Source organism: Cupressus sempervirens, chromosome 5 (genome assembly GCF_028749045.1).
Source record: "Cupressus sempervirens isolate cs-2001-9-10 chromosome 5, ASM2874904v1, whole genome shotgun sequence".
In the NCBI taxonomy this organism is placed as follows: Eukaryota; Viridiplantae; Streptophyta; class Pinopsida; order Cupressales; family Cupressaceae; genus Cupressus; species Cupressus sempervirens.
The window spans coordinates 10,523,782-10,627,975 of record NC_143122.1 but is presented as its reverse complement, the minus strand read 5'-3'; the positions used below and the strand labels follow the sequence as shown (position 1 = coordinate 10,627,975).

Below are 104,194 nucleotides of genomic sequence, written 5' to 3'. Positions count from 1 at the left end.
AGTGCTCCAATGAAGAAGCTGATCCAAGACTGTAGAATGGTGTTCCTCCCCTTAGGAAGAAACAATGCCAAAGGTACAACTGAGACGCTTTCTCTGTGTGTGGAAAGAATCCCATGGATAAGTGATGTCTCTGAACCTTGCTCATCTGGCTGAAGAACCTGTCCCAAAGAACTGTCTGTCCCTGCAACTGATGAAGAACCCTACTGCAACTGCTGATCATAAGTATCCACAATCACTTCAACCTGTGACAATCAATCATGTAGAGAATGAACAAAAGAGTATGGAACCCTTGTGACAACTGAAGAAGGTATTTCTGCATCAAGAAGAAGAGGCAGATCATGAATACTGTCCCCCAAATCTGTCATTGAACTTGTATCTAGAAGATTGAATGTACCCTGTTGTTCTGGACCTATCACTGTGGCAATGTAAGCATGTGGACTGAACTGATAAAGTGACCTCTCACTGTATCTGTCGATAGAACTCCACGCGTCTGAAGCTGTTGAAGCACTATCGCTGGTGTCACTATCAGTTTCCACACTGTATGATGTGCGAAGAGGAGTAGAGGACAAGCTCAGAGAACTTTCCTCAAAATATACATCCTTCTCCACAAAAATCTGATGTGTCTCAGGATCTAGAAGTCTATATGCCTTCACACTGTCTTCGTAACCAATGAAGGTACAAGGCCGAGATGTCTGTGCCTTGCATCCCCTGGAAGATTTCTTTGCCCATGCAAGACAACCGAAGACTCTAAAGTGTGTCACAATAGGTTTTCTGCCACACCATGCCTCAAAAGGAGTTTTGCCATCTAAGGTGGGATGAGGAGAACGATTAAGAATGTGAGTGGCACTGGCGATTGCTTCGACTTCTAATGATGGATCTAGAGACTTGGCATGAATCATGCAACTTGCCATAGACTTAAGAGTTCGGATCCTCAATGCTGCAACATCTGTCTTATGCGAACTAAATGCTGGTGGAGTCTGAAGATCAATTCCCTTATGTCTGCAAAAGTCCTTAAGTCTTCTGTTCACATCCATGTTTCCATTGTCCATTCGAAGTACTTTGATGGCCTTTCTGGATTTCCGTTCTACATGAGCCTTGAAGTCTAGAAATGCGTCCAAAACTTCACCTTTACTATGCAGAAAGTAGACCCAAGTGAACCTTGAAAAGTCATCAACTAAGGTAAGTATGTAGCGACCCTGGCTGAATGCAAAAGGACCTGCTAATACCATGTGAACCATTTGAAGAAAACTTGTTGCTCTAGAAGACTTCCCTCGTTGTAACTTCCCTTATGGATGCATATCCACTGAATCTGTTGAACATTTACCCTTAGAAAAGTTGATTTGAGGTAGACCTTTCACCATTTGGTATGTGCAAAGTTGCTGAAGGTAGCGGTAGTCAAGATGACCATACCACTCATACCATAATTGCATGTTTGAATGAGATTGAGTTAACAAGGCCTTTGAAGGAGACTTGGGTACAAAATGCGAGAAAGAGTACAACCTCTTGTGATCATTCACTTTCCCCACTACAACCAAGGAATCATCTTTAAGACTGTGCACTTTTACTGAGTTGGGAAGGAACTCAACTCTATGCCCATCTCCAAAGTGAGTGACTTGGTAGATTGATAGGAGATTTGAACTTAGGTTTGGAACATAGAGAACCTTTTGAAACTCTCCATTTTCCATTTTCACGTTACCTTTTCCTTCAACTTCCGTTTTGCTATCATTCCCCATGAAGATGTGTGGTACCCTTGAGCGATTCAATGAAGAAAAATCCTCCTTTTAAGAACCCATATGATATGAGGCACTTGAGTCAAATATCCATTCCTTTGAAGAGTTTGAATTAGCCATGAGTGCTTGCCCTTTGCCCTTAGAATCTGAAGATGACCCTTTCTCCTTGTAAGCATTAGGCAAGCGAACATTATGTTTCTTCATGATGTGAGTCAACTCATCAATCTTTTTAAGATAACACTCATGCTCTTCATGACCAGATTTTTTGCAATAAGCACACTTCTTCTTATTGTTGTCCCCTTTCTTGTTGGAATTCGAGGACTTGCCTTGTAGATTGGATTGTGGTGTTGTCTTTTCTGCATCCTCAAATTTGCTCTTCCATTTCTTCTTACCCTTTCCTTTATTAGAAGATTGTCCAGTTGAATGTTGAGAACCCTCATTGGCCATCAATGCTTCGGACTGAGTTGATTTGAGAATCCCCATTGTTTTCAACTTCTTTTCTTCATCATCCAACAGTTTTTCATATTCATCAAAAGTGACTTTCTTGTAGGTAGACCCTAAGGTAGTCTTTGAGGTGTTAAAAGAAAATACAAAGGTGGAATATTCAGATGGCAGCTTGTTATGAATAAGATAGATCAGTCTGTCATCTTTTATAGAATTCCCACAATCAGTAAGCTTTGTCCTTAATTCATTCACCTTAATGATGAAGTCCTGTATTGAGTCATATGACTTAGGATCTAAGGAAACTAGCTCATCTTCAATTTTGAACACATCCTCTTCAGACATTTTACCATAAAGGCTTTCGAGGGTGTCCCAAGCTTCCTTGGATGTAGTACATTTTATGATTTGATACATGATCTTATCATCTACCCCCAAACATATATCACCTAGGGCTTTCCTATCCATGGCTACCCATTCAGAAATTTCACTTGTTGATACATTATCACCTGCTAGTTTAGGAAGAGTACCATCTACATATTGTGAAACTCCATTATGTATTAAGTGATACAACATTTTGATTGACCACGAAGCATAGTTACGAAGAGTTAATTTAGGAAACTTAAAGTTGCCCATAATGCAGAAAATGAAAGAAAATTGTAGAAAAGAGAGAACACAACACTAAGAACACCCCCCCTTTTCACTAAATCAAGAAACCCCTCCAAAATAGATGCTTTGGGCACTTTATCAATAGTGCGATTACAATGGGCCACTTTCCAATTTTGGCCTTCGTGGACTTCTAATTTTGCTTGTTACAACCTCTTAATGGAGTACAAATCTGAAACTTTACAAAGTGCTACAATTCTAAAGCATTACAAATAAAAAAAAGGCCCTATTGCTGAAAGTGACAATTTTGTCCACACAATACTACAATCTGATGCCAGATCTGGAAAGTAGATGAAAAAATACGCACTTTAAAAAAAATGAAACCTGTTTTCGATTCTAGATGTGCCCGAACAGAGCATTTGAAGTTGCAAAATGCAGGATTATCCAGGTACAGTTGCCAAAAAATACAATTTCTGAACAATTTGTGCACCAAAATCAGAAAATAGCTGCACCATTGAAAAATTTAGAAAATTTTACCCAATTTCAAAAATAATTGCACCTAATTTGGAGTCTGGATGTGCGAGTTATGAACTCTTGAAGTCGGATTGCAAAAACCAAAATCAATTTGGTGAGGGGTTGCACCAACAAAAGAAAGGGTTAAATTTGACAGTCATACGACCATCGCGATAGTTATAAATCGGCTTGTGATGATGTCTAGATGAGCGTTAATTTTAAGCTCATGTAATTGATGACGTCAGCAGAGTGCAGGCCTGAGATGACGTCAGTGGGACGCCAGCTGATGATGTGTCCCTACCGTATGGTATAGACAGTACAGAATAGTATGAAAAATGATCACGTGGTAGGTGACTGGGATAGTACAATTGCTGTCGTGGTCTGCTGATTGTATGCTGACGTGTTGCACAGTCAGATCTGACTGGGCTGCGTAGTGGTGTGGGCAGATTGGTTCCACCGTGGCAGGGCCCTGCTGAGTGTGCAGCGCCTAGAATATACTGGCAGCTGGAGATTCACCTCAGAGCGTACGTCGGACAGCGAAAAATGTTGCCTTCGGAGGATTTAGTGACACCGGATTTTTGCAGACCGCCGACTGATGGCTGCGTTCGCCGGAGATCCAAGGTTTGCCGAAGTTCGCAGTTTCGTCGTCGGACTCCGCAGTGTTTTTTCCCACATGTGTGGGCTCGGCAAATGAGGGTGTTTTTAAAAGGAGACTGCCGTGACTTTTGAAACAAAGGCAGTCAGCCGGTCGGAGTGTGATGAGCCGAAACTGTGGCAGGTTTTAAATTGGATCGCCGGTAATGTGGTATACTTCGCAGAGGTACTTGCGAGATTTGCAAGTGGTCGAGCCGCTTCGGGTTTAATTAGCCCGCTAATTAAAAATAAACCTTGCGAATAAAATAATCTGCCAAATATGCAGATCGAGGGTTGATAGCCCGGCTCTGTCCAAAATTTTCTCTGCCAATGATGTATAAATTTTTTTGAAAAATGCCAAATTCGGAAAATACAGAGACAGATCTAAAAATAAAATAAAATAATCAGATAAAATTAAAACGATCATACCCAATTGCAAATCGGTGCCTTCGGGTGCCGGTTTGCAAATTTTTTTGCTTCACGATCAACTTTCACCTAATATAGGTGACTTTATAGTCGATCTTCACCCAATTGACGCTCTAGACGCAACACAGAGGTCAGATCTAGCTCTAGACGCAACGCAGAGGTCAAATCTAGCTCTAGACGCTCCCAATTTTTGTGGATCCTTCGGATTTGAGGTGTTGAAGCATGAACGATCTCAAACGGCTACGTGATGAGAATCCTCATTGGCTCTGATACCATGTAAGAATTTGGCTTAGGCCAGAATTCACCCAAGAACTAAAGAACTCAACACAAGCACACAGTAGGCCCAAATAGGTAGAGTATGATCAGAATGACGATATTCATTCAATAATTGGATACAAGAGTACACTAGGAGTGCTTGAATATAAAGGCCTTAGGAGAGCTTCTAGAATGCATAGAAGTTAGCACCATGATATGTCATACAACCAGACACATGTCCACCAGATATGGATTATCCTCCATTAAGCACGGGATTAAGTGCGATGATGTGAGGATAAGCCTACAATGGTGTAGCATGCAAATTAGTGGAGTAGACAACATGTGCTAAATGAAGAGTGCGAAAAACTGTGTTGTCATCATGACAACTCAGTGAATGATGCATACTCCTATGTTGTAGACACCATGTGCATAATTAGAGTTACGTAACTTAATGAGAGTTCACAAACTCCTAAGTGTCTCACTTAAAACAATAATAAAATAATGCAAAATAATTAAATAATGCATTAAGCTAAGTAAAACTTAAGTAAGTGTAATAAGTAAATACTTATTTACACCAACAAAAAGTCTAATTTAAGTTCGATTAAAAGAGTATTAAAAAATTAAAGATATAATATTGTTTTAATTTATTTAATCAATAATAATTAAATTAGAATTGCATTTAAATAATAAGATTTAATTAATAATAATAATAATTTAAATAATAAACTACACTTTAAAAAGTGCTTGCACTAATTAATAAAATGGAGGAAAATAAAGTAAAAAAAAAATTTAATTGAAAAGTTTTTAAAGTGTGCATGAAAGGATTAAATAATTAAAATATTAATATTTTAATAAAGTTATTGGCTTTTTAATTTTTTTTATGAATAGACCTTTTTTATTAATTAAAATATTAAAGATACATATTCACAAAAAAGAGGTCAGGGGATACTAGATCACCCCGCGAGTTCAAACGGCCTAAGGCTGGAAATCAACTATTCATAAAAAAACTTATATAAGAAAAAACATGAAACTTCAGGCTGCGAGAGCAGTGCCAGTCGAAGCAAGGTTTTTATCATCAGAACCCCATAAATCCTTAGGGTTATTGGTTGGCTCAAGAGGAGCCCAACTGTCAACAACAATAGTATCTTTATCAGCCTCTATCTTCTTCAGCCTTGGGAGGAGAAATGGCAAGATCTAGTTGGGGGAAAAACCACTTGGGTTGTAATGTCCCTATCTTTTTAGCCTCTCAATGGAGTTCTTAGCCTTTCATTCTTTGAAGGCTAAGCGGAGAAATAAGGTGAAATAATTAAATTAATTTCTTATAAAGTTATTAAATAATTTAAAAATTAAAAGGCGACTTTATATTTAATTAATTTAATTAAAAAGTGACTAAAATAAATATTAAATCATAAGTCACTAAAATAATATTATATTATATGGAAAAGAGAATCTTCTAGAAGCACAACTAATTATTGTTGGAAAGGAGGAAGCTTCTAAAAAAGTACAATAAAATAATATTTTATATTCTTCTAAAAGGGGTGAAGGAATAGAATAAATAGAGGAGAGAGCCTCATTGTAGGGCATCCAGATTTGATATTGACATTTGCTTGTGCACTTGTGGAGCCAAGAGTTTTTGTAGGACATTTCAATCATTGAGAACGATAATTCTCTTTGATTGGTAACTTTGAGGCTATGAAAATATCAATTGATATTGTTGCATTTGTTGGAGGTGATATTTCAGTCATCTGATTGAAGCTTATTGAGTTTTTGCAACAATTCATGAAGAAGATACACTTCAAATTTAAGGGTCATTTGATGCCCTCATTTTATCTGCACTTTGGAAAGATTTAAGCAGCTAATTCATAGGCATATTAGGAAGTTTATACCCATTTGCTATAGTGCCATCTCTATAGAAATCATGAACAATGTCATCGCTACAGGAATCGTGAACAATGTCATTGCTACGGGAATTGTGAACAGTGTCATTGCTACAGGAATCATGAATAGTGTTATCGCTATAGTGGTTGTGAATAGTATTGCTACAATGCTATGAACAATACTGCTACAATGCATGACAGATTCTGATAAGTTCTAAAGCTGCCTACCAATCTTAGGTTCCCTTCATTTTATCTTCATGTTTATGCATTATCTAAAAATACATCTACATGGTTCTGTATGGATAGTCTAGTTAGATTTTTGAAGGCATTGTAACCTAATTTTATATTAGAATTTTTATATCAGCAAAATATCAATTTTGAAGTTTGAAATATAATGATAGTTTGCATGCTAATTGTTTGACATAATGTCACTTGGCTGTAAGAGTTAATTTGCATTGAATAGATGTCATATATTGCATCAAGAAAAAATAAAAAAAAATTTGCATTTCATGTTAGGTGTAGACTAAGCGAAAGAGAAGTCATTTTTCTTATTCTAAAAACAAACTGAAAATAAAATCAGTCATATATCCCTTTCTTGTACAAGTGTTTGACAAAATTTCTAAAAGCAAATATAGCAAGTTTCAATCAGATTTGGACAAGGATATTACATGGGGTCATGGTGAGTAGATAGCCAATCTGCATCAATGGAAACAGGGGGAGTCACCGAGGACTAGCCTAAGCCCAGCCTTTGAGGAGGCAAGGTGGAGTGTTGATGGCTATGACAGCCACCATTGGGAGAGTGACAACTATGTTGTTGGACCTAGGGGTTTGCAAGTGGCGAGTAGAACTGCTTCAACCTCACTGAAAACCATAAGGAGGAGTGCGGTCACTGAAAAAAGTATTTGGAGGTACTCGAGCAATAGTACAAGGGGCATTTCCCTAGTGAGCAAGTGGCTCTTGTAGGTGAGCCACTTCCAGCATGAATTTGTCAGTTTGTACTTGAATCTACAACATGACATTATTACATATATGTGTTTTAGAGTACATTGCAACATGAATATCAAGAAAGCTATAAGAGAATAAAACAACATTGCGATCTTTTGATATTGTAAACAATATCTCCATTTTGAGAGCATGCTAGATCTGGGCATATCTAAAAGGGAGTCTGGGAGCATCACTTAGAACCATCGTATACCAAGTGAAGGCCTCTAGATGAAAAGGCCTTAAAAAATCATAAATCCAGAGCCAATAATTCTAACCTCTTCTGCAAAACCAAAAAATCTGCAGAAAGCTTTCAGGCTGTCCACAAAAAAGGCATCTAGGATCTGGGACTCCCAAATGGCGAAGCTGAGGGCCCAAAGAAAAATCCTAGAAAAGGAGACACCTGGCAAAGTGAGTAATCTTTGGCTCTGTGATAATATGCCATATAGTGACAAATCTAAGACTCTAAGTCTTATGTAAAGAATGCAAATGCCAATGCTGATTGAGAGTATCAACCATTGAAAGATGGGGCACCAGCCACTGATACCCCAACTAGGGCTTGTAACTGGTCATTGGAGTGGCAGGCTACCACTTCTAATCTTTTCGCCATGGGTGGGATGAGTAAATTCCAAGCTTGTGTAACAGACTGGGAACTGCAAAAACTAGAAGATCACGCTAATACATTAGGGGTCAATTTGCGACATCAATTTGTGACGACAAGTAAATGTAATGTGTTTTTGGCTCTTTTTTTTTTTCAATTTTAGCTCAATGCTGTCACAATTGCGATGCTATCTCCAATACATATGGAGTGGAATTGCGACAGCAGAAAATGTTATGTGATTTTTGGCACTTTTTTTCAACTATAACTTGAAAACGTCACAATTGCGACGCTAACGGGATATAAGAGAAAAAAAACCAAAAATGCTCATTTGAAATCGAGATAGGGACTGACGTTCATTGTATCTTGGATTCTTCGAAAAGGAAAGGCGGGAGACTTCAGCAGCAACCAGACGTTCATTATATCTATGTCCAAACTTCTCGTTCTAGCCTGCATCTATCTCCCTCAACTCGAGGCATTAAGAGGGGTAGAGACCCACATCTGCTAACTGCTTGCTTGCCCTACTATTCTATGGCGATCTCTGCGGTGAAAGGGCCAAGGGAAACATTCAGAGGAGGATGATGGCAAGGTGCAAAACAAACAAACCTAGTTATCAGTATCAATAAGGAAATCTTAGTATCAAAGTATATGTGTATGTATAGTTATCAAAAATCTTGGTTATCAGAGAAGTGTGTGATCGACGTAATTAGAAGCTTATGAGAGAATTTTTATTTTGGATGTTAATAGTAGGATGAAAGAATGAGATTAAACCTAAGATCTATGGCCATTACTGCATGTAGGGTTAGAAAGAAGTATGAGATAATAAAAGGGATTGAGATACAAAGATAGACATACATACAGATAGAGAAAAAGGATGGAGAATAGAGAGAAACATAAGAGGGTATCATAGAGAGAGAACAGGGGAACTAAGGGATATGAAAAGCTACAAGAAGAAGCAAGGAGCATGTCATCTTATATAAATACTTAATTAGATTTCTACAAGATTGGTAAACTCTTTTACAGGACTGTTGAGTTCTTATATGAACTTTTATTAAAACTTATAACAAGGTGAATGCTTAGTCAGGAAGGATAAAATATCTTAGTCGAGTAGCCTTAATAAACTAATTAACATTGTATCAATCACTCCTCACAGGAATAGTTTCTCAAAAGGAAGCACCATTGTAAGCCTAATTGAAAAACCTTTTTGACTGGAGTGAAAAAGTTGTGGGTTCTATCCCCACTGCAGTTTTTCCCTCTAACCAAAGGTTTTCTACAGTACCAAATATGTGTTTTATGTGTGTATTAATTTCTCTATTTTCATTTGCATTCATGCATATGAGTTTTTAAGTTGATCACACTATTGGTTATATCTAAGAGTTATCATATTAATGAAGAAGAAAATTATCGGTTAAATATTGTAAGAATGTTGAAGTTCTTAAGTATTGATTCACCTCCCCCCTTCAATACTTAACCATTCCAATCTAATTAACACCTGATCCTTTCATGGAGAATGACACTTCACATTCATCTCTTGATGAAGATGGGGCTTTCAGAGTTACTCCTAAATAAATTCATAAGCTTTCTAATGAGATTAAAAAGATGCATGATTGGCTTATTCAAGAGAATCACAATGTTGATACTATCCTTGTTTTTTATACTCTTATGAAAGTGATCCATAATGATTAAAATGGTATTAACCTTTTGCGTGGTCTTACTCACCTTGTCCATTCACATGTTAAGCCTCTAGATCAAGTTGTTTTTAAAATAGAAATGGTTCCACCTATCACTATTGTTGAATCCTTCTTTCCTATTTCCACTCTTATATCTAGCATTCCTACATATGTTCCTCCTATTGTGACTACTTCTCTTCCATCATCCACCCCTATTACGATTCTTCGTATTCCTTCTCTTCTTTTGAGTATTCTATCTGCTTCATTTGCTACCTCACAACCTTCATATCATAGGTTTCCTTACACTTATCCCAATCCTCCTAGTGTTGTGGTTCCTAGTGTCTCATCCATATAACCTTCTATTCCAGCTAATCCATACACTTTCCTAGTGTGTCAAATGTGTCATTGCCAACTATTTCCTCTAGTGATTCCACTATCATTAGTCTTGCTCAAACTATTTCTTCTTTACAACAAGAAAATTGCTTTCTTAACTCAATCTAAATATAGTGTGCCTACATGTGATATGGATAGTCATTTTTCCTTAGACATTATCCATATTATTTTCCCTTAATAAACTGATATGCCTCACCTTTATACTTATAATGGTAAGGGTGATCTTGTGACTCATCTTAAAACTTTTCAAGTCCTATATAGTAATTATGCCCAAGACCATTAGATTTTAGCTAAAGTTGTTTTCTCATACCTTTCGTGACAAGGCCTTAAAATGGTATTGTATTTATTCCTTTCACAAACTTTCCAATGTTTTTATTCAATGATCCCAAAAAACATTGGTCCTCAAGTGTCCTTTACAGATTTGATGTAATGTAAACAAGGTCCTAAGGAAAAAGTGACTGATTTTATTGGTAGATTTAAGCATTTTCATGTTCATATTTCGTATCCTATTCTTGATGAATCCCTCACTCAACAAAGCTTAGGTGTAGGAGTCCTCTTCATAAAACCATAAGGATACACCATTCCCAAAGCATACAAGCTCTTGTATTCATGTACCAACAACATTGTTCGATATGAATATTTCGTGAATGGATGAAAATGAAAATTAATTGGAAGATGGTAGAATTGCATATCTATGGAGACTCCCACCTTATTATTAATCAAACCAATGATGAATATCAAACTTGAGATGAGAATATCATTCTTCATAAGAGAATGATGGATGATGTAAAAAAGTACTTTGTCTTCTTCACCTTCCAACAAATACCAAGAGAAGAAAACAAGGAAGTTAATGTAGTAGAGACTTTGGAATCTATCTTGCAGATATAGGAGCATGGATTCCATTATGAGCTCCTAGTGGAAGAGTTACTCTATCTTGAATATAATTCACCTAAATCCTAGATAGTTAATTCTATCATTGGATGTGACTCATCTCAATATACACATGTATTTTCTTACCTATAGGATCAAGTTATCCTTGACAATTTAAACAAAAACAAGAAAAACCACATTATTTGAAATGTTTCACAAATTTTATCTTCACTAGTGACTTGTATAAGAGAGGATCATATGGTACTTTTCATAGGTGCTTAGACTTAGAGGAATATAAGTGTGTGTTAAGTGAAGACCATGAGGATGTATGTGGATCTCATTTCAACTATCCCACGTTAGCTCGAAAACTACTAAGATTTGACTACTATTGGCTATATATAGAAAAATATAGTGTCAAATTTACTAAATCCTGCAAACAATGCCAAATTCATGATCACTTGATACATGCTCTAGACAAGGAGCTTATTCCATTTGTAACCCATTATCCCTTCCAACAGTGGGTATTTGACCTTGTGGGTTAAATCTATCCCAACTTATCTAATAGACACAAATACATTACCATGAGCATAAAGTACTTCATAAGTGGTCAAAGTAGTTCCACTACTCAAGGAAATTGGGAAATCGGTCTCTATGTTCATTCTCAACTGTTTCATTTGTGAATAGGGGACACCCTCCTCAATTGTAATAGAATGTGTAGTAAATTTTTATGAATAGATATGGATGAGTTGCATGCTAAATTCAAGATCTACCAACACTATTCCTCAATCTACTATTCCTACAATAATGGTACAAGACATTTCAATACAGAATTGAGAATCCTGGAATATGAATTCAGAAGTATATGATTCTATATTGGGTGTGGTCTAAGATGAATCTTTATTGGAAAGTATTGCCTTTGATAGAGTAAAAGTGTCTAATCAAATATTATGATAATATCTACAATGAAAATCAAACAATCATTTTACATTTAAACCATAACCATATTAATGCAAACAACTGCAGTTCATGTGTTTCAACATATTCAACCTGGTAAATAAGGGAAATAAATAACAATAGTTTCACCAAAATCTCAATGCACCAAATATTGGAGATAAATAGACACGACTTTGAGTAGCCAAAAATGGACACTGAGTTGTTATGTTGTCAGATGGAGCAATGAGGTCCCAAGTTGAAGGCGGGCATGAAGGTGCTTCCATGAAAATTAGGCATCCATATGGCTTACCCCTACAAACTGAGCTTGCCACATTGTTCACATGTACAAATCCACTGATCACATGTACTTCCATTCTTATTATTTTTAAGCTTGTTCATGCTACCCTCCAGTAAACACAAACCTCCATACCTATTTTTGAGCAAATTTCTTTTACTAAGCATCTCTATTTTATTCATAAACAAATGAATGTTGTAATTTGGTATACTAGTTAATAAGAGGAAATAGTTAGTTCAATTCAATCCCCTATTAAATTTGAAACTAAAGGCATAATTATTTAAATCTAGATTGACTTTTACAAAATAAAACTAAAACTAAAATAAACAAGATTTGAACTATAATAATATACTAATTTGTGATATTCTAGAGTTACTCCCACACATGACATGTAAGCTTTGTGATGAATGATTATACTAGAGCTAACTCTTCCAAATCCACTGGTACCACTGCACATTCCTGATTCACTCTCTAGAATAAATTGATATTAAAAAAACTTTTTGCAAATAATTCCAATCCATAACTTGCAAACGGATAGAATATAAATTCACATAATCATAATATAGCTTAATGGGTCAAGACTACTATCTCCAACATAAACAACACCGGCAAAATGCATGATTGCATCAAATGCATTATTTTAAAATATGTTATCAACTTGACTTTTCTATTAAAGGCTCTGATGCTGAATTGTAACAAATGGTGAGCTCAATAAACGATAATCTCTTAAATTCAAATGAATTAACATCATTTCTCAATTTAAATACAACCATTTTCTCACCCAAGTCAACATTTATGAAATGCAGCTGGTTAGAGTTCAAAAGTCATTGTCGTAACACACGTACAACTCCTATATTTCCCAAGATAAATTGTCCTACAATTTAGTAAATATTAAATTAACTCCTCCACCATCCTTGCCTTCATTGAAAGGTAGAAGAGGATTTGTTACATAAATTTCAAATTACGTAGGGAAACATAATTTAGTTTAGGAACTTCAAATTACCAAAAAAAATTGTTACTTGGCTTGTTTGACGAGGGGCACTAACTTCAGTATTTCTTCGTATCATCATGCTTAAAGAAGGCACGCACATTGTTTTCCATTTGAGGCTATATCTAAATTATGGGAGGCAAAATATTAGTATCTGAATGGGGAGATTAGAAAGCTAACCAAAATTTGTCAATCTATTTGTAATTTATCTTAATTTTTCAAGTGCGTTCAAGAATTATTTTGTTTTCTTGCAATTTCAGGTATGGATTTTACGATGAATGTTTGAGAAAATATGGAAATGCAAATGTATGGAAGTATTTTACAGATCTCTTTGATTACTTGCCATTGACAACCCTTATTGAAAGCCAAGTAAAGAAAAAGATATTATAGACTATTTTGTTGGTACCCTGTGCAACACAACAAACTTGTTCTTACTATAAGAAAATTTTCTTTTCTTTTGTTTCATTGCAGATCTTCTGCTTGCATGGAGGTCTCTCCCCATCATTGGACACACTTGATAACATACGAGCTTTGGATTGTATACAGGAAGTGTGTCTATACACAAGTATAATGTTCTGTGCTGCATAGATTTGAAAAGAAGATCACAACCATAACATTCAGTTCTATGCATGATAGTGTCTTAGATCTGGTTCTATGTAGTGTTCTCTATTAGAAGAATTTTTTGTCCTGGTTACTAAATAGTTTCTATTTGAAAGTATTTTGGTTGTACTGGCTATGTAGTGCCCCGCCAAGGAACCCTTGTAACTAAGCGTAAAACATGCAGGGGATTTTCTTAAAGAAATTGCATCATTACACACTTAAATTAGGAAAACAATGCTAACAACATGAACAAAAATGAAAAAAAAATCACTATCACTTTGTGCTTGTGCACAAACAGTTGTAAACACCAGTGTCTACATGTGAAAATCTGTGATCTCACTTGTTGCCTGTTAGAAGAGCCTCCTATACATTCACCATACCCTTGATGGTGTGTTAAATTTTGTGCAATGATGATGAAATCACTAGAAAAAAGAAGCTGAAATAGTGGCCTAGAGATGATATGTAAATCTTTGGGTCATGCAATAATAAATGTGGCATGGATGAGCATCAATTTTTCTTTGACTTCATGACAACCACATAAAGGAAAATTTTCTTGGAGCCTTCAAATTGAATCTAGTAGTTGTAGGGTCAAATCAAACTATTAATGAATCTCTAAGTTGTTTAAGAGGATAGGTGGGACCTGTGGTAAAAAATGTCACAATTCTAGGTACATTGGTGCATTTGGGAACTTTTTGCATGTTGAAATGAAGACTTGAGGGATTTTGGAGTGCATTCAGACCTTTGTGGGTGAACATAATACAGACATCAACACCAATCAATATAATCAAATGAAACTCAGATGCAATCGATGAATAATGCAGATGCTGAAGTTCTAAACCATCCAAATAGCCCTAATAATTGTTGGACCTAATTTATTACCAACCACTATAGTATTCAGCATTTAAGGTTTGATTCTTCACAAATGGCCATTCACATCAATGCATTTTAAAAAATATATCACACCTCCAAGAGTCTACCTTCGATAAAATGTGACTGAAATGTTTCTCCAAATAATAGTATCTCCAATGTTGTCAGACGTTGAATATAATTTTAGGCTACTAAAGTTATCAACTTGCATAAATGCTGAACATTAGAAGTATGGGGACAATATAACAGATCACACCTTAATTCCTTGCCCCATGTAGAAAAATCTAATAATGGACCCTTCTACCGTCTCTTGTCTCTTGTATTCTGAGTTCCATGGAAAATCAGTTTCATACATATCATTGAAGGAAAAGAGCTTCTAGAAGTCTTTTCACTTCCTACTCTAAGGAGCATGCTCAACACGTTGAACAGTCTCAAACTCTAAGAAGTCAACATCCCCTTTGCCATTGTTAATATTTATGCCACCAACTATGAAAAGAACATTGTTGGAATCTCTTCAAGTATGCTAAAACTGTCACATGCCTAAATAGTTCTAATTTTTTTTGGAAAAAAGGAAGTTGTCAAGTGAAGAATCTAAATGGTGAATCAGTGGCAGATATTATGGATTCATCTAAACATGGTTAAATCCATCCTATCAAAGGAAAATATTCTTGGACCAATAAAGATCTGGCAAGCAATTCATTGCCAAAAAACCAAGATCTTACATGCTCTATCAGTAAACTAAGCAATGTAAATTTATAATTTGTCTTCCAGCAAATGCAAGCCATAGCACTAAATAGTCTAGAACATAAGAGATGACATTTAAATACTCATTATTATCCAATCATAATTTGGTTAGATCTGTCTTAAGAATTTGAAATGGAAGCAATAATTCTATGAACTCCAGATTCTAAACTAAGACTTAACGAATGGAAAAACGGCTTCACACTACCCATTGCCTTTCAACATGTCAATTTAGAAGAATGTTGAAGAATGGAATTAATAATTGAAAAATCTTCCTAAAATTAATAATGCTGAATTCTAATAATTAAAATTTAAAAATACAGTCTCCTATTTTTTCAGATATTATTGCAAAGATCATTCACACTAGTCCAAGATATCAACATCACCCTTTACATAACAATAAAGGGGCATTTGGATGGCATAATCATTCTTATATATTCAAATGTTAGGACATTGACCCTTTCATATCTAATCACCATTTAAACCATCATAATAATAATGTAATTAAATATATGCATTTAAATAGCATTTAAACAGCAACAATGAGTATATATCAAATCTCCAAACCAGACAATAACAAAGCATTATCAACAACAATATGTCAACAAATCAATAACCAGATAATTTATGTGCTTTTTCATGACTATGTTTGACTCATGTAATTGTGATCTCTCTAGCACTATGATGTCGTTTAATATGTCTTGGCAAAGCTTGTAAATTTTGTTCCTTTTGCCATGTCATATAATATGTCTTGCCTTGTATCTTATATGTTTTAAAATTGTGGTTAGGCCTTGTAGCTTGTATAATTTGATTGTTGGAGAGCTTCTACAGCTAAGCAAGAAGGCTGTTGCATGAGTTATAGCCGCGCGCTCGGGTATGAAAATTGTATATTTTTTAATCTAATGTATATTTTAACTAGACTTTTAGCTTATATGTTTTGAAATTGATTTTAGTGGCTTAATGTCATAAGGTCTCTTGAAATAAGACCTTCAAGCGGTTGGTCAAAGTTTTACAAATAATCTTATCCACAAATTTGCCTAGAGCAATTGACTGAATGTTATAAAAGGTGATTGGGTTAAATGTCTTAGGAATAAAGTCAATTAATAAAGTATTTTTAAAATATTAAAGTATTTAGCCATGTCTAAGAAGATTTGTGTACTTTTGACAGTTTTTCTTAGTTTGTGAAAGTTGTAGACCAAAGTTTTCATAGCCTGATTTTTGGTTCCTGCGAAGAACGATCATGTGAAATAATATAAGTGAAGAAAAAAATAGGGAGACAATCGATAGATTGTGGTCTAACTTGAAAAGAAAAGGTGATGGAAAATGTTATTGTCCTTGCAAAATTTGTAAGGGCTTAAACCGTAGAAGACTGCTAATCAAAATAGTTAAGAGACATTGTAGGGAGAATGGTCACATTGAAGGGGGGCATGACTATCATCCACTGGTAAGTTGTTCATTATATCATTTTAACAATTTATATACATATGAAATCACTTGATGATTAGTTGATGATCATGGTTAATTTATGTTGATCAATTTTATATAGGTTGATCTCCCCAGGGAAGTACATGATATGAACCACAACAATCCAAAGAATATGGTTTTCGAAGTGGAGGAACATGGAGGTATGAATATCCAAGGTGAAGATAATGATCCCATGGAAGATGACGATCATGCACCAGAAAACATAATTGAAGATGATGGTATAAATACATTGATCCATGACACATTTAGTCTAGGCGTATCTGATCATGATGATGATGATAGCCTCGATGTACCTCTACTTGAGAAGGCATACAAGTTCTATACAAAGACTCCCAAACAACTCTTCTCTCTGTTGTATTGTTGTTGTTGAACTTGAAGGTTATGAATGGTTTATCCAACATAACAATGTCATGTATGTTAAGTTATGTCATATATGTCTTTATAGTTAACAAAGGGTGAATAATGTACCACTAATATTGTTTATATTAACAACTAATATTTTTTGCTAAAGATTGATAGGCGAGTTTTTGTTACCACCATCAATAATTCTACATCGCTCATATCGAGAATTATTTGCTGTTATGAAAGATATTGGAATGGAGTATGAAGCAATACATGCTTGTCCCAATGATCATATTATATATTATAAAGAACATGAATTTGCAACACAATGCCCTGTATGTCATACAACTAGATATCAAACAGATCGACTAACAAAAAAGGTGCCTCAAAAGGTTCTTTTTTACATCCCCATTATTCCACGGATGCGACAATTATTCAGGTGTAGTAGCTTGGCTCAATTTATGGATTATCATGCACGCAATAGAAGTCGAGATGACATTATTCGAATCCTTGCGAATCGTTCAGCATTTATGCACATAGAGGAAAAGTGGAAACAGTTCAAATAAGAACCTCGTAATCTCAGGCTTTCATTGGCAGGGAACGATGTCAATCCATTTGGAGAGATGAGATCTATTTACTCGATGTGGCCTGTTTTTGTTATCAACAATAATATTCCTCTATGGATGTCAATAAAGAGGGAGCACATTATGTTGGCAATGATTGTTCCAGGTATCTTATCATTTGATAGTTATTAATTTACATGTACTTACAAATCTTGCAATAAAATGGTCACAATAGTTATGTAATGTTACTGTTCATTCAGGTAGGTAAATATCAAGTTAAAGATATGAATGTATATATTGAGCCTCTTATCGACGAGTTGGTGGAGTTATGGAACGGTGTCACTATGTATCATGTGTCTAGACCAATAGGACAAAGACAATTTCAATTCCATGCAATACTTGCATGGACAATACATGATGCACTAGGGATAACACATTTTTGTGTTATGTTATAGTGAATTCAAGTTGCGCACAATAATTCTAATTATAAAAGTCAACATATTTAATAATCCAATTATATCATTATCTTGTAGGTCTTCAAACAAAGGGAAAATTTGCATGTCCAGTTTGTGGTCCAAAGATGAAATCTTGTCATTCAAAAAGTTTAGGAAAGTAGGTGTTTGATGAGTGTAGACACTTCCTCCACAGGAATCATAAGTATCGAAGTACGAAAAAACATCTTTTCAATGGGAAAGAAGAGACTACATCAAAGCCACGAAGAATGACACCTTGCCTATGGAAGTTGGAACATAATAGAATTAATTGTCGAGCTAATGTCGTTCCACCTAATGGTTTATGTTTGTAATTTATATATTTATATTGTGATTTTTGTTTACTAATTGTGTAATTGATGATCATGAAGGTCGTCAAGGCAGTACTGACAACCTTCCAAAGGGACTAAAAAGCTATCCCAGACAATTTAGTAGGTTTCCCTACTATGAGCACTTACAAATTGTGCATTTGTTTGATACTATGCATATTGGAAAGAATATAATAGAGACATTGTGGAAGATATTGGATGGAAGGCGTGAAAAAGAAAAAATTGTCAAAATTTGTAATGACATTCATGAATCCAATCATGCATTGAAGAATTTTATTCACTCAAATAGCAATAGAGATCAGATTAATATAAGTGCCCTTCTTTGGTTATTAGTGGAGCATTAAAGTGATGCCATAAAAGAAGTCATACGAAAAATTTGATTTCCCATAGGATTTGTTGCGAACATAAACAATATCATATAAAAAAAAAGTGAATTTGGGCCAGGGCTCAAAATGCATGATTGGCATACTTTCATCAAGGTAAGTTATGTTCTTTTGTATTTACAATATATTCATAAACTACGTGTACTATTTGTTATGTTATGTTAGAAAACAATGAAATGATTGGTTTATAATTACTATAGTACATGCTTCCTCTATCTCTCCCATAGCCCTTCAACAATAACATCAAACAAGTGATATACAATCTTAGAAAAAACATGAGATAAGCAGTAATATCTGTTCAATTTGTTGTATATATTAATTATATTTGTGATTTGTTTTTCTTGCTATGTAATCTATTGTATATTATTTTGTAAAGTCTCGTATCTATATATTTTTTGTGACTTGAATCTCTTAATGTAGGTGGTTGTCATCTAAAGAAATCCATAAAGAAGATATAAACTATTGGAAGAGAAGAATTCCTTGTTTACTGTGTCAAATGCAAAAGTGTCTACCTCCAACTTTTTTCAATGCACAAGAACACTACCTCATACACCTAGTTGAGGAGATTGAATTGTGTGGACTTGTACACAGTAGGTCAATGTGGATGGTTGAGAGGCACTTGAAATCTTTGAAGGCTTTGGTTTGACAAAGAGCACATCCTGAGGGTTCTATGGTAGAGGGATATATGGTATACCAGACTATGGCGTACATTACTGAATATCTTCCTAAGTTTACATCAAATATCCATGTAGATCGCATTTGGGATCTCGAGCCTTTTAAAAAATTAGAAGGGGAGTACTTGATGGGGAAAGGTACATTGAGGAAAGTGAGAGGTAATAAATTATAAGATGTTATTGTAATAAATTATTTCTTAATCTTCAAAGTAAATCGGTTGTAAGTTGTCTATTTTTTTTTGTACAGGTGCTCGAGAGTGGGATGCACTACATTTCTATATTGCAAACAATCTTGATTGGGTGATGATATGGATTGAACGATGTCAACATTATGGTTGGACATTAACATGGGAAGGTGTATCTTCATTGGTTAAAGAAGCTCATCATAATGGAGATTCCAATGTTACGCAAAGAGAAATAGATTTAGCACATGGTTTAAGAGATTTCTAGGTACGTAAAAATTTATTAATCACCCGTATGTTTATCAACTCATGATACAATAATTTTGACATGTTTCACATATTATTACAGGTTAAACACCACAAGGCTATGTTTTGTAATGGTCAAAAATTTTGTGTCAAAGTGTTGGATGACACGAAGAAAACTAACTTGTGATTCAGGAATAATTGCAGTCTTTCAAGTGACTAATATTTCATCTAGAAACGACTTACATCCTCGAGAGTCTAAAAATTGATACTATGGAATTTTGGATGATATACTTGAGTGTGACTTTAGTTCCTTCAAATTAGTACTCTTCGTTGTCAAATGGTATAGGCTACGACTTAATCCAAATGATCCTGATAGAACTGTTATTGAACATGATAATGGATTTACAATGGTTAATACAAGGTTGCTTGAGCCAGTTGGGGATGAGCTCTATGTTCTTCCAAGCCAGTGTGAGCAGGCATTTTACTCAGAGGTTCCACATAAATTGGGTTGGTCATTTGTTGTTAGACATGAATCGAGAAGAAGGCCAATAAAGTATAATACGATGGAAGAAGAAGATACTGAAGAAGTAGAAGATGATGTAGATGGTGATCACAATTGACAGTTTTTGGATGATGTCCCTGACACAAATTTTCATGAAGAAGAAGAAGAAGAAGACAATGATGATGATGTTTCTACTGATGATGATGATGAAGATGATGTTGATGTTGATGATGATGATGTTGATGATGATGATGATGACGACAACGACGATGATGATGACGACGACGATGGTGAGGATGATGATGATGATGATGAGGATGATGATGATGATGATGATGATGATGATGACGATGACGATGAGGATGACGATGATGAAATTTAGAGGTATGCCATCAATCCTTAATCTATTTAATATTCATTTCTTGATAGAAATATATTTGTCTTATATATATGGTTACATAGTTTATTCATTATCTATTTAAAAGCTACAAGTTTCAACTACAAATAGAATACTGCTAATCTAAATTAACTATTAATCTAAATTAATTAAATAAAACTATTTAAAACAAAAATTGATGCATGAATATATTGAGCCTTCTTTTCTTTCAGGTCAAAAACATTTGTAAGTGTTTAGTTTAGAAAAGGGAATTCATTAAATATCTATAAAAGGGAGTTGTACCTAGAATAAAATTCATAGGGAAAACATAATATAAGTGCTTACCCAATTTTTTGGTTAATAATTCTGCCTCTATAGGTGATACAGAGACCCTAGGTGGACTTGCAATCATTCATAACAAGAGGGACTTCCATAGTGTTCTCACAACACCAACCAAGCATCTTCATAAGATCCCTCTCCTTGATCCAAGACAACTCCATAACCTATCAGAGTGCACACCAAATCCTTATGCCACCTTAGGTTCTACATCTTTGGAATAATCCCATGAATGTCCCTTAATCCATCTAATGGATTCATCCAAGCAATCTAATCAACAAACTATCAAATGCTCACAATGCCTCAATAGGCGCCAAACTTGAATTCACCTTAACTAGGTGTTTCTTCCACCTCCACACACATCAAACAACTTCAAATAGCATGTCCCCAAGGTGACTAAGCCCTCAACTCATCAGTTGATAGAAAAACCCAATTTTAGCCCTTCACTAGGCCTACTTCCCTAGTAGGCTTATAATGTGAGCCTGATTTAAGTGTTATATTGTGTACCTTTTAATGTTTTTAATTTTTATGTGATACTTATGATGGATGTGATTATGATTATGATGTGATTATGCTCACGATAATTGAATTACATTTGCAAGAAACTGAACCCCTTTCAGGAGCATCCCACACAGTCTCATGGATCAATAGGTATAAGTCAGTACTCCTTATAGACAATCTATTTAATACACTTATCAATAGTAAGATTGATGTCTTCTAAGATCTCTCCCATTTTTAGGTACCAGTAAATAGGTATTTGTCAGAAGTGTCTTCCTCGAGTGAGGGAAATAGAGGAATAGAAGAGGAAAGTGAGACATGCAGTTTATCTAGAATAGGGAGATTAACTAGAGGTTAAAGGACTAGAAGGAAATTCAATAAACACATGAAAATTTTCCTTGCTCAAGGGGGGTCATGTTCTTATGATGATGAGACAGAAGGCGGCATCAAGGTGCTCTTGAGGTACCAACATCTACAAAAACATTGGGTACCCAAGGAACTTCCTCCAATAAACACTGATTTTTGTGTTAACAAGAGGAAATATCGCATAGCACCATCATCACTACATGGTTTGGGCCTATTTTTTATGGACAACATAAAGGTGTCTTACAAAAAAGTTTCTAAATTGGTGGAGTATGTTGGACCATGTTACAATTAAAAAAGTTGGATGCATATTGTTCAATATAAAAGTATGCGTAGGTATGCCCTCTCAGCAAATTATATACAACAGCAAGACAATAATCAAAGTAAAAGTGTGGCTATATACATTGATGGAAGACCAAAAGAAACAGGGAATATTGTGGGTTTTATAAATAGTACACGACCTAGGTCAACTATAAAGCAACCCAATTGCATATTTGAGGCGTGCGAGGGAAATCATGTATTCATCTATGCGATAAAATCAATACGTGCAGGGGAAGAGCTTCTTATTGATTGCAATATGAATCACATAGATACAAATGAGGCTACTATCATGGGGGTGGTACATACTATTAAACCAACTTCTAATCAATGAATCCAACATACCATTTAGTCAATAAATTTTTGGCTAACATTTTTATACTTGATCGTTGACACAGGGGCACAGTATGGAGCAACCACCTAGAGGGGATGCTGGCGATGTTCACGACTCATCTACACACGAGAAGGTAAAACTCATTGTAATTGTGCAAACTAGATAAAAGCAAAATGTTATTTTTTTAATGTTGTTTTCTTCATTGTTTTGGAGTAATTTTGATAATACTAATACTATTGTTGTCATAGAGAGCCAGTGGTCGGAGGGAGGGAAAGGAACCTGCAGTCCCTGATCAGTAGCCCCCCCCTGAGGAGGACCCTTTTTATATTGATTTAGCAGATATCGATGACCCGATCGGTTCGACTAAAAAGTTGCTAAAGAAAATTGGCAGAGAAATTTTATGTTTGGCAACCATAAAGCCTACTACTTAGGAAATAAGAGATAGGGGATCTAAATTGATGCACACCTCTGAAACCTTAAAAGTAAGTATTAATGAAATTTTTAATTATAACAAGAGTTCAATAATGGTTTTTATGTTATGCTCTTTTATGACATTAATTAAAATATGGATGCATTGTCTTTACATAGTTTTTTGTGTGATTTCGAGCCCTGTTCCCATGGTGAGGGTGCTGTAGGTGGTTCAGGTAGATCGCATGTTCCATTCCCCACTTTTGTTTTCCACTGAATATATATAGGAATGATCATAATCATTGACAATACATGCTCGAACAATCCTTTTTTTAATGCTTTGACAATCTTGTCCATGCTAGTCCATGTGTTCTATATTTATGCATGCTCTAACAATTTTATTCTTCAGCTTCACATCAATTGAATCCTATGATGACACCGCCTCCATCCAGGACAACCAGAAATCTATTTTCGACTGCTGAGTCAACAAAACACAACTTACAGGCATTGACTATGGCACCATCTGCTGGTACACAAATCCCTCTTTTTCTCTCTTATGACAGCAACAAATAGTTTTTTTTTTACAACTTTTTAACATCAATTATCATTTTTTCTTTTATACTTCGTGAAAAAGACTTATGAAACTTTTTGCAATAGGAGCTGCAGCATCATTTCCTGGATGTTCCTATGTTCCTAGTATGGGAATGATGAAGGATGTCATATTGATTTTCAGCGACGATGAAGGCATTCCATTAAAAGTAGCCATATTCTATAGTGATATAATAGTAATTTGGTTTTTGATCACTCTTCATCGAGTAATGATCCCATGATTGTTTTGTAGGGAATGATGTTTTTTGGAGAAAACTTGGTGATGAGTGTTTGTGAATATTCAGGCCCACCCTGCGTACCTGGTGGAACATCATATCCTAACTAAAAACCCAAACCACTATTTTTATTTCATATCATTGCTATAATAGTTTTCCTTTTCATCTATATTAAAGGTAGCTTCACTTCATTTATGAGTCTAACATGTTTTTTTTACTTAAAAGGTGGAATAACCAACACAAACTGTTGAAGGATGATCTTATAGAGAGCATGAACCAACTCTTTGGACCTCGTGCATTTGAGAGATACAAGCTCCTTGAAAAAGCTGGTTTATGTTTGAAGTATATTAGGGACCAGTACAAAAAAAATTTATGGGATAACCCCAAGTACGAGCATCTGCCCTATGTTCCTGAGGCTGAGTGACAGGCTTTGATTTTGGATGGAAAGTATAAAGCTGACAAGAAAAATAATGTTACACCAGTGGAGAGTACAAAAAGGTATGTGATACTATTGAGAATATAATCATGTATTAATTAACCTCTATATTTATACTATCTAACATATTTCAAACTTTTCATAGATTGCCTAACACATCAAAGGCAACAATGAAAAGATTAGAAAAGCACGGGACACACAAGCTTGGCTCTGGTGGTTTTTTGAAACTTCAAGCAAGAGTTGTAAGTATTAGTAAATGAAAAATTGTATCATATTTTTTATATAATGTGATGGGAAATGCTAGGATAGACTAGCTTGTCTATGCTCTTGATCCTCGACTTGGATCTCAGTGTTCCTCCACACCAATATATGATGCAGAGTAACACGCTTTGGAAGCACCAACAAACTCCTAGCACCTTGGAACAACTAAGAAATTCAAGTTATCACCCCAATCCTCTATTCTCCACAAGAAAATTCAAGGCTTGATTCACCTTCAAACAAGGAAGTAATCTGCTATTACAACTGCTCCTTTAATTCATGGACCCAACTCATCACATAAGGCTACATACTAGTTACTTCTCCCTTGTACCATTCAAGGCCTCATACACCCAACCTTGACACCAAGTGTTTTGGACAACTCCAACCCTTTAACATAAATGGAAACCAAAACAAAAATCAACACAACCCAAAACAAATCAGGTCTGAGGCAAACTTTCTATTACCAGTGACAAGGCAGATTGCAACACTTGACCTTTATTCTACACACCCAACCAAGAGTGAAATTGGATCCTCTAGGACTCCCAAAGACCAAAGATAGTTTACAACAACTCCAACATGACCAAAATAAGGTGTAACAAGGGTTGGAAACCCTACTAACTATTTACCATTTCCTTTTGATATTTTAACTACCCTCCATTGGTTGATGAGACAATGCAAGTAAAATTCACCATACCACACAAAAATGTACGGCTCAAAGTTCAAGAGATGCCTCACAGAAGAGGATAAGAGAATTGGCTTCCAACAAGGCTATAGAGCTGTGGTTGAATGGTTACAAGCTAAAATCAGTGTGGAAGGTTCTAATAATGATGCATTTGAGCCACAGGTAAATAAGCTAAGTGAAATTTATTTAAAATTGAATACGTTACCAATTACTCTATTTGATGTTAAGTTCCACTATAAAGTGAGTATATCTATTTTAAGCAAGCAATGATAACAATGCATAGGATGTTGGAATGCAGCTTGACAATCCTTCTACACAATCTGTGGATGCTGAAGGTTTGCATGATGTGCATCCTAGTGGTAGAGGTATACATTTTCTATTAAATTTTTTATATGTAATTGCAATTGGTGTTTGGATTAATGTAACATTTTGTATAACAGTTGTAGAGGATTGAGGGGTCGATGTTCATGAGTGTGTTGACATTGAGTCCAGACAAAATGATGTGGTCAGATCAGGTAAAGAGTGCCACAGTTATGTTATCTGTTATTGCAGAGGACCCCCCTTTGCAACACCATAGGAATTTGAGATCATCAAGAATAGAGAATAGAACAAATGATGAGGGGGGAATTGATGATGACACTGATGCTCCTCTTAGAGCTTACATAGAAAAAAGAAATAGAAAGAAAAAAAAGAAATGATTGTCATCTACATACCTTAATTGATAATGACTGAATTTTATGTCTCAATGAATTTAATTATGTGCTAATGAATGTTCATGAAAAATGTGTTAATGCAGAATATTGATAAATGTTGCATGTTAATGAATCTAATGTGTTAATGAATGTTATCATGTGATATTGATTGAATGTTACATTTTATTAATGGTTGAAAGAATGAATGAATGTTAGATGTTAATGGGGAATGTAGAGTGATGTTAGGGGGAGGGGGGTGGGGCCAAATGAGCTTCCACCTTCACTTGGTTGGCCCTATTTAGTAGAGAATATTAAACTATTCTTGAAACAAAGTGAAGCTCAATAAGATACTAAATATTTCTCTATTTTGTCCTATGTTTAGATTGTTGTCGTATGCATCTAAGGCTTCATGCTTTGACAACTTAGAAAAAGCTTATAGATAATTGAGTATAAAGATACCTTGAACAAATAATATACCAATTTTCAATGGAACCAAAGAAATATCAACCAGGCCGTGGGTTCATAAATAAGAATCTTTCTTGGCACTCAAGCCTATAGAAGAGAAGGCAATACAATTTTCTACCATGCTCTTGATGTTGAAGTCACACCTCCTTCTGAGCAATATAAGAAGAACTTCATGAATCAAAAATTAGATGATGAATCAGATGTGAAGGCTCCTAATCAGCCTAAAGTCACATCTCCTAAGTTAGGAAAAGAATCAACTAATGAGTTAAGAAGAACGAATCTTTGTTTTCATTGCAAAGAAAATTGGAAACCAGACATAGGTCTCTTGGTATGGGTAAGGCATACCTTATTGAGGTGAATTCTGATGCAGGCAGTGATGAGGATAAATGAACTCTTGCGTCCCTATCTGGGTATTCCAAAAATCATCTTTGACAAAGGACGGGAAGTTATGCATATGGCGGAGAGTAGTGCTACACATAATTTTTTTGATGAGAACTTTGTAGTAAATGAAGGACTACAAGTAGAGAACTTTGCTCGATTCAACATTATGTTGATGGATGAATCCAAAATTAGTTGCACAAGGAAAATACCAAGGGTGGGCACAAAATTAGATAAACATATATTTACATTTCTAATCATTTGCAGATTGCCTGGTATTTACAACATTAGTTCTGAGCTCAAATTTGGTTGTAACAAGGCAAATCCTAGGTTAGCCATTGTGTCACGTCTAAGAATGCATTGATGATTACAACATTGCTTGGAATCTAGATATTAAAACTTTTCATTGACCTGTATGTTAATTAAGTCAATTTGACCTAAACATTATTTTGTGTTGTAGTTTCATTTCCAAATTGCAACAAGAATCTAACTGCTGTTTCAATACGTCCACAATTTTGTTCAATTTACTGTTGCCCTAAGAAAGGGGGTACTAAGATCAGAAAAGCTCTTTACAAATCTAGTTTGGCATCCTACAAGATCCATCAAATTTCCTTCCAAGTCATTTCAAATGACTTCGATAGCAAAAATGTGAGATGCAGTCCATTTGATGATCAAAGACGAATTGCAAAGGCCCTTTGACAATGAACATTTATGTTCAAGTTTTTTGTTGAAGTCTTTGAATGGGTGGTTTTATTGGCTTCATTGTCATGGATAACCTTTGGTCATTGAGTTTCTCCTAGATTCCAAGTGAATTTAGATATTCCTATTATTTGATGGTAAATATATGTAGACATAGCAGATAATAAGTCAAGTTACTTCAATTCATATGTATCTGCAAATGACCTTTTTGATGAAATGATTGCTCCTCTAAATGTCTCTTCACTTGTTGAGAAGTGGTGGTGAGCCCATGATTTGTGAGAGGACTAGACAAAAGGAAATTCTGTGCCAATTTGGAGAACTTCTTGGAAGCTGTCAAGGATGAATGATATCTTAAAGATGTCTATGATGATTGCTACATTCAATAGTGCAACTGCAATAAGAACATTACTAGCTGACCTATGTGTGAAGTTGGGCATATTTGAGTTAGAGTAGTTGGTAGTTCTCAAATGTTCCAGCTGCTTGTTCCCATATGCCAACCTCAGTCACGTGCATAGTATTGTACAACCTTATGTGTAACTACTTCCTTCATTTCCCACTTGTTAAATTTGAAGAACCATAGGCATCCCCACATTTAACTTCTTTCTTAATGTACTACTCACTCAATATTTGGAATCATGCTGTGCAACTCCAAAAACACTTCCCAACTCTAGTGCAACAATTTGCATCACGTGCAACTTGCATAGTGCTAAGTATAACGCCATAGTGATTTATGGGAAACTTTGATTTTTGTGCGATGTTTACATCCATGCACATTAGCACACAGTTTGAAACTTAGTAGAATGTTCTTTTTGCTTGATAGTTAGAGCAGAATGCTGCATAACATGTCAAAACTCCGTGCTACAATCTTGTGCATCCTTTGGAGTAGTTTTAAGACACACTACTTGTTAGCACAGTGTGCAACCAAAAGTCTAATCGTTAGGAGATGAAGTGTTATGTATGCAAGCCCAACTAGTTTAGCTTCCATAATGGCCTTTATCTTCATAATTGTGTAATCTATATGTACAAATTTATCACAGATCCATAGACAAACTTTAAATAATGACATAGCCAATTAACACACATCCGTAGGAGAAAATACACATCCATACATCTCATTTGAGAGCATTCCATGTAGAGAAGCTTAGATTAATAAAATATTTAGTTTTAGGTCTCATATCTTAAAAGTTACTCTAATGATATTATCATTTTTTAGGAACAAGACCTTAAAAGTGACTTTTCAATGATAAATAGCAAGTTTGATGCTTAAGGGTTTACGAAAATTTGTGGAGGGGTTTGATGAAGTTTGATAAAAGTACATCTCAATATCCTATAAAATCTGTGTTATTGGGTTCTTCACTTTTGCCCCTTGTATTGATGTGTGTCTTGTATAAATCCTAGTTTTTTGCTAATTCATCTCCGAGTACAAGATAGCTGTGGGGGAAATCCACAAGGGAGATTAGAGACTGAACCAGCTATGGAGCTCGCACATGGCTTGGTACATTTACCAACATAGAGGCCATTGCTGGCATATTTCACCATGCCACTTCCTTAATTTATTATTTTTAGTGCTCCCTTATTTATTTATTATTTATTTTGATGCCACCTTGTTGACTAGCAAAAGAGAATTTGGTTAACAAAATATTGATATTTTTAGTGCTCCCTTCAACTTATATTGATCTGAGTATGTTGGAAATCCTCTATTTCACATCAATCAGAATTACTCTTCTCTATTTTTTTTTGGATAGATCTATGTAAATTGAAGAAAATATATTAAGTTCAATCCAAGAAATATGATTGTAAGGTGGTAATTTCACAGTTAGAAATGAAAAGGATGATAAATGTGTCATGGGTTCATGTTACCTGTGAAACCAATGCTCCCCACTCACCATATTTTGTGACTCTACTGTTGATTTTGAAGTCATGGCATGCTCTTTCGATTAAATAAATCCTATTTTAGGGAATGAAATGTCTATTTGAATTTTTTACATGTAATTCAGCCATTAGAACAGTTGCCAGGTAGCATCTGATATCATTTTTGTGGTAATTTTGGTTAAACTATCATGAGTCCTACTTTAAAACAATTGTAAGGGTAACCAAATCAAAATGAGTGAAGATACCAAGAAAAAGTTGGTGAAGGCCCAATTAGCCAGATGGAGGTTTTTTTGGCAAGGGGAGTTCACTCGAATATTTTTATTGAACCCAGTTTGTTGGAAAACTTCTAATCCATATCAATCAACATTACCTACCCCTCTATTTTTTTCTGGGAAGTTCTATGTAAATTGAAGAATACATTAAGTGCAATACATTGAATATGAATCTAATGCAGTAAATGTGTCCTGGGTTCATATGTTGCAAACCAGTTTTTCTTCATTATCTTTTGTAAATCTAATGTTGATTTTGATGTCATAGAAAGAAAGTACACCTTTTATTTGAATCAATTCTATGGGGGAATGAAATGCCTATTTGTAACTTTTGCATGGAATTCAACCATCAAAGCAGTCTCCTGGTAGTGTTTGATATCATTTTTGTGGTGATTCAGGCTAAACTTTCATATATATAGAGTCTTGTTTTGAAAACATTGTAATAACAACCAAATAAAAAATCAATGAAGATGGTGAGAAAAAGTTATTAAAGGCCCAAATTAGCTAGATGGAGGATATTTTTAGGAGGAGGTTACCCAAGATCAAGATCGAGAGGACCTTTTAGTATTAGAATTGTTAATTGTCAAATAATATCTTGTGAATGCTGAGAAGAGACAAAAGAAGGAAGTTGATCTTCTTCATTGACACGTCAAGGCTACAGATAATTTGCTGTCATATTTGAAGTCAAAAGCAAGGATTATGTCTATGCCACATTTTGGGTACATATCTTGTGGGATTAAATGTCAAGAAGGTGTGGGATTTGTTGAAAAAAAAGGTGTTCCCATGTCTGAGTGGTGCAAAGATGTTAATCTATCTCTATTTGAAAGCTCCAAGGCCAAGGAAACTAAGGAAAACTCTATTTCAAAAAGTAAAGACGACATGGTAGGACCTAAAGAAAAAAGTGATGAAGAGTACACAGAGCGAATAGCAACAACTGTGATGCTAGTGACTGATGTGATGGAGGTGCTTCTTAAAAGAACTATTATAGCTGAGATAGAAATTTGTTGTGGAGAAGCAAAAAGCTTCTGCTAGTCAGGATCAAGTGAAGAAAAAAGCACTGCAGATTGAGAGCATGTGGGCACGAGTAGAAGAAATGCAGAAGGTTGCCAGGGGTACCAGTGGTTTCCTCAAGGAAATGTAGCAGAAGCTTGAAGATATGGAACAGGAAACATCAAGACAAAGACAACGTGCAACAGAAAATGAGCAGGAGCTCTGCAAAGTTAGGCATGATTTTGAGGTTCTAAGGTCTAGTATTGATAATTTAGTTGGTGCACGAGAGTCTCTCTTGTCCTCTGAGAAGTGAATCCAAGAAATGGAGAAAATTTTGGAAGGGTAAGCTTGCTCATCATCTGTTATATATGTTTTATTTGGGCCAACTATCATGCTTTTTGAAGCTGACTTTTGACTAATCTAAATTTACTAGGTATAGGTTTTCATTGAATGTTCTCATTTTTAAAGAAATCTTAATGTTTTCTTATTGTATTCATTCACCATCATCATTTTATCAAATGTCAAATAAGCTATATCTTCGTAGGGTAGACATCATGCAATACAGATGAGAATGTGTAGTAGGAATTTAGAATTTAATGATATGTACAGGCCATCAACCAATTCTAAATACCATGTTATTGCTTTCTATTTTAATATAAAATGGTATGTTCAAAAGAAATAGAATTATAGTGAGGAGCACTACTCTTGATTGATTTAAAGCAATGTTTACAATGAATATGGTCCATATAGTTTTTTAGTCACGAAAGTTAGCCACATTTTTAAGATATCAAAATATGTAAATATAGGTCATGGAAGATATTAATTTATTAAAAGAAAACTAAGCATTCATTTTTACATGTGAAACAACATTTATTTTCTCTAGATTTTCATTACCCGAATATATCAAAAGTTCTAGGACAAAAAAATTCATGGAGGGGAAATAGACTTTGCTAATTATTTATTTATGAAATTTAGGCATGATTGAGTGAATGTTGTAAGTCTATCCATCAACACTAGAATATGAGATATTGATCTTCTATAGAATGAGATGCATGATGTAGAATTACATTTTTATACATTTGCTAAAAAATTATTTACTCAGACACCAGGTTAATTTCATTTCTCAGGTTGAACTAACATATTTTTGTTTTTATAATTTCAGTTTTATGCATGTACTTATTAAAATTAGTAAAAGGCTATTGAAATATCCCAGAAATTGCACTTTTTTTTGGGAATTACAGGCTTATATTATTTTCCCATTCTTTTTTCATTATGCCAGGCCGGCTCAATTCTGTATTACAACATTACATTTGTTATATGCCCAGCTAAATTTTTGAAGCAGTTGAATTTCATCTCTTTAGCCATTTTGTTTCTTAAATGATTAATCTGGATTTCTCTGTATCCTAACATATTACATATGATAAGAGGAAGCTTTTTGAAAGATTTATATACTAATAGAAGTTGAGTCACAGAGTTTGCTGTATATTCTAGTTCAACACTGGAAACAATTTTTGTGACTAGTAACAATATTCACTTTGTTTTCACCAATCAGAATCATCCACAAATAGAATGACACACTACATGATAAAAAAAATAAAAAGATGTTAGAAAATGATTGATTATATTTACTAATGCATGTTTTTTTCTATCTCGATAATCTTTCACCTAATTTTGTCCTCAATCTTGATTTATTAGCTACAACTCATTGGATGATTTTGCATGGTTGATTGAAAGATTTATAGATAGAACCATTCTCATTATGTTGTACCCATGAATATCATATTATGATGTATACAAGGTGATAGAGTAGATGATATGTAGTGTTTAATCCCCCATGTTAGTTGTATTTGTTCAAATGGGTAACTTGTAGGATTATTTTTTTGGGCAACTAGACCTGAGTGGTGATAACAGGTTTACCCACCAATTATCATTAGAAGAAAGCATATATAGCATATGAATATCATTGCCAAGGATGCCAAGATGTTACTTGGAACTCGTTATTATGTGCAATGAGTCACTCCAAGTGGTGATTATAAAGTACATACACTATATGAATATCATTGTAATGAATGCTAGAAGGGAATTTCTAAAATTAGTTATATTGTGCAATGAGTTGTCCTATGTGGTGATCATGTGTATTACTACAAATTTACAATTATCTTTAGAGTAAATTATACATGGTACGTGCATATCACTGTGAGGGATATGAGGAGAGTATCCTATGTGGGTTGATTCTCAAGAGAGAAATATGCGACAAGTGATTGCTTCCTAAGCAGTAGTGTTTGGTGTGATCATACTTCAAAGGAAATTATTCTATTTCTATGTATTGGATGTGGTCAGCTTGGCCCATAAAAATCTCTTTTGTTGTGTAATCTCTTAACTAATGCTCTACATATTTTCATTAATATTTGGGATATTATTATTCATTGATGTTTCAACCTTATCAGCTGATATAAGAGCAACAATTTGGGTAAAGTGGAAAGATTGACTATACTATGATCATGCATATCTAGATTATGATGATTTTTTTCAGTGCAGAGATAGGACACAAGCTCTCAGATTCAGAATCTTTTTCTTCCTTGCCAAAATTTGTAATTTAGACAATTCTAACACTTTTAGAAAGAGTTTTTTGATGGTTTTTCAAAGAATTTGTCACTCTCAATTTTTGATTTTGGGCTAACATTTTTTCCTAGTGAAATTGGAGCCATGTTAGCTGTTGGTGAAATGCTGGTTATTGTCCATATACATATTTGAAGACATCTTTATATTTTGTTTTAATTCTTCTGAATAGATAATTTCTTTTGATTCATTAATTATGTTGTAACATGTCTTTCAGATTGGTTTTTTCTGTAGGCAACCAGTGTTTAGTATCCTTTTAATGGTATCATAAAGAAAATTCACTTTACATTTATTTTGTTGTGTATCGTGACTAAATTCCATCTTATCTGGAATGACTACAGATGGTTGTGAATTTGTTTGAATAGAATATTGTTGTGTAACTTTCTTTTTTCTTGTGTTAAATGGATCTGGAGGAAAAATTGACAAAAAAGTAGAATTTGGTTGTATGTTGGATCTCAAACCATTTGTTAGCAGTTCACATGTAAGTAGCCCTTACAATATTATTTGTCAGTGGATCACATTTTCAGTGAAATCTAATAATATAGTTTTTGTAATATCTACTAGTTTTATAATAAATTTTGCACATTTGAATGATATTCTAGTTTCTCTGTCTATTGATCAATCACAGGAGGGCAATTTTAAGTACACTCTTTATGGTTTTCTTGTTCATGATGGCTGTACTACACATTTTGGTCATTATTTCTGCTTTATTCATTCATCCACAGGCATTTGGCATGCTTTAGATGATAATCGGGTATACATTTGCTACAGTTGTGAAGACATGTTTAATTTTGTGGAGCAAGCTCATTATAATTTGTGTATAACAAAATACACAAAAGAACTACAATTTTATGTAGAACCTTTTCTTTATACAGTAACACTAATTATACTGAAGTTTCTTAGACCGATTGAAGTTATTCTTATGACGTTTTGTACTCTAGGTCTATTCAGTCAGTGAGAAAAGTGTGCTTTCCCAGAAAGCTTACATGCTATTCTATATACGAGATAAGAAAACTAGCATTCAAACATCAGGTGGGTTTGAATCTCAGTATAATGGCTCTAAACTAAAGAAGAGAGTGTCATTGAACATTGGACATCCAAAGGAAAACCACTTATAAGATTCATATGCCCCCTGGGTGATAGAAAACATGCATTCTTTCCAAACGACAACAATCTCTTTTAGTGTTGCAGGTGTAAACAAGATACCCCAACAGGTAAAAAATTTGTCAAATGTCAATTTCATTTCAGAAATTCTAGAAAAGAACACAAGTTCTAGCCAATCATGTAGTAAATCTAGATCATTAGTAGATCATAATGCTACATTACAGATGGTGCCTCCAAGAACCAATGGTATTCAAACAAATAATGTCTTCTCAAGTCATACCATAAGTAATGGATGCACATCAAATGGGTCTAGTAATAATGTTAAGAAGTAGGAATCTGAAATAAAGGGAACTGATTCTGTGGGTAATTTTAATGATATGGTTGTTAGACATTCTCAAAACTGTGATGTGAGCAATGATAATGAGAACTATATTGGTAGAAATTCTAAAGCTTATTCAAAAATTAATGATAACAGTCATGAGAATGTCAAACATTGTACAAATGGTTTGATAGGTATTCTTACTTGGCATCATGCTAATAAACTTACATAAGAAATTATAGCTGGTGTGGTTCAGAATGGGTGTAACATTGCTAATGTTTGTGGCTGAAGTAGCAGGCTAAATATGCTTGCAACGGGGTCACTGTGGTGGTGACGGCAATTGGCATCGCCACCACAACAGCCTCGTCGCAATGCTTGCCTTGGATGTCGCAATTGTGACACCAACCCAACCATTGGGATGGCCCTTGGCATCACTGCAATAGCGGCACTGTCGCACTGATTGTAGTGGACATTGCAATTGTGATGTTAACGACAAGCATTGCGATGGACATCAGGGTCGCTGATACAGAAACCTCGTCGCTAGATGCCATTGTGACCCTAGTCATAATTTTCCCTAGACATCATAATTGCGACATCCAAGGCAAGCAATTATGACAGATGTCAACGTCATTGCCATAGTGACCCCGTCGCAAGCCTGTCCCAATGTTTGGGGAGAATGTCGCAATTGTGACATACGCTACAAGCATTGCGACGGGGTTCATGCCATCATAAAGTGGTTTCATTGCAATGGATAGGCATTGTAATTGCGATGGTAGAGGGTAGACATCATAATTTGTGACTAAAAAATAATGACGTCTATTACTGTCACAGTGGTGACACATTGTGGTTGTAATTGCGACACTTAGCCATCGCAAATCAATGCCAAATGTATTAGTGTCAATTGTCTATCAATCTGGATGGATAAGCTTATAATGGACCTATAAATCATCCCATGAGTGAAGGATCATAGTAACCCTAGAGAATAAATCTTTGGGTGTTTTAATACCCTTGCAAAATAATTGTAAGGAACTGGGTCCTTGAATTTTGGCTAAAGGCACACCTTGTGTGGAAAACAAGGGTGACCACCAAAGGTTTGAGGGCTTCCCAAGATTTTCAAATGCACTTAGCAACAAAAGTGCCCTGAATCTGAACAGGTTCAGAAGTCACAAGAAGGGTTTGAAGACCAATCCCCTTCTAGGCCAAACAGTTAATAGAAAAACCTGCTGAAATGCAACATTGTAGCAAAATTTTCCAGGCTTCATCTCCAGAGAGAGCCTGTATGACCCACTTGGCACAGAGGGCTATCTCCTACTTGCAAGTGGAAAGAAAACCAAGGCCACTAGAATCTTTGGGAAAACAAAAAAAGTCCTAGGCAACTTTGTGAAAGCCATGATGCACAACATCAGAGGCCTAGAGAAAGTCCCTGAGAAGACGTTCAAACTTGAGGTATGAGGCTTTAGAGGGAGCCCAACAAGAAGAATAGTACACATGAGTAGCAATAAGAACTTTGGAGCATATTTGAAACTTTCCCACAAGTGAGAGGGGCTTAGTGATCCAATATTCTAGCTTCTTCTCAATTCGAGCAAGCACAACATTCCACAACTCCATAGGAGATGCTTGAAAAGAAAATGAAATGCCTAGAAATTTAAAAATTTCACCATGTTGGACCCATTTCTATCCATACTATTGCAACCAGTAAGGGTTGGAAAAAAAAATACTGATGGTAGTAGATGGGTTTTGTGCCATTGGATATCAGATCTTGAAGCAAGGTAAAAAGTATCCAAACATTGCAAAGCATTGGCAATATTCTCCTCATCCTCAATCAAAGTGAAGAAAGAATCATTTGCAAAATGGCCATTAACTAGCTAAGTGGTCAACTCCGATAAAGAAATACCATGCACTAGACCTTGAAAAATGGCATTGGCTAGTAGATAGCCAAAGCCTTTGACTACCAAAATATAGAGAGAAGGTGCAAGAGGACAACCTTGATGGATAGATTTGAAGAGCCCAAAAGCTTCAAATTGACAATCATTAATGGTGATGCAAGTAGAGACATCCCCAAAAAGCATCTACATTGATTGATAAAATATTGGGCCAAAGCCTAGAGCTTGAAGCATAGCTAAAATAAAGGGCCATTCAATTTGGTCATATGCTTTGGCAAAATCAATCTTCAAGTATAGGGCCTATTGTTTGGAATACCTAGCCCATTCCATACCTTCCTAGACAGTAATAATGTTGTCCAAAATATACCGGGACTTAATAAAACTAGTTTGTTTAGGTCGAACAATCTGAGGGAGCAAATGCCAAATTTTAAAAGAGAGAGCTTTGACAATGATCTTGTAGGAGACATGCAACAAAGTGATGGGCCGCCAATTGTAAATTTCTTTAGGATCATTAGCTTTAGGTATGAATTTAATATTCTCTTGGTTAATGATGTTACCCAATGAATTAGAGTTGCATGCTTCATGATAAACATGGAGCAAATCGGGGCCAATGTCATACCAAAGCACCTTGTAGAACTCACAAGGGAAGCCATCACATCTAGGGGCTTTGTCATCAGCCATGGAAATGATAACTTCCTTTAAATCTGCAAGCATTAGCTTTTGCTCACAAAAGGCATATTGTTAAGGAGCAAGCCTATTAGGAGTAACATCAAGGCAGGCTCACAACACTTGATCACTTGCAATAGACGACCCTTGAGTTGTAAAAACCTCCTCATAATGACACACAAAATCTTGGAGAATATTTACAGGTCAGTGAAAACCTACTAATATTCTTAGATGCATTTAATACCCATTGCATAATGTCAAGCCCTCAAAGCACTAAAAAATTCCTTGGAAGCCTAATCGCCGACCTCTAACTAGTGAAGATAGGCCTTGATCTGAGCTCCCTGAGTAGTATAATTATCTGCAACCTATTTCTAGTGCCTAAGGTTGGCAAGTTGAACCTGGAGATCTGTATCAAACAAACTCATAGCAAGAGCCTCATAGGCCATACGTAGATTGAGAGTAGTGGCTTCATAAGATCTTTTGTGGTACATAGCTTAGCTGTCTATCATAAATGTGAAGAAACCTCATAGTACGTAGGATAGCACCATTCCACTATTGAATCCATCCAACGTGAGTGTGGGGTTGAGGCTCAAGATTCTAGACATGTAGAATGTGAGAAATAGTTGGCAAAAGAGCTAACAAAGAGTTGTTCAGGTAAAATTGGGTTATACTCAGGCAAGGCTGAGCTATCTACCAAGTGATAGCAAAGAGAATGGAGGAGTGGTTTGACAATGTCACATTAGGTAAGGGAGTGACAGGCAAGGCATGCTTTTGAGAAAAGGAAAAAAAAGATTGCGCATAAATCATAGCCCTATCAAGTCTCTTTAAAACTTTGTTTGACCCAACTCAAAAATTTGACCAAGTGTGCCAAATCCCATCTGGGCGGCGATGAGTAACATTAGGATCATAAAGGCCTAAATTGTTTAGCATGTAAAACCAGGCCTCCTATTCGCTAGTTGCCCACCTAAAGGGCAGAAGGCCTTCTTTGTTAAAGGCCAACTCAACCACGTTGAAGTCCCTACAAAAAACCCATTTCGTAGGTGGAAAATGATCTACCAACCAGTGCCACAGATGTGAATGCTCAACAACATCATTGGGAGCATAAATGTTAACAATACCAAAAGAATGATTCTAAAAATATAGCAAGATCCAAATCAACTTGTGAAAAGGGTTAGAAATGTGAAACAACAGAGGAAATTAAATGAGGGGAAAGAAGAGTAACAACACCACCTCGGCCAGCTTCATGCTGAGAAGCAAAAATGACACTATCCAGCCAAATAACATGACAAGCTGAGGAGAGAAGAAATCCAACAACTTTAACTTCTTGGAGACAAAGAACATCAAGATCAAACCGATGCTTGGTATCACGAATATAATATTTTTTAGGGAGGTTTGTCAGCCCCCATACATTCCATGAAAGGCAATTCATGGTAAACCAACTTGCATGTCATCCTTGTCCCCTAGAGAGGAAAAAATGTTATGCAAAAAAGAGGAAGACTCAAAAGAGGGGTCATGAATAGCTATGACCAACATCAACTGCTGGGCTGGAGAAGGCCGAACTCATTATAAATGAAATCTTATTCCCTAGTAAATGTGGTGTGACAAACAATGGAGCAAATTTAGAATTGGACCATTGAAGTAGGGTTTGAAAAACCATTGTAAAATTTTATTGAAAGATCTGTCTACTTTGTGTCTTCTTGAGTGTTTGCATAATGATTATTTCTTTATTGTATTGATTTTTAATTAAAGAATTATGTTGTATATTTTGGAAAGGAAAACTTATTGATCAAGAAAACTTGTTTGAAGAAAACTTGTAGAAGAATATAGAAAATTATTAGGAGTTTATTCTTTTAAAACTCTTTTCTAATATAGGAAAAAATTAATTATAGAAAATTGGAAGAAAACAACAAATTGAACAACTAGGGTTTCAACTTTAAATTTGTCATTAGGACTATGTGATTTTCATGAATTTTCTAAATAAAGATAAATATTCTTCTTATATCTAAAATAATTTGATTGCAAAATTTATTAGCCAAACAAAAGATTAATTAAGAAGAAAATATGTAACTAAACTTATACATACATGTGAAAATAAATATACTAAAGATAGAAAACTAAGTATAGTATGGTTGCATGATTTGAGAGATCAAATATATGCAAAATACTAATTGTATTTTTATTTTTATTTTATATAAATATAACTTTACACACACACACAAACACACACACACACACACACACACACACATAAAGTTTTTTGATTAATTATTAATTATTAATTATTTTAAAAATTGAAAAAAATATATTTTTTTTAAAATTTTAAAAATTTAATAACTAAATACTATTTATTTCCTTATAAATGGGGTTTTTCTATATCAATTACTTTTAAAACTAGTAGTGGGATATAACTTATTACATATTTATTACTGTAAGTGGTGTTACAAATTAATAAATATACAATTGTAATTTAGTTATATTGTAAAAGAAGTTATAGTGGAGTTCACTATATAATCATCTAGTTATGACTATTTAATATTATGAAAGAAATTGTAGATAACTTAATTAAAATTATAATTTCAAGTTTGAATTATCTCTAGTTGCATTAAGAATTAAGAGGAGAGTAAATATAAATATTTGACTTAAATAGAAGTCAAATTAAAATTTTTGGAATGAAATTGATATTAATATTTAATTTAATAATATACATTTATGTTCTTAATTAAATCATTTATGATTTAAGATTATTTAAATTAATAACATTACAATGTTGCATAATATTTTATATGCACAATGAGATTTGACATTTAGTTACTTGTTTATTTAAAAAAATATACTAGCCAAACTATCTTTGTAAACATGCGTATTGTTACTTTAATACTAAACACATCCATATGACCCAAACTAAACAAGAGAAATTGATGAGATTAAATCATATGGCTGAAAATTATTTGTTTTCTCATATTCTATTTATAGTCTTCTGATGTTTATTTTCATGATGGTTTTCTTTGCGGGTTGTTTAGTTGACCAAGTTAGGATGTGCACCAGAGACATTTTTAAGATTTCTTTTATGATTATTTGACTTGATGTCATGATGTACTTTATGATTTGAATTGAGATTTATGTTTTATGAGCTTTATGCTATTGAGCATTTATGAGAACTCAAGTTTTGAGAACCAATGTTATTTTTGGGTTGCCTGTTAAGGAACTTAATTCGATCAATATTACTTTTGTGGTTTGGGACACAATTGTGGTTTGTGAGTTTTGAGAAATTAGTCTAGATGCATGTCTATGAGAGTGACTTGCAACGGGGGTTGGGGCCCAAAGTGGTTGCTAGGGTAACTTACTGTAAGTTGTGTAATAAGTGATAACATAGTAATTAAAATATTTAAAAAATATTAAAAAGACAAGTTAGAGATTTTTGCTCGCCCATGCCTTGACCACTTGTATAGGCTAAGGATGAGAATGGGATGATACCTAGTGAATGGTATGACTAGTTTACCTCGTCTTCATGAGAGGGTATTTTGGTTATACATGTGTCATGTTGAGGGTCTAGGGTCCAGAGTGACCAATCTAGGGTAATTCAATGCTTGAGGGTTCGAGGTCTAATGAGAGACTAGTCCAAGGTAATTCAAGTAGTTTGACCATTTGACTATACTCCCTAATATGTCGCATGAGTTTCCTTCATGATTTTTTTGCCTCTAGTGGTGTACTTGTTGGATATTAATTTTGATGGTGTTTTTATTGTGGGTTGTTACTTATTGATTGGATGTCATTTGTTGTTGAAAATTGACTTTTACTGACAAGTGTTACCTATTTATTAGTGGTATACTTATTGTTGGTGATTTAGTTTTATTGAGACAATTGATGATCTGTTGGTTATTGTTGTTGGACACGTGGGTTTTGACTTAAGGTGGACATATTTCATGACTTTATCTTGATTTGATGTGGTATTGCACTTGGTGTTTGATGTTGACCTTGGTATGTGGTGTATGATTGGTTGAGTGTCTTGTTTGACTTTGGTTATTTTTCTTTATCAGTAGTTTGTGTACCCTTGAGGTAGACTTGGCTATTAGAATTCCTTTCTTAGGATTATTTTATGATTTGATTATCTATGTGTGGATCTTACATTATCTTCCCTGTATGATGGAAGTGGAGGCCTGACTAGGTGACCACATGGTCGGGAGGTAGTGTCTTCTTACAATTTGGGTCCCCCTCAGTTTGACAAATGTTGGATGTTCATGGATGTAGTTGTACCATTAACATTCTTATTCTTATCTCAAAGACTTATATTTAGTTGATTTATGTACATTATCGTGTACCTATGTATCATGTATTTTGAGATCCTATAAGATATTGTATTGTATATTAATGTACTTGTATCTATTCTCGCAATACCTACGACATGTGTAGTGGATGTTATTCATTTGATGTATTCTTATTGTATTAGTTGTATTCATGCATTTGCTTATGAGATGATGTTTCTCTTATTTATTTATGACCATGAACATGTGCTTGAGACTTAAACTAATGAATATAAACTTCTTAAACATAACTCAACATGAAGGAACCCTTAAGGAATGAAAAAATGTATCTATAATTGCTTATCTGTACTTGATGTGTATGTGTATATTACTTTTGCATTGTTATCTTGTGTTTTTTAAACTTAAAAAAAATAGTTCATTAAAAATTGAATCATGATTGGTTATTTCTTTTGGGTTCTTAAGCGAGGCATTACAATGGTGTAGAACCTCATCCCATTTGAACTTTATATTTGGTCCTTTGAAAGCTAGTTGCCCATTATTTATTTTAAATACATATTTTGGCATTTGTATAAATATTTTCCAAATTAGATTATGGTTTTTTTATAGAAAGTTCTTAAGGTTTGGTCATGATGGTTGAACACAAAAATGGTTGGGATTTGTTAGGATGAACTCATAATATTCTGGTAGTCATTCCTACTATCTCTTTATATTCTTTCCTTCATGGGTAGATGTTTAAGAAAAGGCATTCCGTTGATTAAGATAAGACTTAACACTATTCTACTCATGGTCAAATAATTGAAACCTATATGTTCTCTTGAATGGAAAACTTATATTGAAGGTACTATTTAAAAAAATAAATTTCTTTTGTTGGCTTCTTTGACTAATCCCTCTTGCTAAAATGTATGATGCTAAAACAACACTCCTATTAGATATTTTATGCATCTTCAATGGTAGAGTTTTTTCATAAGTAGATAAAGAGAGGATTATTAAAAAAGTTAGGATAACTAGTGGTCAAACTCTAGAGTGGGTTTTCTCTCTTATGTATTGAGCTCTCTAAGTAAATATTGAAATCAAACAAAATGGATAAAAAAAAACTAGTAAATTTAAATCCAATTTTATGCTCAACCCCAAAATACGTCAATAAATTTTGAAATTAAACAAAATGAATAACAAAAACTAATAAAATTTAAACCTAATCGTATATTTGATGCCAAATTCTATAACTAGTTTAATTGAGACTCGTAGTGTTAGCCCCTATATAGAGGGTCACACACCTATACATATAATTTTAAATATAAATAATCAGGATCCTCTAAGGCTATTGTATTTGTCATCCAATGCCATTGTGTAGAAATGCATATTCAAGTTCAAGATGTTAAGATAAGGTGATATTAACCTTAAGTCATCTAGGTTTCCATAGTTCTAGTGAAGTGTTCCCTAGGACATGGGAGAAAAATGTTAAAGATTTGCACTTTATGGCTGTTTGTAATTTTATTTTTAAGAGGTGACCATGAAGGTGTGATAAATTAAAGAAGAAGAAGTTAATAACCAATTTTTTTCACATCCATATTGAGACATGAAGAATTATGCATAAGGAGATTAAGTTTGGGATGAGAAAAAGTGTCTGTTTGGAGACTTGAATAGTCAACAAAATTTACAGAGTAGTTAGAATGTCTAAAGAATAAGAAGATTTAGGTTTGGCACTCAAGAGGAGTCAATTGAAGAGTAGTTAATTAATTAATTATATTTATTGACTATATTTCATTCTCTAAGGCATGGATTTTGGCAAGTGGTTTCTGCCCTTTGCTTTGGGAAAACAACAATGTTTTTTCCCTTCCGTATAAACTAGAGTCAAGTATAGTTGTTTATTCATTAGTTGATTCAACAAGGTTTCAAAGTAGTTCTAGAATCACTTGGAAAAGTGAAGTATATTATTGGTTTAGTCTCTCTTTTGAAGGTTAATAATATAGTTGCCCTCATTCTTTGGAGTTGTTTTCTTGAAAAAGTTTCATGTCTCTTTTGGCATGAATGATTTTATATAATTTATGTCAAATAGTGAAATCACATGTTCATTTAGATTTAGATTCATATTTTGAAATCTTTTCAAGTGTGTAACTACATGAGAACGTTAATATTACAATCTGTCTTCACCTTATTTCTTAGTACACATTTTTACATATGTTATTAAATTTTAGCTTTCGCAGATCATTTTCTTGGATTATAATAATTAACATTCCACAACATTCTAATTGAAATTAAAATCTACAATTAACCAAAAAAATTAAATATATGATTTCAAACTAATAAAGGCAAGTGCTTGATTCGTTCAACATTAGAGTTGTTACAACAAAGGGGAAAATAAGAATATAAGATAGCATTAACAAAATTAGGTTTGCACATTGAAACCAAAGATTGTGTTTTAATAAAGAACATGTTTAATAATTAATTATTAAAACCAAAAATCCATATGTATTAAGATGATGATTATTACAAACATATAATTATATAAGGTGCAATCATATCAACACTTAACTCCAAATTTATTCATGTTAACAAATATGACATGGTAAAATATCTAGTTTCCTAGGATATTTAATTGGATCATTGATAAAAAGCCATTGAGACATTTGTCATAGAAAAAATGCACATAACATGACATCTCTAGTTATAGAGCTTAGATTATTTCTTACACTCAAAATAATTCAACATTCCAAACATTTGAGAGATACAAACAAATTTGGAGGCAAGACTAGTTCAATGTACATATATTTTCTCTTTTGGCCTCAAATTTGCACACGACTACCTTGAAATGATAAAAATGGTTAATGCACATGATAAAATTATAATCCTTGACATAGGCACCTAAGAATCATGTTTTTTGAATAGAGTCATGTGAAAATTGTTAGAAAATCTTTGAAAATAGTGTAGGAAATAAGGATGAACATATGATACAAATGAAAAATCACATTACATTAATGAAACCTCAAAATCTTGAGTGATCTTGTCTATCCAAGTACACAAAATCCACTAAGGATACTACCCACCAATGACTTGTAGATGTTAGGTAATGGCATCCCAGTCACAATAATATATTTAGGTGTGGATTGTCATTCTTGTTCTCATTATATTGTATCCTTACAAAAAAATGACTTTGAACATTTAATCACTTTTGTGATAGTTACAAAATATTATTGGTTGCATTAATAGCCTTTTGGATCATTTATGGGCCAAGTAGAAGTTGGCGTGAAGTAAATACTTCATAACATATGGGGGCGGAGAGGGGAAATTTGAAAAAGGGAGTTTGAAAAGGATGAAAAATGGAGAATGTTTTGGAAAGTATAAGAATTTTCTTCAAGCTTTGATATAGTGTAATAATTTTTTGAAGACAAAGAATGAAAATTCCAAGATCTAAAAGCTCAATTGATAGCACAAGAGAGATATACAAAATGATATGACCAATTGATTAAGTCATTAAGGATCAATAATACAATGATCAATGGCCTAATGATATTTAGATGCGCATAACATAGATGTACTGTAATATATAGCCAATGCATTATAACTAGGAGTGATGCAAGTGAACTTAGCAAATAGACAAGGTGCACTCACATGTCCACCAAAGGTGGATCATCTGCCATTATATAATAAAGTATGTGCAACAATGAGAGAATGATAATGTGATAGGAGAAATAGGTGGATCTCACATACAAAGAGGTATGAGATGGAAACTAACTCTACATCAAGTGGATTTCTTTGACACTATGTGCTAAAATGAAATACAAGCTCTTATGGGTCTACATGACAACTAATATGAAAACACATTTTCCTAAGTGAACTTAAGTAAAGTGTAATTAATAAATTTTAATTACACCAACATAAAAGCATGTCAAGGTATGCAAATTTCACATACTAAGAGGAACACATGGAAGCAAGGAAAGTAGGGAAGCATGCGCTATAATATTTGGGGTCAAATATGATGACAATTTGCGACGACAGTGTAATTTGTGGTCATTTTCATGGTTTTTTTTGCAATTGTCCTGACACCATCACAATATCAACATTGGCATTGTAATTCAATGACACCAAGAGTATAAACAAAAAAAGAAAACATGACAAATAATTCCCCATTTGTTTTGATTGTGGAGAGCTACACCCAAAAGAGGGTGGAGAGCACTGAATGAGGATAGAGAGCTCTAAACGTTGTCGTGCCCTTGTCATTAGTGCATTTTTTTGCTATGATCTTTGCATTTTATTTCTGTACCCTTGCTCTATGATTACGTTACTATGTATCTCTCCATTTCGTTGCCATACCCTTGCTTTGCAATTTTGTTTATGTGCCCTTGTGATCTCTACATTTTATTGTCATGCCCTTGCTCTTCAATTTTGTTGCCATGCCCTTGTTCTTCAATTTTGTTACCATGCTATGCCCTTGTAATGTGATTTTGTTGCTGTGTCATGCCCTTTATCTACAATTTTTTTGTCGTGTCCTAGTTCTGCAATTTTCTTCAAGGGAGCTATGAAAATGTTCATTTATTTTCCTTCTAAACATGGATCTCCTTGTATTTCCTTCTAAACATGTATATTTAGAAATCTTTTTTAAGGTTCTTATTACATCTTAGCACAATAGAAAAATTGATCTAGCTGCATATATATTCTAGAATCTGAATAATAAAACAATAAAACTCACTCAACCCATGCTAAGTGACTTACCTCAAGATCCTCCACAAAAATAATGCATAACACAAAAAATGGGTAGAGTTCACAAGAAATTTTACAAAAAAATATCATAGCAGATATTTTTAGAAAGCAAGTAGCCATATCCTAGTTAAATGAGTCTAGTTGTTGATTAGTTGGGTTGATTACAAATTCCAATAGAACTGTCATCAGATTAGGTACAATAAAATGAACAATTAGCTGTTCCCAACTAGCGGGATCAATTATAGTTTTCCAAGGTGATAAAATTGCATATGCAAGGACTTGAAGAACAACTTCAATGAAGATTTGAGTGTAAGGAGTTGAAGAAGCAAGTTCTACTTCTATGTAAATGCCATAATCGCGAGGCCTACTCCCTTGTAGTAGCCTCTGCCACAATGACATTACCTCTAAACCATGCATAGGATGTTGAAGTGGTTCCCAACCTTGAAACACTCTTATAAAAATTTGATACTTAGGATCATCACAGGGAGATTGTGCCAATACTTGAAACACTCTTATAAGCATTTGATATTTGTATTGTAAATTCTCAAAGGCACTTGCAAGTGATTCCAATGTCATAGTAGCTACAACAACACTTTCTTGGATTCATCAAGTGGCTCCCATAATATCTTCTATGTTGCCTAGCTATTGTTTCTACTGTATAGTCTCTTTCTAGAGCTACTCCTTCTACTTCTCTTTGTTAAGCCACTCCTTCTCCTTCACTCTTGTGCCTTAAATTTTGATTATCAAACTTCTGAATATCTACCTCTACCTTATCTAAAATCAACTTCACATTGTGTTGTAACTCTAGCATAGGTTTTTGATCATCGATAGCTTTCATTTCAACATTCAAGTTTTCAAGATTGGTCAACACCCTCACTTATAGACCTCTCATGTCAAGCACTTTCTGAACTATTTCAACACCAAATTCTTGCTTCTGAGCTAATAGTTCTTCAAGTACATTTTCTTGTAAAACATTAATTTTGTTGAATAATTGTAAACTCTTAGAAAGCACATTTTCATTTTCATGTATGTATGTATATATAATAATGAATAATAATAATATTTTCATGTATATCAAATTAATAACTAAGATTACCATTGGATCATATAATAGTGAAGTAATCAACCTAGCTAATCAACAACTAGATCAATTTAATTGGTGTTTCCAATGTCATAGTAGCTACCACAACACTTTCCTGGATTCTATCCAGTGGCTCTCATAATATTCTCTATGTTGTCTAGCTATTGTTTCTACCCATTTAGTCTCTTTCTAAAGCCACTTTTTCTCCTTTACTCTCATGCCTTAAAACTTTGATTATCAAACTTCTGAATATTTGCCTCTACCTTATCTAAAACAAACTTCATAGTGTGTTGGAATTTTTTAGAATAATTGAGAGGGAGGGAGGGGTGAATCAATTATCCAAGGTCCAGATGTAAAAATACAACTTCTCAATTCTTAGTAGACCCATATCCATATAAAACCTTATTATGTATGCATCCATTAGATCATATAATACTTAAACTTCGTAGGTTACTGTCTTAGGTCAAATTTTTTTTGCAAAAATGTAAACCTGAAACATAACATATTTAACAACACATTTGACACAGGTATTTTATGTGGAAACCCAATTTGGGAAAAACTCATTGATCTTAGATTGGTTTTGCCAATTGAGTGTCAACACACTTAAGAAATTTACTAACTTCATGCCGAGCTAGTGACATATGACGAGTATAATCTGTATAGATGCTGAGTTACAATGAGTGTCAAGTCACTCATGTTCCAAGTAAATCAAGTGCCAAATAAATAGTAAGTGCCGAGCAAGTTTCAAGTGCCAAGTGAACAATAGATGCTGAGCAAGTTCAAGTGCCGAGCCAAACATAATTATAGTATGTGCTGAGCATCAGTATTAACAAGTGCCGAGTAATACAGAATTGACTTAGTTGTTTGTGATGGCACAAACAACTTTGTAAACTATTTTTGAGCTGACACATGGATAAATCCCAAAGCTTTGAAGATAAGATTGAATCTATTTGGATTCCCAATGCAATCTACATGCAACCAATTAGAAAAATAGAAGGAATTGAGTGGAAAAAATGAATGAATCTCAATCGTAGATTCATACCTAACCCTAAGCCACTAAAGTCTTTTTAAAGGTAGATGAAGCCCCATAATTTAGTGTGTGAAAGAAAGAATTAGTGAATGCATGCAATAAGGTGATGCTAGAGAAGATTTGAAGGAAGTGAAAGGGGTGAATTGATCAATATACGAGGATACAAAAAATTTCATATCAAATTTGAAAGGATCAAGATGGACTGAATTGAGATTTGAAATCAGCAATACCAGATTGTAAGTGTATCAGATTAAACATTCTACTGTACTTTCTAACAACTATATCAATAGGATTGAAATCATTTATATAAAGGTTGACTTAATAGTCATTTTGAAATCCTTTAATAGGGTGACATTCCAAGTGAGTGTTCTAAAGGCCTTTAGCTAGGCACAGTTTTAATAGGGTGCTAAAATCCTTTAACAAGATGGGATCTAACAATCCTTTGTAAGCTCTTAATAAGGCAGGCCTCTCATAGGGTAGATCATGAGAATGGTCAAACCATGTAACCTTAATAGGTGAACTTTATTGCTGTAGTAGTGAAGAATTGTAGGTGTCATCCCCACCCTAGTTTTACCTTCTCATTGGAGGGTTTTTGAGTAATTATATCTGGTGTCAAGTGTTTATGTGGATGCATTTACTTTACATGTTATTTCAATATATTTATGCATGCATTTTTTAAAGTTAAAATTTTATTGGTTAGAGATTAGTACTTCTAATTCATCCCCCCTCAGAAGTATACATTTCCCATTTGTATTTCCAACAATTGGTATCAGAGCCAAGTTCTCATCAGAAGAAGCCTTACAACTTGGAGAAAAGATCTTGAGATAGAAGTTTACAAGTTGGGAAAGACTATTAAAAATTAGGAGATTGAGATACATCTCTTACTACAACAGCTAAATGAAGCCAAAGATGCCTTGAAAAGTTTGCTAAAGAGAAGGAAATAGATTGCTATGGTAGAAAATGATACTCTATACAAATAGATTGACGCCACAAAGTTATTTGTAGATGGTAACTCCTATGAATTTGATGTAGAAATTATAGATCTCATGGACAAGAACAGAGCACAAGATGAGGAAATCATAAATCTCAAGTTGGAACAAGAATCACAAGCAATATTACTATGTAAGGTGACTGAGAAAAAGAAGAAATATATAGAAGACAAGGGCATGATTGAAGAAGTGAAGATAATTTTGGCAAACAGATTGGAAGAAAAATCAGTAGAGCTATCTAGGATCTCAAACATGCAATTGGACACCTTAAGTCAAGTGATGAATTCCCATCATGAGTTGAATGTCAAGTACATTGAGATAACTACATTGAAGTTACAAAATAAGCAATTGTAGAATGACCTAAAAAGAGAGAAGGATTTTTCTAAAAGCTTCAACAAACCAAATGAAGCCATCAAGTACTTTGAACAACTATTGAAATCCCCTAGATCCAATAAACACACATCAAGATTGGGCTACACAAGCAGTGAAGAAAGAGAATCATCCAAAGCTACTGAGGAAAGAAACAATAAAGGTAATAATTCTAAACCTACTTGTCATCATTATAGAAAGAAAGGATACACAACTACTGTTTGTAGATGCAAGAATGCTAGTTAGAACGCTAAGCCAAAGAACATGATAGATTGTTACAAGTGCAACAAACGAGGTCATTAGGCACATGAATGCAAAACCAAAACCATGCATGCACCAAAATTCAAAGGACACTACTAAAATTGTCAAAAGTTTAGACACAAAGCCTTTGAATGTAGATCCAAGTCCACATGGTCATCAAACAAGGGAAGAAGCCATGAAAATTCTTATAATTGAGATTACAATACAAGAAATAGCTATCATTACTGTCAAGAGTATGGACACATCCATGAGAATTATATAAGAACACACTTCACTGGTAGTTACAATAGGTGGTTGAGTCAAACTACATGCTTTAGTTGTTTGAAGACAGGTTATGTCAGCAAGCATTGCCCAACAAGGACAAAGGAACCTAACTCAAAGTTCAATAAGGTAAAAGGCAAGGTAGATGTTGAGCACATTAGAGAAGAGATGAACAAAACATGGAGGAAGAAAGATGGACGCAACACATCAAATGAAGGGATCACTTTACCTGAAAGGTCAAGTGACCACATCTCATCAAACTAAGTAAAAAGTGGTATGTGGGATTGATATTTAAATGCTTCATCATACATCAGTTCCAAGATAGGTTAGTGCTAAAAAGGATAAATTAGGATGAATATAGATGTAAGTCAACAAGGAAGAACCAAGGTCAAACTTTAAGTTTTCATCTTACTACTGAGTGTGAAAAGTTCTCTTCAATTACTAAGTAAAATTCTAGTGTGTGCTGAGTTGTAAGCCAAAGCTAGTTGAAGCAGAGTCAGTAGTAGCTGCCAAGTGATGAAAAAACCAATGGATATTGAGTGAAGCAAAAATTGCATAGAAGCTGAGTTTATAGTTGTATAAGCACCATGCATTAAATGTGATGTTTTGAAAGGGTATAAGGTAGATTTTAACTCATTTTTTTGTCATTACGAACACAGAGCAAGAGCAAGAAGAGTAAAGAAGTGATTTTCAAGCAAGAACAAAGCATTTGCATAGATTCTAGCAATGATCAAGCACCATTCCATCAATCTAAAGGTACTCTTCATGTGTCAAGTTACACAATTTTATATTTGTCAAAACCCTAGTTTGTAAAATGGCCTCTAGCTCTAGAAATCCTAAGGATAAGGAGCCATTTGAAGTCTAGTTCCTTAGTAATGAGGTAAAACAATGAAAATTTAGGGCTATTCTAGGGGTTGCCTATAAAATTGACCCAACAGGTGCAATATTAGTTATTCCACCCAAGGTCGTAATGGTTCAGGTGTTGGATACAATTGCCTAATTGTGTGTTGTCTTTGATGTTACAAAAATGTCATATCAATTGTCAGTTAGTGCTTACTGAGCTCACTTGGTCAGCAAGATAGTTTTCCTTCTCTACCAAGCATTCCTAAAGATTACTCTATGAAGACAGTGTCTACCGAGCTCACTTGGGTGTTGAAGAAATTCAAACAAGAAACAATGTTAACCAAGTTCTCATGGTTAGAAAAGGAAAGTTGGACAGAGTCAGTGTTCACCAAGTTCACTCAATTTCCAAAGGATATCTTTGTAAGTTCGTAGTGTTAACCAAGCTTCTATTGGTTAACATAGGAAATCATCTTAGAACCAATGTTTACCAAGCAAGGTCAGCCAATGAAGGATTTTTTTATTTTGACATATGAAGCTTATTTATTTTAAGGTATTATTTCTAGCTGACTATGGTGATGATTATTAGTTATTGTAATTTGAATTTGAGCCGAATCGATAATCTGGATGATATAAATGAAAGGTCAAGTTGAGATTTTTAGTGTGTGTGCAAGTATGTTGATTGAATTGAGAAAGAAAGAGTGAGAGAAAACTTGAAGGATAAGCAGGTATCCTTGTGGAGTAGAAAAGTATTATTCAATTAGGAAGGATCAAGTATGAAGAAAAATAGAGACACTAGTACATTTGACCCCATTTTTAGACTAAAATTTTCAACCATCTATTAAAATGTTTTAGATTGGTCAATGGAAGGAAAAATAACTTTAAAAAAAAAATCCATGCTTGTGTTGGTCAAAATTTTGACCAACATAAGCTTAATATGTTAAAATAAAAAAAGGGGTAGTTTAGGGTTTATCGTTATGTTCATGGAGCGTGCGAGGGATCTGCACAGGCATTCCATTTGGAGCGCGAGAGCTGCAGGAGCACCTAGCACCTAGTTTCCTTCATAGCTCAATGGGATTCATTATGAGACTAATTTTTGAGTACCCATGTCATTAATAGGCATACAAATAGGCATACAAACAAGCACTGAAGAAAAATATGTGTGTGTGTGTGTGTGTGTGTGTGTTTGCACATATATCTATCAAGCATTGAAGAAAACTTTAAATCCCCAATTCTCTTAAGAAATATTGAATGCCCATTGTATTGGTATGCATATAGGCACCCTTGTGTGTGGGTTTTTGCGTATGAATGTCTAATATGTATACAAATTGGACCCTTTGAGTAGCTTACACAAGATATGGTTCAAGATTTTAATAGAATCCTCGCTAAGACTATTTACAGTTTTCTTCAACTTTGGATTGTTTTATTGCTCAATGTCCATTTCATTGGTATCTATATAAGCATGTGTATGTATGTCTATGCCCATCTTTTTTTAGTGTGTACGAGTATATTATCAGTAAGCATAAAAATTGGGACCTTTGATTATAGTGCATGTGGCACCATAGTTTATAATTCCTTCAGTGTTGGATCAAATTTCTTACAATATTCCTAATACCCATTTCTTTGTTCATTTCTGTATAAATGTTTGTATGTGCATAATATGTATACACATTGGGCCTTGTGATGAGAGCACTCAACACACATCATACATTTCAATGCTTTGATGTATTTCTTGTTAGTCTATTTTCTGAATAATCTTTGGATTGAGACACACACACACACACACACACACACACACACACACACACACACACACACACACACACACACACACACACAATAAACATTCATACAATTTGTATATACATAAGATTTTGTGCATATACTCATAGCTTGCTTTAGGGCTTGATAGGATTAGCCACAAGTTCCTTGATATTGTAGATGGGAGGTAACTACTTGAATCTGGAGGACATGGTGCATCTTGTCAAACAATATTTAATGTGAGTGGGAGATAGTCCCCTTCTAAACATTGGGGGATCTAGTACACAGAAATGGGTGTCCCACTTGGCTATAGAGAGAACACATTTTGGAAGGCTTGGTTTGATTTTGAGTCTAATTTTTGAATACCCATTTGATTTAAAATTTATATCAGTATGCAAATGCCCTCACACACACACTAGGTCCTAGGATTAGTCTATACCAGTGTCCTATAAGGCTTGATAGGAGTCATTGTAATTTTGGTTTTATACTGGTGTCTTATGAGGCTTGATGGGAGTCGTATCTAGATACACTTTTCATTTATAGACAAAAAAATGGAGAGGGTTTTAAAGGGCTCTTGGTCTACTGGTGAACTGGAATGGCTCACAAAGAGTCCACTAGGGATTAATTTTGCTGAGTGCAAGGCCAAGAGTGTGATCCAAAATACCGATACTCAAAAAAGTTTCATAATTGAATCCATAAATAAAATTTACACATTTTAAATAGATTGTAAAAATTTGATAATGTTAAGGGGACAGAGACAACAAAGCATACACATTGACATAGGATTCTTTGAATGGAATACACAACCAAAAAGGATACACATTGGCTTCTTTGTATGGAATACACAACCAAAGAGGCATAAACATTGGGTTCAATGAATATAATAGACAATTTGTTTCAGGGTTCAATAGATGGGCACTTTCATGCAGACCAATTTCATTGATATGAATATATGTAATGTGTACATACTATACATACACATGTAGAGACTGCAATTATTGATCCAAGTGATCTTTTAGGTACTGAAAAAGTGCATTTTGTGGGATTTGCAACATCATTGACATTAAGCTTGGGAGTTTATGGTACATCTCAGTTGGTGCTTCCACCAAACTATTCCCATCTAATAGAAGCTAGCCTCATTTTTTAAGTTAATTTAATTTCCAATTGTTTTCCCATTTAATCTACCAAGTCCCATCATACAAAATTCTGTCTTCTAAACTTGAAATTGAAATCCCCATATTGACGAGTGCAATACATTTTATATTGTCACTTGTATTTCCCAATCCGACTTCAACATTGTTAAATGATATGTAATATGAATTTATTTTTCAGTGAATTTAGACATATTTTCATAAGGCTAGTGTTTTTTTTTTTGAGAACTCTCGTGTTTCGCAAAAGTTAAGCTTGAAAGAATGGTAATAAAAACTTTTCACTCTTTAGTTGGGAGGTGGTAGGCTTAGAATAATGATTGAAGTTACTCATTTTTAGGTAAAAGTTGATGAGCAACAGGGCGGTCCTATGTTGTATGGTTTCTCAAACAAGCCAAAACTTGATGTGAAAAGGAACTGGAGCTTGAAGCACACTCTATATATTGATCTTGATTATGATAAGGTTCATTTTAGATTAAGGTAAAAAAAGGTTTTGAAGGGACCCGAAAACCCTTTAACAGTAAAGAAAAAGATAAACCATGAAGCACTACCAAGTTTTACAAGGACTTGAAACTTGCAGTTTAAACAGGAAGAAAATTAGGTTTTACAAGGACCTAAAACTGCAAAAAGGACCATAAATTATCATAAGGTTCATTTTAGTTGTGTTGTTTGCATGATTTTGTAAAACTAATTGCTGTTCAAATGTGTGATTTTGTAAAACTAATTGCTATTTAAATGGATGATTTGTAAAACTAATTGCTGTTCAAAAGAACTACCATAAAAATGATGTTTTCATTTGCTACTTAAGCTATTGATAAAAACAAAACTATACTATAATTTTCAGAACTAACTTAAAAATTTATTTACTAATATTGCATTTTCTAAAGGATAGGATTTTCAAGGATTTTGTTAACCTCAAGTGGCATTTATTGGAAACAGGAATTTTGTAGTTTGGTTGAACACGAGCTCAAAATTTTGGCTTAGTTGTGAGGATAGGTCATTTAGATTTTTGGACCTCTTGCTCATTGTGCTTAAAGGTAATTGTCAACACTGAGTTTTGACTAATTTGAGAAACTAGATAAAAATAATTCAAACTTTGATTAAAGCATTTTCATGCTAGATGGCATAATAGTATGTTAAATTTGCAAGAGATGAGAGCTTGCAGGAATGGATACAGGATCTGTCAAATTCTCACTTGGGATTTCTAAGGCTTAAAATAAGTGGTATGATAATTTAGCCCCTTTTTATATAGTTTCTAACATTGATTGTTAGCTTCAAAAGCTTTGTGAATTTGAAAGCAAGCTTCAGAAGTCTAATTTCATATTATATGCTTTAGTGAGACCCTGCATTCTCCTTTGTACTTTTAATCTTCCTATATCACAACTTTGTTTTCTTGACTTAAAAGTTTATTGTGTTTGGATCTTCTCTTCATTGCTACTCTCCTTAAACATATAACTTGAATAAAAATGGTGCCTTTGACACCACATATTCCATTTTACTACTCTTAGACAACTGCTTTTTTGTTGATTATAAAAGTTGTTCTTGTAGGATTTGAGCAAAAGCTCATAATAAATCCACGAAGCCCAAGAAAACTTGCATTCAGAAAACCTGTCACAAAGAAGGAAAAGACAAGAAGAGGCAAGGGTTTGATCTAAGAAACTCAGATGAAGAAAATATTATTCAATGGATCTTCACAATGAAAATTACAAAGAGATCAATCCTTATAAAAGGAGATCGAAACCCGAAAAGGGTAACCTAAAGCCTACAAAAGCTAAGGTTACACATTATAATTAATAAAATATTAATTATATGCACCTACAAGATAGTTTAAGAAAACTAGAGTAATAGACATCTTAATTAATTAAATCAAAGTGATTTAATTAATAAGTGTAAACAACTAATTACTCTAACAGCCCCCCCCCCCAAGTGAAGCTCAAGAGGTAAGCTAACCTAGTACAACTATGAAAGCAGAAAAGTGGGTCTCGAAAACAAGGCCTGATTAGGCACCCAATACAACAAAATCTCTATGAAACAGAGAAATAGAGGAAAACACATGGGAAAAACCCTACCCCAAAAAGAGATAGCAAAGAATGTTCCAGAAGAAGGAACAAAGAGAGATCATGAAGAGAACCACTGAAGCATGAAAAGCCACAAAACTTTGTCAAAAGGTGTTGATCTGTAGAACCTCCATGGAAATAGAAGGCACGAACCAAGCGTGTCTATATGGTAGATGATCCATCTTATTGAAATGCATAGGTAGCCATCCACTGCAATCGCCTAGTATGTAGGATCAAGTACTAAATACATAGCTCAAACTAATGAACCATCTAACCAAGGAAGCATTAGAACCAGCAATATAACCCCCCCTTAATGCAGATGGGGTGAGGTGATAGACAACTAAAAAAATGGGCCAAAAATCTCCTACAACAAAAGAACCAAACACATCGAGAGTGAGGTACATACACCTATAAAGGCACATGTCATCGACACATCATGGGGCTAATTTCATGGAAGGGACACTCACTTGACAAAGGAAGAGGGCCTAAATGGAAATCAACTATCCCCCCCATGGCACTTTATAAAATAGTGTGAGTACAACAAATCACAATGATGAAAAGGATCCTGAAACACAAGAAGTGACACTTTATCTTAGTGTGTTTTCATAAAGATGCTTACAATGAATATCAACAATGATAAAAAAAATCATAAGGCTAGTACAATAGAAAGTACAAGCCAAAATGAAGCATCTAAAGTAACAAAATCGATCTTCAGACTTGAAATAGCCAAGATATCCACCAGTATGAAAAAATGAAGAAGGCTGAATAAAATGTTCCTAGAGTAGAATATAGAACAACAACTAGCATCACTAAAAAAAGCACAGAAAGAGCTTTCCAGCGATATAAAGAAGTCCAAAATCGGAGATCGGATGCTCAAGATATGCCTCTCAAAGTGAAAAATAGAACATCTACCTTTGACTTCCAAAATAGGCAACCAAAATATACCAAAACCAAAAAAAACCTATACCAACATTTCCATCTTGGAACCAGCTTTTTGGGGCATTTTTTGGATCGAAAAAATACGTCTGTATGCTCAAGTTACGGAAAAAAAATCTCTAGGGCCTCCAGAATGCAAGAAAAAATTATTTTTTTAATAAAAAAATAATGAAAAAAACAAAAAAAAATCAATCACTGCCATGCCACAGGCGGAGTAGTAGCCAAGGTGGTTGGCTAGTGGAGGGCCTCCTCAAGCAGAGCTACGACGAGGCTGTGCCAAGAGTCGCCGGGGGGCCGCTGGCAGACCGCCAATGGTAACCGCTAGTGGTTTTGCCATAATTTTCTAACTTTTGTGGCTAAAATTCATGTAAAAAATAATTTATTAAAATTTTCCATGCCTCAGAGTGCATGTAGAGGTTGTACGGTGCTGTACAAATTTTTTTTTTTGCCTCCCAGATTAACATTGTCCAAATCGAACAAATTTTATATCAAAACAGGGGTTTTGATGCCTTTTGAATCCATCCGTGAAGTCTGTTTCGCCTCAAACTGCTCTAAAAATTAGTGACCCCCCTATTTTCTTAGAAAAACTCAAAAAAACACCAGATCTGATCTGCCAAACCCTTGTTCTCCCTTTTTCTTGAAACACCAAACAAGCTACAACAGATCGGGCTCTAATACCATGTAGGATTTGAGCAAAAGTGCATAACAAATCCACGAAGCCCAAGAAAACCTACATGCAGAAAGCTTGTCATGAAGAAGAAAAGACAAGAAGAGGCAAGGGTTTGATCTAAAAAACTTAGACGAAGAAAATATTATTCAATGGATCTTCATAATGAAAAATACAAAGAGATCAATCCTTATAAAAGGAGGCTGAAACCCAAAAAGGGTAACCTAAAGCCTAAAAAAGTTAGGATTTCACATTATAATTAATAAAATATTAATTATATGCACCTACAAGATAGCTTAAAAAAAATAGAGTAATAGACAACTTAATTAATTAAATCAAAGTGATTTAATTAATAAGTGAAAACAACTAATTACTCTAATAGTTCTCTTAGCAACTTCATCTTCTATGTTGTCACAAAACTTGTTTAGGACCTCCTCATGTATGCTACTATCCATTCATCTTTCTTGATTACAAATTGAAACTTACCTTTATCACTTTCTATTTCTATACTAGCAAACATTAAGTTCTATTGCTTTATTGATTGCAAGAGTTGTCCTCTTAACAACTTTCTCTTTGATGCTATTATAGATGTTGTTTAGGACCTTCTCTTGTATACTAGTATCCTTTGGGTATCTCTGTTGATTACATAATTTACCTCCATTGCTTCTATTGTGTACTATAAATTTCAATCTTTATTTTTTATTGATTGCAAATGTGGTCCTCTTATAACCTCCTTCTCAATCCTTGAAAATGGTTGTTTAGAACCTCATCTTCTTATCTTTGAGCATTTCATAGAAATTTAATATTCTTTGCTACATCTTCCAAATCCAATTTTTTATTGATTGCATAAGTTATGTTCACAAAATCCTCTTCTATGTTGTTGTGGAGTTGATTCTAAGCACAAAGCTTCTATTATGTTCTATCAAGATTGAGATTTTTGATGCTGTATCATGGATTATTAAAAAGTTATAAATAGTGATTACAGCATTAGCAACCTCCTCTTCTATGCTACTACATTCACTAATAGACAAAACATTGTTCTTTTGATGGTGGCTCTATGTATTTATTTCTTCTATATGTGGCAATCAAATCAAATCCATGTTCTTTTTATTCTCAGGCCATGGGGAGATAGAGTGTACAGTGAAGGAGGATTGAAATTATTATTTTGTTGTGGGAAACTTCAATCAACATAGTGCACAGGTATTGTAAGCCTTTATACATGGGAAAACAAAATTTTGTCAAATCATTTTTTACTTATTATGTTTGTCCAATGCAACATTACATAATATCATAGTTTGGGAATCAATCTTATATAAATATCAAGTCTTTCAGCAATAGTGATTTGCAAGAACTTGGGAAGAAATATGGGTTCTTGTAAGCACACAACTCTTGAAAGATTGTTCATAAAGTTTGACTTATTAAAATGAATTCCTATAATAGATATTCAACATTTTTCTAGAGTTGAAATAGTGAGGAATTGGATCTTCTTTTTTGTAGGTTGTGATAAGGTTAAATTTTACCTCCAAAATGTATAACACTGGAACTGCTAATTACAAGTGTTCAATGGGAAAGGGCTTATTTACTGTGAAGCTTTCAATCCTTTAGAATAGTTATGCTCTTCTAACAACTCCACCTCAAAGAAATATAACGGTATGACACTTATAATAATTTTTAACCTACATTTTTAGGTATTAAGTAGAAATTTAAGTATGTTAAAAGAGGGATAATTATTAAGAAGCATAACTAGTAGACTTTTAAATGCTAGATTTTTTCTTTTAATTTTTTTTGGGTAATATTAAATTTGTAGTTTGTTTTTCTTTTTTAATTATATAAATTTACTCTTTCAATTTCTTCAAGGATTTGTGTGTTGTAATGTTCAGTGTTGAATTTACCCTTTGTCAACTTGAAAATAAAGCCCAAATGTTTAAAGGAACATGATGCTCTTGAATCTTATTCTAATACTTCATGAATGACGTCTTCCATAAAAAAATAGGATTGATATTTTATTTCATAGTTCATTATAAAAATATTAACTTGGAAAATAACTATAAACATAAACATGAAAGCATCAAATATACTCTCTTCTGCTCACTACTATTTGTGAAACATAATAAACGTACTTTGAAGATCACAACTAAGCATCTCATATAAATGACCTCTTAAAAAGGTCTCTAATAGATCTTTCAAGATCTATGGGGTTTGTGGGATCTTCCTAGTCTATTTCCCATGTTGAATAGTTTTGATCTCTATATTTGACTGTATGATGCAATAAAATGATGAGAGATTGATGGATGTCAGAATGTTGATTGTAGTCATTGGGATTGATACCCAAGCCACTGACTACAAGATAATTACTTGCAGATTTGGATCTTCATCTGCCACTACTCCACCACTTGGAATCCCATTGAATAGATGCCCACTAGAGATTATGAGTCAAGCTTAAATCAAAGTGTTTAGTCAAGTTTTATAAAAAATATTTGAAACATTAGATACCTTGGATCATATTACTAGTATATATTTACAAGTCCAATCTATTAGTTGGAATGCTAAATATCATAACTTAAATTAAATTGCAAGTCCCTCTTTAGTTCTCTCAAATGCTTAGTTAATCAAAATATTTTTCATTAAAAAATATACTCTTCAAACTTCATTACTGGGCTTAGTTCTCTTCATGTGGCTCTTTTTCAACTTCCTTTACATGCTCTATTTTTCCATGTTCTGATGGAGAAACACATATTTAGTGTTAAAAAATTGATATAGAATTGTGTTGTTCACAAGGTCAGAGACATTAGTTAGAAATATGCATAGCATTGTTGTCAAATTAAAAAAACTTAAATCCAAGAAGTAACCAATGCAAATTGAGTCAAAATTTAATGATAGGTTTTAGTTTTTCTTCTATAGTTGATTCAAACATGCATAGATGATACAAGTGCTTCAGGAATACAAAATCCTTCTATAGAAAACCTTGTCTAGGTTAAAGAATATTCGTTAGATCTATTAGATTTCCACAATCCATGAAAATGAGATTTTTAATTTTTGAATTTTTTTTTCTTAATGTTCTCTTGCATCCTGATGATGGATCATGTAGTATGATCCGAAACATTGATAGTAAAAAAAAAATACTCTTCAAACTTCATTACTGGGCTCAGTTCTCTTCATGTGGCTCTTTTTCAACTTCCTTTACATGCTCTATTTTTCCATGTTTTGCAAATTATCTTTCGTTCAGTTTGCTAAAGCATAAAACTGTCACATGCAACATTCCATTTCTTCTTTGAAATCGATATCCTCCTCTCTTGAGCACATGGTCTAAACTCTTTTTTTTTCAATCTCTATCTTTTTTCATAACACAAAACTAAGAAAGTATTAATATCCCTTGCAAGAACCAGATGCCAAAGTCCTTAGGGCTACTACACTTAGCCGACACTGAAGGATTGATGCGATAGTGATTTCAACAGCTAAGAACTACCAAAGTGCCAACATAGCCAAGGAACATCAACAGTAAAGCAGCTAAAGGAATAATAGATCAAACAACATAAAAAAAATGCTGCGAGCATAAGGAGAATGAAGGGATGCACCCAGAAAGGTAAATGTTTTGGCCAAATCGATAAAAAAAGATAATTTCTGCCACCCTTGTTAAAACTACCATAAACCAAGAGATGAATCTCTGACAAGAACACATAGATTGTCTTTGAAAAAAGTGATGGTGCGACAAACTTGGCTATAATGGAAAGGAAAAGAAGAAAAAGGCCTTCTAAATTAGAAAATACAGCTAGTAATCTTTGATAGCTAAATACATTTTTTGATTTGAGTGACATTTTACTCTCAGTCGAAGCCTGTTGTAGCAGTAGAAAAAGGTGAAACAATAATATCCACACTCTTCCAATTGTTATTGACTAAGATGAAGCATTTTGCAAGACAAATATTTGGTCTAGGGTAAAAAATAGCTCCTATTGCCATTTCATAGCATCTTATATTCCACAAAAAATATTCTTGCAAAAACTTGGTTTGGTTTGTGAAATAGCATTATAATGCTGCAAACACTTCTACAGAAGGACTGAATCAATGAAAAAGCCTAAAATCTTCTTGTAACCCAGTCAAAGAAGAGAAGATAACACAAACTACAAAGAGAAAGTCCACATAAAATGAAACATTAACTGGAAATAGAACTTCACTAGTGTTTATGGTAGTGTAGGATTTTATATGAGTCTGTATGCTCTTGCATCAATTGGTACCTTAAACTTTTTGAAATGACATATTATACACCTAAGCAACAAAAATAAATTGATGAAAATGTACTTAAACATTAAAAAAAAATGGATGAAAATTGAAGCGCTTGTTTAAAAGATCTTAAAAGGATTTTGGCTTGTCTTAATTTTATTATATCTTATTAAGATTTTGAGAAAATTTAACAAGACTTTCATGTGCATATCAAATGCATTGATTTTATTTTCTTTTTTCAGATGCAATTCTTTTATTAAGAATTCTAGAGTGCATACTGTTGGTACTATGCACTTGGATAATTAATCTGCTTTGTCTTACTGTAAAGGATTGCGGGCTTTGTTTGTTGGAATATTAAATGCAAGAGGCCGTTTGCCCCAGGAGCCAAATGCCCACATACAATGCCTTCCGACCTACACAAAAAATGCAATAGGTGAGTTTTTTGAAATCAAGAAAGAGGGGGAAAATGTTTTTTGGAAGCATGACAAAAGAAATGATCAATTTTTCATTCGACTAGTAGAGTGTGTGTTCAGTAGAACAAAGAAGAGAGTCAGTTTAGAAAAGTAAAGTACAACAGAGAAGGAAGAAGAAGAAAGTGATCAATAGATCCAATCTCTCCAGTTGCACGTGTTTTCCTTGTTCACTCTATAAGTTTGTTATTGTTGGATTTGTCCTGTTGAAGTAGTGATTGCTCCAAGCACCATTATATGAAGCCATTAGAGCTGCAAGTTTGAAGTATTGAAGTTGTTTAAAGTTTTAGGGTTATCTTAGGGTTTTTTGTTTGAAGCTGAATGCTCCCAAATTTTGTAATATTTATAATCAAAGTTGAATAGAAAGAAAGCAAGCATACTTGAATCCATTGTTCTTCTTCTATTCATTGCATTTGAGAAGTTTGTTTAGAAGCTTCAAGCTTTGACTCTCTAGTTTTAATGGTGGCAACATTCATGTTGAAATTTCACTAAGTTATAATTTTTTAGTTTGAGCCGAGCTCACTCGGCATCCGTTGTTTTCGAGCATTGCTTTTGAATGCCGAGCTCTTCTTGTGCCAAGCTAACTCAACACCTACTACCTATCACTCGACACCTTATTGTGCTAAGAAACCTGTCACTTGGCACCTTCACGTGCTGAGCACATTGCCACTCAACACCTTCATGTGCTGAGAAAAATTGACACTCGACAATTGTTAGTGCCGAGCGAATTTTTTAAGTTTTGTTTTATTTTTCACATGGTATCAGAGCTTTGAGGCCCCACATCTACAGTGAGTTAGGGCATTTGTTTTCTTGGAATATTAGACATGGTAGTAGATATAGAAAAGATATGGCAATAGCCACCATCCTTTAATGGAAAAAATTATGATACATGGGCAAAAAAGATGAAAACCATAATGGTTGCAAATGATTTATGGGAGTTTGTGATTAATGATTTCAATGATGTGATAGACCCAACTTAGTATGCTACTCTCACAAATGCATAAAAGACTCATTTGAAAGAGTCAAGGAGGAAGGATGCTAAGGCATTAAGTTTGATTAAAGAAGCACTGATAGAGACAATATTCCCAAAGATTTCAGCAACAAATTATGCAAAGTAAGCTTGGGATATCCTTGTGATGAACTTCAAGGGGACTGATAAAGTCTATACTGTAAAGCTATAGAATATAAGGAGGGAGTTTTAGAACCTTCAAATGAAGGAAAATGAACTAGTTGCAGATTTTAGTTCAAGGACCTCCAATATGTGATTAATCAACTGAAATCAAATGGAGAAGACTATCAAGAGTAGAGGATAGTGGAAAAGATATTGAAAAGTTTACCTCATAAATATGACAATTTGGTCATGACCATAGAAGAGGCAAAAGACCTCACTGTTTTGAAAATGGATGAGTTGATGGGTACTCTTCAAACCCATGAGCATAGGATCAATAGATCTGCATCTTCTTCTTCCCAAGAGCAAACATTCAAGGCTCAGTCAAATCCAAGAGGAAGGGGGAGAGAAAGAAATGGCTTAGGCAAAAACTCTAGAGGCAGAGGTCAAGGTAATGAAGGACAAAGAAATGCTACAACAAAAAGCTCAAGAAGAGTAGATGGAGCAAGTAGCTCACAAAATACTTCAAGAGGAGGTACGAAAAACTACAACTCAAATAGGACTAATATAGAATGCTACTACTATCATAAATATGGACATTATGCAAGTGAATTCTAGAAGAAGCAAAATGATCAATCAGGACAAGCAAATGTGGCTGATGTGAACATGGGAAGTGGAAACAATGCCACTTCCTTCATCATGTGTAATTTTGGTGAAGAAGGAAGCCCTGAGGTTTGGTACCTCGACAGTGGATGTAGCAACCACATGAGTGGTAATGAAACTTTGTTTTCATTCATTGACAAGAGTTTCAAATCTAAGATTAAAATGGGTAATAATGGAACTCTACTAGTAGTGGGAAAAGGATCTATTATGGTTTGCACCAAGGAAGGTGAGAAGAAGGAAGTACAAAATGTGTATTTTGCCCCTAGTATGAAGCACAATTTGATGAGCATTGGTCAACTCATTCAAAATGGATACAAAGTGCTGATGGAGAATGACATGTGTGTCATTCATGAAAAGGATGGGAGCAAGAACTTACTTGCAGTAGTTCAAATGAAAAAGAACATAATGTCTCCCTTGAAGATTGAGACATGTTTCTCATCTCAAGTTAGTGCTACACCTCCCACACAATCAGCTCTAAGGAGTGTGATTGAAGACCCCTCACGACTATGGCACGTCAGGTATGGTCATCTTGGCTATGTTGGTTTAAATTTGTTGTCAAATAAAAGAATGGTAGAAGGTTTGCAATGAATAGGAAATTCATGTGACAAGTGTGAGACTTGTATTCTGGGTAAGCAACATAGGCTTCCCTTTAATTTTGAAAATTCTGGGAGGGCTAGATATCCATTAGAGTTAGTGCATACTAACCTAGTTGGTCCTATGTAAGTTACTTCCATTGGGGGGAGTAATTATTTCATGACATTCATTGATGATTTCAGTCATAGGACATAGGTTTATTTTTTAAAATCTAAATCTAAAGCATTTGATAAGTTTCTTGAGTTCAAAGCCCAGGCTGAAAGAGAATGTGGACACTATATCAAAGTCCTAAGATTAGATAGAGGAGGGGAGTATACCTCCAATTCTTTTGTAAATTTTTCCAGGAAACATGGTATAAAGAAAGAGCTCACAACCATCTATACAACACAACATAATGGAGTGGCTGAAAGAAAGAACATGATCATTATTGAAATGGCAAGGAGCATGATGAAAGAGAAAGGTCTCCCAATTGAATTTTGGGGAGAGGCTGTGGCAACAATAGTTTACCTAATGAATAGGTGTCCTACAAAAGTAGTTCATGATAGAATTCCAATGGAAGCATGGTCACGAGCAAGATGGACAATTGAACACCTAAGGGTGTTTGGATGTGTTGCATATGCACATGTTCCTAAAGAGAAAATGAAAAAATTGGATGACAAAGGTGTGAAGTGCATCTTTATAGGGTACAACTCAGAATCAAAGGCATATAGATTGTATGATCCATTGAAAAACAAGATGATTCTCTCAAGAGATGTAGAATTTCTTGAAAATCAGTCATGGTATGGACCGATTGATGAATCACCGAGCACCTCAAGTAAAGTACCGATTGTGAGTGAAGAGGATGTTGATGAATATCAATAAGAAGGACCAAATAGAAGAAAAGGCAAGCAACCTCAGTCATTGCCGAGCTCCTCTAGGCATGATTGAGTATCAGTGCTGAGTACTAGTGAAAATCGAGCTGGTTGGGAAAGTAGTAGTAGTGAAGATACTAATCCCACACTCTCCTCCTTGTTACCAAGAAAGACCAAGAGTCTTAGGGAGATATACCAAGATGAAAGGTACGAAGATTATGATGCGAGTGTTAATTTTGCATTATTTTCTCATAGTGATCCAATATATTTGAAGAAGCTGTTAAGAAGAAGAAATGGTGTAAGGAAATGGATGAGGAGATGTACACTATAGAAAGGAATGAGACATGGGAGCTAACTAAATTGCCTCCCAAGAAGCAAGTGATTGGAGTGAAATGGGTCTACAAGAACAAATGTAATGCTAAAGGAAAAATTGATAAGCATAAGGCAAGGCTGGTATTCAAGGGCTACAAATAGTAGTATGGAAGAGATTATGATGAGACATATGCCCCTATTGCAAAAATGGAAAGCATGCGTGCTATCATAGAAATTGCAACTCAACACAAATGGAAGGTATATCAAATGGATGTGAAGTCTGCCTTCTTAAATGGTATACTGAAAGAAGAAGTGTATGTGGATCAGCCACCTGGTTATGAAGTTGCAGGTGAAGAGAATAAAGTATATAGATTGAAGAGAGCTCTTTATAGGCTCAAGAAAGCTCCAAGGGCATGGTACAGTAGGATTGACTCATATTTGATGAGCAATGGCTTTAGCAAAAGAAATGGTTAGCCTACTCTCTATATCAAGGCAAAAAATGGTAATGTGTTGATTCTTGTCTTGTATGTAGATGATTTAATTTTTATTGGTAATGACAAGGCTCTAATTGGTGAGTTCAAAGAGGTCATGAAAAATGAGTTTGAAATGACAAACCTAGGTCTTTTGAAGTACTTTCTAGGCATAGAAGTAAAAAAAATGCATGATGGAATCTTCATCTCTCAAGCAAAAAATGCAAGGCAAATCTTGGAGAGATTTAAAATGCAGAATAGAAAGGTTGTCATGTCCCTTTTCAAATAATTAAAAATAATAATCTTTTCTAAGGCAGGCAGGCCCAAAAAGGTGAAGTTTAAAAAAAAAGGGATAATCTTTGGAAGCTAATGTAATAATAAATATTAAAATATGTTTTATTAAACCCTCTTGGATGTGAGTTAGGGTTATGCCCTCTTTTAAGGGGTTTGGAGGCATTTTGGGTTGATTCCAGAACTTGATTTTGTTCATTTCTTTGTTGTTCTTTAGAGGCTACCAAACCTATGGAGAAGGAGACCCAAGAATAGGATTTTGCAAGTTTTCAAGAAGGCTAAGGATGGGAGTTTAAATCCATTCCATGTGCATGCTCATGCAAAGTTTGCCTTTGTGCTGAACAATGCAAATTTGTGGGTTTTCGGGTGCATTTTTTTGTAAGAGTTTGGTGTTTTCGATTGAGTATTTCATATAAGTTTGAGTTGCTTCTGTATATAAGACATTTATATGTTAAAATAGAGCTGAATATATGTATTTGGTCATGATTATACTTCTATGATAGATTATTAGTGCTTTGTGGTGTTTTCGACTATTTTGTGTTATTTTCGGGAGCTCGATGAGCATTGTTTTTGTCCTCCATTTGAGAATTGTTGTGTAAATATTATACAGATGTGAAAATATCATTTTTTAGGCTGTTATGCTGGTGATATTTCTATAAAAAATTTTCACTTTCAGATTTATTAATAATATGTGAAGCTGTGAAGTTTTTGGCACTATTTTCGGCATACCCGATTTGGGGTTTATTGAGAATTTGGTGGATCTTTGAAATATTGGTTGTTTGATCTTAAATATCTAATTAAAGGATTGAAATATCATAAAAAATCAGTAAAGGGACATTTCAGTGGTATCAGAGCTATGATCTTGCCAGCCTGAGGGTTTGTAGAAGTTTGCATGTCAGTTTTGACAACTACCCAAATCTTGCATGTCATAATTTATGGTTGCATGCTACTTCTAATCATTTGCATGTTAGTTCTTGGTGAATTTGGTGGTTTCATATTGCTTCTAATCAGATTCATGTCAAAATCTATGGTTACATGCTACTTCTAATCACTTGCATGTTAGTTCTTGGTGAATTTGGTGGTTGCATGTTGCTTCTAATCAGCTGCATGTCAAAATTAATGGTTGCATGCAACTAAGTGAAAGAGAAAAGGGATTTGCAACGAGAAAATAATAAAGAAATTTTGATCAAACCTCTAGTTGAAAGTAAAAGTACAAAATCCAAGGAAGAAAAAAGTATAACTGATCCAGATGAGATGGCAAAGAAATTCTTCCAAGACATCCAAGCAATCTGAAAAATTATATCAGTCATACGACCCCTTGCTTGCAAAGTGTTTGATGAAATGTCAAATGTCTGAAGATAAAGATTCTTGGTGTTTGAAGAAGTTATAACATATTGGGTTACACTCTACTTTATCCAGAATGGACAGGTATAGTACAGAGTCTCAGAGGACACGATCTTGGACAATTGATATCCAGAGTCAGAACAGTAGAAAGGATGGTTATTTAGACATTCGAGATAAACTTAGAAAAATAAGCCATGACATGTTTGAACAGTTGGTTGAGCACCGCCTTATGATGAATGACATGTTGTCCGACCTAGCTAAGGTGGATAAGTTGACTAGATTTCTATTTGGCAGATTTTATCACAAGGCAAATGACACAATTACCAAGACTTGCATGAGGAGTTTAAGAAACTAGCTTATAGCCAGGCAGAGGTCTCAGATTCTACTCTACCACAGGAGGTAGTGGGTTTAGATGATGATTATGAGGATGTTGTTGTGCATGATGGTGAGATACCTAGTAGAGATGAGCAGACATTGAGCATTCATGACTTTGCTGAGAAAGAGTACCAGGCACAGTTAGATGCTTCATCACATGAGGTTGACGTAGGTAGTACTTCACATGATTTTCCTAGCTAGCTAAAGGTGAACAAAGATAGTATTGTGACTTCATTATCTCATCATGACAGGATGCAGGATATGATAGAGGATCACATTCAAATGATTCAGTTATAGGGTAGACATAAGGGAGTTCAGGAAGAGTCTTCTTGTGTTGACTTACAAGTGATTAAGGAAGGATTGGGAATGATGAAGTTAAGTTATTTACATCTTCTATCATATCATGACCATCTTCTTAGCCTTGTTGGAGACTATTCAGATGCCTTGAGGAGGAAGGAGGAGGAAGTTGATAGGCTTTCTCATGAGCTTGAGGACACTCGAGCTTCTTTGGTGAATACTCCATTGGCATTACAAGATTGGGAGAGACATGGGGATAAGCATGGCATGGAATTGAGTTTAGTTTCATCTTGCAGTCCTAATACTCAGCTTTCTGCGAATGGTAGATCATATGTGGTCATTGGTAATGTTGTGAGTTCATCTTGCATTCACATCCAGGATATAGGGACAATGTCAACAGGTATGTGGAATTAGTTAGTATTGGTCATATTACCTAGGTGAGGAGTTTTCTTGAGTTACTAGCTGATTATAGTTTACGTATATGGACTCAAGATTATTATATTGGCATTTGGGATTCAGTTGACTGGAAATCTTTAATACTTGTTGCTAGCAGTGATTGTTTGGGTGCTATCATGGATTTGATTAGCAGATTGTATGGTGTTGTCTTTTCTTGTGCTAGGAGCTTATCCAATGTTGGTATTAGTTTTTATACACTAGTTTTGGGCTTTGTTCATATATCCAGTCAACCATACTTGCTGGAATGTGTTGATAATCTTTCATATTTTGCATTGTGTACAGATGAGTCCCAGGATCATATTGGCATTGATGACATCTAGGAGGATGCAGTGGGCAGTTTTGAAGACTTAGTTTCCTTGGGTATAGAGGAGTTGGACAATAGTGCTACAGTTTTTGATACTCTGTATGTTGATATGAGCTTTAGAGTTGATTCATAGGATATGGATGGTAATACTCTAGAGACTAGTAACTTTGAGGATACTCCTTTAGACAGTGCATCAGAGGAGGTTTGTAGGAGACAGTCAAGCTAGTGCCATCATGTGTTTAATAAGTTGAGAGTTAGTGAACGAGACATTGCTATCACTTGCCAGCATTTTGATGCTGCTCGTCAGTTGTTAGCAATTTATGGATGGGGTTCTCCTACTAGTGATGAGTAGGAAGGTAGTTATCTTTCCTTGATAGAGATCCACTCTTTATGGGAGGCTATTTGGATTTTGAGATAGAATTATATGCAATTCGTAACTGACAGAGATTATCTTATGGAGTGGGGGAGTACAACATATGATGCATTATTGGCCAAGGAAGATGAGTTGAGTGAGCTTACTCAGCAACTTGAGGTGAATTCTAAGATTCTTGAAAGTACACAGTTAGCTTTCAAGGAGTCACAGTTTCATTTGACTAAGGTGACCATGGAGTTGGAGTGATTGCAATCTTTACCAAATTTTGTACAGTGACAAGCTATAGTGTCTAGTGATCTAAGGATGTCCATGGTTGAGATTTTCAGAGATAGTGGAGATGGGGATGCATCCATCCTTGATACTAACATTGGTATATTAGATTCGTTCCCACTAAAGTTAGGTTCAATTGAGTTGGGTGCTATAGCAGATTGTTGTGGTATGCCTGACATGGTGGTGGCCTCTAGTACTAATGGCACAGAGACTAGAGATGTTGTATCAAAGATCACATGTGATATTGGTGAGCCATCAGTTGGCATGGTTCTTGCTAGTAATATTACTCCCTTGGCAATGTCTTCGAAGGTAGTAGTCAATTCTAACTTGGTTAGTGATCGATTGCAGTTAGTTTCTTCTAGATTGCAGTTTGAGCCACCGACTGAAATTGGTGCATTTTATTGGCACTACACTGTGAGGTATGCTTATCAATTTACCTTTGATGACCATGTTGATGAGATGATGATAAAGAGATGTACTTTGGTTCATAGTGCTTGTCATCAGTTATGGGATGGTTTGATGCCTCAAGATGAGAGTTGTGATGGGCATGACATGGCGATAGGTTCTGTAGTTGACAACTTGATAATACATAACTTAGGGCAGGAGTTTGGGAGTGCTACTTCAGCAGTTGTTGTTATTGATCCTACTCCTTTGGCTATGACATCTCCTGACTTAGCTGGTGGTCAATCACAGTGGGCTGTATCACTTGTTCATGGAAAATTTGGTTTGGGTTCCATTTCTTGCTATTTATCTTGTAATGTCTTTTCACCATCAGCAGTGCATGGGAGTTATGGTTATGAGATAGTGGCCGGTGATTTGTAGAGTTGTGTTGATTGCAGGAGTTGTATAGTGTGTGGATTCTCCATACTTGGTACAGTTTTATTCGGGAGCATTCACCATTGTTGCAGAGTTGGATTGTACATTCCATATAGGCTAATGGGATGTGTTGATGGTATTTACTATGTTGATAGTTTGATTTGTCCACTTTACTTGGGTCCTGATGTTCTAAGAGTTTGTGTCTCATGGGTTTCTGACTGTGGTAGTGGTGATTTTGGAGTTTGGTTGAGCTATAATTGTCAGTTTGGTTATGGATTCCTCTTGGTTATATTGTAGAGGATATTGCAGGAGCCTGTGTTAATTGATAGTAGTATAGTTCATGACTACATTTGGGATCTAGGTGGATTGATTGGTTTATTGTTCAGCCATTGCTTGAGGACAAACAATATTTGGGAGGGGAGGACTTGTCATGTCCCTTTTCAAATAATTAAAAATAATAATCTTTTCTAAGGCAGACAGGCCCAAAAAGGTGAAGTTTCAGAAAAAGGGGATAATATTTGGAAGCTAATGAATTAATAAATATTAAAATATGTTTTATTAACCCCTCTTGGATGTGAGTTAGGGTTATGCCCTCTTTTAAGAGGTTTGGAGGCATTTTGGGCTGATTCCAGAACTTGATTTTGTTCATTTCTTTGTTCTTCTTCAGAGGCTGCAAAACTTGTGGAGAAGGAGACCCAAGAATGGTATTTTTTAGGTTTCCAAGAAGGCTAAGGATGAGAATTTAAAGCCATTCCATGTGCATGCTCATGCAGAGTTTTCCTTTGTGTTGAACAGTGCATATTTGTGGGTTTTCGGGTGCATTTTTTTGTAAGAGTTTGGTGTTTTTGGTTGAGTATTTCATATCAGTTTGAGTTTCTGCTGTATATTAGACATTTATATGTTAAAATAGAGCTGAATATATGTATTTTGTCATGATTATACTTCTATGATAGATTATCAGTGCTTTGTGGTGTTTCCAACTATTTTGTGTTATTTTCGGGAGCTCGATGAGCATTGTTTTTGTCCTCTGTTTAGGAGTTGTTGTGTAAATGTTATATAGATGTGGAAATGTCATTTTGTAGGCTATTATGCTACTGAAATTTCTATAAAAAATTTCCACTTTCAGATTTATTAATAATATGTGAAGCTCTGAAGTTTTTGGCACTATTTCCGACATACTCGATTTGGGGTTTATTGAAAATTTGGTGGATCTTTGAAATATTAGTTGTTTGATCTTAAAGATCTGATTAGAGGCTAGAAATATCATAAAAAATTAGTAAAGGGACATTTCAAAGGCATCCCCCACACCAATAGTAGTAGGTTTGAAGTTGAGCAAGGAAGACTCTAGCAAGAGAGTGGATCCAACAGTATACAAGAGTATGGTTGGAAGTTTAATGTATTTGACTGCAACTCAGCCAAACTTGATGCATGTAGTAAGTCTGATTTCAAGATTTATGGAAACACCAAAGGATTCTCATTGACAAGTGGGAAAGAGGATCCTAAGGTATGTGAAAGGTACCAAGGGATTTAGAATTTTGTATATTGCATCAAATGAATTCAAGTTGGTTGGTTACACTGATAGTGATTGGGCTGGAAGTATAGATGATAGGAAGAGCACTTTTAGTTACATGTTTCATATGGGATTAGGTGCAATTTCATGGGCATCCAAGAAGCAACCTATTGTTGATCAATCTACAATAGAGGCTGAATAAATAGCAGCAAATGCAGCAACATGTCAAGCTATTTGGTTAAGAAGAATCTTGACAGATTTGAATGAAAGGCAAGAGGATGGAACCACAATTTATTGTGACAACATCTCATTAATTGCATTGTCCAAGAATCCAGTCTTCCATGGTAGAAGAAAGAATATTGAGATCAGATATCACTTAATCAGAGAGTTGGTGGAGAATGGTGATATCAAGATGGAATTTTGTAAGTCTAAGCAATAGCTAGCAGACATTTTTACCAAGCCATTAGGCATTGGAAGTTTTGTACACCTAAGAGAGTGCCTTGGTGTAGTTAATCTGGATCAGTAGTGATCCTTGTTTGTTTGGCTTGGGACAAAGGGGGAGTGTTAGAATATTAAATGCAAGAGGCCATTTTCCCCTGGAGCCAAATGCCCACCTACCATCCTTGCCAACCTACACAACAAATGCAGTAGGTGAGTTTTTTAACTTAGTAAAGAGGGGGAAAATGTTTTTTGGAAGCATGACAAAAGGAATGATCAATTTTTCATTTGACTTGTAGAGTGTGTGTTTAGTAGAACAAAGAAGAGAGTTAGTTCAGCAAAGCAGAGCAGAGTAGAGAAGGAAAAAGAAGAAAGTGATCAGCAGATCCAATCTCTCTAGTTGCACGTGTTTCCCCTATTCACTCTATAAGTTCGTTGTTATTGGATTTGTCCCGTTGAAGCAGTGATTGCTCCAGGTGCCATTGTATGTAGTCATTAGAGCTGCAAGTTTGAAGTATTGAAGTTGTTTAAAGTTTTAGGGTTATCTTAGGGTTTTCTAGATGAAGCCAAATGCTCCCAAATTTTGTAATATTTATAATCAAAGTTGAATAGAAAGCAAGCAAGCATACTTGAATCCATTGTTCTTCTTCTATTCATTGTATTTGAGAAGTTTTTTTAGAAGCTTTAAGCTTTGGCTCTCTGGTATTAATGTTGGAAACATTCATGTTGAAATTTCACTAAGTTATAATTTTTTAGTTTGAGCCGAGCTCACTCAGCATCCATTGTTGCCGAGCATTGCTTTTGAGTGCTGAGCTCTTCTTGTGCCAAGCTAACTCGACACCTACTACTTGCCACTCGACACCTTCTCATGCCGAGCAACCTGTCACTTGGCACCTTCATGTGCTAAGCACATTACCACTCAGCGACTTCATGTGCTAAGCAAAACTGGCACTCAAAAATTGTTAGTGCCGAGCGGAATTTTTAAGTTGTGTTTTATTTTTCACATGGTATCAAAGCTTTGAGGCCCCACATCCACAGTGAGTTAGGAAATTTTTTTTCTTGGGATATTTTACATGGCAGTAGATATAGGAAAGATATGGTAGCAATCACCATCCTTTAATGGACAAAATTATGATACATGGGCAAAGAAGATGAAAACCATAATGGTTGCAAATGATTTATGGGAGTTTGTGATTAATGGGTTCAATGATGTGATAGACCCAACTTAGTATGTTGCTCTCACAAATGTACAAAAGACTGATTTGAAAGAGTCAAGGAGGAAGGATGCTAAGGCATTAAGTTTGATTGAAGGAGCAATGACAGAGATAGTATTCCCAAAGATTGCAACAAAAAAATATGCAAAGGAAGCTTGGGATATCCTTGAGACGAACTTCAAGGGGACTGATAAAGTCTTGATGGGGACAAACCCAAGAATAGAATGGACACAACAGAAAAGGGGAAAATATATTAATTGAGAAAATAAGCTAGTACAATAGTATAGAGAAAATAAACTTCAAAACATGCCCTAAGGGCTTACAATAGCATAAATCTGGAGATAATTTCTCCTTTCAGTACCTCCTCTCAAACTCCACTCCGAACTGCCTTTTACAATGCCAAAAATCTCCTTAAATAGACCTCAGAGGGTTAAGGACTAGGAGTACATTCTAGAAAGTGCTAGTAGGCATCCACCGACCAAATAGAAGGTTCCAAAAGCTGCATTGGAAGTCGGTACAAATCTAGAAGAATCCAAAAACAGTAACCGAACTTCCGGGAGGCATAACTTTTGAACCATAGCTCCGATTGACAAATTATTTACATTTTTAGAAAGCTCTCGAAGTGCTCTATAGCCCTATGAACTAGCTTCACTCATGCACCATTTTCCAGCCCTTTTTGAGGTCATTTAATGCCCTTAACCTGACTTTGAAGCATTCTTAAGAGGTCTCCACAACCCAAAAAATTGCAATAACTCTCAAACCGTGGGGCCTTTTGACTTGATTCTTTTTTTGGAATGCTCTAAATTACAATTAAATTCATCTAGCCAATTTACACCTCCTAGTTCACCAAAATGATGGCTCAATTACATACTCCTATTTTTATGGGATTTACATGAACACTGATAGTGAAACTATGAGAGTTGGAACCTTTATTTGGCCCAAAAGGCTATCCAAAAATGAAAACACATGAAACAAAAACTAAGTCTAAGTACATTTTTTTTGGGTGACATAGGATTGCCCTTATACCTCTGGATGCTCCTGCATCGGACACCCAGGGTAGATTGAAAAGTGACCCTATCACTTTATGAATGGTAGAGGAAATCCCAAATGGGAAACCTCAGCTACTAAAATCCAAGTTGAGTCCTCGATCGATCGTCCTTTTCATTTGACCAAATACTCTTCATACTGCCTATTTTTGGTACTCCTACCCACACGATGATCTAGAATGTCTTCTATCTCCTCCTTCTTAGAAGCAGGAATTGGACATGGCTCAAACACCAGCTCCTCATCTGCACCATCATCATGATACTCTGTTAAATCTGCAATGTTGAAAATGGGAGAAATGTGAATACCATCTGGAAGCTCCACCTCATATGCATTTCTTGAGTCATGTTTCTTCAAAATTTTGTAGGTGCCAAATTTCTTCATTTTCAGCTTGTTGCAAGTACCGGTTGGAAATCTTTCTTTTCGTAAGTGCACCATGACTAAATCTCCTACTTGGAATTCCTTATGTCTTCTCCTTTAATCAGCCCTAGCTTTATACTCTTGATTCATCTTGGTAATGTGTGCTTGAACCTCCTCATGTAGACGCTTGATATGTTCAGCAAATTCCTCAGCTTCAGCACTTGTCCTCTCCCCTTGTTCTATCTTCCTCAGCTCTGGTGCAGTCCTTGGGCTACTCCCATATACAATTTGGAATGGTGATTTTCCAGTACTATTTATAGAGTTATTATAAGCAAACTCTACCTATGGTAGAATCAAATCCCATCCTTTGGGCTTATCCCCAACTAAACATCTCAGCAAATTGCCCAAACTTCTGTTTACCACTTTTGTTTGGCCATCAGTTTGTGGGTGATGCATGGAACTGGATTTCAAGTCGGTTCTTAACTTTTTCCACAATGTCCTCCAGAAATACCCCACAAATTTAGTATCTCTGTCAGAAACTATACTCCTTGGGAGACCATGTAGTCTTACCACCTCTTTGAAAAACAAGTCTGCAATATGGACATCATCATGAGTTTTGTGGCATGGAATGAAATGTGCCATTTTGGAGAACCTATCAACCACCATGAATACTGAGTCATTACCCCTTTGTGTCCTCAAAAATCCAAGAACAAAATCCATACTTATGTCCTCCCATGGCTTTGATGGAATAGGCAATGGCTGATATAGGCCATTATTGTGACTAAACCCCTTGGCAACTTGACAAACCTGGCAACTCTATACAAACTTCTTCACATCCTGTGAAATTTGAGGCCAAAAATAATGTTCTCTAAGAATGGAAATGGTCTTATCTCGACCAAAATCTCCTACCATCCCTCCACTGTGTTTCTCCTTAATCAGATTTTCCCTCATGGAACTCCTTGGAATGCACAATTGACTACCCTTGAACAACATGCTATCCTGAATCAAATAGTCTAACCACTTGGTTCTATCTATAGCAACAGGCTCTTTACAAGCTTTCCATGCTTCAACAAAATCAGGGTCCTCAGGGTACAAATTCTTGAGTTCATCAAACCCAACTACTTCAACCTGCATTACTGTAAGCAACAACTGTCTCCTACTTAGTGCATCTGCAACCCTGTTAGATTTTCCACTTCTATGCTTCAACACAAATGTATAACTCTACAAGAACTCTACCCACTTCATATGCCTCTAATTCAATTTACCTTGGCTATTTAGGTACTGTAATGCCTGATGATTACTATACAAAACAAATTCTTTTGGTAATTAATAATGCCTCCATTTCTTTAAGCCCTGAATTATTGCATAGAACTCTTGATCATAAACATAATACTTCTTCTTTGCATCATTCAATTTTTCACTAAAATATGCAATAGGCTTACCTTCTTGGCTTAATACAACCCCAATAGCGCTGCCACTGGCATCACAATCTACCTAGAAAATCTTTCTAAAATTTGGAAGTGCCAACACAGGCTGTTCTGTTACCTTCTTCTTCAGCAATTCAAAACTTCTTGCAGCTGCTGCAGTCTATTTGAATTCTTTTCTATCCCCTCTTATTGTGTCAGTTAGGGGTGCACATATGCCACTGAAATTCTTAATAAACTTCCTATAAAAACTAACCAGACCATGAAATGATCTTACCTCAGTAGTAGACCTCAGAGTAGGCCATTCCAAGATGGCTTTTACCTTCTCTGGATCCATTTTGAGACCTTCAGGTGATATAACAAACCCCAAATAGACTAACTCCCTTTTTGCAAAGATATATTTCTTCAGATTAATTAATAGTTTCTCTTCCCTTAGCCTTTCAAGGACACTACGAATATGCAATAAATGTTCTTCCAAAATCTTGCTGAAAATTAAAATATCATCCAAATAGACAATAACAAATTTTCCCAAGAACTTCTTAAGTACCTCATTCATGAGCCGCATGAAGGTGCTTGGGGCATTCGTCAATCCAAAGAGCATGACTAACCACTCATAAAGACCCTCCTTGGTCTTGAAGGCTATTTTCCACTCATCTCCTTCTCGAATCCATATCTGATGATAACCACTCTTCAAATCTATCTTTGTGAAGTACTAAGCTCTACTCAAGAAGTCCATAAGGTCATCCATCCTTGGCAAAGGAAACTGGTACTTGATGGTTATCCTATTTATAGCTCAAGAATCTATACACATCCTCCACTCTCCATCCTTCTTTGGTGCAAGTACTGCAGGTACTGCACATGGACTTAGGCTCTCTCGAATCAAGCCCTTCCTCAACAACTCTTGAACCTATCTATTTAGCTCCTCTATTTCAGTAGGAGTCATCCTGTGAGAAGCCTTGTTAGGAAAACTAGCTCCTGGAATCAGATCTATCTGATGACTGATTTGCCTTATTGGTGGCAATCCATCTAGAATATTATCAAAGATAATATCTCCAAACTCCCCTAGTAAATTTGAAACTTCAAGGGGTATTTCACTACTACCTTCTTTATCTTTCCTAGGAATCAAAGCATAGGACAAAGCTGGTGTTTCATGCCATCTAAAAACTTCCTTCCATCAACAAGACAAATCCTAGCATTGCTACATACCTTTTCACCTTCCTTTTTCATGGGCTTCAATTTGTGGCGAACTCCATCCTTTGTCAGAGAGTATGTGTTTGCATGTCCATCATGTACTGCATGTCTATCAAACTGCCATGGTCTACCCAACAATAGATGGCAAACATCCATCGAAATAACATCACAGAGAACTTCATCATGGTAACTTCCAATTTTGAATTTCACTAAACATTGTTCACTTACCAGGACCTTATGATCATCTTTTACCCAAGAAATCCTATAGGGCTGGGGATGTTTCTCCCTCTTGAGCTTCAGCTTAGAGACCATCTCTTTTGATACCAAGTTATCAGTGCTACCACCATCAATGATCACATCACAACATTTATCCTCACACTTGCATCTGGTACATAACAAACTCCTTCGTTGACCTAGTTCACTCTCACCACTTAGTAGGACTCTCTCATTTACCAAGGTCTCTCCTCTTTCTACATCCTCTGAATTTGATGATTGTGCATCCTCATCCACATGAGCAACCCTAGCTTGGCCCTTAGCTCTCCTATCCGTCCTTCCTTGTCATTGAGGGAATTTAAAGGCACGATGACCTTCTTCATTGCAATGGAAATAGGTACCATGGAAGCCTCCTCTTCCTTGTCCATGTCCTCTACCTGTTCCTCTCTAATTTCTAAAGTCTTAGTCATGGGAGTGGTTGAAACCCTCATTCCTTTGGTTCCTACTAGTACCCACATCTTCATTTTTCTTTTGGGTTTTATTGCAGCCTCCAGATGATCTACCGCTTCCCCTTCCTCCTTGACCATGCCCTCTTTGTCTTCCTTCAAACCTTTTATTCAGCTTCTCTTCAACTCGTAGGGAAAACTGGTATGCCTCTTCAATGTTGGTCATTCTTACCAAACTTAATTCCTCCTGGATGCTAGGTCGCAACCCACTGATATAACGAGCAACCTTCTCCTTATTTTCTTCTGCATGCCCTGCTCTAATCAAGAGTCGGTAAAATTCCTCTATATATTCTTGGACTGATCTTCTTGCTTGCTTTAACCCATACATCTTCTTAAACAAATCAAGCTCGTAGTCCACAGGAATGAACTGCTTCTTCAATTTGTCCACCATGCAATCCCATCTTGTGATCTTCTCCTTTCCTCTTCTATTTCTTTCCAATTGAACCTCTTGCCAGCAGATTTGGCATGGCCTTTCAATTTTGCCTTTGCAAACTTAACCCTATCTGGGTCCCTTATATCCTCATACTCAAAGTATTCTTCCAGTTCATTGATCCAATCGATCAACTCATCTGGTTTTAGATTTCTTGAAAATACACCTACTTCAATTGCAGGCCTTTTCCCAAACTTAGTAATGGCCCTAAAAAGCCTTTCCTCTGCATGATTCATAACTTCCCCATCAAATTCCTCTTCTGGTCCCATTACTTCTTCTTCATTTTCATCCTCACTGTTGTCACCTGTGGCAACATTTGATCCTCTATGGAGCTCCTCTTGCAATGCCTGCACCTACCTTTGGAGGGCTCTAACCTCCTTAGGATTAATAGCTCTGACCCTTCCACCACACTCTTTTTGTGGAGGCATCTTCTTAACTCAAACTCACAACCACATAGTCCTGGTGCAAACTGCCTCACAGTCGGCGTTCTATCTACACACTCAGGAAAACCAACTCTGATACCACTTGATGGGGACAAAACCCAAGAACAGAATGGACACAATAGAAAAGGGGAAAATATATTAACTGAGAAAATAAGTTAGTACAATAGTATAGAGAAAATAAACTTCAAAACATGCCCTAAGGGCTTACAATAGCATAAATCTGGAGATAATTTGTCCTTTCAGTACCTCCTCTCAAACTCCACTCCGAACTGCCTTTTACAATGCCAGAAATCTCCTTAAATAGACCCTGAAGGGTTAAGAACTAGGAGTACATTCTAGAAAGTGCTAGTAGCCACCAACCAAATAGAAGGTTCTAGAAGTTGCATTGGAAGTCAGTGCAAATCTAGAAGAATCCAGAAACAGTAACCAAACTTTCGGGAGGCATAACTTTTGAACTATAGCTCCGATTGACGAATCATTTACATTTTCAAAAAGCTCTCGAAGCGCTCTATAGCCCTGTGGAACAAATTTTCTTGTCTCCCATTTTTTGACCCTTTTTGAAGTTATTTAATGCCCCTAACTTGACTTTGAAGCATTCTTAAGAGTTTTCCAAAACCCAAAAAATTGTAATAACTTTCAAACCGTGGGGCCTTTTGACCTGATTCTTTTTCTAGAATTCTCTAAATCACAATTACATTCATCTGGCCAATTCACACCTTCTAGGTCACCAAAATGATGGCCAAATTGCATCTTCCTATTTTTTCAAGATTTTCTAACACACTGATAGTGGAACTGTGAGAGTTGGAACCTTTATTTGGCCCAAAAGGGTATCCAAAAATGAAAACACATGAAATAGAAACTAAGTCTAAGTACATTTTTTTTGGGTGACACAGGATTTCCCTTATACCTCTGGATGCTCCTGCATCAAGTCTATACTATAAAGCTACGAAATATAAGGAGGGAGTTTGAGAACCTTCAAATGAAGGAAAATGAATCAGTTGCAGATTTCAGTTCAAGGACCTCCAATGTGATTAATCAACTAAAATCAAATAGAGAAGACTATCAAGAGTAGAGGGTAGTGGAAAAGATATTGAGGAATTTACCTAATAAATATGACAATTTGATCATTACCATAGAAGAGGCAAAAGACTTCACTGTTTTGACAATGGATGAGTTGATGGGTACTCTTCAAACCCATGAGCATAGGATCAACTGATCTGCATCTTCTTCTTCCCAAGAGAAACCATTCAAGGCTCAATCAAATCCAAAATGAAGGGGTAGAGGAAGAAATGGCTTAGGCAGAAACTCCAGAGGCAGAGGCCGAGGTAATGGAGGACAAAAAAATGCTGCAGCAAAAAGCTCAAGAAGAGTAGATGGAGCAAGAAGCTCACAAAATAATTCAAGAGGAGGTAAGAAAAAATACAACTAAAATAGGAGTAATTTAGAATGCTACTACTATCATAAATATGGGCATTATGCAAGTGAATGTTGGAAGAAGCAAAATGATCAGTCAGGACAAGCAAATGTGGCTGATGTGAACATGGAAAGTGAAGACAATGCCACTGCCTTTATCATGTGTAATGTTGGTGAAGAAGGAAGCCTTGAGGTTTGGTACCTTGATAGTGGATGTAGCAACCACATGAGTGGTAATGAAACCTTGCTTTCATTTGTTGACAAGAGTTTCAAATCTGAGATTAAAATGGGTAACAATGGAACCCTAGCAGTAGTGGGTAAAGAATCTATTATGGTCTGCACCAAGCAAGGTGAGAAAAAGGAAATAAAAAATGTGTATTTTTCCCCTAGTATGAAGCGCAATTTGATGAGCATTGGTTAGCTCATTCAAAATGGATACAAAGTGCTAATGGAGAATGACATGTATGTCATTCATGAAAAGGATGGGAGCAAGAACTTACTTGCAGTAGTTCAAATGACAAAGAACATAATGTTTCCCTCGAGGATTGAGACATGTTTCTCATCTCAAGTTAGTGCTACACCTCCCACAAAATAATCTCTAAGGAGTGTGATTGAAGACCCCTCATGGCTATGGCACCTCAGGTATGGTCATCTTGGCTATGCTAGTTTAAATTTGTTGTCAAATAAAAGAATGGTAGAAGGTTTGATACACATATTATGTCATGCTTGAATTGAGAAAATAAGTAAACTTACATTTTTTGAATCATTAGATGATGGAAAAGCCTATAGATGTGAATGCCATGGCTTTCCTTAGTTCTAATAGCTACTGAAGATAGAGTTGAAAATTGATTGCAGAGTACACAATATGCCATAAGAGTTGTCTTCATAGATACAGGGACTAGAAAGGATCTCTCCTAACTGATCAAAACCTAATTTTTCATGAATGAAATATAATTCCCCTATTGTCTCCATCAATTATATACTACTCCATTTCATACAATGATCCTTGTTCATTGACTATAAGGCAATTTATATGCTAATGGGATGAGCTACTGATTGGATTATCCTTTCTTATTGTATCCACAGCTCAGTTGGGTATAGTGTATTCCTCTGTAGTGAGGAGGTCATAAATGCTTGATTTTAAATTTTTACTTGAAAAATATCAACTTGATTTTTGGATTATGATTTGAACATCAGAGAAACAATTTTGCTTCATTTATGACTGATTTGAAATTCTCAATCATTGACATCAAGTAATTAAGATAAATTTTGTTGAGTCTCAATAGACTTTTTTTATATTGATCAAATTTGATAACAAGGTGATAACATTAGGCAATTAAACTATTTTATTATGTGTCCTCCAAGGAACCATCCTCGGCTCACCCAATATGTTTCATGGTTTCTAGGGCTTAATCTCTACCATTCTTATATCTGTACTATCCATTTTAAGCACCCAAAAAAAAACTAAGAGTTGGGTAAAGGATTTTAACAACACATAAAAAACTAGCAGTGTTATACCATGGCCACGCTTTGTTTGTGAATTCTGTCAAAAAATTCACATGCCTTGTCTATGCTTCCATTTTTCAAACATGTCTACCATGGCAATTGTGACTACAACATTTGAAAAAAATTCTTTATGCTTTAATGCATGTCCATAGCTTATTCCAAAGCTCCTTTTTTGGCACAGGCAGCAATAATGCTAGCAAAGGTTGTGTGATTTAGCTTGATACTTGCTAATTAAATTTGCTTGAATATAAACACACATGTTATATATTTGTTTAAACATATATAAACACACAATTTTGTTGGAAAATTGAGCATCTTTCTTTCTTAGTTTCAATGGTGTGAGCTCTTTCTTTGCCTCTTGGTCTATGGATTATAGAATTCTGAACTCAATGGGCAGCCCATGGCAATCCCAACTAGGCAAATAGTGCACCTTATACCCTTCAAGCAACATATATTTGTTGATTAAATCTTTTAGTATCTTGTTCAAGGCATGCCCAATATGCAAATCTCCCGGCATAGATCCTACTCATTATTATGAAGGCACATGTCCTACACATTACGAAGGCCCTAATGTGCATCACAGTGAAAGAGGTACATATTCAATTTTTATTGAAAATTAATTATGTAATTATTAATAAAATTTGACACCTTAAATTGTAATTGGTGTAACCTTTATGTGACAATTTTTGAGTATGGAGAACATCATGGTAATGGAGTTGAGCATGATGTTAGTGTTGAGCATGTTGAGGTTGGGGCTAAACAAAATGTGGTAGATGATGTGGCACTATCAAGTAAAGAAAAATCCCTTCTATGTTCTTTAGATTAATGGAATACTTATAACATTAAAATTTTTTAGAATTAAACCTATTTATTTCTTATTACAGGGGCGCATCAGCCTTATGCTCAAAAAAAGAAGAGGAATCCTCATGTTATAAGATTAGAACCACAAGAGCCATAGGATAATGCCAAAGATAGTCACGATGTGTCTATTAGCCTTTATGTCGAAGATAGTCATGATGTGCCTATTAGCCTTCATAATCATGAGTAGGATCTATGCTAGGAGTAGAAGGATGCAATGAAATGTCATGCATATCGTTGTCATTGTTCAAAATTAACATCAAATAGATTATTTCTCATGAAGTTCTCAATTTTAGTTATTATTGATTAGGCCTACTTACCTTTGTGTAAACCAATGCACCAAAATATTCTACATTTCTTTGGCCACTAGAATCTGAGTCGTGGCAGGCAACCACTACTTTATAGCCTTGCTTGAAGCTAATTTGTTTGTCCTCTTCTGTAGTCGCTAGATTAAATTTATATATTATAGAGACAAACAACAATTTATTATTCTTCTTAGCATAAATTGTTATTTGCCCTCTAGAATTACACACACACACACACACACATGTATCTATATATATATATATACATACATATATATATGTATGTATATATGTATATATATGTATATATGTATATATATGTATATATATATATATATATACATACATACATATATATATTTATGTATATATATATACATACATATATATATACATATATATACATATATGTATATGTATAGAGATTTATATATGTATATATAAATGTATATATATATATTTACAATTGTATTTATGTAGATATATATGTTTAAATTTATATTTTGATATATGTATATATGTATATATATATATATATATATATACAAACTATCTCCCACAAGTATATATACCTATATATGTATACATATGCAAATCTAAATCATTCATATGCTCTCCTCTGTATATGTATATTTCTATTTGTGACCAAAGCTAGAAGTGTAAGGTGCTAAATAGTTTTACAAATTCCTATTTTGAGAATAGGTGACTTGTCGGATTTCTTTTTTAGGGGGGTAAGACCTATTGACCCTTTACCCCCCTTCTTTTCATTGCCATGGAATATTGTTTTTTTATTGCAGGTTATTCAAGGATTAAAACATTTACCTCCAATGTCCACCATTTCTTTAACCAGACCAAAGATCTCTTCAAAATTTTGTCACTCCAATTTCCTCCAACATTAATATTTGTAACCCTCTCAACCGTTGTTATTTGTAATCCCCAATATGTTGGGAAGGGAATCTGGCTAAGATGGATTTTGATCCAACCTTGTATTTTTTTTTTGAGGTTCTTCTATTAGAAATCCTCCCCTTGTATAAAAGGAGGTATGCCTTTTTAAAGACCCATATAAAGGGCATCTATAATGTATATAGGACTCCGGTCCTGGGCTATACCGGGGTTTTCTTTTCCTTATTCTTTTTCCCCTAGTGTTTGTAGTTGAATAAGGAAAAACTTTTGTAAAATCTTCTAATAATATAATATAAAGTCTTGATTACTATTGCGTATTAATGAATTTTATATCATATTAATGAATGTTATGTGATTGTATTGATTGAATGTTATAGTTCATAAATGGATGAATGAAATGAATGACGTATGTAATTAGATGTTAATGCAAAACTTAGATTGATGTTAAGGGGAGGGGGGTGAGGCTAGACGAGTTGCCACCTTCATGTGGCTGGCCTTGTTAAGTAGAGAATATTATAGTATTCTTGAAACCAAGTGAAGCTCAAACTAACATACTAATGAATAAAAAAACCAAAATCCATCTACCGCTCATCTTCTCATCCCAACAAGTCATCTTTTCTACCACTTTTATTTTGATGGGGACACAACCCAACAACAGAATGGACAAAATAGAAAAGGGGAATTATATTAACTGAGAAAATAAGCTAGTACAAATAGTGCAGAGAAAATAAACTTCAAAACATGCCCTACAGGCTTACAATAGCATAAATCTGGAGAATATTTCTCCTTTTAGCACCTCCTCTCAAGCTCCAATCCGAATTGCCTTTTACAATGCCAAAAATCTCCTTAAATAGACCCCGGAGGGTTAAGGACTAGGAGTACATTCTAGAAAGTGCTAGTAGGCATCCACCGACAAAATAGAAGGTTCCAGAAGCTGCGTTAGAAGTCGGTGCAAATCTAGAAGAATCTAGAAACAGTAGCCAAACTTTCGGGAGGCATAACTTTTGAACCGTAGCTCCGATTGACGAACCGTTTACATTTTTGGAAAGCTCTCAAAGCGTTCTATAGCCCTATGGACCAGCTTCACTTGTCCCCCATTTTTTTGACCCTTTTCGAGGTCATTTAATGCCCCAAACCTGACTTTGAAGCATTCTTAGGAGGTCTCCAAAACCCAAAAAATTGCAATAACTTTCAAACCGTGGGGCCTATTGACCTGATTATTTTTTTGAAATGCTCTAAGTCATGATTACATTCATCTGGCCAATTCACACCTTCTAGTTTACCGAAATGATGGCCCAAATACATGCTCCTATTTTTTCGAGATTTTCAAATGCACTGATAGTTGAACTATGAGAGTTGGAACCTTTATTTGAGCCAAATGGGTATCCAAAAATGTAAAGACATGAAATAGAAACTAAGTCTAAGTACATTTTTTTGGGTGACACAGGATTGCCCTTATACCTCTGGATGCTCCTGCATCATATTTGGAAGGGTCTAAAGCCTAATCAATTCATCATCTGCATATCTTGAAATCATAACGCTCTAAAGAAAATAATGATATGCTTGAATAATGCACACTATTTCTTTCACCCACTTTATTTGGATGCCAATTGCTTACATCACCAAGTTGAGGTAGTGTAACTTGTAAGCTACACAAAATATGTGCTCATATCTCACCTCAACTGATGTAGAGTCTACAACCTTAATCCACCAAAATCTTCTTAAGTGCCTAGTAGCACCCAACCCACTACAAGATGCTGAGCAAGGTTACTAGCCTTTACCCAATGCTGACCTCTGCCTCTCCAAGTGGACTCCACTTCTCTAAGGTCTTACCCCCTTTCTAGGGCTCTTAGAAAACTTGGGTCAAATTAAGGCTTTAGGGATAGTAGCCCTCAATTAGGACAAATATGGAAAATTAGGCAAAATTCTTTCAAGGCTTCAAAAAAAGACTAGTTTTTTCATTCCTAGTCATATATACCTTAGTTTTTATAAAATAAAAATACAAGAACTCCACCACTTAACCTTTGATTCAAATATGACCCCATTTTCCAACAAGATTATCTAATATGAATCCTAAAATATCTTCCTAGGATAGTGGTTGGCTTTAACATGATTTCTGCTAAGTTCATTTTTGTGTATATAGGTTGGAATGGAGCATTAGGTTCACTGGGTTCACCAAAAATTCTAGCATGGTGCCCTATGGAATATCCACAAGGTATGAAATTAATACTATTGTAGTTTGAGCTAAAGTGGACTCGTATTTTTCTATTATTTATGACATTGGTAAATAGAGTGGAAAGTGATAGTATCTTACAAGACATATTGAAAATGTTTCAAAAGGTTTGGTAGACTGTGGAGACCATAAGGAAACTTCTTTATAACTTACTATACTTATGTTTCCAATTTAAATCTCTATGTAGCATAATATGATCCATGAAGCAACATCATTTTTGTTGAATGTTTTGAAGCCTAATTTGCTAGAACATGCACATCTTCAAAGTAAGGATAGTTGTTAATATGATCATGAATCAACTAGCTTTTAAACCTAGTTTAAAAGTACACTAATGTGCAAAGTTTGGAAAGAGTGAAAATGTAACTATTTATACATTGTTGATTGTAGAAATTACTGTGGTTTTGTCTTTTCTAATTTTATTTTCCTTGCAGGTTCTTGAGATTAATTTGGTCACTTTCCCTAATGTTGCTGATGCTATCTTGGCAAATGGAATTTTCAGTCACTATGACAATCCTCATATAACATAGTTGTGTGAGAAAGCTGGTTTATATATGCATGGATTTTAGGTAGGTGATTCATTGGGAGTACACTTGAGCTTTAATATAGATTGAACATTTTGTATGAAATATTGTCTATATGAATTTTTGTGGAAATATTTTTTAGGCTAACTCCATTTTTCCTTATGTCAAATGGTTTCTTAGGAAATATTTATCCATCACTAATATTGTAAGTTTGGTTACAACACTATACAGAGTTGCCTGATATCAAACGTGATATCAAAAGTTTACTTATTAACTATTGTAAAAGTGCATTTGAAGTTGATGAGGAGCTAAAACAATATAGCTTGTAGGTGTTAAAAGAGTTTGGTTGTAGAGAAATTATGTCTTTTCATCTCACACTATTTGTTAACATTAGTGGTTCCATTTTAAAAGTTCATATCATCTATATTGAAAGTATATGTATGTTTTGGTGAAATGCATCTTCAGATTTCATTCTTCAAATAGAAAACCCTGATTATTAAAAAATCTATAAATAATCACCTTAAAGGTGCAATTTGTAGGCATTGGAGAGTTTTGTCCTATGTTGTGCCACAGATGTGGTTGTTTATTGTGATACAATTTTGGAACTTGCTTTGGAGTACATAAGCTATGATCCAAACTACATTGATAATATGGAAGAAGATACAGAAGAGAGTAATGGAGAGGAGGAGGATGAATATGTTAAAATTGCTTAAGAGAATAATTAGCTTGAGAAAATTTAATTTTTGGACAATGGTGTCTTTTATTTTCATGTAATTATGAATTTTATTACCAACATGTGAATACTATTCTATTTATGTAGAGTGAGTGCTAATGCATATAGCGATGATGAGGATATCAGCTGGAAGGTTCGAAGGGAAACAAATAAGTGTTTGTCTACTACGATAACATCTCATCCAGAAATGCTATTAAAGCTATATGAGGGGGCATGTGCTTTGAACCTTTCTTAATTATTTCTGGGAGATATTTATTATTTTCATAAAAGTTAAATCTATTTGTCCTATACATTTTCCATATTTTTGACCTTTGTGTGCCCAATAATTTTGGCTTAGTGTCTCTTCAGAGTTTATGGTTTACCTCCAAAGAGTGACACGAATGGCCCTTTGTCTTTGTTAGAGTCAAGAGGATACATAAATTCCACTCTCTTGGCATAACACTAACCTACTAATGTTATGCAAAAATAGGAATAAATTGAGTTTGAAATGATATATATAAGTTGTTATCTCATTTCAAAATGTGGTTAGCTTTAGGAATTATTTTATAAGATGTTATGTGAAATGATTGATAGCTAATACCTGCCAAGGAAACATAACTTGCTTCTTCCCATAGTGAATTCTACTCAAGGTTTTGGCATTGTGAAGTGTAGCCCAGTTCTTTATGTGCCAATGGCAATATTGAGAATGCTAAGAGATGGCATGGTTACTCTCGTTGATGTTATTTCTTTGTTGATAAATATATCTATTATATTTTCCTTTGTTTGTTAAATGGGAAGTAATCTAAGGGGAGAACACTTCATTATTTTTCCCAGTAAGTTTTTTTATAAATATAAAATGATAGCATTATTTAGACTTGCACAATACACCAAATTTTTCTTTGCTTCAATTATTGAACACAACAATTTTGTGATATCCCTGTGAATATGTTAATAGTATTGAGATGAATCTCTATCATTCATTAATTTCTCAGAGAGATTAATAGTCTCATTTGGCATGCGAATGAGTTCTAAGGTTACATGGAATCTATTTTGCAGGCTTGCCCAAGGCTGATAGAGAGGTTCAAAGAGGGAGAAGAAAATGTTAAAGTATTAACATTTTTCTTTCATTTTTGTTCAGGTGAATGATACCATTATTTTGCACTTTATGATTTCAACCTCTTGTTAATATTGCTACAGATGGATGTGTTCAATGCCTTCATCAAGTTGCTATGCCAGACTAGGAACATGACTAAAGGATTAGGGGATGCCTGACATTCAAGGCAAGTAGTTAATGAAATATGTAGCCAGGATGATTTGTAATGCTGCAAATTTTTTTTAGATGCTATCCTATTAAAGGTTTGTTGGCTGCCTTGTGCATGGTAGTTTGAATTCCAACTGTGTTAATTTAAAGACAAATGTACTATTTACTAATAAATGAACAAGGCTTGATATGGGAAATGACATCATCAGTTGACTATTCATAGTGAACGTGTGGGAAGTTGTGTTAGATCTTCCACATTTCACTAATAGGAAGAATCAAATGAGAATGGCTCGATGTTTTCTCATTTTGTCTATAATTGCATTTTCTATAATAATCTTTGAAGATGTAGTGCTTTTTTGTAATGATTGAAAGGAATGTTCATGGATATCATAGTTATTTTTCTCAAATTGGTTTGCCTTATAAAATCATAGTACAACAATCATGGTAATGAAACATTGGCATTTTTTTGCTAATATTTTATAGCAACTGATCGTTAAACTAAATGTAGCTATCATGTCTTCTAATATAATAAATCTTCAAAATGGCTTATATCATTCAATGTCTTGGCAACCCATTATTGATGTTGAAGCAAAAAGTCCCAAAAATAGTTAAGTCTCTAAACAGGTAGCTCAGGGAAAAATCAGTAAAGAATTAGGTGAGTTGTAGATCTATATGTAAGAAATAGTGATGCTTTGCAATACATATTACTCTTTTGTTTATAGTTTCTTTTGCATAGAATAGAGGCCTTGTGATTTATCTTCTTGATTTGTTTCTATACATGGGAAGTGACCCTGAAAATGCTAATGCTACTATCACCTTTGACAATGGGATTGAAGAAGTTTTTGATGAAAAGGAAGCAAGGGCTATAAGCCAATGGGATGCAAACCTTCTTTACCTATATAAAAAGGTGGTAATCATGTCTCTGTTTATATGGAAAGTGATTTGATTAGTTACTATCGGTGTTTTTTAGGCATTCTATAAAATAGTTCACATGCCTTGTGTATGATTTGACATTTTGCATGCATCCTACACTCTCTCATTTGGCTGATGATGGATTATAGAGAGTGATTTGAAAAAATGATGCTAAAAAACACACACAATGAAATCCAAAACAAACTTTCATTACAAATGGATTGTGGAAATTTGATATTGTTAATTTTGCATACATGTGTACCGGCACAATCACAACTTAAACATATATATATACTAGTAGACATGTATATATATGTTTAAGTTGTGATTGTGCTGGTAGACATGTATGCAAAATTAACAATATCAAATTTCCACAATCCATTTGTAATGAAAGTTCATTTTAGATTTGATTATGTGTGTTTTTTAGCATCATCATTTCAAATCACTCTTTGTAATCCATCATCAGCTAGATGAGAATGCAAGATGCATGCAAAATGTCAAATCATACATAAGGAACGTGAACTATTTTATAGAATGCCTGAAAAAAATTTACACACAAGTGTTGGTCAAAATTTTGACCAATGCCTGGTAGTTTTTTACTAGCATTGGTCAAAATTTTGACCAATGCTTCGGTGTTTTCCACCATCATTGGTCAAAATTTTGACCAATGCTTGGGTTTTTTCCACCAAGCCTTGGTCAAATTTTGACCAACACCTGGTGGTTTTTGACCAAAATTTGACCAATACCTAACCAAGAATTGGTCAAAATTTTGACCAATGCCTGTGGAAATTGTACTAGGGCTCTAGAAATTTTTTGACCAATGGATTGGTTGAAATTTTGATGAGAAAAATCTTGACCAATTGGTTGGTCCAAATTTTGACCAACTTGGATTGAAATTTCAACCAATAATGGTCAAAAAATGAGCCCGAATGTACTAGTGAGATCTATAATCAGCAATTCAATTGCATCACAATTGGGTCATTTCATTGTTACTCTCTAACCATTGTAGCAGTGATCTAAATCTCTTAACAAAGTTTGTTTAACAACCAGTTCTATATCCTCTAACAAGGTGATATTTCCATTGAATTGTTTAAGACCTCTTGCAAGGCCACTCGTAACTAGGTAATTAAATCCTCTAACAAGTTCATAGCTAACAGTGTGTTTTGTAGCCTTTAACAAGGTTGGCTCCTAATAGGGTTCACTTTAGAAGAGTGAAAATAGTAACTAGTTACATTGATGGTTTTTCCCATACTAGGTTTCCATGTTAAATCTTGGTGTCTCATGTGTTCATGTTATTTCTCTTATGCTAGCAAATTAATCACTATTAATATTTTAAGATCAGGTAAAAGTAAATCACACTCTACATTTACCGAGTTATACAATTTTTGTGTATTTACCGAATAACAACAGTAATCAATTTTTATTGTAGACATCTAAGGGATCTAGGATTTATTTTAGTGGTATCTAATTCAAACCCCACCTCTCAGTCACTCCTTCTATATTTCCAAAAATTGTTATTAGAGCTTTTGGTGCTTACAGGATAGGTTTCAAGGACCTAAGCTAAAGATCAGGATGTCTTATAAGACAGAAATTCCAAAGCTAATCAGAGACAACTTTTCAGCATGGTAGGGACTCATGAGACTTCATTTGGAGTCCATTACTGATTCAAGCTTGAAATACATTGATGAAGAATACACAACTCCTACTGGTACATTATCTTTTGGAGATATTGCTAAGAAAAGGAACCATAACACAATGATGATTGATATTGCATCTCCTCTTAGCTATGATAAATTTGATGATATCAAGGATTGCAAAACTACATTTGGTATGTGGAACAAGCTAAAGAACATCTATGGTGGTGATGACAATGTGAGGAGAGCCAAAGCAGAAAGCCTTAGATGATAGTTTGATCAAATGAGAATGAGAGAAGATGAAAATGTTGCCAAATATGTGGAAAGAATCAAAGCTAGTGTCAGTGTAATCAGAGCATCTGGAGGAGAAATCAAGGATGAAACTATTGTAAGAAAAGTTCTCAGAACATTTCTTTCTATCTATGGAATTAGAGTATCTGCTATTCAAGAAAAGAGTTGTGAGCCAAATCACAAGATAAGTTTGGATACCTTAGTAGGAATATTGACAGCTTTTGAGCTAGACAATTTTGACAATTATGTTCCAGCTTCCAAAATTATTGAATCTGCATTTGAAGACAAACTTTCACTCAAAGGGAAAGGAAAGAAAATAAAGGACATTCAGTAATAAAGTGAAGAGGAATCAGAGGAAAGTTCTGATAGTGATCTTGAAGTTTTTGAAGCTTTACTTGCAAGGAAATATTCTAGAAGCAAAGGAAAATACAAAGGTAAAGTTCCCTTAATATGTTTTTCATGTGAAGAAACTGGTCATATTGCTACCAGGTTCCCAAACAAAGAAAGAAAGGATGAAAAGAAAAGTCACAAGCTCAATGGCAAGAAGAATTTCAAAAATCACAAATCTAAGAAGACTTGTTTTATGGCTAAAGATTCTGATAACAATGAAGATGAGATAGTATACATTGCTTTGAAAGATGAATCTGATGATGAAGAAAATAAGATGGCACTTATCTCTCATGTTAGTAAAAATGGCACATGGACAGTGGATGTTCACATCATATGACTAGAGACAAAAAAAAGTTTGAACATTTTGAAGACTATGATGGTGGTAGTGTAAGGTTTGGAAACAATGAACCTTGTTGTATAAAAGGGAAAGGCCAAATCACATTAACCAAAGAAATTGTATGTGACAATGTCTATTGGGTTGAAGGACTAAAACATAATCTACTGAGTGTGGCACAATTGATCAACATTGGATTCAAGGTGGAATTCATGCATGACAAGGTAAAACTGCTAGATAACAAAGGTAATCTGATTGGATCAAGCAAACAAACAAGAGGTAACCTATTTTATCTTGATCTTGGTGATTGTTCATGTTTTATTGCTCAAATGGAAGAAAGTTGGTTATGGAACAGAAGATTATGTCATGTAAAATTTGGTAATATGGTCAAGATAAGAAAATTCAAAAAAGTGAGAGATATTCCTAGTTTGAACAAACCAGATGTTGGTTTATGCAAGAATTGTCAAATTGGAAAAATGGAAAAGACTAGTTTTAAAAGAAAAAACTACCAGTCCAAAGATGTCTTGGAAATTGTGCATACTGACCTATGTGGACCCATTCGAATAGAAAGCTATAGTGGAGAAAAATTCTTTATTCTTTTTGTTGATGAGTATTCTAGAATGATGATTGTTATGTATCTTAGAGAAAAGTCAGAAGCATTTGAGAAATTCAAATGTACCTAGCAAGAAGAGAAGGAACTAGGGAAAAGATTGAAATGCTTAAGATCAGATAGACGTGATGAATTCATCTTCAATGAATTCAATAATTTTTTTATTGAAAGAGGAATCAAAAGATAGGTATCAACCCCTGGTACTCCCGAGCAGAATGAAATAGTTGAAAAAAGAAATAGATCCATCATGGATTGTGCAAAGACTCTAATGATTAAAAAGAATGTTGCTATCAAATACTAGAAGGAATCCATCAACACTACAATTCATACTTTAAACCGAGTATAGTTGAAGGATTCATATAAAACTCCCTATGAATTATGGTATGGCTACAAACACAATGTAAGTTACTTGAAAGTATTTGGAAGTAAATGTTATATTTTGAAAGAGTCTAGAAAAGACAAGTTTGATGTGAAATGTGATGAAGGTATAATCCTAGGATATTCTTGTAGAAGTAAGGCATGTAGATGTTTGAATTTGTCTACTCATAAAATCATAGAAAGTGCACATGTGAGAATTGATGAGTTTGTAGAAAGAACTGAAGAAGAAAGAAAAAAGGAACCAACAGATTATAAAAGATTTGTTTATTTTGAACCTGATACATTGCCAGCCACATCTATCAACAAGGAGACTTCACCTTCCGAGTCTTCCTTAGTTACCGAGTTGCAAGAAGTTCAAATTGAATCACAAGGACCTGAGTCACATTCTAAAGCTACCAAGCTAATGCCTATTGAGTCTAAGAAAATTGAGCTAGAAGTTGAAATTCAAAATGAAGACAGTGCAATTCATTCAAAAGGAAAAGAAGTTGTATTGGTCAAGTATGTCAAAAGGCATCATGCACTTGATCAAATTATTGGAGATAAATCAGAAGGTACTATGATAAGAAGTGAGCTAAAAGGTACATGTTTACTTGCTGATTTTGAACCTAGAAGTGTTAAAGATGCATTGGAAAGTGAAAGTTGGATTGAGGCTATGAATGAAGAAATAGAAAAAATAGAGAAGAACAAAACTTGGACTCTTGTTCCCAAGCCTAAAGACAAAAATGTGATTGGAACAAAGTGGGTATTTAGAAATAAGTTGAATGATGATGGACAAGTATCAAGAAACAAAGCAAGATTGGTGTGTAAAGGCTACTCTCAAGAAGAAGGAATTGATTATGGTGAGACCTTTGCTCCTATTGCAATATTAGAAGGTGTTAGGAATCTTCTTGTATATGCTGCTCAGAGAGGATTTAAAGTATATCAAATGAATGTTAAATCTATATTTCTCAATGGTATACTAGATAAAGGAGTCTACATTGAACAACCATAAGGTTTTGTTGATCCAAACAAAAGGGACATGGTGTGCAAATTACACAAGGCACTGTATAGTTTGAAACAAGCTCCTAGAGCATGGTATGGAAGGTTGCACAACTACCTTATACAAATTGGTTTTCAAAGGACTACTGATAACAATAGTTTGTATATCAAGGAAGGACCAGATAACAAGATTTTATTGGTAGAAATATTTGTGGATGACACTCTAATTATAGGGAATGAAGATCCATGCAAAGAATTTTTAGAACAAATGAACAAAGAGTTTGAAGAGTCCATGTTTGGTGAAATAAATTTTTTTGTTGGACTAAAGATACAACAAAGCAAGAATGGTATCTAAATTACTCAATCTAAGTATATTAAAGAGATACTCAAGAAATTTGGAATGGAAGATTCTAAACCAATTGGAACCCCTATGTGTACTAGACTAAAGCTTACCAAAGATGATGATTCAAAAGAGGTAGATCAAACCTTATACATATCAATGATTGGAAAATTATAGTATGTAGTTCATACAAGGCCTAATATTTATTTAGTAGTTGGGATAGTGGCAAGATTCTTATCTAAACCCAAAGAAAATCATATGATGGAAATCAAAAGAATTTTGAGATATACTGAAGACTATGGTTTATGGTACAAATTTGGAGGAAACTTAGACCTAGAGGTATTCACCAATGTTGATTGGGCAAGAAATTTTGATGATAGAAAAAGTACAAGTGGTGGAGCATTCTTTCTTGGTAAAAGATTGGTATCTTGGACAAGCAAGGAACAAAACTACACATCCCAATCTACAACAAAAGTAGAGTATGTTGCAGTAGTAGTAAATTGTTCTAACATTGTTTGGTTTAAATAGTTGTTGGAATGGATGAAAGTTGAGCTCAAAGAACTAGTTTTCATGTATTGTGATAACACCAACACAATTAACATATCAAAGAACCTAGTGATGCATTCCAAAGCTAAGCACATTGCCATAAAATATCATTTTGTTAGAGAACTAGTGTAGAGCAAAGAAATTAGATTGGAATATGTTCACACAAAAGAAAAAATTGCAAACATATTAACCAAGCCACTACCTAAGGATGCATTCCTGTATCTAAGAGGTAAGTTAGGGGTCATTCCCTTAGCTAAAGCTCACTAAATAAAGTTTTAGTGATGCATCAATAAGAACCAAGTTTAAGATCAATTGATTGATGCAATATAGTCAAAAGGAATATTGCATATGAATCAATACTCAAGGTACATTGATACTAATTTGGTATGTGTTGTCTTTGGCATGTGTTGTCAAAGAGGGAGAAGATTATTATCATATCTTTCTAAAATTTATTTATGGCTTTTGAGGGAGAAGTATACTATTATAGAAGTTATGTAATTCCTTCACAGAGCTAGATTACTACACAAAAGAGAAGAAGCTTTTGGTAAAAATATAAGAGGGAGAAACTTTCTATTAGAGGAAGTCTTGTTCTCAAATTTCATTGTGCTATGACATGTTGTGTTTCCATCAATGGCAAAGAGGGAGATTGTTGGATACAATTGTTGAATTGTGTGTTTTCTTTGATATCACACAAATGTCATATCAATTGTTAGTCAGTACTTAACGAGATCACTTGCTCAACAAGATACTTTTCTTTGTCTATTGAGCATTCCTAAAGATTACTCTATGAAGACAGTGTCTACCGAGCTCACTCGAGCATCGAAGGAATTCATACAGGAAATAGTGTTAATCAAGTTCTCATGGTTAGCAAAGGAAAGTTGGATACAATTAGTGTTCACTGCGTTCACTTGGTTGACAAAAGATATCTTTGTAAGCTCACAATTTTAACCAAGCTTCTGTTGGTTAACACACGAAATTATCTTAGAACTAGTGTTTATTGAACAGGGTTGGCCAATGAAATTTTTTGTTGTTTTGACATAAGAAGCTTATTTATTTTAAGTATTGTTTCTAGCCAGCTATGGTGATGATTATTGGTTATTGTAATTTGAATTTGAGCTGACTTGACAATCTAGATGATATAAATGAAAGGTCAAGTTGATATTTTTAGTGTGTGTGCAAGTATGTTGATTGAATTGAGAAAGAAAGAGTGAGAGAAAACTTGAAGGATAAGCAGGTATCCTTGTGGAGAAGAAAAGTATTATTTGATTAGGAAGGATAAAGTATAAAGAAGAATAGAGATCTGTAATCAGCAATTTAGTTGTATCACAATCAGGTCATTTCATTATTACTCTCTAACCATTGTAGCAGTGATCTAAATCTCTTAAAAAAGTTGGTTTAATAGTCAGTTGTAAATCCTCTAACAAGGTGGTAGTTCCATTGAATTTTTTAAGACCTCTTGCAAGGCCCCTCCTAATAGGGTGATTAAATCCTCTAAAAAGGTCACACCTAATAGTGTGTTTTGCAACCTTTAACTAGGTTGGCTCTTAACAGGGCTCACTTTAGAAGAGTGAAAATAATAACTAGTTACATTGGTGGTTTTTCCCATATTGGGTTTCCATGTTAAATCTTGGTGTCTCATGTGTTCATGTTATTTATCTTATGCTTGCAAATTAATCACTGTTAATATTTTAAGATCAACTAAAAGTAAATCACACTCTACAATTATTGAGTTACAACATTTTTTTGTGTTTACTGAATAAAAATAGCAATCAAATTTTATTGTTGACATCTAAGGGATCTAGGATTTATTTTAGTGGTAATTGATTCAATCCCCCCTCTTAGTTACTCCTATATTTCCAACATTAGGATGTAATAAAGTGTTATAATTGTAAGGTTGGAGGAATACAAGACATGGAAATTTGTCAAGCATATGATAAATTATGTGAAAATTGAGTGTTGGAAGAAGAATTCAAAATCATAGAGAGAAAGGGACTAGCCTGTGCCCTAGATTTCCCCATTATTTTCAAAATGGAATAGATATAAATTCTCTTGAGCAGAATCCATGATGGATGCCTATGGTTGGAAGGAGGATCTATCAAACTATCAAAGAGGATTATACATAGGGTTACAAGATATCCAACCCTAGAATGGTCCAAGACCCTAAGGAGCAACTCTAAAGAAGAAATTGAGAAAAATATAGGGGCAAAGTGGAACAAGAGAGGAATGACAATATATACTATCAAGGATCCACTTCTTGAATTTGTAGTAATGGTCATATCACACAAATTCTATCAGCCAAGCTAAATGAATAGTCTGCCATGTATAGTAGTTGATGTAGGATACAAGATTGTGAAGAAGGATCATACTTATGATTTGGAAGTGCTACAGTTGCAGCAAATAATGGAGAACTTAGGAGCAATAAGGAGATCTAACAGTGCTAAATTTAAGTTTGGTTCCATATTGATATGCATATTCTTTAATGTTCAAAATGAATTTTCCTCTTTTGGTAAGGTAGGATGGAAGACCATAGGTCTATGGCTGTACAAATAAATGAGTACATTGAACAAATGGGAGATAATTTTGAGTCTGTGGTGACTAGTTATTTTCAGGATTTCAAGTAGTTAATGAAATAGAGGCTGAAATTCTAGTTTCCCTAGTGGAGAAGTACTACAATGACATTTGTTTCTTGGTAGACATTGATTACACCTTTATCCAGGTTGCAATACCTAGAGTGAGATGGCTAAGGCCTTTGGGTAATGAAATCAACATAGAGGAGGTATTAGCTACCATCACTGCACTACTTGTAGAGGAAGTTGACAAGTCAGCAAAAATCTTTATTAATTTTGATGTTGTCAAAAATAAGGTTGAAATGGAGTTGAAAATAGCCTCAACTTTGAAGAAGAAGGATAAAATGGTAAAGAAGCTTAAAGTCAAATTTGGTGAGGGAGCTAAAGGCAATGATGAAGATGATGATGAAGAAGAAGAAGAGGAAGAACAAGAGCAGGGCCAAGAACCTCTTGTCCTAACCCAAGGCATGGGTGAAGATGAAGAAGAAGAAGGTGCCGAGGAGGAACAAGCCAAGGAAGCACCAACAAAATAAGAACCAAAGAAGAGAAAGGCTAAGAAACAGCCTGAAGCTCAGCCAAAGGGTAAGAAAATTGCAAAACCAAGCCCTGTAAAGCCTACTGCTCTAGCCACAAGAGCAACCATGAGGGCCACCACTCAAAAGGGTAAGGAGCAAGTAAAAGAGAAGAAGAAGGCTACTAAACAACAAGGTCCTATGCATAAGAAATTAAGGTGAAAATATGTTGCACAACCAAAATCTAATGATAAAAGGACCAAGTCAAAAGATACAAGCTAGTTTAGAGTGGTAAGTCATGCTCCCAAGTCTAATATTGAAAACATTTGTGATATATTAGGGATAATGCAGACTTAATTGGTTTGAAAAATATTGATTTTAATAAATTAAGTAGAGAAGATCAAAATAAGGTTGAAGAATCAGTGTATGTCATAATGGAAAAAATTCAAGAATAGCCCTCTTGAATTTGACACTATAATGGCCAAAGATTTATATTCAATTGTTGAGAATAAATGGCATTATTGCCTAAATATGGAGAAGGAAATATGAGAGTCTACATTGGCACAAGTGATGCCAGAATTATCAAAAGGGAAAATAACTAAGGTAAACAAAAAACATGGTAGAAAATTTGCACCCAAGTTTAGAGCATTCAACATTCTTCAAAACAAGATTGAAGATGCTGCAAAGAAATCAACTCAAATGTGGAAGTTGAAATATGGCTTGAATACTATCAAGGAAGGAGAGGAGGATCCCTTTGAGGGAAGAAAAAATGGAGAAGATGAGGAGAATAATAAGGAAGGCGAAATAGAGAAAGAAAAGAAAGGTAACAGTGGAGGAGGCACCGCAAAAAAATGATGAAATGGCAATAATTGAGGAGCAATAAATAGATGAAAGTGTGCAAGACTCACAATTGCCACCATTAAGCCCTCCACATGAGACAAACACACCTACAATCACAATAAAAGTAAAACATGTTCTTGACAGCTCAGCTTAGAACATCAATACACTAACTATAGAGGATCTAAAGAAGATCCTTGACCAATCCACATTACAGGAAAAATTGTGTGATAATATAGTGTTGGTCAGTGTGGATGAGTTACAAAAAGTAGTAGCTAACATAACTAGGGATAAGGTGAATACACAAGAACCACCTTCTACCATCGCTATAGCTACTAGTGGTCAACCTCAAGAACAAGTATTAGAAGATACATCAAAAAAGGTTGATACTAATGTCAAATTTGTTATGATTGAACAATAGACTGAGATTGTAGAGGAGCTCACAAATGATCAAGCAGGACATACAGAGGTATCTGTACCTACTAAACAAACACAAGGTGCACCATAGATAATTTTGATTGATCAAGGAAAATTAGAAGAAGGCAAGGACATTCCAAAGGAAAAGGAGTAGGAAGTAATTTAGACATTGGTTAATTTACCAACAACTGACATTCCTACCAAAGTCCTTTAGAAGTCGAGCATTGATGTAATGCCACTTTAGATCTCTACACCAAGCTCGAGCTCAAAAAAATTTACAAGGGAACTTCACTATGGAGACCCAACATTAGATGAGGAAATAGTCATACCAAAATATGACTATGCAACCATGAACCTTGAACATATCAATGAGATGCAAGAGGCATTGGAAAGGAAGAAGAACCAATAAATACTCAAAAAGTAGTATAAGAAAAGGAAAGCACTACATGAAATCAAAGACATCTTTCTAGATTCATTTAACTTGCAAACACTTGATGAAACCAAGCCAATATTGGAACAATTGTTAGAAATTGTTGAACAGGTGACAAATGAATACCATGAAACCAATGCAAAACTCATGGAATGGTTTGAAAAGAAGTTTCAAGGTAAAATTAATGAGAAGATATCCAGTGGAATAACATTGTCACAAGTGGAACTTGCTAAAAATATTGAAAAAGTGAAGAAGGTACTTGAGAATATATTCTTACTGTACACCAAATTATGTGACCCCACACTGTTCACACAAGAAACAAGCCAAAGGATTTTGAGCCTAGAAAGAAATTTAAAAATATTTGGTATGCAATTACCACAAAACCTAGCTTAAAGTGAGAAGCACTTTCATTCCATGCTTCACACACAAAAAGAACTAGCTGTATTAACAACAAAAGAAGCTAACACAAGAGACAAGCTAATGTAGAGTCAAGCCTCCCTGACCCCTCACATGGAAATACTACAAAAAGAACTAGCCGATGCTAAAACAATACTCAAGAAAGATTCTAATCTTCCAACATTGGATGGCTTAGTTCACCATGCAACAAAGATAGCCATCCAGATCAAATCATTAGATGTTGTAATAGACAACTGGGATGCTACTCTCAAGATTGTAATGGAAGTAAATAAGAACTGTATGGATAAATACACACTCAGTGTATAGACCCTTTGACATAAGTGTCAAAAAAGGGGGAGATAAAAGATAGAGAAAAATATGCAAGGGGGAGACATGTGAAAGGGAAGAGATAAGATAAATAGAGAGAGGAACATGGCATATCAGAACATATTAGATAGAGAGTATCAAAATGATTGAAGACAAAGAGTAACAATAGAGGAAAATCTACTCAGAGAGATTTTGGAAATAGAAAAGACACATTTACTTAGGGGGAGTTTGAGGTATATAGTTCATTACAAAAATTTTGAACAATTTTGAAGTTTTGTATATATGCCAAACTAGATGTATATTATACTCGAGGAGATTAGATTCATCATGTATAGTTAAGTGTTTTTGCTACTCATGTCAAAGGGGGAGATTGTTGATCTCAGATTGGTTTTGACAATTGAGTGTCAACACACTTAAGAAATTTACTAAGTTCATGCTGAGCTAGTAACATATGTCAAGTATAATATGTATAGATGCCAAGTTGCAATGAGTGCTGAGTCACTCATGTGCTGAGTAAATCAAGTGTCGAGTAAATAGTAAGTGCCGAGAAAGTTTCAAGTGCCAAGTGAAAAATAGATGCTGAGCAAGTTCAGGTTTCGAGCCAAACAAAATCATAGTATGTGATGAGCATCAATATTAACAAGTGCCAAGTAACACAAAATTGATTTAGTTGTTTGCAATGGCACAAAAAATTGTGTCATTTTGAGCTGACATATGGATAGATCTTGAAACTTTGAAGATAAGATCAAATCTATTTGGATTCCCTATGTGATCTACATGCAACCAATTAGAAAAATGGAAGGAATTGAGTAGGAAAAATGAATGAATCTCAATTTTAGATTCATACCTAACCCTAAGCCACCAAAGTCTTTTTAAAGGGAGACCAAGCCCCATAATTTAGTGTGTGAAAGAAAGCATTAGTGAATGCATGCAAGAAGGTGATACTAGCAAAAATTTGAAGGAAGTGAAGGGGGTGAATTGATCAGCATACATTCAAGGTGACTTAGAAGAAGGAAAAAATTATAGAATCAGTTATCAGAATAGAGGATTGAGTATACAAAAAATTTCATATAAGATTTGAAAGGATCAAGGTGGACTAAATTGAGATCTAAAACCAGCAATACCAGATTGTAAGTGTATAAGATAAAAAATTCTACTGTACTTTCTAACAACTATATCAATAGGATGAAATCCTTTGTATAAAGGTTGACTTAACAGTCATTGTGAAATTCTTTAACAGGGTGACATTCCAAGTGAGTGTTCTAAAGTCCTTTAGCCAGGCACACTTTAATAGGATGTTAAAATACTTTAATAGAGTGGGATCTAACAATCCTTTGTAAGCCTTTAATAGGGTAGGCCTCTCATAGGGTAGATCACGAGAATGGTCAAATCATGTAACCTTAATAGGTGAACTTTATTGCTGTAGTAGTGAAGAATTGTAGGTGTGATCCCCACCCTAGTTTACCTTCTCATTGGAGGGCTTCAAGGTAATCATATCTGGTGTCAAGTGTTTATGGGGATGCATTTATTATACATGTTATTTCAATATGTTTATGTATACATGGTTTTAAAGTTAAAAGTTTTATTGGTTAGAGATTAGTACTTTTGATTCACCCCCCCCTCTTAGAAGTATACATTTCCCATTTGTATTTCCAAAAAAGCCACCATTAACATGCTACTAATTCTCACTCTTCTAAAGTCATTTCATATGAAAGGCCAACCCTATTAAAGGTTACAATACACATTGTTAAATGTGACCTAGTTAAAGGATTTCAATCATCGAGTTAGAAGTGATCCTTGTTAGAGGATTTTAGCCTATTCACTTGGAATGTTACATGGTTAAATGATTTACAAATGACTGTTTAGTCAACCTTAATCCAAAGGATTTACCATAGACTGATAAAATGATTAGAAAGTAATAGTAAGGCTTGATCTTATAACAAATTACAATTCACTTGTCAATTATAGATCTCTATTTCAATCCTCCATTCTGGTTGGCTTTCACACACTTAAGCTCTGATAGCTTGTTCACCCTTCAAGTATTCATATTGTTAAGCCTTCTTGCTTTGTATGAAAATTACAATTTTTATTGTTTGTCCACTAAATGAAGCAATACCCTAGACTCCTTGTCTTCCTTAGGTTCTCACACATGACAACCTTTTCTTCTGACCAACTCTCTCTATAATTAGAGATTTAAGATCTTTCACCACTTGACCATAATTGTCAATTTTAGGGTTAGGTAGGATTAGGTAGGATACAATGAATCTACCCAATTTTCTATTTGGTTCCTCTGGAAACTTCTTCTTAAATCCTCCTTGAATTCACCACAAAATGGTTTACTTTGAATACTGTGCCACTAGCTCATCATAGTTATCTTCCACACACTTCACACAATTCAAGAAAACAAAATAATTGGCTCAAATTTGTCAAATCTATGAATTAACATGAATATTGACACTTGGCATCAATATGTTGTCACTTGGCTTGCATACTATTCTACCACTTATCTTACACTAGTTTACTTGACGAATACTAATGTTTACTAATGCTCAACATCAACCAAACTTTACTCAACATATACTATGTTCACTTAGGATACACTAAATCTTCACTTTTCTTGGCTCCAACTAATTTTTTTTTTGGCTTGCACTAAATTTTCTCGACATCTACTATGGACTCGGTTAATCTTGGTAGACACAATTCTTCTTATTTGTTCTTCTAGACTTAATTAGTGTATCCAACCTTTGTAGCCTTAAGTAGATAAACAATACACTATATCATCACTATCTTAATTGATTTTTGTACACCTTTTTCATACCATAACTCAACCTTTCCTCT

General features: G+C 34.7%; 1 pseudogene; it reads left to right on the top strand.

The window, feature by feature from the left end:
* The first annotated feature begins 30,975 nt into the window (after window positions 1–30,975).
* Window positions 30,976–88,197, top strand: LOC149554345 (E3 ubiquitin-protein ligase APD2-like; annotated as a pseudogene).
* The last annotated feature ends 15,997 nt before the right edge of the window (window positions 88,198–104,194 follow it).